This window comes from Mercenaria mercenaria, chromosome 15, assembly GCF_021730395.1.
Source record: "Mercenaria mercenaria strain notata chromosome 15, MADL_Memer_1, whole genome shotgun sequence".
NCBI lineage: Eukaryota > Metazoa > Mollusca > Bivalvia > Venerida > Veneridae > Mercenaria > Mercenaria mercenaria.
The window spans coordinates 13,242,249-13,386,427 of record NC_069375.1 but is presented as its reverse complement, the minus strand read 5'-3'; the positions used below and the strand labels follow the sequence as shown (position 1 = coordinate 13,386,427).

The following is a 144,179-nucleotide window of genomic DNA, read 5'->3' as shown; positions in this document are numbered from 1 at the left end:
CATAACCGACAGTCATGATTTCGACTTCAAAACCTCCACAAAATTATTTTTCATAATCTTCACAATCTAGTGAAAGGTTTGATAAGAAGTGGGCTCAGGACAGGCAAAAAATACACTGGTATACTAAAGTTAGTGGACTAGTAATTACACTCGGCAATTTACGGACGATTACGTTTCCTCGCTAGAAAATTCGGCTTTCTTCGTAAGTACGTATGTATAGCTCCACACGCTTGTGGCTATCCGTAAAAACCGGAACATACCGAAATCACAAAGGAAGAATACATAGTTTGCCGATTGCCAGAATGACTCTGGGTCTACTACCCCAACAGGCTTTACAACTTAACAAGGCGTACCTGCCGGCGAGAAAGTGTTTTACCCCCAGCGAAGACAGATCTTTCCATTTCGTTGCAAAATAGATAACAGTCTCTTTAAAGATAAACTTTAAAGAGAAATTTGAATATTCCTGAAGTAATTGAAGCGAAAAGCAAATGGCGGTACCATGACAAAATTCCAAAGTATGATATTTGCTCTAATAGGTACGATTTTTAAAGCGAGCTCGCAGTTATTTATTTTTTTTCCAGTAGTAGATAGTTGTAACGAAAATAGAAAAAAATGGAAAGTCTGAGTTCCCCGAGCTCTCTTGGACGGGTTGCCGTATTTCGTATTATACATGAACAATATTTGCAAGAAACTTTCGTAGTCATTCCACATACTTACAACAATGTCACATCAAATAAATTCAGTGATCTACATTTTACCATTTTACCATATACCAGATCCAACTGAAGGCGGAAGAGTTAAAATACAAAATGGGCCTAAAACTAGCTTCGATTCCGTATGTTTTTGTATTGAACCAAACTGAAACTTACACTTTGTAGTTGTCGTTTAACTTTTTACTGCAAAAAGAATGAAAAGTCAATGGTTAGAAGGTGGACAATACACTATAATTATCAATATCGTCGCACTGAAAACAAAATAGACTTTACTTTCGAAATTCACATGGTAATTTCTTTTGTAGCTACCTGTTGAAAAAGCATTTTCCTTTTCGTAACTATTTTAATTACACCATTCAAACTGCAATTAAATCTGGATTATTCTGTTTGTAAATATTGTCACTGGTAAATTATATTAGTGGCAAAATTCTACTTGCTTAGATACACGACCTTTTAAAAGGACAAGAGCTTATAAACACATTTATCTAGGGTTCTTCCCGTCGTCACAATACTTAAACAAAAACATGTCTAACGAAAATCTGTCATAATGTTTAATAATGAGAGGGAATTAGATTAGAAATAATTGAGATAAATAATTAATAAAATTGCGCAACATCGCTGACAAAAACCAAGGTAAAGAAACTTGTTTCTATTTAATTTATGTTGAAATATATGAAGCTGATGTTCAGATTATTATTATTAAGTTAGAATTTCAGCTAAGCTTGACGACAGTAGTCAAGCTGAATTTTCGGCTAAGGTATAACAAAAGAGATTTGTAACGTATATACTGCAAGTATAATTTCGTTTTTTTTTTCTAACACAGTAAATGGCAAAATATTAAAGTCGTTATGAGATACCTGAGAATAAGGAAAACAGTTGTATCTCTATTTCTTCAGCTTCAATGAAATAATGTTACCTTTTTACATCGAAACCATGTCAACGGATCGCTTTTAATAAATGTGCAGTTAATAGGAACATAGAAGATCACGGTCGGCTGTCGTTTATGGTGTAGTTACATTTGATATAAAGCGACGACCGTAATGATTTATCTTGCTACTATTTCTTCCGGCATCGCTCAAAGCCAAAACTCCGACATTTTTACACACAGCACGAATAGCTTAGCCGCTCTGAATAATGGTTAGGAAAATTGTATATAATGCGACTAACTTGTACAAGACAGTTAAATCGCTCGAGCATCGTTTAAGTAAATATACCTTTAAACTCGATGTTTCATCAGTAAGAAAGTTTATGTCTCTCTGTTTATTCATATATTGCAGAAACTACGGGAAACATCTAGTTTGCCGAGATGGAGAAGAGACAAGGAGCTGTAAACATGACGTTTTCCGGAAGACCAACGTCAAAGTTAAGTACGGCGACAATATCGAAATCCATTATTATCGGTTTATCCCCGTCCATGCGTCCGAGTCATCTAGACCTTATTACAACAAGACAGTCGAGCAAGGTTAAAGCAACATCGCCTAGACGTCCAAGTAGTGCAAGAATGGTACCTCCTGTACCTGTTTTGACGCCAACTGTTCGTGGATCGCAAAGGACAAATAAAGTCGTTTCAGACAGAAATGCAAGAAGATCTTTAGTATCTTCTAGTATTCCGAATGAAACCCCGAGTGAAAATGCTATTTCAGATAAACTAAGAAATATCTCAACGGCCAAGACAAAGTGGAGTGAGTCTGCTGTAAACACGAGTACTTCCGGTAAACCAGTGACGAGGTCAAGCGTGACGTCAAAATCGACATCGCCCAGTAGTAGACCACTGTCGTTGCGCTCAAGTCAGCTCGATCTAATATCGTCGCAAAGATCAGTTGGATCATCACCGTCTAGACGCGCTAACAGTATCAGAATAACGTCATCTGTCTGTGATTTGAAGTCGCCTGTCCGCGAATTTAAAAAGTCTAACAAAGCCAGTTTGAACAGAATTGAAAGCAAACGGTCTTTGATATCTACAAATAATCCAAATGAATTTGAAACCACGCGCGAAAATTCCGTGCCAGAAGAACTAGAAATATTTGTTGATAGATGCAACAATATTGAAAAGACTGCTATTCAGAATATCAAGAAAGTTGAGCAAAGTCACGCAGCGGTCACATCTGAGATAAAGAAGTACAGAAAACAGATAAATGATGTTCTAGATATGTGGGAAAAAGAAGCACTGGAACGGGTTGATAACATTACGAAAAATGACATTGCTCACCTCAATTCTGTGCTGGGCGAGTGCGCAAACCTTGTAGAAGAAATACAACAAACTTCAGAGGAGGTGACAGAGTATAAAACAAAAATGCTTGAAATTAATGTCATCGAAACTGAAGCCAAGAATACATACAGAGAGTATAAATTCATTTGTAATGACAATATATCGGATCTACTAAAAGATGAAACTCAGATTGGTGAAGTGAAAATAACACACGAAGTGGCCGGACTGTATAACAATCTAAATCGATTTGAAAAGTTTGTGCCAACTTATCTTGAAGAGATAAATGTTAAAGCTGAAAACGATACCTTTGATTGTGATATAACCGGAATGACGATGATTGGTACTCACAGGCTTATACTTGCTGATGCGGATAATAAATCTATTAAATTGGTGGACACAAAACTCAAGAGAATTACTTCGCATCTGAACTTTTCTTACGGTCCTTGGGATTTGACAAAGGTCAACAGAGGACAGGTTGCAGTCACTATACCGAGCGAGAAAATAATTCAGTTTGTATTAATCACACCAGGTCTGGCAATGAGCCGGTATTTGAAGGTGAATGGAGAATGCCATGGTATAGCCTACCGCCAAGAATGTTTGATTGTGTCTTTTCGATCGCCTGGTAAAGTCCAGATAATGAGCCTGAAAGGGAATGTTTTGAAAACCATAAACCAGTATGTATATAAAACCAAATTATACGTATTTCACTGGCCAGACTATGTTGCCGTTAGCAAGGATGAAAACTCGATTTATGTTTCAGACTGGCATAGAAACACGGTTACCCGCCTTAGTTGGAAAGGGGAAGTCAGTGGTGTCTACACAGATAAACGAGGTACCAAAATGGCAGGAGTGGCGGTTGCAAATGACGGGAGTGTATTTGTCTGCAAGAGAACGAGTCATTCAATTGTGAAACTAAGTCCGGACTGTTCAGTTAACAATACAATCCTTGAGGAGAAACATGGACTCAAATATCCGTGGTCATTGTGCTTCTGCGACGAGGAAAGTAAACTCTACGTTGACAATAATAGAAACAGTAATACTATTGCAGTATTTGAACTGCGATGAGCTCTATGAAATTAAGGCTACTCACCGTCAGTAGTTTGGGTGATCTTTTTCAACATGTTAATTTCCACCAAGTTTGACATAGAATGTATATATGACAGTGAAAAATGATAAAGTGAATGAAAACAAAAGCTATGTATTGGTAAAATGCAAGAATGTAAATTTTCTACATTATTTCAAAAGCGTTGCACAATGTGTTTGATTATTTATAACAATATCTTGCAAAAAATTTTATGTCAATAAGTTTGTACCACTAGCCACTTCCAGAGTACTCAAATTTTATGAATTTTTAACAGAAATTATTCTTTTCGTCAAAAATGTGTGCGATAGTTCCTTTAAAGATTAGATCATACTAAAGCTTAATATCATCAATTCAGTCGATGTATTACCCACTGTTCATCAGTCCTAACTAACAATAAACAGACATAACCACTTCAAGATTACTTAAATTACTGCTATCTGTGGTAATAAAGATATAAAAGTTGACTGTAAACCCTGAATTATTTATCATTTCCACGTTTCGGTATTACAAGTCTGTAAAATTCTAGTGTTAAACGAGTAGTGAAGAGGTCCTGGAAAAAAACTAGTTCGCATATGGATTCAGTGTTGTAGCACTTCTTGTTCGTTAGGATCATAGTGTCCAGTAAAGGTGAATGCATAGATAATGAGCTTCGTATATACCAGTGCTATGATTTGTGAAGGATATTGCACACCCGTTGATTGCGCTTTATGCTTTAAAAGGGTTTAATTTTAGAATTGGTTTAAAATAAAATAAAAAAAGAGAACTACTTCAACGTTGCGCGAACTAACGAAATCAATTAATTTTGATACAGAACAATGATTTGATTAGTAAATATTCTGTAGTTAGACTTGAAAAGCAAATAAAAAATCCTGCTAATAATCAATTGAGAGTCAACAAGAAGACATGAAAACCTTTGTTCATATCAACTATTTACAAAACAGATATTATAACAAATAACGAGTAAAACAAAACAATCAATTAAAATGTAACTACAATACACTGAATATTGTGTCACAATAATGGTAACAGTAATGTAAGTCTTAACTTGCTGTAACGTGTCTAGTTATCCGAAGAAACCAGCGGACACAGACTCAGGCTCTTAATTTTTGTATCTGCCTGTTTACAAGATCTCTTTTAAATAGTAAATCTATTCCTTGACACATATTTTGTTTTTGTGTCAGACACTCATGTCTAAAGATATTACTTCTTGTTATTCGTTTTCGATCTGCACATGGTAAAGAGCGTCAAAGATGAGAAAAATTATTGCATTATTCTGTTTAAAGTTGTCTCCTATAGTTCATCTTGCAACCCTCAAAACAGGGCCTTTGTAATGACGTATCACGGGTCCAGTCTCCTCCTGAATAAAGTCTATTTCATTGAAACTAGATTTCTGGTATGACTTCCACACCTGGTACCGACTGTATTTGAAGTAGTATCCGAGTATAGCCCTACCTGGAGACAAAAAGTGTAAATATGTCACGTTTAAGAGAAGCACAGGTCCAGAATTACGTACAGTATCTTCTTTACAGTTGAGACATAGCGTTCTCCAACTAACTAAATAGAAACATTTGCCTTACTATACTCGTTATATACCAGTTTGAACAATATCTCAGACATAATATTTCCAAAACAGTTATTTGTCTTTGAATGAAATCATTGTTTTGAGTTCTAATGTGTTATATAACGAGGGCGCAGCACAACCGATATAATAATACGAATCTGTGAACGACAATACAAACAAAAGAAAATCTTCTTTTTTTTCGATTCTAACACGTTATCAAGATTTATTATCTACATCATTGACGACATCCTCCAAATATTACGTATAAAAGTGATATGTTGTATAACAATATTTATATTCTTCTTTGTGTAACTGGAAAATAAATCAGGTCGTATTAACATGTGTTATGATTTTTTTTGCACACCTGATTGGCCTTCTCGGTTACTTTATCCATGCTGGGAGGAGATTAAAACGACAAGTCTGTGACTTACCTGTCTCAGTATCTTCTGTAACAACTTCTACCTTTACGAGGTTAGGGTACATAAGGCTTTGTAACATAGGAAGGATCTAAAAGTTCAATGGAAAAAATATGTTTACAGTAGAGTAACAAAGGTTACCTAACCTCTACAAATGTCGGGGGTGACAAATTTCATATATCTTAAGGGATGCATAAAAAAGGCGGTTCTAAGCGGGGTGCACAGACCGGCGTGCGCCCCTCTAAAATCTAGTGACTACAAACTTATGTCAGCATCAACTTGAGGTACCGGTCATTTTAGTAAATATTTTCGGCTCGCACCGCTCGCAAAACTTTATCCAAGTGATATATTTTATTGTTGAAGTGGTGAGTCCGGACGACAGCCAAATTAAAACGCTTAGTCAAACTGATTTTCTTTTTAAAAAAATGACTTTGTGTCAAATATTAATTATCAAACTGTTAGATATATGTCAGCTCACACGCATCCTGGACATTCCAACCGCAACTCCAACTTAAAACGCTCCGAACCAAAATTCTTGTGACACGCCCCTGCTTTTCTTCTGTTTTAACTAACACTTCAGATGCATGTAAAAAATATACTTACCTTTTTGCCCTGTTCGTTTTCTGTGAGATTGAACCCAAATATATGTATTGCAGCATCTTGAGGGTTTAGTTTGCTTATCATTCCCGCCAATGCTCGCCAAAACCTTAAACGTATAGATTTCAAACTACCTTAAAATACTGGACACCACAATTGTGCAATTAACAATTCTTAAAACAACACAGTTAATAAAAAATTGCAAGCACTAAAGTCTTAGCTCTGTTTTATCCACCTTATACCTACATACAACATACAAACAGAAATGACAAAACAACGTTACTATCAAATTCATACAAAGAAGTACTGTTCGGGTTCGAACCAGATCTGTATCGCTAAACCACTGCACATGTAGGCACAAACCAGCAAATAATTGTTAAAAGCGAGGTTATCTTCACAGAGGTTTAGGCAGCGGACCATCGACAACTCAAATTGGTTTGTAAAAGTGAACTATATGTTAAGCAAGTTAAAGATAACTAACTCACCCTACAACAGCGCGGTATGAGGGTTTGTACAACTTCTGTGGCGTTATTGCAAAATTCTTCAATAAATAAATGTAACCAGGGCCACCCTGAAACAGAGATTAGTAAATTTCAGTTAGACCATGCTCACATTTACCTGTCTCGAATATCATTATCAGAGTTACTCAAAGTAAGGGCTCAAACATCACAACGATTCATGTGTTTATTATCCCTGTTTTATCGATCTCAGAGTTTAATGAAACTTCATACGTATATAATTACACTAATTACATGTATTTATATTCACCCTGTATTTTGTGCAGAAATCGTCCAGAATCGCAAAGCGTGATTCATGGAATTAACGAAATCCCAATATGGTCTATAACCGTATAAACGCATAAAAACAGGATTAAAGTCTTTACTAAATTCTTGTTGAGTAGCGAAGGTGAGGTTTTAAGGTAAGTCTCAAAATAAGACTCGGAATACCCATGTGCCCTATTGAATATAGGTCTCTTTATCACTTTTACATTTTTCGAACTTTTTTTTTCTGTTAATTTAAAACAAATTGATTACAACAATAGCAGATGCAAAATAAAACATTTGCTTTTAAGAAATTGGTACAAAGTCCATTAGTTACCTGGCATAGCACCATAATAGATTTCGCCTTACAATTCTTTTTGTAGTGATTCAACTTCTTTGCTATTTCATCTGTAATAAAACAATAATTATATAATAATAATAATATTATTCTACAAAAAATTGAAATAACCATAGGTTATCGAAATGCACTTTTAATGAAGAGTTACGAAGGCAGTTTGAATATTAGTTTTAGGAGACAGTTTGAGAAAAATGAGTTTAATGAGCATAGAAATAGAGAAAAATTGTAGAAATTATCAATTATTCAGATATGGGATCGTTTATTTTTGGCCGAAATGACTGAAAATACCATGTAATATTCTCCCGTTTGAAATGAAATGAAGTTCTTTAAGTAGCTAGAAATTATATGATTGGCATTTGAATTAAAAACCACCGATTACACAAACAAAATTTACATAGACTTCCCATGACAAACATATCTCAAATATTCCTGTTAGTAGAAGTTTTGTTTGAATAGGTAGTTGTGTACTTCAATAACATTTGCATTTGACATTGTCTTCCATGTGTGTTTGTGGACATTTACATTGATAAAAGAAAGATTTACCTAATATTTCTGTGAATTTAGACGAGTCAAAATCCTGAAAGAAAATATAAATACAAATAAGAATTTTATTTGGTCAATTCATGCAAATTTAATCGGATTTAGACATCGTAATTTATGGTAAATTTATTCAACGTTTTCAGCTTTTGCAGAGGACTGCCAAGATATTTAAGATTTCAGTCCTCAAACTATATCACTGGTGTCATATTCCATGTAGCCCAGAAAGCGTAACATATCAAACCGAAAACGGACAGATGTGTTTTTCAACATGAATTCAACATCAGTTTTCATTAATGGGCCACCACTGGTTTACTAAGTTGACACAATAATGGTCCAACTACTTTTCTTACTTAAAGCCTGTAGTGGACCGATATAAAAACAAAATCGGACATACATCGATTATCCAACATCCAACTAGCCGAAGTTGGCACACCTCTGATAGCGACTGGATATCATAAAAAGATATCGGTAGGCCGTTGATGCCTGATATCGACTGGATGTCGAAACAATATCTCTGCTAGATATCGCCTAGCCGACATGGACCCAATGAAACAATACTTGCTTGGAGTACACCAATACTTATTTGTTGACAACAATATAATTATATAGTTATTTCAAGCCAGTTTACATTTACAAAATTATTTACATATGTGCATTAATGAAATCTTAGTACAATCCATAATTCGGATATTTTAAAATAACAAAGATGAAATTTTTAGGACAGGTGGATGCATGAAAACTAAACAGAATGTAAAATAAACTTTTCATATTTCTTGTTGATTCCTTTAAAACTCCAATCTTTCTTTACTGCATCTCTTATAAAAACATGTACAAACATATGTAGACTTACATATATAATCGGTATAATATCTTCATTGTAAACTTTTGTGAGAAGATGATACTTCGGGATCTTTGAGGAGACTAGCTGGAAAGAATATAACAAAAAATAATTAAACCGTTTCTATCTTTTAACAAACAATAATTTAGAAAATATAAATTTAGTTTAACCCTTAGCCTGCTGGCGGCAAGTGATTTTTGCGACCAGGGCACACTGATCATGGTGTGCACTGTTCGCTATTCAGTCAGTAATTTTTCAGTGAATATCCCTTTGATCAACAAGTGGTACTGTCAAAATTGAAAGATGGACCAGTCCATTTTAGAAATACAGAAGGGTAAAGGTTAAATAAATGTACGACGACTATATAGTTAGAAAAGAAAAGCGAGTTATACGCAAAAAGAACAGACTGCCTGTCGACCGCACAATGATTGGCACATTGCTTTAAAGCTTAATTAACTTTCAATTACTTTCATCAGACTTCAACGGAAAAAGCCTCCACCAATAACGTTATCATCACGGGTTTTGTACATGGATTGTGTACCATCTGCATCAATGCGACGGCATTCAGACAATTAGACAAAAGAAAAGCAAGCCTTAAAGTGGTGGCATCAAAAGAAACAAATACAATTTGTGTGGAAATGGTAATATAATACATTTGTAAATGAGTTTCCAGCAGAAAAATACGACAATGTCGCCATACCACTACTCTGGGCGGTCTGAAATTGTCACCGCTGTACAGATGCTCCACATGTTGCGCGGCAACCCACTTCTTCCGATCTAGCTCCATCTGTACGTCTTCCACAACACTGTGCACGTGCTGATCTAGAAAATTGAAATATAAAAACAAAATCGGACATACATCGATTATCCAACATCCAACTAGCCGAAGTTGGCACACCTCTGATAGCGACTGGATATCATAAAAAGATATCGGTAGGCCGTTGATGCCTGATATCGACTGGATGTCGAAACAATATCTCTGCTAGATATCGCCTAGCCGACATGGACCCAATGAAACAATACTTGCTTGGAGTACACCAATTCGTATTCGTAATTCTGCAAGCAACTATTGTGTGTTTTAAATGAGTAGTGAATTTCTGAACGCATTCATCATAGAGGTTTATCGAGAAGATTTACGAGTCTGTTACATATGGTTTTGTTTGTACTTTAGGAACACATGTTTGTTTACGGCCTCATTTAGAGCTTAGCTCGGTGAGGAATGATTCTTTTACTCCGTTTCGTCCAACAAAATGAATTATGGGTAAATGAGATGTTGGCTTGTTACAAACGTGTTTAAAAAAGAAATTCTCTTTACAATGGTAAATGTCTGATTCAGTGTGGTGTCCCTACTTTGACACGCTTTTTTGCCACGTTACGACTATATTATTACATTTCCAATATTTTATATTGATGTAATTATATATGCAATAACGCATTTGTTTTGCTACGTATATTTTATGTAGTCTGTTGGTTTAAACATATTTTATTGCATACTAATTTATATTTACATCTCAAATACAAAACTTAACAACGGTATATGCAAAAGGGTTGGCTAACAAGTTCTCTCAACATTATTACATACCCTCCCCTTAAAGGTCCATTACTAAGGGAAAGTGAATTGGCAATTTTTTTCATAGCCAGTGCATAGACTTCTGCAAGACACTAAATAATGAAGACTGGCAGGTCAAAATTTACAGAAGGTCTTTGGAACTCAAAGAAATGTATGTGTATTATGTTGAAATTTCAATGAATCGACAGAATGACCCCCCAGGTCTTTTTAACTTTCTTCATACTTCATAGAAAAAATATTGTACATATACTGCGATTTATTTCGAATTTCTACATACCAACTTTCATTTTCCAATAAAATGAAAGTTTCTGTGCTTTTTAAAAGAAATCAAAATGTTCACTTTCCTTAGTATTGGACCTTTAATGTAGTCTGTTCGTACTAGTGGCCCGATATTAATGGGAGTACTTGCTTCCAGAAATCCAGCTTGTTACATTTTTTCGTTTATATTGTTTAAACGTTTGAACATTTAACTTTAAATAAAATGCATTTATATTTCTGTCCTTTATGAACAACATACAATTTATCGTTTTAAGCGTTTTTCACTTGAAAAACAAAAACGCAAAATGTTTGTGAATGCTTAATGTTTCTATACAGTTAGATAAAATGTAAAAGCTCGGTATATAAGACCGAATTGTCTTTGTTTTGCGTTCCAAGTGGATTTTGCATTAAATTCGTTCTCAGTTGTCATTGTTGTTGCCTCGCAGATCAAGCCATGAAGACGATCCCATTCCGTTGTATTTTAGAACAGGTTTCTGTGTTGTAATGACAGGGGAAAGTGTGCTTTCTTTGGTTTATCAGCATTTTTTCCCTGTGAAAATCTATAGTCGTTCACATACTATAGAATCTTTGTTGTATTCATTGGTACTTGTTACATACTTCAGCATTCAAAATGTTTTTATGTAATACATTATGTTCAGTTAATCTGTAACAGTCAATATGAGTAATTATTGCCATAAAACGCTATGCCTATTTTATGAGTACCTGTGCTAACAGTTTATGACAAGGATTTGATCCTCCTCGGCAAAACTTAGATGAACAAAGTGCAAACTCAATAGAGGCCTATGGTCGCGATCTTTTTAGAAATAATTAGATTAAAAATATTCAATAAAATAAAACCAAAAATATCATAATTATTCTTACTATGACCAGTCTTTAATCTTTTCAGTATTTTTATTTTCTAGCTGTCAATACGCATTATAACTGTCTTTTCAACTTTTTTCAGAATTTCTTAGTTATAGCATCATGAAATCTGCATCATGTGTTTCATGGAACCTGTACACGGCGGCTGCATCGTTCTGTTTTTGGATTACCTCTTTTGGACCTCGAAGTTCCTCGTTCGTTCGTTTTTTCAACTTTTAAAAACTGATAATTTCTGTTATGCTCGTTGAATGCCTATTTTTGCTGTCCGTGAAAAATATTTCTATGCTGAAGAATATAATATCAGCGATTCTGTAGTGTATGTCGAACGCATTTTTACTGTCAAACCTGCTCTAGCAGCCATGGTGTACACGATTACTGTTACCATGGAAACAGTGTTTTTAAATAAAACACCCTTACATAAATTTCATTTCTTACAATTTTCCAGTCATTTTTTAACTACGATGTAAAATAACTTTACATGGTCAGACCTATCTACAAAATTTCTATCAGCCGTCCAATTCTAAAAGTTAATCATCAAACGATTTCTCTTTTATTGACTATCACTGTTTCAGTTATAAAATATGTCTTGCTTTTCTTTCTTTGGCTTGGTAATGATACTTTAAAGCTGGCACTCTTCGGGCGTTTCTATGTGATCTTTCGGGTGGTTGTGCAACAGTGGTTCAGGGAATTGTAAGAATTCTGTCTGAAATAACTATTCAATTTAATATAACCATAATGTATAATGCTTTTATTACATGACTTATTTAGGGCTGCGGACATAGTCAAAACTAGCCAACGGTCTTCTATCTCAGTCAGGCAATGTTGATACTACTGCAGTCATTCAATAAACCTTATATTATAGGTACATGATTTAATATTTTCAACGCCCAGTTTGTTTTGACCGGTCCTAGTTTAACACTTAATTTTTCCTGCACTGAAGTCAAAACTGACGAGAAGAATATGAACAATTATTTCCGATGTCACTCTTATTGAATGGCTATACATTTGAGAATACCAGAGAATGAATTTAATCTAACGTTTTCTAAAGCATAGAAAAAAGAGAATTCGAAAATCTCTACCTTAAATAACTAACAAACAGTCGAATAATATGAATTTACGAGGACTGTGGTGGAGTTACAGTTTCAGTTTTCGTAACGTTGTAGCATGCTAGTTCCTCGTATATATTGAATTAATCAGTAATAATTCCATACAGTAAATGCTATTCATGATATCACGCTTTGTTTTCTATTCTTTCCATTCTGATAGTGTACTAAAGAATTAAGAGATACGAAATTCAAGCCCTGATTGATATTCCGACGCTCTACATCTTCTCCACTGTACCTCCATGAATGCCTACTAGTCCACAAATTGCACAGTTATAATAAAAACTGACGATCGACAGCCTTTTTCAATTACGTTTCTAATAAAAATCACTTTGTGCTAGCTTTAACAATATTTGATAACAAAAGATTTGATAACAAAAGACTTGTTTGAGACTCTTCATATCAGAAAGAACCTGTTGATTCAGCTACACTAAGTAAATATTGATTATAATCTTGAAACAATTTAGGATTGTACAATAACTATTCTAGAGTATAGACAGAGAATAAAATAAAGTGACTATTAAAATTATTACTTTACTTAATTAGAAACGACTCAATCCGGACTCCGTTTTATATTATACATACGCATATATGGAATCTCGGTCTATATTATCTATTACAGTGTAGTTCAGCACAGGTTTGCTGGGTTAAGATAAAAACACATTATAGCATTCAGTATTTGTATCATATACTCAGTTCCAAAAGAAAGTGTGCACTTTTTAAGTTTAAATATTTCAAAATATTCCCCGACGTTTTTGTTTCATTTTTTCATACACTAACTCTCAGGTATAACTCAAAATCTAAAATGCACACCAATTTGTTTACGAACTGATTTAAATTTTGGTACCAAACATTATAAGTTTTCATGAAAATAACCGAGAAAAAATAACAGAAAACTAAGTGCACACTTTCTTTTGGAACTGAGTGTATACAAATTATACTAGTATATTTTTTTCTTAATTGTTGATCGTCATGAATACTGCAATATTTTTTCAATTATGAATATTTTTACAAAGCCACAGCTTTTTTTAAACAGACAACGAACAAACATAAAATACAATTTAAATTTCCTTTGTATTGACTTCTGAGAGGGGAAAAAACGTTTAGTATTAAATAGGCAAATTAGCATAAAATGCGCAGTGGTTTTTGAAATGAAATAAATTTTCTTTCATATTTTTTTTTTCTATTTTTATTTCATCGTTTCGACTTTCTGCAGTGTTGGAGCTATTTTCATTGATTTTCACGTTTTAATCTATTGTCAATATATCTATAACAAAACATGTAAATGAAAGGAATATAAAATTTCATCAGGAAAATTTGAATGTTCGGCTAAAGTTAAATGTTATTAGTGTGACTGTAAACATTTTGCGTCGCAGATTTAATATTTATTTCGCTGAACGACTACAAAACAGCGTGTTTATTTTCATCATCCGTTTCGTCACAGAAAATATCAGATACACACCAATAATAACCTAGGTACTTTCTTCACAGTGGGATTTTGTTTTTATACCATAATCCTTTAAAAAAGATAATGCGCACGTGTTAAAAAGAAACTATATCTAGATACCTACACCATGCCTATTTTTTTCACAATACAGGACCGACACATTACACATTTTATCAAAGTTTACTATGAAATAAAACCATCTATAACATGTCTTTAACAATCATGTAATGCCTGTCACATATCTATCAAATATGCTAACTTTATTCGATCAAAACATGGCTATGTTTGGCTCACCTTTATTCAATGTTTCCTCCACACAAAAAAACAGGTGATATGTAAATAAAGTAAAAAAGACTTGCTGTTGGTAGTACATCCAGATTTAATTTACATATACTGGCCTCACTGTCCTAATCGGGTACTTTTTTACGTAAAAGTAAATTCCATTTTCATAATCATCCTCTATTCCTAACACATTTTGATTCACCGCATTTTATTAATTAAAGACGTCATTTTCAGACTTGCACTGTATGACAGTGTCACCCTACATTTGCGGCACATTCGTAAAAGGTGTACACCCGTTTATCGTTCAGATATTGAACAAAACTAAATGTGTATGTAAATTGACTTTAAAAATTTGCTTTCGGGTAAAACAAATAAACAAACATTGACAAATACGTTTGTACATACAATGCTATTCATGGCACTTTCACTTTTCTGTGTTTTTATTTGTTTAATTAAACCATACAGTATCCATTCTGCATAGGGTTTACTTCCTAAATTCTGTATCAGCGCTAGGTCAATAAAATACGATAATGTACTTCGCGTAAAAATTCCTTTTGATATTAACTAACTTGCATCTTGGCACTCACTTCGTCTATTTAGTACGTACTACGTAGGACGTATTGAATTTCGTGATTTTATTCATATTACACGTACCTTGCATTGTAAAAGTTGGAAGACAATTGTTCGTACATTCGCGGTGCATTATGTTTACACGTCACAAAAATAATTTTTATTTTCAGTCTTCATAGGAAAACACGGTCATCATTTTTATCAATTGTTGTGCCGATGTGAAACGGACAAGAAAGTCGATCACGTGTCCCAGTTGCGGGTTCGATCCCCGTTGTGGTCATACCGATGTTATAATACATAATATTTATATTATATATAATTTTTTATGTCATGTTTTTCAAACCTGGTGAAAAAGAAAACCCAGCCCAGTATAATGATAGATGAACTTTAGGCAATCAAAAGAGAGGTGCTTGCAGTTACTGCAGATATACTCAAAAATATACAACTGCCAAAAAAGACCATAAGCTTTGCATCGAAAAACATGCTCTCTTTCTTTAGCGGAATGATATTGCGCTCCTATAATTGCGCCATATTTCCGCTGCAAAACTAGTACAAAGCTGGCAACCAATAAATAATTCCCATACAAACCTGATAATCTTTTAATACACACATGAGATTAGTATGAATGTCAGGATAAGAGCATACTCTCCCGTTTGCCGCAAAATTATTCAATCAAGCGTATGGCACTACTTAGGTCTAGCCACTAGCACAAAGCTGCACCTTTTCCTTTTGAACTCCCACCGCTAATTGATTTACATACAATTAATATGGTTGTTCTGTTTTATTTTATTTAACTGAATGAATCACCAAGCAATGTGTCCAATGTCAACATTTGACAGAGATAAAAAAGGAAAGAAAGAAAAAAATGGTGTGGGGTTATATATATTCATGACCTTTAGTTAGAGCAAAGGGAATGAAAACTGCAAGTACCAGCCAGACGAGGGAAAAAGATTTTCAGCAATGGCGATATGCCTTTAATGTCTTTTTCTCACTTAAATTTCAAACGATTCAACCGGTAAATAGACTAAATGAAATACTAAACCTATATGTGTAGCATTTAGTTTCGCTGTCACGATTCGGCGCTTTTGTTTTAAACTAGTCATTGATCTTTAAGAAGATAAAACAAACTAATTATTCAACAATGTAAGTGATCTGCACAACTAACACCTTGCTACATAGTTGCAACACGTTGATTTCTTTCAGCTGTCAATTTTGATAAGTTAAAATCACATTTCTTGTTTTGTCGCCCGAAACAACTTTCAGTAAAGTTTATTAAGCTGTAAGTTAATTATGTTAAGCATGTATAAAATAAGAAAACCTAAGGAAAAACTCATTCTATTTCATAATTGTCTAAAATCAAAATGTTGCACAACGTGTCCTCGAAAAACAAAAAGAAAAGAAAAAAATAACAAAATAAAAAAAAAACCTTCGTCTGCGGATTAACACTGTTTCAATTTGCGCGGCATATGGTCTGAAATAGAATAAATATTTTGATCGATTTGAAGATGATACTACATGTTTACATAAACAATGTCTAAAATTTCTCATTAAATATGAAATTCGCTTTTTAAAAAATCTGACAGACATTATCTTTTGGAATGGTGTCTGTCCGTCTGATGAGTCCGTGATCATCTTCTGTTCCTGGACTGTCAGCTTGCTAAATTTACCGAATGGATGTATCACTGAAATTATTTATTTGAGGTGTCCGTGCATTTCCTAAACTATTTTAAGGATTTTCAATTTACACACAAAGTTTTACAGTATTTTACAGGAAAGACATTTTTACAATTAAGCACGGGGTTTATATAAAGTATAATCAATAAAACGGCTGTTACCATGGTTACTATGAATGTTTTGCTAGCTTTGTTGGAAAGTAATTTTAAATAAAATATGTTCAGAAATTCGGTATGCATGTGCCAATTTGCATTTGTATAATGGGTATCCGCTGCCGGTTAGCTAACGTCGCTGACTTCGAATCACTTTCCCCTTACTGATTAGGGTTCGAAACTTATGGTGTTGAATATTTCATGTGAGAAAGCTATCCACCTTGCTGATGACAGGTCGATGGCGTTCGTCCTTGCCTGAAGCAGTTTCCAGATGGACACCTTGTTTTTAGCTCGACTATTCAAAGAATAGGTAGAGTAGTATTGGACTCGCCCGTGCGTCGGCGTCGGCGTCCCGATTTGGTTAAGTGTTTGTATGTAAGCTGGTATCTCAGTAACCACTTGTGGGAATGGCTTGAAACCACAAACTTATTTACTGTGATAAACTGACTTACATTGCACAGGTTCCATAACTCTATTTTGCTTTTTTACAAAATTATGGCTCCTTTTTCGACTTAGAAAGTTTTGGTTAAGGTTTTGTATGTAAACTTGTCATGCGCAAGAACCAGGTCCTTAGGTCTAAGGTCAAGGTCACACTTAAAGCCAAAGGTCAGACACAAGAATGACTTTGTCCGGAGCATTTCTTCTTCATGCATGGAGGGATTTTGATGTAACTTGGCACAATTGTACACCATCATGAGACGAAGTGTCAGGCACACGTCCTTTAGAATTACTTCCCTTTCTTGTTACTATAAATAGCTGATATTGTAACTTTTTCATTACTAGTCGTAGTACAGCCAAGCTTCATTTTTCGAATCCTCAACACGTCGTGTTCAGTTCAACATTACAGGAAGACGCTGTGGTTCGATCAAAAAAGATGACGAGCCGTTGATTTGCCGTTTCAAGCTCTTTCGTTTCATGTATTATCTATTGTAGAGGGCGTCATATTTTAAAAGTTCAGACCAAAATCAAACGACGCTTACCTTTCAACATTTCACGTCCGCCATCTTGAAAACACCGCGGATTTTCGGCGTACAGTTTCCATACAATGATACAGGTGCTAGTGTAAAGATATTTGCTGTGACGGGCGTATATTGTGACATTCTGGCACCCTTGTTAAAGATTCTGTTGAAGTGGAATAGTTGACGCAATGTCATTAATGGAACAGAAGTAAATGTAAAAATGCGACAGTGTGATGTATCAGTATGACTATGTATATTGTGACAAAGCTGTTTACAGCCTGTATAAATCAGTTTTGCCCACTTGCGTTGGTGTTTTAGTGACTGTACAAAGTACAAGGAGAGCTAACGTTCTTGAACTCCGAGCCGTTTTCACTTCATCTTAAACTTAATGGATTTGCTTCAAAATTAAAGTGAATAATTTGGTACCACCATCACCCACATCATGTTGCAAAGGGCCATAACTATTACACCAATATTTCACAAATGAATGAATGACCTGCTACCCTCAAACAGTTACAACCTTACCACATCCCCACCTTTGGTTATATTTGTGACTTACCACCCTGCTTCTCCTCCTAGATTTTTAACTTTTTCATTTTTATTTGTTCACTTCATTCAAAAATTCAAGGTGAGGCATTAGTATAGCAGATACTCTGGCATCAATTGTCAGCGTTGTAACTTAAACAAACATCTTCTACGACACTAACTGGCTATAATTACACCAAATTCCAGCATCCTGTCAGGGCCTCCTCTTGAGTATGTTCAAATAATTCTAATTGACCCCTCTTAGCGGACGCTAGAGTTCAAACATGCACCTAACGAGGTCTGTAGCATACTTTCATGGATCTCTCAGGTTTGTTCAGATAGTTCTGCTTGGCCACTTTTGGGGATCACAAGAGATAATTTTTTTAATTTAAACTACTACTCAAAAACTGCTTGGAGAGATCTTCACCAAACTTGGTCTGTAGAATCCTTTAATAGTCCGCTCTAAATTTGTAAGCATGATTTTGCATGGCTTCCTTAAGAAAAATAGCGTAACCTTAAAACGACACCCCCCCCCCCCCCATGAACCACTTCAGATCTTCAACAAACTTGATCAATATTACCCTTGTATACACAGATCATCCAAATGGTTCCGACTGGCTTCTCCCCTGGATAGTCATCTTTCAGTTTTGTTCAAATGGTTGTGTTTGGCCCCATTTGAGATCACCAGATTTAAAATCTCTTGAACGATGAACTTGATAGTGTTTTGCATCAGTATTATTATACAGCAAAAGCTAAAATACGAGCTGAAAGAAAAGGGCTGTGTGGACAAATCAGCACTTTTTTCGCAAAAAATAGATTACAATACCTTTGGATGAAAATAAATGATTTTTGATGACGAAATAAAGACTGAACTTTGCCAAATAATACATTAATGTTCGGACTGAGCTGTATGAAATGATACGGCATATGATTTTTAGCTCACCGGAGTGCAAACTGCACTATTTTTATCACTCACTGTCTGTTGTACACTCGTCCATCAATTTGACACCAGTCCAAACTTTTCTTCAAACAAAATCTCTTCTGAAAGCATGAAATGGATGGTCCTCTAACAAATTTGTTCAAAGCATTAATTTCCATTTTGAAGTCTGGTTACCACAGCAACAGAAATAAAAAAAAACTGGAAAAGTTTTGTCAGATATGTTCAGATCATGCCCCGAGATCAAAATTGACCTCACCGTGTGGTTCACTTGTTAGCTCGTCTTCTCTAAGAAAAAGTAGAGCTACTGCACTCGCCTTGGCATCGGCTTCGGTTAAAGTCTTTAATAAAGTCAAATATCTCTGTTACTATCAAAGATATTGACTTGAAACTTAAAATAGTTAATTACTACCAAAATCTACACCAAGAGAAACAATCCATATAACGCAGATTTGAATTTTGACAGAGTAATGTCTCTTTTAAAATTAGAATTTTTCGGTTAAAATTTTATAAAGTTTTTACTGGCAAAGCTCTAACTAGAGTTGTCACAGGAGTGACCAATTATACACCAGCAATACAGCCTTGTCACAGAACTAAGCCAATATCAAAGCTAAGCTTGCTTGACTTTTGGCCTACTGACCTCAAAATCAATTGGGGTCATCTGCTGGTCATGATCAACTTCCCTATGAAGTTTCATGATCTTTGGCCCAAGCGTTCTCAAGTTATTGTCTGGAAACGGTTTAAACTCGGAGTCAGTATGGCCATTGACCTTTTGAACTCAGAATCATGACCAACCTTCCTATTAAGTTTCGTGATCCTAGGCCCAAGTGTTCAGAAGTTATTGTCCGAAAACCATTTAAAAGTTTCGGGACACTGTGACCTTGACCTTTGACCTACTGACCTCAAATTCATTAGGGGTTATCTGCTGGTCAAGACCAACCTTCCTATCAACTTTCATGATCCTAGGCCCAAGCATTCTCAAATTATCATCCAGAAACCATTTAACTGTTTCGGGTCATTGTGACCTGGACCTTTGACCTACTGACCTCAAGGTCGAACTTGATCTGTATTTCATTATGTTACACCTGTGTACCAAAATTTATGATCCTAGGCCCAAGCGTTCTCAAGTTATCTGGAAACCGTTTTACTGTTCAGGGTCACTGTGACCTTGACCGTTAACCTACCGACCTCAAAGTCGAACTTGACCTGTATTTTCTTATGTTAAACCTGTGTGTCAAAATTTATTTAAATCTGTCAAGCCTTTCATGAATTATTGTCCGGAAACCAATGGACCGGCCGACCTACAGCCAAGCTCACTCCTATTATATATACCCCCCAAACTTCGTTTTGTGGGGGTATAATTAAATCCAGAGTCAAGCACGGACAGCTGTTTGTTTTTTATTTGTTTCAAATTAAAAAGATATGCTAGTTTTATTTTATGTATGAAACATAGAGCAATCAAATGTATTTATTATAATGAAAGAAAAAGAAATGAAGTTAGCAGTTATTTGTTGAAACGCAAAAGTTCATTGTCATCACCCTTCCGTTTATTCATATTAATTGTTACCAGATTTTTTTTCTTTGATAGTGCTGTTTTAAAATAGACTCCGAGCGGTCATGTTTTGCGTAGCCTGGGTTCAAAATTTTGTTTAAGTCTGGAAATGGCACCGATCTTTCATATTTTATACTTCGGTTCGTCCATATCACACAGATTTCATTTCAATCTGAATTTGAAAATGGCAGCGATTTAGCGGCTATATCCAGCCATAATATTCATGTTTTTACTCTAAACATAAATATTTTTTTCTTCGGCTACAAGGCTTTCATTCTAGCTTTGATGGAAAATAATATAGCAGAAAATATATTTAAAGTAGGCAGTAGTTATATCTAATCCTTTAATACACTAAAAGTAGATATTAAATTGTTTAAATATGATGAAAAATTGGATGCGAAATGAAATCTTTAGCATACAAGCTGTTTACCGTCAATGCTTAGAATACAAAGACGTGGCGTCATCAAGCATACCAGACGGGGATTTCCGGTATTTTCATCGGTGCTGGAAAAATCCGTCTTACACCCCGGGTTGTAAGATGACTCTCGTGCTGTAAATGATGTATTACGAACTACATATATGTAACAATTTACATTTCATTTCATAAAACGGAATAAATATCCGATACCTTGACAGTTCCTCTCGTTTCCTGATAGTATACTTCTCGATTCAAAACACGTTATTTTATCAAAAATTCATACCGTTACGCTGAAACTGATAAAACAAAACCGGAACTAAACATTGTTATTTGTCTTTGAAACGTCATGACGTCTTTCCTGTTTACGGACGTTGGTTTCCCGCGCTTTGTTTAAATACGCTGCTAGAAGATTATAGTTCTAAAAAGAAAGCCGTTCGATTGATTTCATTTCTATTTCTTTAATATGGTATGCAAGAAAAATATTCTGTCACTTGTTGTAGGTGCAGAAGGGAATATCCGGCTCTCGGGTAACTGTTTTAGACGGTTACTCGGCTGGAGCCTCGTAACCGCCTAAAAAGTTACCCTCGAGGCCGGAAATTCCCATCTGCACCTACAACCGGTGAAAGAATCTTATGTTTGACGTTCCGCTAGATAGCGCTCTATTAAGCCTTCTTGAACTTGATGACGTAGAAAGACTCCAGGAATCCCTCCGGACATCATTACAGGCAAGAACGGACAACCTAGTAGAAGCACCAAACTATTGTAGGCCAGCTGAGTTCTTCACTTTGAAGAATTCTGAACCAAAAAACTGGAGAAAAGCACACCTAACCGCTCGGCCTTGAATGTATTAAGTTTATACAAGTTATGGTTATCCTGCAGATGCCTAGCTTTGCTGTCAAAACAATACGGGACAAAGGCACAAGCATGCAACAGCCATCTGGGTAAATCTTAGTTCTGCTACCTTATGCAGACTAAAGCAGTACAATTTGCGGTTGTGAAACTTTTATCACCTGCAAAGAAATGTTTTCAAAGTTGTGGCTTGTGGGGTAGGTGGGACAGGGCCAGGACGTATTTCCAGATCATTTGCATTAAGTATTTAAATATATTTTATCTGCCTAAGTCACATATAACATGAAACATGATATACTGGTAGTACTACAAATGAACAGTTGTGAATGTCAGTTAGATAGGGATGTAACTAAATTGCCTTTTATCCAATCTGTTTCATTGATCAAACGTTGAATTCTTCTTCTTCAAAAAAAAAAAAGAATTGCACTTGGAAAGTATCATTTCAATATAAACATGTGCATTTACTTTTTTTTTCATCTGCAGGATGCAAACTTTTAACACGAGGGTCATAATGTTCCTAGACATCCAACCGAGTTTAGATTGCTTCAACAATTTTGGTATATGAAAACCTACCTTCCAACCTATCATGAAACTCATTTCTGAATCTGACCAAGAATTCATGGAAACAAACATTCTGACAGTGTTTCATGAAGACAATTAGAAAATGTGTCCTCTAGATCGATCTACTTTGTTCTCTTGAACTCGAATAATTCGGGCACCACCCTTCGCTCGCACTCATCATCAGGTCCAGACAAAGTCCCTGTATCATGTATATTGTTTGATAGCTGGAACTGCCTGTAATGCGGACAGATTTTGATGGCCCCGTCGAGTTCAAGCAAAAGAAGTTCAACTGTAATTTATGACAGATGGTAACCCAAGTTTCATCTGGAGGTAGATTTCATGGAAATATTGTGACAAAGCTTAAGAGAGACTAAAATGTTAAAGTTTTCGGTTAAATGACATAGTGGCTCAGGTTCTGAGCCAGATGACCAAGTAACAAACTTGTTTAAGACTCTAACAGTAACATTCTGAACAAGTTTCATTAAGGTTGGGCAAATATTATGACCTCTAGTCTGTTTACAGTTGCTGAATAAAGACGGACAAAGGGCAATCATTATAGCTTACCTTGCTTGAACATTTGGTGCTCAGGAGAGCAAAATCCGTGTCTGGCTTATATCAGCACAGGTAAATGAAAAGCTAGAGCCCCAGTGTAGACAAAAATGTTTATTTCTTTTTTTTTAAATTTCACAATAAAAATTTGCCATTCTTAAAAATGTAACATTTGAGCAATCCATCAAATTACAAAGATTTAATACAATTGCATCTTGTATCCATCTAACTAGATAACCAAACACATATTAGTTCGACTTCATTATCTTCAATTAATAAGGTGTATTTATTTTATTGTCCATATATATTTTTGCTAAAAGTATTAGACAACACATGAAAACATCACTTTAAAGCCATCAAAAGGTCACTCTAACGTAGCTGGAACATCACTCCACAGTCATTAGACCACTCTTATGCACTTAGAACATGTCAAAAGGCTTCCTTTTTTTTAAGAAAAAAAACAACAACAATAGTATAATAATTTTGGAATTTCTCCCATTATATTCATTCTGAGACACCAGTTTTGTTTTAAAATATCCTGCTTTTTGTTCTTATTTTTTATCAGACTTGGGTTACTGACAGAAAATCTTACTTGGTATATAAAGAATACATTTAGTATATATTGAATATAGAATAAAAATATCCACTCCATAGGCTAACAATTTACCAAACAGTATCTTCTAAAAATACTCCTGGCCGATTCAAGATACTACAAACACTCTAACAGATGTTCTAAATGATATTAAGTTATAGGTATTGTAAATGAGGAGGAAATTCTGAAAATAAAATCTAGTCACCAAAATTACAGAGTCAAATAGTACACATTTGTCAAGATCTTATTCTACAGTTTTAAATTTTGGACTTATTTTCCCCTTAACACTTATGCACACCAGAAGGTAAAAAAATATGAAGACTCGGGTGTGGCCTTGTCACCATACTACATCATTTTAGTCCCTGAAAACAGTACTGTACACTTGTATGAGTTTTCTATAAACTATATCACCCAACTGTATTATTTGTCCCCACAACATGTCATACAGAGCATCCCAGAGAATGTTCATCAAAGAAGAGACCACCGGTAAATACTAAACAAAAATACTGAAATATGAAATAAACTTGCTAAAACAGAAATTCCCCCCACACAACAATATACTGCATATCACAATCTTTGTAAAAAAAACATTGCTTAGTTACGAGTGCAGTAAGTCAGTAACAATAAAATACAACAATCGCAAGATCCTGCTAAAATCCTTGAATGCATTAATAAGGCACCTTTTTATTTCAACATGTATTAAAAGTATACTAGACTCTTAATATTTGATATCTGAAAATATGAATAATTTGTTTATTTATTTGGGTTTTACGGCACACCAACACAGTATAGGTTATATGGCACCAAACAGGACTACAAATTTTGGTTCCACATCTCATTTACATCAAAATAAAAACATGAGGTATGGAATAATGACTACCTGGTAAATATAGTTTATGTTAACAAAAAAATAAACAAGTTTATGTATATCAGCAGAACTATACATTAGGTTTAAAATAATACACACTTAATACACATATGGCTAAACACAATATAAATGTGTACTTCCACAAACAAAACTCTAAGTTATTTTTTCAAACAAACCAGTGATACTGCACAACATTTACTTAAGAATGTAGCCCTACGTACACAATTTATTATACATTTAGAAAAGCTAATTACATCTGATGACCATGTTCTATATTTAGTTTAGTTTATACTATTTTATTTTAGCCCGATTATGTTATGATTTCCCAAAGATACTTATAAATTAAGCATTTAACCCTATTCATGCTAAACACAACTGATTCTACCTTTGCGACCAGTGCAGATCATGATCAGACTGCACGGATGAACTGCACTGTTTGCCATTCAGTCTGTAACTTTTTGGTATGCATCCCTTTTAACAGTTAATGAAACTGTCCAAATTGAAAGATTGACAAATTCATTATAATTTAGCGGGGTAAGAGTTAATGACTAGAAATACATTTTGCATGCCTAAGATGATAAATCATTTAAATTTGATGGCAGTTATAACCTTTCGTGGCTATGGCCAAAATGTCACTGCATTACAAATTATCAGATTTCCAATTCTAAAGTATAAATAAATCATTATGGCTATATTACCTGTGTGATGAGATTTTGTTTTGTGAATCTACATGATCTATAAAATCTTGAGAGAAAAATTGGTTTCAAAGGAAAGAAATTTTCTACACCTCTCTCATACATTCCGGACTAATTTCAGTCCAACTAGTATTGTCCTCATTTAAAGGTTAAGTAGTGCTTATTCAATAATTAGCAGAAACAGTTTCAACAGGAAATTTTCATCCCTTTTATTTGCAAAAAAAAAATTCTTCCGATCCAGACATGTATGATTAGAAAATTTCATTCTGCCGGATACATTTTAAACTAGAGCTATCACTAAAGGTGATGAATGTTCCCCCCGCATGCACTGACACAGTACATTGCAATTTGACACACACAAGACTGCATAATTATGTGGACTGTATGTATATAGACTGTATGTATACAGTATAGTAACAAGAGGACCATGATGGTCCTGAATCGCTCACCTGTCCCCACATGACCCAGTTTTGAAATGAGTATGACGTCGTTTTTTTCTATTATTTGACATAGTGACCTAGTATTTGAGCTCATGCGACCCAGTTTAAAAATTGACCTAGATATTGAGATAAAAATTCTGACCAAGTTTCACGAAGATCCATTGAAAAATATGACCTCTAGAGAGGTCACAAAGTTTTTCTATTATCTGACCTAATGACCTAGTTTTTAAAGGCATGTGACCCAGTTTCGAACTTGATCTAGATATCATCAAGATGAACATTCTGACAAATTTTCATGAAGATCTCATGAAAAGTATGGCCTCTAGAGAGGTCACAAGGTTTTTCTATTTTTAGACCTAATGACCTAGTTTTTGACCACACGTCATCCACTTTCGAACTTGACCAAGATATCATCAAGGTGAACATTCTGACTAATTTTCATGAAGATCCATTCAAAAATAAGGCCTCTAGAGAGGTCACAAGGTTTTTCTATTTTTAGACCTAATGACCTAGTTTTTGATGCATGTGACCCACTTTCGAACTTGGCCTAGATATCATCAAGGTGAACATTCAGACCAACTTTCATGAAGATCCATGGAAAAATATGGCCTCTATAGCGGTCACAAGGTTTTTCTATTTTTAGACCTAATGACCTAGTTTTTGACCGCACGTGACCCAATTTCGAATCTGACCTAGATATCATCAAGATGAACATTCTGACTAATTTTCATGAATATCCATTTAAAAATATGGCCTCTAGGGAGGTCACAAGGTTTTTCTATTTTTAGACCTACTGACCTAGTTTTTGACCGCACGTGACCCACTTTCGAATGTGGCCTAGATATCATCAAGATGAACATTCTGACCAATTTTCATGAAGATCCATTGAAAAATATGGCCTCTAGGGAGGTCACAAGGTTTTTCTATTTTTAGACCTAATGACCTAGTTTTTGCACTCACGTGACCCACTTTCAAACATGGCCTAGATATTATCAAGATGAACATTCTGACAAATTTTCATGAAGATCCATTGAAATATATGGCCTCTAGGGAGGTCACAAGGTTTTTCTATTTTTAGACCTAATGACCTAGTTTTGGACCGCACCTGACCCAGTTTTGAACTTGGCCTAGATATCATCAAGATGAACATTCTGACCAATTTTCATGAAGATCCATTGAAAAATATGGCCTCTAGAGAGGTCACAAGGTTTTTCTATTTTTAGACCTACTGACCTAGTTTTGGACAGCACGTGACCCAGTTTCGAACTTGACCTAGATATCATCAAGATGAACAATCAGACCAATTTTCATACAGATCCCATGAAAACTATGGTCTCTAGAAAGGTCACAAGGTTTTTCTATTATTTGACCTACTGACCTAGTTTTTGATGGCACCTGACCCAGTTTCGAACTTGACCTAAATATCATCAAGGTAAACATTCTGACTAACTTTCATGAAGATTCATTGAAAAATATGGCCTTTAGAGAGGTCACAAGGTTTTTCTATTTTTAGACCTACTGACCTAGTTTTTGAGCGCAGTTGACCCAGTTTCGAACTTGACCTAGATATCACCAAGATGAACATTCTGACCAACTTTCATAAAGATCCCATGAAAAATGTGACCTCTAGAGTGGTCACAAGCAAAAGTTTACGCACGGACGCACGCACGCACAGACGGACGACGGACGCTGCGCTATCACAAAAGCTCACACTGTCACTGTGTGACATGTGAGCTAACAAAAAACAAAGTCCCATAACTATGCAGAATATTTATCTAAAAGAATGTAACATGCCCCATGCACAACTAGGGTTGGTACTGATCACTTGTGTGAAGTTTCATTAAATTGTGTGCAAGGGTTTGGTAGATTAGGCATGCACAAGATTGCATATGCAGACTGTATGTACATAGTATGTTAACAAGAAACAAAGTCCCATAACTCTGCAATTTTTGTCGCTGAAAGAACCTAACATGCCCCATGCACAACTACTGTTGGTACTGATAAGTTGTGTGAAGTTTCATTAAATTGTGTCTAGGGGATGAGGAGAGATGGTGCCAACAAGATTGTGTCTATGTCTATAGTATAGTAACAAAAAAACAAAGTCCCATAACTCTGGTAAAAATTTTCTGAAAGAACCTAACATGCCCCATGCACAACTACTGTTGTTACTGATCACTTGTGTGAAGTTTCATTAAATTGTGTCAAGGGGATGAGGAGAGATGCTGCGCCCAAGATTGTGTCTATGTATATAGTATAGTAACAAAAAACAAAGTCCCATAACTCTGCAAAATTTTTTTCTAAAAGAACCTAACATGCCCCATGCACAACTACTGTTGGTACTGATCACTTGTGTGAAGTTTCATTAAATTGTGTCCAGGGAATGAGGAGAGATGGTGCGCACAAGATTGTGTCTATGTATATAGTATAGTAACAAAAAAACAAAGTCCCATAACTCTGCAAATTTTTTTTCTAAAAGAACCTAACATGCCCCATGCACAACTACTGTTGGTACTGATCACTTGTGTGAAGTTTCATTAAATTCTGTCAAGGGGATAAGGAGAGATGGTGCGCACAAGATTGCGTCTACGGACAGACGACCAGACGGACAGACAACCTGAAACCAGTATACCCCCCCTTACAACTTTGTTGTCGGGGGGTACAACAAAGTTTTGATAATATTGAATTTCTCATAAGTTTGTTCAATACTTTAAGATGAAGCAATTAAGTAACATGAAAAGAAAATACTGTAATAAACTTATTAATGACATACTGCAAAAGAAAATACTGTAATAAACTTATTTATGACATACTGCACTCATACCGAGGTAAAACAAGATCACATACTGTCAAGTCAATTAATTTCATTTGCATACAAATTCATGGTTTTGGTCAAAAGTACTGATTAGTGGGCATGATATCAAACTGCCAACTGACCCAACCAGGAAAACTGACTGCAATAATGTTTATGATTTGACAGTAAAATAGTTAACAAGCATATTCACGACTGTTTATCCCACAACACCCTCAATGCCCCACCCACTAAATGCATACTGCCCGTCACAAGGACTTGAATTTGCGGGCCCAATTGTAATGCCCCTATATCTCCTGCCCCTAAGTTTATCTCTGATGTCCCATTTACACAACCATGACTGTCTTCAAGATTGTCAGATACACACGTATGATTTTCCTCATAACCATTGGCCACATGTCCATTTAATTCACCATTTACATGATTTTGCGACATATATCCATTTTCACCAGTCTTCCATTGCCTTTTACACACCCAGTTTAAACAATGTGATATGGTTGGTAATGCGTGTGATTCTAATTTTCTGTTTTTTGAATGCAAACCATTTTCTGCAGTTACTGTCTCTGTTTGCGCATGTCCTTTTGTAGACTTAGAGCTACTGCCATTGCATAAGTTACTATTTTTAGACATTTCATCACATTCATTCAAGAGCTTCTCCCAAGTCTCTTTATTTGTTATACATCGCTTGAGTTGACCTTCCCTGGTAACTGTGTTGTTTGTTTGATCTGAAATTGTTAGGGGTATATTAGACCTTAATCTAGTATCAGAAAACATGAATACTTACTATATCATAGTTTACGTAAATATAAAATTAACAAGTTTACATGTTCTAACAATACTATTCATTAGGTTTAAAATAGTACACACTGTACATATGTATAACTAACCTGTACTCTGCTAAAAACCTGGAAGTTTTTTACTATAAACTATTACTGCATGTCATTTAATTATAAATGTAGCTCTACACAATTAAATTAAATATATAGTTTAAAGTTAAATATATTTGATGACAATATTTATTAGTTGGACTAAATACCTACAGACGAAATATTGTAGTGAAAGATGACCACTGGATATCTTTAAATTTTTACAAATGAGAAACAACATAATAAACAGAAAAGTAGAATGTGTGAACCCCTCAGATCACAAGTTTTCTACATCCGACAACGACGAAACAGAGAAAAGTCAATGTTACAGGGAGCATTGCTCTAGCAGACAGGTGTAAGCTACTCTGCCCAAAGGTCATGTGGTTAAACATATGCAAATATATCTCCTCACATCATACTCTTACAAAGAAAGTAGACACAAAGTGTTTCAAATTTAGATCCGATGATTGAGAAGTTTTTCATAATCCTGTATAATTAAAAGGCACTTTACATACATATTACTAAATAAGAAACGAATAACCCTGTATGTATGTTGCACAAGTTGGTCATACATCACAAGTATTCTTTCCTACAAACTAATGTCCAACTTCATATATAGCAAACTTTAGCCTCCTGAAAATCTGTAATTTTACAGAAGCTCCTTATCAATACATTGTACTTACCAGCACTCATAGCATTCTCATATGCAATGTTTGGACAGAACAGGACTGCATCAAAATCACAACACAATAAAGGACTGAGCAAACTGGTTGTCTCGCGATCACCTGTTGTGTTGAATATCAATACTCTGTACACACCACGTCTGGAAAAGGAATACAACACAATAATTATCATTCCCTCTTAAACCTAACTTTCTGACATCAATATATCAATCCATCACTTGATTTACATCCGCATAAAGACATCTGGCAAACCCAACTGATGTAGCATATTGAAGGACTTAAGTAGTTTATAGTAACAGGTATCATGTTAACTTGGACTACTTTTGGTTTGAGATATTTACATCAAGCATAAAGTAGATCACAATCCTGTCCTATTTCAAACTTAATTACATTTTACTACAAAAGAAGTCTGATTTTGGATTTAACTCAACCCACTTGATCAGAAAAGAAGTTATATTCTTGATATGGAGGAAGATTTTGAGCTTCGTAAATTGAAAGCCGGAAATTCTTAATAATAGACCATATAAAGTTGTTGTTTATATCTGTCTAATACAGAATAGTGTGTAACTTTTATTCTTAACATAGAAATCAGATATTTCAGACAAAATGGTTTGTTCATAGGAAAATAAGTCCAGTGCAGTGGAGTTTAGAGAATGACAAAAATAGTAATTTTCCGAAGGTTATTAATTGCACAAACTGAGGCAACAACCTAATCCATGACAAGAGGGCCAGATTGACCTTAGATCACTCACCTGAGCTATTGTGTTTGCTTGAACATTTTTGGTTGACATTTATGCAAGGACAATGCCTTTGAAATTAATTTGAAATAGTGCCAGTGTTATCTGACAAGTCTGACAAGGATATATTAAAAGTATCTACTAAATAAATATGGGCTGGTAATATGTGTGTTGGAGGTGGGGGTGGGTGCAGGTAAGGTAACATGTTGGGGGAATGATGACAAAAGATACTAAGAGGCAATATAACAGTTTTCACCATATAAATAGAGGGAAAAGTCACTACACCCCCTGGCAACCATGTTTTGGGATGGAACAGAATAAATAGCAATCTTTGCAAAGGGTCACCCAAGAAACATTTTTGTAACATAATTTCCAAATTGGGCTTGCTGTTTCTGACAAGATTTTTAAATTTTCCTGCTATATAAATATCAGGGAAAAGTGACTGCCATCTGGTGGCCATGTTTTTGACAAATCAGCATAATTTGGCCTGCAGTTTCATACAAAAAAAAATTTAACGTTCCACTATATACATACTTTTCACTGTGAAGGAAGGCCTCAGGTGCCCATTCAGTCTTTGTTTAAGGCGGATAGAACCATAGGCCTACCTCAATTTAGCTGAATTACTTCTGCATATAAAGAATTATACATCCTAAGTGAGATTTAGAAACCACACACTCAGCTACGGAGGCCCCTAGACATCATTTTTAGATACAGGCAGACAAGCAAGGATGTAGGTAAAGCATTATTTAACTTGAACACTATGAAAAACTTACTTTGAACGAGACTTTTCTGAATTTGCTTCTGTAGAGAACCATTCAACACATTGCTGAAAACATAACATCCAAGATATTTACTTCATACTGAAACACCATACCATTGCAGATAGCGTACTATTACCACCACTTTTGTTTTTAGTCTCAGTGAGACTCGTAAAATTAAAACATACTGTGTTTATTAATTAAAACATGTACATGATGTATGTTTATGAACCAGCATGATGTCCAAAAACATACCTAACTGCAAGTCATAAATGCTTAACAACCTGAATAATAATCACAAAATAAAACCACAACAAACAAGACCTGAATGTAAGACAGTGTGCTCAACAATTTGAGTATTTTACTATTTCTACATGCAACAACTGATAATACACAACAAGACTTATGTAACCAAGATTTTTAAATCTAAAAGAATTCAAAATCATGAAAATCACAATAATGCCAAATTTCAAATATTAACCATAGTTTGAATTAATTTCAACCACGATTTTTCTAACTTAGTTATATCAGTCAATTATTAGTGAATTTAATAAGAAGGACTCTTGTGTGATCTTTTAATAAAATATAATTATAAAGTCAGCTGCATGTAAAACGACTATCAGAGATGGAAAGGATCACAATCTACATTAAACCAAATGTTATCTAAACTTGTTATTGCAACAGCTTTAGAACTTGGAAGCCTTGTGTGAAGTTTCAATCAAATATATACAACAGTTACTGAAATATGATGATGGACGCAAAATATTTACTAAGGTGTGACAGTGATTAAAATAGCTTTCATTGTTCTTCCTACATCTTAGTGAAAAACTCATATTTTCAAATAAGAAATTTGGGTCTATATTCAAGTGATTAGGTATTTTAAGTTGTAGGAACTTCCTCTATAACCGATGTAAAAGATGTAAATAAATCCACAATGACTCACTTGTAAATACAAGTACTGTGCCATGTAGACATTATTTACCTGAATACTTTCTACAGTATGGGCACCATCCAAATAAAATGTAAGTCCTGGTTCCTTGATTGTCTGGTTCCTACCCAGCCACTGACATTGTTCTAAACCTGAAAACGATGCAGAGAAGACTTTCAGTTTAAACTAGGATAATTATTGTATTGAACAATGAATCTTTCTAAACCAACCCTGTATCGAATAGAATGATACACACAGTATTTTCAGAAGAGTTGAACATTTCAGTAAAGTGTCTTACTAGCATATGTTCTGGAAAAAGAATATTGTTTGAATTTACTTGTCATTTTTACAGTTTATCATGATACTATGAAATCATTAATATTGAATTTCATGAATTACTTTTTGTGGAATCCTTGTTGTGTCAATCTACAAAATTAAATCAAGGAAACAAGAAAAAATTCCCAATCAGTGTATCTTCAATACTGAAATCTGCAAAATTATATTTCTATTAAATGACTGTGCAGGCCAAAACCCATGAAATTTCATGTTCACAAAATTAAATTATTTTACAGTATTTGAATATGAAATGCGCCAACAAATTTAAGCAAACACTAATGGCAATTTGTACCAGCAGTAGTGACTTCAACAAAGTAGTACTTTTACAGAATGTGTAAATGTTCTTGAGCCTACAGTGCCCTAAACAAGATAAAATTATTGGCTGGACATGGACACACTGAAACAGGGTTAATGCAATAAACAACCTCTATTTTTAATAGTCAGAGCAAAAATCAGAGCAATTCTACTACCATCCTCAGAGACATTTAGAATGAAGTAAAGTTTACAACTTGACCTCTCAAAATGAAGCAGCAATTCAGAAAAAAAACCATTACAGACTAGGTGAATCAAACAGTACATGTGAAAACAGAAATTTTACAAAATCTATAAAAAATATGATAACTAACCTGCCAAGTGTTGCTGTGTAAGTGGGAATGACTCGGCTATTTTGATATCACAGATTGTTCCTGAAGGCACTGATTGTTTATCTTCATCATCATTTGATTTGCACAATGAAGGTTTTTCTAAAATACCAAACAAAGCAACAGTAATATCAGGTAATGCAATAAAACTAAACTCTGCAAATGAGGCAACATATAGCAAAATTAGATACTGTGAAATCATTAATATTTGTGGGGGAATAATTTTCGTGGATTTCGTGGTTGAGTCAATCCACAGAATTTAATCTCAACAAACAAGTAAAATTTTCATTCATTTTATGTTCAAAAGTTGAAATCCACAAATTCATATCCTCACGAAATTGCCGTTTTGACCAAAACCACGAAATTTCATGCTTACGAAACTGAATGATTTTACAGTAGTTATTCTGACAATTCAGCGTAAAAGCACAACATAATTCAGTTTAAGGCAGTAGACTCATCATGACGATACTCAACAATTACTATCTGATTACGTTTTCATGTTAATCAATTTGGCACCAATCATCAATTTCAGTCAATGCACACATGGCTTCACTATACCTTTAAGTTTCTGTATCCATGTGTTACAGAGCTGAAGACTTAGGGAAGCATTTAGTGCCTGCATTGACCCCTTTATCCCTAACTTAACATCTCTGCTATATGTACTTATATCTGGACACACTGACAAGGGTGCCTGAAATAAAAAAAATAAAAACTTTTAACTTTTGTCAAGTTTAATAGACTTTAAACAAAATCTCAATATCTACTTTAAAATTATACATGATTTTATTATCATAGTCCAGTTTGTTACTTCATGATCTAGTTAAACATTGTTGCTAGACTAAGACTGAAAAAAAAAAAAACTATGATCTATTTGAGTTAGTAATACACTTACGATGGCTTGCAGCTCAAGTCAAATCATGCTTGGCCTTTGGATTCTGGGCAACAGTTTTGATTTATGCTAAAGGATTCAATGCTGTGTGTCGAAAATGTATAATTTTGATCACTTCATAATGATTTGAATTATATTATTTTTTCTATATTTATTATATTCATCTTCCAGAATTCATACTTTTACACTTGTTTTAGAGTAAAATGTTCTTTAATTTGCAACTATTGCTATTAAACCATCAAACCTACTCAGTCAAATATATACTCTAATTTCAACAACTGGACTCACCTTTCAATAAATTCTCTTTTGCGCTATATTTTTTAATATCTCTTTAATTCAATACTTATTATCTGATCAATCTGCTAAAAAATGACTGTTCGATTGATTCTAAATCTACGACATTAATTAATCTAATCCTTTTTCTTTCACCTGATACAGACAAATCCATTCATGATGAACAGGAATTGTTTTGTGTTTTAAGTCACAAGCTTGACCAAAATTTAGGGCAAGAACAGCAAAAGAAGGGATTAAAAAATACCCCATTTCTGCAGTCTTTTTGAACAGACATGCTTTTCACATGTGGTACTGTAAATGTGGCAGACGCTAAATAATGACGTCATTCTTCGATTAGATATCATTGCCAAATAAATATCAAGTAAAACGTGATTCAGTGAGTTCTTAGCGACTGTTTTTCCTTTACAACTTTTAGAATCTTATACCAGTAGATAATAATATAGACATAATAATTTTTGAGATTTCTTTTGTAACTCTAGATTTGTTAATTTCCATTTTTATGGATATTTCAATATAATATTCACTTCATTTATAACTGAACTTGCAACTTAAAAAATATATTTCTCAACAACATCATGAACAATTCTATCTACTTTTCTCCTCTTTAAATGACCTCAGATACCTTTACCAAAACCTCAAAAGATGTCTTTCATCATTTTCTGTTTGCTTTCTGATTTTCTGTGAGAATTTGACTCACCTTGAATATTCCAGCTTTATGCCAGGCTATTTTATCAATGCTTGTTCCCAGTATTGAAGTATGATCTAGACCAAGGGAGGTAACTCCACATACCACAGGATTCCTGAAAACAAATATAGTTATTTATACCCATTTTTCACAACACTACACAGTTATTTGTTTATACACTAAATTGTCAAGCAGTACAACATACTACCTTTCACATAACATTCTTATTCTGCTACTTTTGTTTAAATCCTTCTATTTAATTAGCTTATTATACAATCTGCCTTAAAACACATACTGTACCAGTATCGTCATTAACACCTCTACAGCACTAAGTTAACACTATTTTTTTTCACCTTTTGAAAGCCGCGAGACGATTTGAAAAACAGGTCGTTTTATCTAATTGGTTTTTTACATACAATAGCCTCTGACAAAATTGATAAACAGACGCTAGTGACGATTCAAAAAGATTACCATTGCCCTGTTCTGTGATAACGACATGGTTTGTTACTTAAAGCGTACATCAGGCACAAATTCAACCGAGTTCACATGTTCGCATGATCTCTTGCCAGAAAATATCATAGATGTGATCGATTCTTAGCGACGTTTTTCCTTCAAACACTTTGATATATACCAGTAGAGAATCAATAGACTCAACAATTTTTGAATCATTGTAAGCTGGGATTTGTTAGCCTTTTGGATATTCATAATATTCACCTCATTTTACTGAACTTGTTTGAACAATATATTGTCACTCAGACGTATCTACTTCGACAAAAGACGTGACACCTTTACCAAATAAAAGATGGTCGTATGATCAATTTCGTGCTTTTGATTTCGAGAAATTGTCCTTGAATTTGTTAATCCGATATATGCCTTTGTCCATAAATTTACGATCTACTCAAATAATCAATCACATATTTCTGAAAACCAATATATCCGATTTGACAGCCCTTTTCACAAAACTGTTTGTAGGTTACAATTTTTTAGGGAAATAATTGTCTTAATTGAAAAACTAGATGTCTTTGTTTTCAATTCATAAGGGGTCTTTATATACAGGAACCTATTAAAGTAGGCAAAACAATAGCTAATTAGTTACTTTTTGGAAAAGCAACTCTTGCAAGACATATGCATAAATTGTTTGAGACATTTACCTCCCTTAAAACAACATTAAATATAAGGGAACATTGCAAATGAATAATATTGGTATGAATTTTTTAATTGCTAAACTGAACATTTGCTCACAAGACATAACTAAGCAACTATCACTGCAGATAAATCTGAGTGATACAGTACTGTCTACCTGACCATGTTTGTGCAGTCATATTGTCCTCCTATACCAACTTCCATTATAGCCACATCAACCTGTTCCTGCAGAAATACGTGCAAGGCCATTACTGTCAGGAAACCAAAATAGTTTGGCATCAAGTCTTCATGCTCGGCCTGAAATAAATCATACATAGCACCATAACATTTGTATTTCTGCTGATTCAAAGTTTCTTTTATCACACATAATGTACATGTCAGCCATTTAATCACACATTTCTCATTTTCCTAACTCATATTTCTACAAGGCCGCCTTCAAAATCACCCCAGAAATGTTACGCTGGTTGACAGTCTTAGCAATTGTAGTATGTATGTTGACTAAGCCGTGCCACAATGTGTGGTTACACCAGTGTTTGCTTGCTCCCAGTCTTTAAGGTGTGCACAAAGCAAAACAGGAACCAGTATTTTGTATAGATTACATTGGCTGTCACATAACATGTGGAAGGACCATCAACTACTCGACAGCAGCTGTAGTAGCAATTATGGTTGTTCAACCAAAGTAGGTCAATATGTTTTTTAAAAGCTTTTTAATTAAATTTTAAACAGATTTATTAATAAAGTAAAATTAAACACGCTAAAGCAAATAACATACATTGTAAACAAATATTGCCTAACTGACTTTTATATACATGCTGAAGAAATGCAAATATTCCCCAAAGGCTTTTTGTTGAAAGAGTTTTAAATGAAATATACATGTAAATAAAATTAACTTAACAAGAGGGTCATGATGACCCTGGATCGCTCACCTGAGTAATATGAACTACATGTTTCAAATGTCAAACTGATGATAAAATATTAAGAAAGTCAGTAGGTCATATTCATGGTCAATGAAATTCAGTTTTACGATTTGTGTCCAAAACTGTGTATGTCATCAAAATTTCAAGGCTGTATCTTAAAAAACAGAAAAGTAGGTCAGTAGGTCAAGGTCACAGTCAAGTGACATCATATTACTTGGGGTCATCAGGTAATTATAATTAAACAGTCTTGGAAATAGGATCAGATGATTTTTTAAGTATTTTTTCCTATATAACTCACATAATAGCTAGGTGACCCCAGGGCGGGGCCTCTTTTAACCCCAGGGGCATAATTTGAACAATTTTGGTAGAGGACTACTAGACAATGCATCATACTAAATATCAAAAGCCTAGGTCATATGGTTTCAGAAAAGAAGATTTTTAAAGTTTTTTTCTATATAAGTCTATATAAAACTTTGGACCTCCAGGGCAGGGCCTCTGTTCACCCCAGTGGTACAATTTGAACAATTTTGGGACCCCCAGGGCAGGGCCATATTTGACCCTAGGAGAATAATTTGAACAATCTTGGTAGAGGACCGCTAGATGATGCTATATACCAAATATCAAAGCCCTAGACTGTGTGGTTTTGTACAAGAAGATTTTCAAAGTTTTCCCTATGTAAGTCTATATAAACCATGTGACCCCCGGGGCGGGGCCATATTTGACTCTAGGGGGATAATTTGAATAATTTTGGTAGAGGACCACTAGAAGATGCTACACACCAGATATCAAAGCCCTAGGCCCTGTGGTTCTGGATAAGAAGATTTTCAAAGTTTTCCCTATGTAAGTCTATATAAACCATGTGACCCCCGGGGCGGGGCCATATTTGACCCTAGGGGGATAATTTGAACAATTGTGGTAGAGGACCACTAGATAATGCTACATACCAGATATCAAAGCCCTAGGCCCTGTGGTTTTGGACAAGAAGATTTTTAAAGTATTTTCCTTTTGGTTGGTTGCCATGGCAACGAGAGTTCTGCATGGAATTCAGTTCTTTGAACAACTTTGAAAGGGGGCCACCCAAGGATCATTCCTGTGTAATTCTGCCCAGTCGTTTTCAAGAAGAAGATTTTTTTAGAAAATGTTGACAGACACACGACGCACGACGGACATTGAGCGGTCACAGAAGCTCACCATGAGCCTTTGGCTCAGGGGAGCTAAAAATATTATCGTAAGTGAACAAAAAAGGGATCTGCCAAATAAAACCAAGAGCACTGCAATGCAGAGCAATATACACACAAAATAAAGTCATATGAGCTTTGACCCCTAAGTGTGACCTTGACCTTGAAGCAAGCCATCTGAAATATGTGCTCTGCATATCGTCTCGATGTGGTAAACATTTGTGCCAAGTTTCTTTGAAATCCTTCAAGCAGTTCAACAGTTACAGAGCGGACACAAAACAAACTGACATGACATTTGCGTCCCTTCGGGCGTATGAAAATCAAAAGTCATACCTTTGTCTTATCCAGTCTATCGTAAACTTCCCAGAAGTATGAAGCAAACTTCTCCCGCTCCAATGGAACACCATTCACAGAAAATCTTTCTCTTACTTCAACCAAATGTGGTGAACTGTAAAAAACATAAAAAGATATAATTAACCTTCACGTGATACATTCTAATGGTCAATGTATCCAGTTTCTAGTCTGCAGAACTACAGCATTTATCAACAAGAGGGTCATGATGACCCAGGATCGCTCACCTGAGTAATATGAGCTACATGTTTCAAATGTCAAACTGATGATAAAATATTAAGAAAGTCAGTAGGTCACATTCATGGTCAATGAAATTCAGTTTTACGATTTGTGTGCAAAACTGTGTATGTCATCAAAATTTCAAGGCTGTATCTTGTATCTTAAAAAACAAGAAAGTAGGTCAGTAGGTCAAGGTCACAGTCAAGTGACATCATATTACTTGGGGTCATCAGGTAATTATAATTAAACAGTCTTGGAAATAGGATCAGATGATTTTTTAAGTATTTTTCCTCACATAATAACTAAGTGACCCCAGGGCGGGGCCTCTTTTAACCCCAGGGGCATAATTTGAACAATTTTGGTAGAGGACTACTAGACAATGCATCATATCAAATATCAAAAGCCTAGGTCGTACGGTTTCAGACAAGATTTTTAAAGCTTTTTCCTATAGAAGTCTATATAGAACTTTGGACCTCCAGGGCAGGGCCTCTTTTCACCCAAGGGGTACAATTTGAACAATTTTGGTTGAGGACCATAAGACAATGCTACAAACCAAATATCAAAGGTCTTAAGTGTTGTGGTTTCAGACAAGAAGATTTTTAAACTTTTTTCCTATGTCTATGTAAAATTTTGGACCCCCGGGCGGGGCCATATTTGACCCTAGGGAGATAATTTGACCAATCTTGGTAGAGGACCGCTAGATGATGCTAAATACCAAATATTAAAGCCCTAGGCCATGTGGTTTTGTACAAGAAGATTTTCAAAGTTTTCCCTATATAAGTCTATATAAACCATGTGACCCCCGGGGCGGGGCCATATTTGACCCTAGGGGGATAATATGAACAATTTTGGTAGAGGACTACTAGATGAAGCCCTAGGCCATGTGGTTTTGGACAAGAAGATTTCTAAAGTTTTTCCTTTCGATTGCTATGGCAACCAGAGTTCTGCATGGAATTAAATTCTTTGAACAATTTTGAAAGGGGGCCACCCAAGGATCATTCCTGTGAAGTTTGGTGTAATTCTGCCCAGTGGTTTTCAAGAAGATTTTTTTAGAAATTGTTGACGCACAGTGAGCTAAAAATTATATTTCAAGGGAGCTTTTAAATTTTTAATGATGTTTTTAAAAATTTTCTTCAAACAGGTTGAACAGACTGATAAATTTAGTAAAATTTTGTACACAAAAAAAATTATCACACAAACAAAATTATCAGGCTTTGCAAAGTTGTCAGACTAACTGGCATGTCAGACAAGTTTTTGCAAAGTACCTGATCAGCAGATGTCAAACAGTTAGCAATCCAAATTTGGTGAAGAGTCATTTCCTTTGACAACAGTACTTTAATGAATGTCTTGATACATATATATGCCAGCTATTGTTCAAGAGCCAGCTTGATACATATATATGCCAGCTATTGTTCAGGAGCCAGCTTGATACATAATATATGCCAGCTATTGTTCAGAAGCCAGTCTAAATCTGTATCATGTACGCCATGACCTTTTTCAATGAATTGTGAAAATGTAGTCCAGATAAATTTTCATTCTGTCAGACAATAATTGTTCGTTTCCATGACTGAATGCAAGACTGTCTATTCAGCACAATGACATGATATTGCCATATCAACTTTTTTGCAAAATACTATGACAGCCCTTAGAATATCTGAGGTTCTATAAATCATTTATAAAACCTAACACGCAAATTTATTAACCACTAATTTGGCTGTGCATTATAAAATAAGTTACTACACAAAATATAACTAAAGAGATCATTAGTTTGTCTCAGAATTTACCTGAAAAATCCTGTTTTGTAACCATGGTGTCGTAACAAACTCTCACAGAAGGCACATGTAGAGCCTTTACCCTTTGTACCACTGACATGTATGACATTGAGGCGGTTCACATCTTTCTCCTGTAACATAGGTAAACTGTAAACACATTTTGTTATACCGCTTCATGGATTCAAGTCTCACTGCCAATATAGCAAACATCTATATACAAATTCTTCAGACTTTTTTAACCAAAAAAATTTAAAATGTTTTCAAATGTCATGGTTGGAGGTACCACCTTGCAGGTGCAGACGCTCATGTGATTCTTTTGTCTCTGTATAATAGAAATATTGTCCTACCTGTGATTTTCTAAGTCCAAAAGGGGCCATAATTCTTTCAAAAAGCAATGCAGAGTTTTGGTGCTTGTGCAGAGTCAGCTTTTAATGGCGAATAACTGCTCTGGAGTTTTAAAGCAATAGCTTTGACCGTTAAGGAGAAAAGTTGACCTAAATGCAAAATTTAACCAAGAAATATGACATTTTCTAAGTCCAAAAGGGGCCATTATTCTTGCAAAGAGCTGGATGTAGTTATGTTTCTTGCTATACAGAGTTAGCATCTGATGTTGAACAAGTGTTGCAAGTTTTAAAGCAATAGCTTTGATAGTTTAGTAGAAAAGCTGACCTAAATACAAAACTTAACCAAGAAATATGATTTTCTAAGTCCAAAGGGGGCCATAACTCTTGCAAAAAGCAGGATGGAGTTATGTTTCTTGCTGTACAGTGTCAGCTATTGATGATGAACAAGTGTTATAAGTTTCAAAGCAATAGCCTTGATAGTTTAGGAGAAAATCTATGCCAAAGCCGATCAAGTGGTGACAATAACTCTTCATTTTTTTCTCTCAAAAAGTCAGATGAGCTTATAAGAAAAAGGAATAAACAATACATATTACATTACATTAAAAAGTCAGAAAATCTCCAAGGTGTATACAGCTTTACACAAAATTGCCAAGCAAACTGCATTAGGGTAGCAGGTGACACGTGTTTTAGAAAACTAATTCTGCACCCTCCATGGAAGTCCTTGGTTTAATACCTACTGGTTCAACCAATATTGCAGGTATTGGTATTATTTGTTCAGTACAGTATTTCTTCTAGTTCAGCTAGAATCAGAGACAGACATGAACTGAACATTAAACTTAAAATGCCAGTGGGAACACTGAGTGAAGTACTCATAAACCTGTATGCCAATCCGTTCTGCGTATTTCCACATTCTTGGTATGTTGAGATGGGCCCTTTTGTCCCTTTCTTGTCGTATTTTCTCCAAGGTCTGCGCATTGGTCTGCAAGGTGTTTAACTTCTTCACTGCCTCCTAAAGATATGATACATCCAAAGTAAATGAATTCCAGTATTTTACCCAAATTTTAACTGAAAATTGACAACAAAATTTATCTCTCTTGTCTGCACTTCTTTTTAATTAACAACGTATCACTGTGATAGAAGGAAACCTTTAATTTTTTATCTAGCAAAGCATTAGCAACTATTTGAAAACATTCTGATCAACACTTTTTGGAGGAGGGAATGGTGTTTAATTTCGGCCATAAAAGCAGGCAAAAAAAAAACTACTGAAAAGATTATAATTTAAAATCTTAGAGCGGACATATATTTTTGCAACAACAGAATAAATTTGAACTTTTTTGTTGAGAATTATTTTTGTGGGTAGACACAAAAATAAAGTCCATTAAAATGGACCCTACATCAAATGGACAAATACCACACCTCACTGATTTTATCACACATGGTTTTCCAAAATTAACCAAAATCTGTATCACTTGCTGAACAAAAATCAAAAAGAATTATATAATACATATTCAAAATTGGGATAATTATTGGTGTATGGTATATCAAGTCATCCAAATTCATCTATTTTCTTAACTCCTTTTCACTTTGTTCAGCATCAGGGTAGTGACATAAAACTATCACCAGAGTTCTCTAAGGCTTCAATTAGGAATATAAAGTATTTAATTTCTATGTGTGGTTAACCAGTACCCTGACCAATATTTTCACGAATATTTACAGTTATTCTGATATCTAAATAAGTAAATAATACAAATTTTATCTATCATTAATCTTTCAAACAATCCACAATAAAGATAACCCAGCTTTCAAAAACAGCTTCAAAGTCAAGATAGGCTATAAGATATGATAACTCTCAATATCTCAGATTTTGTCTTACTCAAATTCTTGATAATTTAAATAGATACAGAATAAATTTTGTGCAAAAATTTTATGTGTCATGTTATTGGTGCACATGCAACATGCTGTTTTTCTTTCCCACTTGAAACCCCAACTAGTTAAAACTATTGTGATTGTGCAATGCCATCACCCCATTGGTACCTACAGTTGTCTTGTAAATACAGGTGAGGAATCATCAAGAAAAGCATAATTAGTGTTCTTTTTTTTCTTCATAGACAAGCAATCTAAATAAAGCAGTTACTAATAGTATATTTGTCCAGAAACAGGTTCGTCTTGTCCGGATTCTGGTCCCCTAACTAGATTTTCTTTTTTTGCACACTTTGTCATTTTGTGAATTTCTAATTTTTAAAATAAAATAATGAAAAGTATAGTTCTTATTTTTTACCCATCTGTTGGGATTTGATTTCATCAAACACAAAAATAACTTCTTAACTCAAAATTTAGTGCCTAAAAATTATTTTCTTCACACAGCATTTCATTTCTTAGGAACTGCTTAATAATGACCTTGATGATATGTAACAGGTTAAAAGTAAGTATTTCCAGTGGCAGATACATACATTTCTCTTTTTTTTTTTAGATTAAAAAAAAAAACAGTGTTAAAAAGTCACTTGCTTCGATTTTCCTTAATTTCTCTTTAAATGAAAGACTTTCAAGCTACATATGCATCATTGTAACTATAGAACACTGAAGGAAATTATTAATAGCAAATTGTTTCAAGAAATCTTGGTATGTTTTGAATATGTCTTTTCAGTTGTCAGTTTCTGATATTTTGGACATGTATTAAATGTATCAAAATTTGACTTGACTTTAATTGTGGATGTATTTTCTATTATAAAAACTCAGGGTAATAATACTAATTAGCATAAAAAGTTTGAAATCTTGAATAGTTTTTTCCATATTTCAAGAATACACAGACCATAAAATTGATATGTTATGAGATAACTATCTAAAACAAATTAAAAAAAACTACCTTCATCTTGAAGATATTTAAAATGGTTACAACCAGTATCTGAACCTATTAATTTGCAATGTTACAGATTTGTTGCACCTGAGACAGAAGCTGTTTTCACAGATTCCACTGTCAGACCGAGTCAGAAATTTTCTTGTAATAAAGTTGATTCTAATTCATTTAGAGAACTATATTCCTGATTTTTTAACACTGTTTTAAATAGTATAACAATGTGCTCTCTTACTTTAGTCCTGCTGTTGACTTAAAAGAACTATTATAGGAAATATTGCATGCAAGAGATTAGGTCCAGATAACATACAAGTAAATATGCTATTTAAGTGTAGAACTGAAGCACAATGTCTTGAAATGAATATATGTATAATGTAAAATGATTGTTAACTATGTTTGAAAGAGGACTACAAGGAACTGTGCCTTCCTCTATAAATAAAGTTTAATTTTAATTATTATTATATACAGAACAGGAGTACAATATGTCTCAAAATGCCATTCAAAATGCGTATTTGTACAATAAGTTCATTGTAGGTTTTACAATTCCTTTCAAGGTGATCAATATTATTTAGACTAGGATCTCATGGATTGACAGAGAAAATAGCACATATTTAATACCATTAAATGGTAACTTCACATTTCCAATTAATCCAAACTCTTACAAAGTTCATAAAATTCAAAATATCACATCTTTCTACCAATCATTAGGTATCTGGCCTAGATGATGCCATAGTACAAGAAATCTAATTATTACTGGACTTATTCAAGGAGACATTTCAATAATTAACACCTGTTTGTCATTAAAATTTACGAATTAATATATTTTAAGACTTCAGTTTTAGTAATAAAGCAAAATGTTTCAGAAGTTAATTGACCTCAACTGGTCATTATATAGATCAAGGTTACTGGTAAAAAGTCATGTATAAACTATCAAGTTACATTTTAAATACACTGTAACAATGACTGTAACTTGTTATAAATTATGGTATAAGACTAAGTATCTTTAACAAATTACAGCTGAAGGGACACAAATTTTCTTAAAGGGGAAATATACATTTCTACACATTCAAGAATTCATAACAAAACTTTAACAATTGTGTCTTATTTTCAACTGGTTAATTCCTTCTTTGCGTATAGCATTCTTATGCTATTTAATCTAGATTGTCTGGGATTATTTACATAGGCAAAAGAAATCCTACTGTCAAAATCACTGGAAATACTGAGGCAAAACAAAAGTTATATCATTTGTGCAAAACCACTCATTAATGAGCCACACCATGAGAAAACCAACATAGTCCATTTGCGACCAGCAAGGATCCAGATCCGAGCAGTCTAGTCAGGATTCATGCTGTTCGCTAACAGTTCCTCTAATTGTAATAGGCTTTGAAAGCGAACAGCATGGATCCTGACCAGAATGTGCAGATGTACAGGCTGGTCTGGATTCATGCTGGTCGCAAATGTACAGTGTTGGTTTTCTCATGGTGCTTCTCATTAAATATTATTTGTGAGGATATTATATTGTTGCATACCAGTACATAATGTTTTAAATCTAAAATGATCTTTTTGGCGAAGGCCATTTCACCATCATATCTTGTAGAAATGGTCTTTGCCATAAAAGACATAAAATTATAGCATATGCAGAATATATAAAAGCAAAACCCATGACCACATGACAGTAAACTAAAGAAAACACAACATGAAAAAGACTGATTTCCCCCAAAACCCCACCTACCCAACCCCTCCTCCCCTTCCCATAAATAAACAAGAGCTGTTGGAGGACAGCAATGCTTGACTTTTCAACAGATCTGTCAATTAAATGAATATAAAAGTTGAAAAATGGGCATAATTTTGTTAAAAAAATCAAAAACAGTTTGGAACATGTGCAATGCAATTCTGTTCATTGCAGTGTATAAATGTGTGAAGTTTCAATCCATTTCCATTCATGGGTACTGAAGTTTCAGCTAACATTCAAAAACTTCACCAAAAAAGGGCGCATAATATTGTTAAAAAGCAAAATTATAGAGTTATGGAACCTGCCTAATATAAGTCAGTTCATCGCAGTGAGTAAGTGTGTGAAGTTTCAATCCATTAATTCCCATTTATAAGTGAGTACTGAGATACCACCTAACATACCAAAACTTAACCAAATCAGGACACTTTCACCAACGAATGGGTGAGTCCAACTGTTCTACCTGTTCTTCAAACAGTCTGGGTCTAACTGTTCTACCTGTTCTTCAAACAGTCCAGTAATAAAGCTGCATGCAACTATATAAGCCAGATAAACTTGTCAAATGCAAGAAAGTTAGTATTGTAGACAATTAGATTCTGACCAAAATTGTATCCTCCAAAACAAATACCTAAAAAAATAAATGTATTTTATACTTCTTTATCCAAAACAAATACTAGATATTTACCTATAAACATGTAGCAAATTTATGCTGAGTCAATTAGCCAATTCTGCTAAAGACATATGGTAAACTTATACTGATTAACATTTTCTAATTACTTGTAAGTTTTTAATTAAGTGCTATACAATAGAAGAAAAGTAAATGCTCCCTTTTTATAATGTTTTGGTACTAACACTAGAATTTGGACACAATTACATTTTGGAAAGATACAATTCTGTCTGGGGACTACAGGTCAAAACTGGAGAAAAAACACAATGCCCAACAAAACAGCTTTATTTCCCTGTGTAACTCATTGTAAGGATGAACAGCCATTTCTAGGGAAATAACTCAATCTGAAGGGCTTAACCTAGAACTCACTGGACTTCTTAAAATGTAAACAGACAAGTGTGCAATTGACAGAATATATGTCCGAGGCGCACTATTTTCACAATAATACTAAAGGTTAAACATTAATGCTGCTTGAAACGTTATACTTTGCAAAAGTCCCATAATTTATTATTATCTGAAATTCAGAGCACAGTAGTCTGAAATCTGATCTTTAACACACCACAAGTCTCATCTTTAAAAATAAAAGCAATAAGCCTCTGTATAAAAGATCTACTTTCATGTAAAGGGTTATCTTATTTAAAGAAAGATCAGACATGTGGTGTCTTGTGGATAGAAATTCAAACTCTTCTGTTTAGATCCCTATAGGATTTCCTGCAGCCAGGATTTTGCTTTCATTTTATCTGCAATTTTATTAATTATTTTTGACAATGATCCATTTAGTTTTTGGTTTTTTAAAGTTTTTTTTAAAATAACTTTTTAACGGGCACTATGGTAAACATTAATCAGCCCTTACACACTGAAGGAGTATTTGTTTGTTATGTTGTGATGAGCTTGAACATAAACCTCAAACATGTCAGGTTTGAATCTTTAACCACCTGGTTTAAACTGGTCCACCTGGGGTCAATAGTAACAGAAAACAGAAATATTCAATACTACACTATGATAAAACAGTTATGGATTTTAATAATCTTATTATTATTTCATTATTTTCATTTTTTTTGCTCTATTATATTAAATATTCTGATTATAAAAATAAACAACAGCAGTCTCATATGACGTGACAACATGCACAACTATGTGAGACACTTTCACATATATACTAGCTTCTGGGGAACTCCTTACATGCGATAATAACACAAAATTTCTATTTTAAAAAGAGGCATCATTTTGACTAAATAAAACCAAAAGCTGTTTAGCTCTGTCCTGTTAAGTCATTTTATGATTTCAAAGACATGATTGTGTGAAACTTGACTTTGCTACAGTTAAGAAGAGGCATAATTTATAGTTCACTAGGCTGGATAATCAGGGTTTTTTTTCAGCCGTTTTTATAGCCGTTATTGGGCTATATTCCCAATGCCAAAAAGTATGTATTTTTCCCAAAATGAGTGCAAAAATTCCCAATCCTACATTCTGAAAAAAATTTCATCAAAATTGAACAAACATTGACCAAATTATGGACAATTTTGTAATGGTAGTATCCTAAAGAGGTTGTACAATGTGAAACAAGTGTATAAGAAAGTACTTTAAAAACACATCCTTACTGTATCCTATGGGACTAAATATTTCCCAATTTGGAACATTTACGCGTCAGAATTCCCAATATTGGGGGTATAGGCTATGTTCCCAAAACAGGAAGAAAAAACCCTGATAATGGATGTTCTTGATTTACTTAACATCATATGAAAATTAATCAAGGCATGTATGGATCCAACTTCCTCAATGCGTACCTGCACGCACTAGGTATGCACTAAAAAACATAGTCCAATTTTCAATGTGTTACTTTTTCACATATATATTTTACACAAATACACAGCAAAGCTGGAGCTCTCTTAGGTCATATAGTGATGCCACAAACATGTTTGAAATCTGAAAGCATTTAGTCTGAGTCTCGTAGTCCTTGAAAACCAGCTCACGTGATGCCGACACTGATGACGGGTGACAACAACAGATCTATTGTCTGAAAAATTTCCGAAAATTAAGCTAAAAATGAACAACTGATTCATCATTATATACTTAGTGTTTCCTGCATTCAACTTGTTAATGTTAGCACTGTGACTGTGATGTTTATTAAATTTAATGTATGGAGTCCACAAAATTTGAAATAAGTAAATTCTGTATAAATATAACAGTGCTATTATTTAGAGGATATTACACGAGTGTCTTTTCATACTGAATTTATTAAACAAGCTGAATAAAATAATAAAATGCAACTCTGCCGAGCATTTTATCCATTTTATTCAACAAGTTTAATAATTCAATTTGGAAAGTCACAAATGTAATATTCCTTTTATCACATGTTAGTTTTTCCTACCAAAATATTGAAAAATCTTCCTTCTTAAGCTTAAAATAATCAAAAGCAAGTTAATTTGACCAACATCTCTATATTTTAAACGACACTGACGTCAAAGGTTTATTACACTAGTGTATTGTCATATTTATGTAATGGCTTTATTACACTCCCGCGACCTCAAATATGTGACAATAAAACGTATCAAATATTAATGCCTGGTAAGCTCATAATTTATAATTTTGGTGTCATTTGAAAGTGTATTGTCTACTGAAAAAGAAAATATAAATTATATGACCAAAATGTTATAGAATTATTCATTTTTTACATTATAGTTTTCAACGATACTTCCAACAGAAATCCAGTTATTACAGTGAATTAAAAGTTTATCATTCCACAGCCAAAAATAGACCCCGACTTAGTGAACTGCCCATACTATACTGTGGACTTTGTGGTCATCTTATTTACTAATTCTTATTCAGCATATACAAATCTATCAAATGATACAAAAAATACATTGGGTCACCAGGCATTTTGTGGATCCAATACCTTGACATCTGTTTCCAACAGCTCAGCTGCAGTATACATTTTAAGGAGCCCATGAGCGTTCAGAGTTTTACTTACCCACAACTTTCTATATATCTTGAAAATAAGATAAGTTTAATTAATCAGCTGCATCTTTTTTTTATTTTAAGTTTCATTTTCAAAATATTGCAATAGTAATTATTATGCATTTAAGTTAAAAAAAGTTTGCTCATATTTTCTAGAAAAACACAAAACAATAAACTAGTGCAGTCTTAACTCCCTTTGCACAAATCAGCATTTTTCAATACAATTTACAAAGAGTTTACTTAAAAGTACAACCATGCACTATGCATACTGGTGGGGAGATGGCAAATGAATGTGTGAACTTTCAACAAATATGAACCTAGTATTTTAAAGGGTCATAATGACTTAATATATTAAGACTGGTTCTCAAGTGCTATGAATGTTAAATCTATCAATTTCTTGTTAAATTATTTTTTATTACAAATCAAAGTTTCAGTATTTGATTGAATTGATTCAGCCAGGCAATTTGTAACTTTGTATATTTATAAGAGAGATTTTGGCAGTCAATGTCCTAAAGATCTAACCTGAGCCATTTTAGACTGTATAACATTTCAGTGACACAAGAAGTTCATCCAAAGTTGGAAAAAGTCTGACATGCTGTACCTCTTTGAACAGCTTACTACATGAATTTCTGTGTATTGGGAGCTATATTCCACTGTTGTCTGACAAGGGTCTGGTATTCCATGGACTAAAGGGGTTTTTAGTTGACCTTTATATTCCTGTGAAGGGAACCTAGTTTTGATTAGCTTCTCAATCTGACCTATTTATGTGGGCGTGCGAGAGATCGTTGGAAACATCCATGCAGGCAGTACTGTGAGGGAATATCGGAAGTTTCCTTCTTGTGACATAAATAACCAGACACTTGGAGGGACTGATTTCCATACTCCAGTCCAAGTCCCACATTTGTAATATTTTCAAAGTCATTTTGGAGGGTAGTTGATTGTCTGACAAAGGTAAGTGACAGGACATAATATTGTAGTGTCAGTTGCAAATACATACATGTAGACAAATTTTAGAATGGATATGCTGCGGGAGATTATTTATGAAAGGAAGATCAAGGGCCTAAGGACAGACCCCTGTAGAACTCCAGAAGTAACAAGTACAGGCTCTGAGCTAGTACCGTTTAGGTTTATGGAATGGATTGAAGCTGGTTGTTGCGGAAGTTCTTAATCCATTTATATCAATTATACCATAGCAGGTTTTTGTCCACTTCATAACAGGGCCAGTTATAAATAGGCTCCTACCCTCAGAAAATTTCTTTTAAATCATGCTGTTTGTGACAGTCAGTTACATGCATAATTAGTTGGGTTAAACTGGATCTTTTCTTTTGAAAACCATGCTGGTGATAATACGGTATGCCAAGAATTAAACTTTAGTTTAAAGTGTTTTGTAATTGATGCGGATTCTTTCATGCTCTATCAAATTCAAAGTTTTTGAAAAGTACACATGTACGCATATGGGCCTGTAGTCGTCCAAATAACAGGTTGTTTAGGATAATCAGCCTGGTAACTTTGACGGTAGCTGTCCCATCACAGGTTAAGAGGGATGGCAATTATAAAATATCAGATCACAAAGCCATCTGGATCAGCTGAATGCGTAAGGCTATGCCTGTAAGTGTCTTGTATTTCAATAAATCTGTATCAGTGATCACCCTCAGATACAAACACTATTTTAAAATAATTTGTTATTTTATTTATTCCAGACACTCTAACAGTCTAACTCTACTGTAAGCTACGTCTTTTACTAAACATTTTATTTCAAAACATTGTACAGCAAACACATCATCGACTATTTATAATTTAAACAGAGCCAACAGAAAAATATTGTTGATACAAAGTAATACAGTTACATACGATTCAGCAAAGTTATACTGTTAAATACCGCTCGTACCACTGGTACGAAACCGACTGAGTACGAATAATTATTCTTTGTTTACATAACTGTAAATGTAAAAATACCTCATATTTTGAGCTGTCACCCTTGACAACCGCTGATGTAACTGTGCGAACCATTGCACTATTTCAATGTATACAAAAGTACATAAAATCCGTGATTTTTATTAATTTCGTTGATCACGGTCTTTCAACGTGCTTTCGTTTCATGCCAAGAGCAAGTGGCCGTTCTCACGTGACATAATGGTATTTATAGATTTTAAGACGAAAGCTACCATTTCCGTATTTTCGAATGAAATGGTCTCACATACCTTCATTTTTCCGCATGATTGGACCGCATAACTTAGAAATGAGCTTTGCCCAAAGTGACTTTGAAACATATTATTTTTTAGGCTTACTTTGTGTATAACACTTAGTAAATACTGAAGAATTTCTTCGTTTTACCAGATAAAGTCATTATGTACATGTTTAATAACGTGAGTAGAACATGCAGTCAGTCAGTGTTTAATTCCGCCCTTTCAGGCACAGTATATGTATAGCATTACGCTATGCATAGAGTGTCGATCCCTGGCATATCACCAGGCATCTATCTATCTATCTAGCTATCTTTTTATCTAGCTATCTAGCTGCCTGTCCGTCTGTCTGTCTGTCTGTCTGTCCTTTTGATTTCTTAGATCTTATTTCAGATTTCAACCTTACCCAGATGGTTTCTGAACCCACCAGAGGAGAAAACACCTTAGACCTTTTCCTGACTTCAAATTATACCCTCATTAACCAAGATTGTACTCTTCCAGCCACTGCTGACCATGAAAGTATCTCTTTTATTGCAGATATGAAACCCAAACAACTAAGACAACCCCCAAGAGAAATTCCTTTGTACAGAAAGGCTGACTGGGACGGTTTTAAAGAATACATGGTCAAGTCAAATATAACATCCTTCAAAATCACCACTCTAAAAATGTAAATGAACTTTGGTTATTATTTTCAGATGCTATTAAGGAGGGCATATCCAAATTCGTTCCATCCAAGAGGATCAGCGGCAAGAGATCACTACCCTGGATTACGCAGTCCATCAAACGTTTGATGAGGCAACGCGATAAATTACATCTTAAATCCAGGAGAGATAAGAGCAGCAAGATCAGAACAGCCTTCCTCAATTTGAAGCACGAAATTAAATGTCAAATCAAGATTTCATATAATAATTACCTTGAATATATTTTAGGAAACAAGGAAGAACCTGAAGATTTAGACAACATCAATACTAAAAAATTCAATTTTAAGAAACTTTTCAGCCTCATCAAGAATGCCAAACAAGACGCTACTGGCATCGCATCTCTTTTCGACAAATCTACTGGCTCTACTAAGTCCGATGACAAAGACAAGGCAAACATCTTGAATCAACAATTCCAATCTGTTTTTACTCCCATGTCCCCTTTAACACTCTCTCAGTCTTGCCTTTCAGCTGCCCGCAACATGTCCTCCTCTATCTCTTCATTTTTCAGGAAATTCCCAGATATGCCAGAGATTTCTATCAGTGTCAACGGGGTGCAGAAGCTACTCTCCAACCTCTCTCCTGATAAAGCAGCAGGCCCAGACAACACCAAGCCTCTCGTTATCAAAACTCTGAAACATGAAATTTCTCCTATTTTGCAGCTCATATTTCAGAAATCCTTAGACTCCGGTAAACTCCGGTATTTGGACATCAGCAAACGTTGTTCCAATCTTCAAGAAAGGAAACAAAGAGGACCCTGCTAACTATCGTCCCATTTCACTAACGTGTATCTCTTGTAAACTTTTAGAGCACATCGTAGCATCAAACCTTTCAGCTCATTTTAATAAACATAACATCTGCTACGACTTGCAGCACGGTTTTCGAGAACGCCGCTCTTGTGAGACTCAGCTTCTGCAGCTTGTGGACCATCTAGCCAGAAACCTCATCTTTGGACAACAAACCGACTTGATTCTCCTTGACTTTAGTAAAGCATTCGATAAAGTTTCTCACCTAAAACTTCTCTTTAAACTTCAGGAACATGGTGTTAACACCGTCACCATCAACTGGATTCATTCTTTTCTCATAGGCAGAACTCAGCAAGTCATCTTGGGTGGAGAATCATCAAAACAAGTCCCGGTTACATCAGGGGTCCCCCAAGGTTCAGTACTTGGTCCTCATTTCTTTCTTCTTTATATTAATGATCTTCCTGAATCTCTCTCTTCACAGGTCCGTCTTTTTGCTGATGACACTGCCGTTTACCTTGTGATCAACAACAAGCAAGACTGTTCCATTCTCCAACAGGATCTAGATAAACTTGTGTTGTGGGAGGATGCCTGGGAGATGGAGTTCAATCCAAGCAAGTGTGTTGTCATTCATATATCTAAAAGTACCAAATACAAAATTCAATTCAATTACACCTTACATGGCCAAACATTAGAATCAGTACCCAGTGCAAAATATCTTGGAGTCAATATATCTGAAGACCTTTCATGGAATCAACACATAGAGCAAATAACATCCAATGCAAACAAAACATTAGGATTTTTACGTAGAAATATCCAGACTACAAACCAACATATTAAGGAAACAGCCTATAAGACCATGGTAAGACCGCAATTAGAGTATGCCTCTACAGTCTGGAGCCCCCACACAGATACCAACATTGATAAATTAGAAAAAGTTCAAAAAAGATCAGTTAGATGGGTTAAAAATAATTATTCTACCTATGACAGTGTCACCAGCATGCGGAACGAGTTGGGTTGGCAGAGTTTACAGGTCAGACGTGACCTAGCCCGACTGACCATGTTTTATAAGATCATGTATGGTTTAGTTGCGGTACCAGTTCCATCTTACTTAGAAAGGCCTGTGAGAATGTCGCGGCATATGCATGAACACTCCTTCCGTCAAGTCCATACTGAAGCAAATTATTTCAAATACTCCTTCTTCCCTTATACTGTTGTGTTGTGGAACCACCTGCCTTCTCAAACTGTACTCCAACCTGACCTTGAGGGGTTCAAACGATGTCTTGACCCCTCGGTCCTCTCTTACCGCCCCTGAACTCACAAAGCGGATGTTTTTAACCCCTTTTAACTTGTGAATATTTCATCTTACTTAACACTTTCACACTTTTATCTTCTCTCTCACTATCTTCATTTTTGAAGCCTTCCTTTCACTGCTTTTAAACCAACTTTTATCTGGTTGTGACGCGCAACCCGGCTATTATACCCGTGAGGGGAGTCCAGCCGTATACAAAGATAGATAGATTGACAGAAATAGACGTGTGTTAATTTTTAAACTCTTCACAGGTGTGATTTAATCAACACCTTTTGATTTGTAGTATATTATTCTTGAATTAAACACTGTCATATGTATAACCGGAATCCACATATAAACTGGAATCATGTGACACTTTCCATAACCTGAATAAATCTGTATTTCTTTAATTAATGGTTTTTCTGAAGGTTTTTCGACAGAATTCAATCATATATCACATAGATATTTAACATACGAAAGGAAAATAAAATACGTTCACGCAAAACAGTTTTATACAAGATTGAAATTTGGTGAGCCCGCGGGAAATTTCCATAACCGAAATGCAGCCGTATTTTTTTTAATAAATGGTATTTCTGTAGGGTTTATGGCAGAATTCATTCATATATAATATAAATAATTAATTTACAATAGGAAAATAGAATACGTTCGCGCAAAATGTTTTATACGAGATTGAAGTTCGGCGAGCGCACAGGAAATTTGCGCATTCTTGAATGAATTTCCATGAGCTAAACTTCTCTAATAGAAACAACTTTTTATCGTTTTTGTAAGGTGTATAACCCTGTTTACTCAGATTTAACATAAATGAATAAAATTGAGAAGAGTTTATTAAAAGTTATTTCTGTATACGAGATTATAACTTTACGATCTTACGGAAATATTCTTCGCTTACGTGAATGACCGAAAGGATCATAAATTTTATTGATATGTAAAGGTAGTTTTCTAAAAGGGTGAGAATTGCCTTGATGTAAGAGTTATTTTTTAAACTGGTCAGGACATAATTACATTCAGTATATTATCAAGTAAAGTAATTTTGTGTATATTCTGAAAAAGCTGCATTTCAATCAATAAAATACAAAACACAGGAAATAACCATCACTGCATAATTAGCGTTGTTATTTAGATAAAGTGTGTTTATTTTATTATCTAAAAAATCTAAAACAGAACAGATATATTATTGTACCCGTGTAATTTTCAGGTATATATAGGGCAAATTTGTTGATGATCAAGGTTTTTGTTTGTTGCATCTTCATAATTTGAACGTAAGAAAACAATTAAAGAGTTAAAGATGATTAACTAAATTAAATCATATTCCGATTGCCTCTTTGAAGAACACACACACACACACACGCACACACATACACACATGATAATTTTAATTACGTTGTGTTTTCAAAACAAAGCTTGTAGATATGATAGCAAATTTTCTTAAAAAATCCTCTAACCTTGATCAACAAGGCTAAATTTAACATCAGTAAAATATTTTACTTTTGTAGTTACCATTATTAAAAGGACCTTCATTTTTTCAATCACTGGAACATCAAACAAGGGATTAAAATATTCTTTTTAGTTTTGTAACTATTATCAAAAGTACCGTAATTTATCAAAGTCACATTTTCAATCATTGAATAAACAAATGAATTAAAAGATACCTTGTAAATAACAAAATTCATCTTATGTTACAAGTTTATGGTCATAACTACTTTTTTTAAATGTATTTAAAACTCATTATTATACATTTAAAATTATTCATAATTATACATTTTCCCCAAAAATATCATTAATATCAGATTTACTTATAAAAACATAATGGGGGTGAAAATTCTTCATATGCTATAAAACAACAGACTTTTCACACCCATTTTTGTGGTGAAAAGTCTTGGGAGGAACAGTCGTGGGGGTGAAAAGTCTGCCAACCGTATATTCGAGCTAAAAGCATTAGATCATATTACAGGCGAAGTACTTAAACATAATCATTAGTTAACAAGTTAGAACAAGATTAATTAACTCGTGGGGCCTCCGTGGCCGAGTGGCTGACTTACTTATAGATACAAGGAAAAAAAATTAAACAATCCACTTTCTGTGCATTTATTGATTTCCGAAAGGCGTTTGACTCAATCAATAGACCTATACTTTGGCGCAAACTCACCAAATGTGGCATGTCAACTAAGATGCTCTCAGCAATTAGGTCCCTTTATAAAGATATGTCAGCTTGTGTGCGAGTCAATGGTTTGTGCACTGAATGGTTCAAAGTTGATTCCGGTGTACGACAAGGTTGTTCATTGTCTACCATTTTATTCAATATATTCATCAATGACCTAGCTATAATGTTAAAAAAATTGCATAAAGGTATAGATATCAATGATGAAAAGGTTTGTCTACTGTTATATGCTGATGACATTGTATTGATTGCAAAAAATGAAAGTGGTTTACAAGATATGCTGTCTGTACTAAACACATGGTGCCAAGCAAATGGAATCTTTATTAAGGGGACGCATACTTTGAAATTAGAAAAGAGTGGGTGGGGTATTATAAAATTTACCTGCAAAAAAGTACAAGGTTTTGGTAAATGAAATGAATACTGTTTCAACTGTTATAAGTACACAAAGGATTGCTCACTAAAATAAAAATGAGAAAAACTGAAACAAGAAAGTTATTGTTGAATTACATAAGACTTCTTGTGTACATTCAAAGTCAACAATTAAGACTTTTTGGTGCGAAAATAATAGTGCTTCACTTTGTCCAAACATTTATCAATATCCTACAGATTCTAATTTAAAGAAAGAATGTGAAATAAGTTCACTGTCTTGCTTTTCATTTGGCATATGTGAGCTAAAACACATTATTTAGTTTGTTTACAAAGTAGTGCATAAGAAAAGATACGGTGGTCAAGGAATGCCACATTACAAAACTAAAAGAGTATATTCCCCTTAATACATTAAACATTTATCGTTACAGAAGTCTAGTGGCTTACAATAAAGGCCTAGAAATGTTGCCATTATTAATTTTTAACTTGGTATTCATGAACTACAATGCACTTAAATATCAAAACACATTCAACAAACTTTTGAAAATGTACTGTCTTAAAAATCCCTAAAATAAGGTATGAAATTTGGTTGAGAGGTCCAGTCAATGTGTATATGTGCAAAAGCAACATTCTAATCTTGTTCACAAAAGTTAAGAGATCGCCGTGACGTCACGCATTAACACCTGTTTATCTGGTGGTTGGCAAAACAATTGTATTTACATTGTTTATGTATGGGATCGGAATTTTTAATTTTTAATAACTTTTTCGTTTATTTAAGGATTTTAAAAATTCAAAAAGTTTTGAAATGCTTACTATTTTCATATTTTCCTATGCAATTATCTTTTTAAAATGAATTACCATTTTAAATGACATATGATTTTAATAGCGGCGTAGCGATGTTCAAACTTAATAGAAAAACACTGTAAGTTAAGCGTTCATAATTAATCCATTTTACTTCGAAATAATAATTAAAAGTTATTAATAAATTGCTTGTTTTATAACCTTTCTATTGATCAAAAATTATTGATATAATTTGTGTTTTAAGGAAGTTTAAGCCGTTAGAAAAACATCACTGTTTACAAAAAACATGGACGCTCGGCGTCTGCCCACCCGATCTCTGTCTTATCAGTGCTAAAAATAGAAAATGCAACGGATTTGTATACAAACACGATCTCTCCTATACACAGCAGGAATGTCAATGATCAAAACTGGACGAATATACAGTTATCCTCACTTTAATGTTATTTATAATTTGTCCTTGAATTCTCCACCATACTTTTCATAACTCTGTTTGCACGAGTTGCACGAGAATGCTGTCATTCAGGTAAAAAAAATGGGGTCAAATAAGTTGTAAATGCAATATCATGTAAACGTAATTAATGGATTATGCAGTTCAAGATAAACTTTATCTCATAACGTAACGAACATGTATAATGTTGTAACAACAACTTTACTTACACTGATTTAAGTAGCAGTCGGTTTATAAGTGACTTTATTGATTCATTTTGTGTTTTGTTATTATTGTCAAAAGTATAACGGAAGTGCCTCACAACTGAAGCGGAAACCAGTTTGATGCGCAAAGTAGTCCACTGTAAGTAATATTTTTTGACAAATGTCCACAGAAATTAATAATTTTCTAATATTAAAGACGAATATCTGAATAGGATTCGTTATTTGATAAGAAATTATTGTATAATCATCGACATGCTTTTTTTAAAAATCGTACACGTGCTGACACCTAAGTTGTTTCCCGTTGTTTATTAGAGTTACCTTTCGTCCGGCGCAGTAATACATTTGCAGTGAATCGCCGAGAAGTCGTGGGAAAATTAAAAACCATGTAAACAAACTAAAATTAACCACCTTTTCAAGATGAATTTCAAGTGATCGACATTATGCATTTAACCCGCCTGAACTGTGTAGCATCTTAGATATCTGTTCTAAGGTATTCATTGTGTAGAATGTCATGTTATGCCCTTGCAATGCTAATCCCACTCTGATTTTTTTGTTTACAGTTTTTATCAATGAGAAATATGGCGTCCATCCCGAGATGAACTGACGTGGCGTTAAATTTTTACATGTTTAAGCAAACCTGGTGTGTTAGAAAGAAAATCTCATCCCTTCAACATTATTTGGAACACTGTTATTGTAAAAAAAAACCTGTTTTCTCCTTATACAAAAGCTTAATATTTTGTGTTGAATGTACTTTCACAAACACCTCTGTTTTCCTATTACATTCATAGTACCACATCCTTATCTACAAAATACTGAATATTACAGGTGTCCATCAGTATTATATCAGTTTAGGAATATGTTTTTTATTTTCCCACCATCGATAATTTGAATATGCACCCCTTCCGCATTGCTGTATGAACTGTGAATGTAGCAATATGCGTCCCCTTAATGTCAATAAAAGTAATGTAGTCCATTTTAGACCTAATTCGACATCTAGGTCTGATTTTACGTTTAAATGTGGTGATTGTATTATTGAATATATGCAAGCAAATATGTATATCTTGGTTTAACTTCAATAAAACACCTGGACTATAACTTGACAGCTAAATTGGTAGCTCAATGTGCGGGTCGTGCCCTAGGGCTTCTTATTGCAAAGTACAATTTTTTCGGTGGTCTACCCTATGACGTCTATACAAAGTTGTATTATTCTTGTGTTGTACCAGTCATAACATATGCATCTTCTGTGTGGGGTGTTCGATCGTTTTCATGCATAAATGCTGTTCATCATAGAGCTATGAGGTTTTACCTCAGCACTGGGAAATATACACCTGTTGTGGCAATTCAAGGTGATATGGGTTGGAGACCAATCACTATTGATCAGTGGAAATCAGTTTTTAACCACTGGAACAGATGTTTAAAATACACTGATGATAGAGTAAATAGGAAAATATTTAACTGGTCAGTCCATAAAGGCAGTACTAAATGTAAAAACTGGCCATTTATTGTAAAAGACAAATTATGTTCTATGAATTTAAATATGTATACTGTTTTACCTTCCCAAAAAACAAGATGTTGAATGATGTGTGTACCAAACTGATGAATATTCATATTGCCCAGTGGCAAATTGATCTAAATAGAGCTACGAGTGTTAATGGCACTGGCCGAAACAAGCTTAGAACTTACAGGTTGTTTAAGAATACTTATGATACGGAGCTTTATTGTAAATTACAATTACCAATTTGTCATAGGTCAGCACTATCCAATTTCAGATGCGGGGTTGCACCCCTAAGAATTGAAACCGGAAGATACGTTAATTTACCTCTTTCTGAAAGGACATGTCCTTTTTGTACAAACCGTGTCGAGTCAGAATTGCATGTACTATTTGAATGTCATTTATATGCATCACTGCGTGATAACCTTTATAGGAAGGCTCAGTCTATAGATGAGGGTTTTGATGATATGACAGACAGAAAGACAGACAGACAGACATATTATTTCAAATCAAATAGGCTAAAAAGCCCATGATGACATACATAGTCAGAAATACAACAGCGGGCAGTGTACAAAAGAAATATATATACAATGACATATATAACCTATACGACATTGCGTTTAAATGAAACCCTATTAGATGAGGTAAGTACATGTATTCACCCGGAGACGGCCGATAGAAGATAGAAAGAAGTTACCAAAATAATGTCTTAGAAGAATACATTCAAATATATTAACGTTACTGCGACATTTCACATTTTCGTTTAATATTTACCAGGAAGCAGGATAACAACGAGTACAAAAAGTAGTTCCACAATCAGTTTAGCTCGTTATTATGTAACACATTTGAAAACCACATTTGAACAGAAACAACTACAAAAAGATATGTGTGATGATGATAGATTGGTATTCATATTTACTCACCCAGACACGGTCAGAATCCTAGCTAAAACCTGTAGTGAAATCTAAAAACTGAGAAATAACACGCTGTATAGTAAAAATATTATTCTATAAATACTTACTAGCTCGGCTTTTCGAAGAAAATGTAGAGCTATTGCACTTGCCCCATTGTAGACTTCGGCGTAGCCGATGGTTAAAAGTTTTAGATAGAGTCAAATGTCTCTGTTACCATCAAGTTACTTAAAATAATTATTTACCATAATAGTCCAATACAGGGGAAACAATCTTCATATTCTAAGTTTGACAGATTTATGTCCCTTTGTTTTAACCTAGTCTTTTTGTTGAAGTTTTATCCCTGTCACAATTAAAGCTTTTAAACTAAAACTAGAAATGGTTACCAATGTCCACACTATAAGAAATAATCCTCAAAGCTCTGATTAGAATTTTGACAGGTTTATGTCCCTTTTGCTGGCAATGCTTCAGTTCATAGTCGAGCACTGAAAAGTCTAGCTTTCCGTCTCATGGACCACTCTAATTACTTTTAGAAATGGAAATGATTTTTAATTGAAACGGTATATATTTTATATTGGAAACAGTGTAAACAGGTATTATTTTTAAATATAGAAATAATTTTTAAATAAATGGTACATATTTTAAAGTTAGCAGCGAAACATTCCCAGTGTACATCTAATACTTAAATTTGTTGCTTTCTGTATTCTTTTTGAAGTTTAAGTGATTGTAATTAGTAATTTTATTTATCTTTAGTCAAGTATACTAGATACACCTCAAGAGTAGACATAACTCATGTTAATATGAATAAATAAATAAAGTAAAATTAAATAAATAGAAATACTCCTTTCAAGAACTAATTTTGGTATATCTTGTACACTGGAAAGGTTTCCTGAAATGCTTTTAATATTTGTACGAATGCTGCTGTATGTTTTAATATTTGTACATACAAATATTGATGTTGTTTTATGTGCTGTATAGTCTCAAATAATTCTTATAGAATGGCTGTATACATGTATATTTGTTTATAATGTATATGGATGAGACTGGAATAAATAAAATATATATACGGAAGGTCAGGTGCCCGCTCGTGATGAAATAATGTACGGAGGGGCACCACCACCAACAAAGCTGGAAAGTCACCATATGACCTATCTTTTCTGTTCTGTTCTGTTCTATAACAAAAAACAAATTAACTCGTGTTGTCTTCGTTGAATCTTATTAAAAAAAAATTACGGGACTCCCGACAAAAAGTATACGACTCGGAAGGAATTACTGTTTGCATCGTAAACATAGTGTATTGACTTCATTTTATATTATTGTTTTGTTTATTATTGTTTTGTTTGTTTATATTTCAAAACGTCTTAATTTCTATTTTCTTGAGTTACACAAATGACAGTTGACTTTGTGACATAATTTGTGAATGGTAACAGATAGCAAGTCATAAAAATCATGAAACACCCATCACATGTTTTATTGTACCCGCCAATGCTTGAGAACTGGTCAAACGACTGTAGGTCGAAGTTTGTTCGGAAGAAAAAAAAAAACAACAAAGAAACTTACTTCGACATTTAATTTCCTAATTATGTTTACTGTTTCAATTCTCTTCCGATTCTGTAAGAGGCATAAATGCGACTTCTGTATAGATCTATTAAAATGTCTTGTTCTGCCATTAGGATTCTTTCAATAATCTGGTAGTTTTTTTTTCTGTTTTAGACTCACAATTGAGCTGCTGAAAAACAGCTAGAAATATTATAGGCAAATGAATAAAATACATGTTGACTGACATTTTGTTCATTTTAATCGGACTTGTCTAGTCAAAGTAAACCACGAGTTTCACGAATTTTTAGCTTCTGTGGCTAGCTGATGCAAAAGTCAAAATTATCATCTAACTAGTAGTTTTGTGACCTGAAAGTGACAGTTTTTCACATGTTTTGGTAGACTGTATGTAATACGTCTTCAAGTTCGATTTTCCAGTTAGAGTCCTAGTCCACGTCCTTTTAACAACCTCTCGTAACTATGCTACGAAGTCGGCTCCACAAAACTCGTCTCTAGATTCTAATGATAATATCATGATATGATATTTGTAGCGGTCCTGAAAATCGGTATCCCAGCACGAACATTCGCATAATTAATGTTACATTGCTGTTCCAAGTCTAGTCTACATAAATTGGAAACTGAAAAAGTCGGCCCTACTACAGGTCTAGGATTTTCTTCATGTTCAGCAGCTGTTGTTGCAGCATCATTCATAGGTAATGACTCATTAATCACTTCATAGGTGAGACATGACTTAATAGAACCAGCCAGGAACAGGCGTTTACTATATAGGAGATGAGCGTACTGTACGAATTCTATGATTTGCCCATGCTTCTTTCCATATGTTCAACTTTTCGTTTATATTTGCCATGAGAACGAAATGTAGCACAAAAATCATCTAATGGATCAAGTATACCGCCTTCTTTCATGGAATAGAACAATTCGTAGAAGGAACTTAGAACACCTTCGTATACATCCCTCCACATGCGTTCGATTCTTTGATTATGAATACTCTTGCCAGTGATTACTTTACGTCCATTTTCCAGCATGTATTCTGCAATGTTTATGTTTTCTAAACCTTGGTCTGAGCGTATACTTAGTGGAATGCCATATCTAGATGCAGCTTCAGTAAAACAGTTGAATATAGATGCGGCCTTGTTGTTGTCAAGACATTTTAGATACACAATGAAACGGCTAAAACCGTCAACCCCACCAGCAATAATAAATTTCCAACGAATTAATATGTGGTTCGTGTCAATGTGCCAAATATAATTAGGAGCTGTAACATTATATGCTCTCCCGTGCAATCGTCTTTGATGTCTGTCAGTTACTCCTTCCTTGTCAACAACGTGCAATCGATCGCTCAGTCTTGCTCTCTCTATCTGTAATAAAAATAAGAACGCAGCTGGTTAAAAACCATGTATTTATATTTGAGCCGTGAGCTGACAGACATAATGTAACACTTATCTAGTTGTTTAATGGGTTTAAAAAGGCACATTTTGGGTATCATATCATCGTCTTCAATATAGTTTGAACGTTGGAAGCTGATACACGCCACTGTAATATTACAAGTCTGAACTCGGTATATCTATGTTACAGACTTTCGGATTTTCTTTTTCCTGTTAGGTGATTCTTTCAGATGACTTAGGAACTATAGATATTAAATGAGTTTGAAAAAAAGACCTGTTTTGTAAAAGCATGGCTCATTTGTAAATGATACAAAATACATTTTACCTTATAGCAAAACGAAAGGTGGTTTCATCATTGTTAGTTTGTAATTAGCTACATTTGTAATTCCTGTATTATTGTTTGTTATAATAGGTTATAGCTTCTAGGTCCCAGTTATTTGAAATTTTAGCAGGCGATTAAGCTAACGGTCGATTAACCTTTAGAGTTACATTTCGACATTTTAGAAGACTTAAACATATTATAGGTTAAGAACTATGAACAACAAACGTCTTTACAGTAAAATTAAAACATCACACCAGTGATACCGATCATGCCTAATATTTTAACAGACGGCTAGTTTAACAATCTGTTAAAGTTTCGAACAATTCGGCCCAGATTTACCACCATTTCGGCATTCAAAATCAAGTTTCAGCTCACATGCTAATTCTATTTTCTGTACATCGTGTACTAGCCTTGACTCAGACGAGAAAAAAGTATTTTTTCCCAAATCATTTTCCTAAACACCAGAAAATCTAGAGAGGACAAATGTCTTCAAGTTCTGATCTTTGCGAAGAAAAATGAAGAAAATTAAAAGAGCTAAGATAAACTGAGGTACAAATTTCAGGGCTGTTTAATATTTACAAAAGGTGTGTGCCGATACAAATCGCGGAAACGTAACTTTGTATATACTTTATATTTGTTCTCGTTTAGGGTCGCATGGATGATAGTCACTTTAATAAAGAGTTCTTCCGTTAATAAGAGTCATTATCTGTTCTTAAAATGAAAGTAGCAACAAGAAATTGAAACAAGTACACATTTTTCTCATTCCAGTTTAAGAACAGAACAGAACAGAACATATAGTTTATTGATCAGACTTAAACCAACAAGGTTCCTCATCCATATACAATTTTACATAACAAATGATCACGTAAACACATACAATTATACAATGAAAAATATATTAAGACGTATAATTATCTGACACATTGTTATACTTGAACATTAAGTACATTTCTACGAACTTCAAAAGCTTTACATAAATAATTACACAAACTGCGTACTATTTTACGTTTTTTACAATCCAGTAATTCAATGACTTTAAACATGTTAGGTTTTGTTTACATAGTACTTCGGAATATATTCACTTCTCAATTCTTTGTATCTATCACACTCTATGACAAAATGATATTCATCTTCGATGATATTTTTCTGACATAACTGACACAAACGTTCATTACGTTCAAGTCTATTTATTCCATATCTTGCAGTTCTACTCTAAGTCTATGCGCAGATATTCTTAATTGTGTTAACAAACGTCTACCAATTCTATGTTTTGTTATATCAAGATATTGTTCGTATTTTAAATCTTGTTTTAAAACTTTGTACACTGTCAAACAATTATTTGTTTGAAGGTTTTCATGCCATTCCTGTAAGTAACAGGCAATAAGTTTCTGTTTAAACATAGGTATGAAAGTCTTGTCATTAACACATTTTGGATTTTCCCACACATATCCAAAACCATATCTTTGCAGTAAGACTTTTACACCACGTGCCCAATTTGTTCTACCATTTGTACAGTCCTCTAAAGATACATCATACACTGCTTTTAGTATGCAATTTTTGGAATCTAAAATATGAAACCAGATTTTCAACACTTTAACATATCTGTTTATATACAGTGGGTAACGACCGAGTTCACCATAAACACCTGCGTTGCTAGTAGACAGTTTTACACCTAAAATTCTTTTACAAAATCTTAAGTGAATTCTTTCTAGTTCTTTAGATTTGCTGTTCCCCCAAACTTCGCTTGCATATGATAAAATCGACGACACAAAAGCATCAAATAGTTGACAATATGTTTTCATTGAGAAACTGAAATTCTTAATTTTATTTAACAACACATTCATTGCCTTTAATGCTTTACCAGACAACATTATTTGATTATAACTGAATGACCCTGACGCACTGAATACTACACCTAGGTAATTGAATTCTGTCACTATTTCAAGGGATTTTCCGTCATAAGTCCATTGTTCATCTCTCTTTAACTGACCCCTTCTTTTGAAAACCATAATTTTTGTCTTTTCAGTATTAACACTTAAACCCCATTTATCACAGTACAACTTAAGCGTGTCAAAACTATGTTGTAAGTCAGCTGGTGTTTCTGCCAATAATGCCATGTCATCGGCATACAACAAAAGGATAAGAGTGATATCTTTAAGTGTTAAGCCACTGTCCGGACGGTTCTCTAAGTACAGCTCAGGGTCCTCGACGAACAGGGGGTATAGAAGAGGCGAGCAAATCTCACCTTGCTTCCAACCGACCGAAATCTCTATAAAGTCTGAGTAATTTTGACAATGTCTTACTTTGCATTTGACCTGGTCATACATCGCTCGAACTATTTTCAACATTTTACCGTTTATACCAAGATTGTACATTTTGTACCAAAGAGCGTTTCTATACACTGAATCAAAACATTTTCTCATATCAATCAATTAGACCACAGTATAAACGTTTGCCATTGTTAAGATAATGTTCAATCAAGAATGTAGCACAAATACCGCGTCCACTGTAGATAGGCCTTTCCGAAATCCAAACTGAGCGTCAGAAATAATATTGTACTTTTCACTCCAGCTCGACAACCGTGTATTTATTACAGATGTAAAAAGTTTTGCAAGACAGCTGATCAACGTTATCCCGCGATTAAGACATGCACACGTTTGTTTGGTTCGAAGAACTGAACTGTATATACTCAAGATGTGACGGTTGTTACACGTATGTTAAACCGTGAAATGTTATGTATGGGAGTAATACTTCCAAGTTCTTGTTTACTAGATGTAAATAATAACTTGAACAGTTTTGCACCCGGTTTAATTATCCTCAGTACAAAAGATGTTTTCATTTCGTAAACGAACCTCCTAAAGCTCACTTTACGATCTTTATTGCAATCAGGGCATAACTATACAAATTTATGAACCAATTCAATTCGTTTATTTACAGATTGACATGAGTCCCACAATGCGTGGGCAGCATCAGCAATATACATTCATACATACATACATAAACTACATAAGTATACATGCAGAAAACAGATTAAATACAGTAATAAATGGGAAAACGACTACCTTCAGTATCTGTGAAAAAAAAGAGGAATAGAAAATAAAAAGAGAAAAATATTGTTTTTTTTTTTGGTAATGTGATATTTAAAGAGAATTGTATTTTCTAAATTATATATAATGATCAGTACTTGGATTAACGAGATGTGTCATTCGGAGTCAAAAAATAAATGTGATTTCTTATATTACATTTCTAGGCAGAACAGAATGTAGAAAATTAAAGTCTTTAACTTCGTAAGACTAATACTCAATTGGTATTCATCTCCAAAGATAGCAATTAATTATACTGTTTTCGAATGTGTGTTTATAGTAGTCAATATTAATATTTTATAGGTCAATGAAATATGGTAATTAGAATATACAGGGTGTACCAAGGTACTTTACATTTCCGATATAAGGATGAAATATACATTGGAAATTAAACTTCTGTCAGATATGGATCATATTTGCACCTGCATTAGCATGCCTAATAACGAAATCGAAAATTGATTAGACATGCTACAGGCCATACTGAAGTAGTTACATGAGATTTGGAAAGAGTATTACAAAACGGCCGAATATCAACAGTCTTGTAATTTTACAACACACACATAAAACGTATTTAGTAAATGACTATTTTATGATGCCAGTTATGATCTAAAATGGTTCATAATCCTTTTACAAAATATACTTAGATTTTTCAGTACTTTAAATTGCTAGATGTGATTAAGTTAATAAACTTGAACATACTTGGTCTTATTCTTGTATATCTATCAATATATCGAATTCTATCGTCATTTAATAATGGACAACATAAAATATAATGGTATTCGTCTCCTATATCATTACAAATAGTGCAAATTCTTTCACTATGAGGGATATTTTTCCATATTCCAGTTTCAATTGGTAAGTGATGGTTCCTAGTAATAAAACATAAAAGATTTTTGCAAAACTGAGATGGTAATTTGTTTATAAATTCACTTCGTGAAAAAGTTGTTTTATAGAATTTTTGTATATATTACTAGATGATGTGTTGTTTATCTCTGAGTGCCACTCTTGAATGAATATGTCCTTAAGTTTTTGACGCGATGATTCTATAATCCATTTACTACTAGATAAGCTCTGGCTGTACCAGATTCCAGAATAACCTAGGTTACACAAATTTTGTTTTACATTATCTAACCATTGAGATTTTATTTTATTTTGTGAATACAATTCGTAAACCAAAGTATAAATTTTTGATGTAAGTTTTGTAGTATTCTTGCACTCAATATTTTCAATAAGTCGTGACCAATTTTTTTTATTGTAACCAAAACTGGAGTAATTCCCAGTTCTCCGTATATCATATACGATGGCGTTGATTTTTTGAAATTAAATATGCAGTTATAAAATTTTAATTGAATTCTTTCTAAGACTTCCATATTACCGTAGCCCCATATTTCACTGCCGTAAAGTAAGTTCGGTTCAACCATCTTTTCAAATAGATCTATCTGAATGTCATAAGGTAGAAAAAGGGTTTTTATTTTTCTTAATAAAGAAAACATTGCTTTATTAGCTTGATCCGCGATATATTGTTTAATTTTGTAGAAACTGCCACTTTTAACAAATAACGATCCAAGATATTTATATTCGTTTACAATTTAATTGAACTTTAACTGGCATAGGAGTGATATTTAAAAAAAAGATACCAGAGTTGAAAAAATGTACTTACACTTAAATTTTGTTGTCGTAAAGTTTCCTGAAGTTCTTCCCTTTTTATAAACAGTTTTGTAAACAACTCTCACTTAATTTGGTTTGAAATTTATTGAATATGAAATTTATTAATAAGATTTTCGTAAGTTACTGTTACTTACTTTAGCAGTAAAACGAATTCAACATTCTATGGGCACAATTCAATTATAAAATACTAAAGAAAAGCATAAATGTATTACTTTGATCCTTCAATCCGGAGAAAAACACAAAATTGATAAATACGCACATTGGCTAATTACTATTAATAAATTATTAAATTCGTGATCGTGTTTTTAGATTATCAAATCCATTTGTTCAGTCAGTTATAATGTATTTAAAACAACGAAAAAACAACAACACGGGTTGTTTAGGGGTCCGGTACGTACCTCTAGACCCCGGGTCTAAAGGTCTGGTTACCGGACCCTAGCCACTGCCATCCGTGAAATATTTTCCCCAAAATGGATTTTCTGTACCTTTAAGCATTATATGACAACTTTTTACCGAGATAATTAATGGATTCAATGATCCTTTTGCAAAAACAAAGTTTCATTTCGAAATTATATTTATATTCAGAGTCATGACGTGCATAGACGAAAAGTTCCGATCACTCCACGGAAAATAACGACTTCGCCCGACTACTGCCAATTCAATTAGCTAATGGATAATGAAGAAAATATGCGCATCTCCTCTTGAGAGTGAAGCGTCCTATGATTTTTTGCTGAATTCCAGGCAGTGGTAAAAGGCAAATGCAGAGGAACATTGTGTTAAAAATAGAAAGACCAAAGTCCTACTTCTTTTTATGTTAAAAAACTTAAACGATATACGAAACTCGAGATCAATGAGTCCATTCAATGTTCGTAGAAGAGGGGAACACTTTTTTAAAACCTGTCGAGAACCGAGATACATTCAAACCGAGTCTGGTATTACTTTTAGGCATGAGTTCTATGCTTCCAAAGGAGATGCTCGAACCATCTAAAGTGAGGGCAGTCAGCGGTTTTAACCAGTATCGAGTAAAGATACATGTTGGGTAAGGAACTAGCAAGGCGTACCAGTTCTGACTGAGTTGTGCAAGAGCTGCGGAGGTAATGTAGCTTTAAACCGTATTTTATGACACACTAAGCTGGCTATTAAAACATACAAAATATCAAAAATGTACTTTACGATGTTTAAACTTCAAACCTTAAGGAAAAAATGTACTCTGAGCTGTTTTTCAACAGTATTTTAGTACAAGCAGCCTAACCAGTGTCCCTGGAATCTGTAACAGCACAAGTAACTGCCAATTTCTACAATCAGACACGACATATCTTTAAAAAAATCACCACGGAGAACACGAGATCCACAGATCTGCACTCTCCCTACTGAGATATTTCTGATATTATGCAGTTAAACAATTATTGCAATAACTATGTATGATTACATGATTTTCTGTATAAAACATCGGTCCATAGTTTATGCTATATTACCGGTTAACAGGCTACAGTCAAAATTTGAAAACTCTTATTTCTCATGTCTTCTGTCGAACATCGGGCAATACTTTTTACTACTGACTGGCAAGGCATTCCTATAAATGTATACTATGGTTCGTTGATTTATATAACAAGTCATATAAAAGTTATTTATGTAGACTAATTGGAACCTTTCAGATGGCGTCAGCGGTTTTAACCAGTATCGAGTAAAGATACATTGGGGAAGGAAAGGACTAGCAACGCGAACCAGTTCTGACTGGGTTGTGCGAGAGCTGTGGAGGTAATGTAGCTTTAAATCGTATTTTATGTCATACTACTCTTTGGCTATTAAAACATACAAAATATGAAAAATGTACTTTACGATGTTTATGCTGTAACTCATTACACTATAAAATGTAAATCTTTGAAGCTGTGATTTCTTCCAAGATTGTCTTTGATTGGAACTTTTAACTGTAAACATTCTGTACTAAACTTCGATGAAAAAAATACAAACACGATTTCTGACACTTTCATATCAGAGCTGTGTATAGTTTGGTAACAGATGCCTAAGTTTTTAACAAATAATCTGTCGTAGATGATTGCCGCGGTCAAATCAAGCTCCTTACAAAGTTCAAATCTTAGACCTTCGGGCTTGGAGTACAATTTACACTCTCCTATTGAACCTGCAGTAGAGTGGGTCTTAGTTTTGCGAAAGGGACATACAAACAAAAGGTTGCACACGATAACTTCATGCAACTTTCCAATTGTCTTAAGTTTGACACTAAACAACTATACTATTAAATTTTTGTTACAGAATTCGAAAAATAAATAAAGGTAGAAAATGTGAGGTGAACAATGACGATGATTATCATAGAAATATGTTATTTAATATTGCGGAAAAATTTCTAACGACGGATTACTAATCCGTTTGTCTTGTGTTATTGCAGCGTAGTCGGACCAACGACAGTACCAGTCTACGTATTCAAACAATGATTGACGGATGAAAGGTCTTGTGACAAAATGCCTGCACGTGCCGATGAGGGTTTGTAAGTAGAAATAAATTAAATACTAGGTTTCATCAAATGTTTGACGTCGCGAGAGTGAGATAAATCCATTTCATAATATTTGATATTGCACTAGCGTAATAAAGCACTGACGTTTTTAGCTCGACTATTCGAAGAATAGTCTAGCTGTTCTACTCACCCTGGCGTCGGCGTCACACCTTGGTTAAAGCTTTGCATGCAAGTACACATGGCTATCATTTAAAGGAATATAGCTTTGAAACTAATTTTTCTTTTTCTAGGTCAATTACCAACCTCACTGGGTCAAGTCCCATAACTCTGACATGTAATTTGAGGAAATATGCCCCCTTTTGGACTTAGAAAATCCTGGTTGAACGTTTAACATGCAAGTTACTATCTCCAAAACTAATGCAGATATTAAATTGAAACTTCACATATGTCTTTGGGGTTATAAAATTGGTTGATAACATCAAGTCCCATAACTCTGATCTGCATTTTGGCCAAATTATGCCCCCTTTTGGAAATCCTGGTTAAAGTTTTGCGTGCAAGTACATACAGCTAATACTTAAAGGCATATAGATTTGAAACTTATTTTTTATTTTTCTAGATCAATTATCAACCTCACTGGATCAAGTTCCATAATTCTGACATGTATGTTAATCTTGTATGACAATGTGATAGTGATGCTTGATTGGTGCTTATCATATACAGGTATGAAATAATTACAATAATTGCAGCTGAATAATATGTTTTCATATTTGCCCATTACTTTTAAGTGAAGTATGTGAAAAAGAGTAAACTGCAAATGTACGTTTTAATGTGAATATTACTTTCATTGTCCATGTATTATATTTACATGACAATATTCAAGTTTGACTAAGAACATGTATTTCTATATGTTAATCAATTTTATATTATGTTATGTTTTAATGCAATAAATAATTCTAGTAGTGAAAATTAGTATTAAATGAATTAAAAAATGGAATATTTTTATTTAAACATATAATTTAAAATAACATTTTTTTTTTGTTTAAACTGACAATTTGAAAGTAATGACATGAAACACGGAATAAGATCGACACACATTTGCCATGAGCATGTGTGACGTCAATCGAAACAAAAATCGTGCAGTGTGTTGATCTGAAGTTGAATGTACATGTTCTGTCATTAATAAAGTTATGTCCCTTTTAAGAGCTAAGGAGATAGTTTCGTATTTGGCCCGGGTACGTTTTCTAAATAAAACAGATAGATGTATTTTAAAGTCATCTATCTTCACTTGGTCATTTTTATGCTTTTTAAACAAAAAAGTTCTGCGAATGAGTAATTGTTGCGTACAATAAATAGATGCTCCAGTTGAATCTTCTAACAGGCAGGTGCCAAAAAAAAAAAAACAAAAAAAAAAAAAAACAGTGAAGAAGACTTTCTGTATTGTGTGTGGCAAAAGACATATTTATATAGTAGTAGTAATAATAATAATAAGTAATGGTAATAAAAAGTATTGATGATGATGATGATAATGATAATGATGATGATGATGAAAGTAATGATAATAAAAAGTATTGATGATGATGATGATGGTGATGAATAAAGATAATGTAAGTAGAGTTTTCCAGTTTTCTTGCCGCATACAACACTTAAGGTTTTCCATGTCTGTTGCACTAAAACACTTGGGAATGAAGTTGTCTCCCTCTTTTGCATCATACCATGCTAAAGTCTTTCATCCAATCTGTTTTACCTAGCCTGAAACTGGGCAGGTGCAAAAAAACAGTGAAGAAGACTTTCTATATTGTGTGTGGCAAAAGACATATTAATATAGTAATAATAGTAATAATAAAAAGTAATGATAATAAAAAGTATTGATGATGAAGATGATGAGGATGATGATGAAAGTAATGGTAATAAAAATATTGATGATGATGATGATGATGATGATGATGATGATTAATAATAATAATAATAATAATAATAATAATGTAAGTAGAGTTTTCCAGTTTCTGGCCCCATACAACACTTAAGGTTTTCCATGTCTAATGCACTAAAACACTTCCCATGTCTAATGCACTAAAACACTTGGGAATGTAGTTGTGCCCCTCTTTTGCACCATACCATGCTTAAGTTTTTCATCCAATCTGTTTTACCTAGCCTGAAACTGGGCAGGTGCAAAAAAAAACAGTGAAGAAGACTTTCTGTATTGTGTGTGGCAAAAGACATATTAATATAGTATTGATAGTAATAATAAAAAGTAATGATAATAAAAAGTATTGATGATGATAATGATGATGATGATGATAATGATGATGATGAAAGTAATGATAATAAAAAGTATTAATGATGATGGTGATGAAATTAATGATAATAAAAAATATTGATGATGATGATGATGAATATGATAATGATGAATAAAAATAAATATATTACTACTACTACTACTACTACTACTATTACTACGACTACTAATAATAATAACAATAATGTAAGTAGAGTTTTTCAGTTTCTGGTCCGCTGCAACAATTAAGGTTTTCCATGTCTAATGCACTAAAAGACTTGGGAATGAAGTTGTCCCCCTCTTTTGCACCATACCATGCTAAATTCTTTCATCCAATCTGTTTTACATAGCCTGACACTGGGCAGGTACCAAAAAGAAAAAAAAAACAGTGATGGAGACTTTCTGTATTGTGTGTAGCAAAAGACATATTAATATAGTAATAACAGTAATAATAAAAAGTAATGATAATAAAAGTATTGATGATGATGATGATGATGATGATGATGATGAAAGTAACGAAAATAAAAAGTATTGATGATGAATAAAATATTAATAATAGTAATAATAATAATAAAAAAAAAATAATAATAACAATAATGTAAGTAGAGTTTTTCAGTTTCTTGCCCCATGCAACACTTAAGGTTTTCCTTGTCTAATGCACTAAAACACTCGGGAATGAAGTTGCCCTCCTCTTTTGCACCATACCATGCTAAAGTCTTTCATCCAATTTGTTTTACCTAGCCTGACACTGGGCAGGTGTAAAAAAAAACAGTGAAGGAGACTTTCTGTATTGTGTGTGGCAAAAGATATATTCATTCAGTAATAATAGTAATAATAAAAAGTAATGGTAATAAAAAGAATTGCTGCTACTGCTGCTGCTGATGATGATGATGAATGCAATTATAATAAAAAGTATTGAATAATAATAGTAATAATAATAATAATAATAATAATAGTAATACTACTACTACTACTACTAATAATAATAATAATAATAATGTAAATATAGTTTTACAGTTCCTGGCCCAATACAACACTTAAGAGGATGTACGAACGAATTTTTTCTAACGTTAAGAATTTTTTTCATACGCTGTGAGCTTGAAGAACATTAGTTAAGACAAACAAGAGCAGAAAAAACATAGGTCACCGAACTCGTTTTAATTTTATAGGGTATTTTCTTCACCCACTGTTTACGCATTTCTGAAATTTTGTAAAATTGAAAAAATGTTATACTTTATAAAACATATAATATCCTACTTAATCTTATAGGGATTTCAGATCTTACGGATTAATATGAATATATGGTGATGTCAGTATTATATAAGCATAAAAGTCATTAACAAATCTCTTTAATTTTTACATGTTGACATAATTACCCCACCCTCTTAAATTTCAATGGAAAAAACGTATTTAGATCTACAAAAAAAATTCTGAAGTTAAGATTTTAAAAATATTTTGCAGCATTAATGACACACAAAAATGCTTCAAAATGGAAAGAAAAAAAGTTGGGGTCACCGTGCATCTAAAAGATTTATTAAGGAAAAACTGTTAAAAAGTGGTGAATTTTGATATTTTTTGTTTTAATTTATATTTTCTAGAATATATAACGTGCTATCTTGAAAACTTTTATTTTATTTATAGCTTAACATTATATGTATCAGTCAGAAAAATATCAAAACCAAACCTGATCTACTTTAATAGATATTTGAAATTACCTACCCCTACCCCATTGTAAATCTTACATCAATTTTAGGCAAATGCCAGCCAAAAATAAGGGTGAATTTTTTTTTTCGCAAAAAGCATAATATATTTGGTTAAATGGTACATTATTAACCATATTTTAATTATTTAGCATTGATTTTTGGCAAAACTTTTGTTAGAAAGCAATATTCGAAGAAACATTTTTCAAAATGGTGGATATCCTGAAATAAAACGCTCGTACATCCTTAAGGTTTTCCATGTCTAATGCACTAACGCACTTGGGAATGAAGTTGTCCCCCTCTTTTGCACCATACCATGCTAAAGTCTTTCATCCAATCTGTTTTACCTAGCCTGGAACTGGGCAGGTGCCATAAAACAGAGAAGAAGACTTTCTGTATTGTGTGTGACAAAAGACATATTAATATAGTAATAATAGTAATAATAAAAAGTAATGAAAATAAAAGGTATTGATGATGATGATAATGACGATTAATAATAATAAGAATAATAATGTAAATAGAGTTTTCCAGTTTCTGGCCCATGCAACACTTAAGGCTTTCCATGTCTAATGCACTAAAACACTTAGGAATGATGTTCTTCCCCTCTTTTGCACCATACCATGCTAAAGTCTTTTACCCAATCTGTTTTACCTAGCCTGACACTGGGCAGGTGCCAAAAAGAAACAAAAAACAGTGAAGGAGACTTTCTGTATTGTGTGTGGCAAAAGACGTATTAATATAGTAATAATAGTAATAATAAAATGTAATGAAAATAAAAAGTATTGATGATGATGATGATGATGATGATGATAATGATAATGACGATGATGATGATGATGAATAAAAATAAAAATATTAATAATAGTTATAATAATTATAATAATAACAATAATGTAAGTAGAGTTTTTCAGATTCTGGCCCCATGCAACACTTAAGATTATCCATGTCTAATGCACTAATACACTTGGGAATGAAGTTGCCCACCTCTTTTGCACCATACCATGCTAAATTCTTTCATCCAATCTGTTTTACCTAGCCTGACACTGGGCAGGTGCCAAAAAGAATAAAACAGTTAAGGAGACTTTCTGTATTGTGGCAAAAGACATATTAATATAGTAATAATAGTAATAATAAAATGTAATGATAATAAAAAGTATTGATGATGATGATGATGAATGTAATGATAATAAAAAGTATTGAATAATAATAATAATAATATAAATAATAAGAATGTAAAACTTCAATTTTCACTCCATATTTATATCGTCATCCTACCCGTACCGCTGAACCGATTCGGCAGAAAAGCCCCTCAAATTGTAGATCGAAAGTTTGATACACAGTCAATGCCAGATAATGACAAAAAACTTAGGTCATAGAAGCCCGATATTTCTAAGGCTTGCAATATCGTGTGAGCTTCTCATTTGCGTTGAGTCCTATAGGATTGAACTTTGTGAAAGCTGAAAAAAAAACTCAGTACCATATATTTTTCATATGAAATGTGTAGTAACATTTTCTGTCTAAATATTCAATTTTACACCAAAATGATACCGTCATACTGCCCTAACTAATAAACTGAATAGGCAGTGAAGCCCCTCATATCATAGATCACAATTTTAATAGAAAAATTTATTCTAAATGATAGAGAGGGACAAACACATAAGTCATATTACTAAGGATGAGTTTTGTGAAAGCTGAAATGAATTATCCAGTACCATATATTTTTCATATGCAATGTATAGTAACATTTGCTCTGTAAATACCAAAGTTTACTACAAATTGATACGGTCATCCTACCCTAACCAATGAACTGAATCGGCAGTAAAGCCTCTTCAAACTGTAGATCACAATCTTAATACAAATATATATTTTAAATGATAGAGTGGGACAAACACATAAGTCACCGTAGCACGATATTACTTAGGCTTGTAATATCGTGTGCGAATCCTACTTGCGTTGAGTTGTATACGGATGAGTTTTGTGAAAGCTGAAAAAATATAAATTAACCAGTGCCATATAGCTGGCATATGCAACGTAGAGTAACATCTGCTCTGTTACTCCAAATTGATACCGTCATCCTCCCCTAAATACTTTAGCGGTTTTGTTGTGAAGCCCCTCAAATTATTGACCATATCCTTTGTACACATATACGTTTTCAATTATAGAGAGGGACAAACACCTAAGTCCGATATTACTAAGGCTTGTAACATGTGAGGTTCTCAATTGCGTTGAGTCATATAGTGATGATTTTTGCGACTGCTGAAACTATTCAGCCAGCGCCACATAATATATCACAATCCATGCATATTAACTTTTGCTATGTAAAATTTCAATTTTCACTGAAAAGCACAATAGAAAGACAGATAAGGACAAAAACTTAGGTCAAAGTAGAGCGATATTACTTCGGCTTGTAATATCGTGTGAGCTTCTCATTTGCATTGCGTCCTATACGGATGAGTTTTGAGAAAGCTGAAAAACTCAGTACCATATATTTTACATTTGCTCTGTAAAATTAAATTTTACTCCCAGCTGATACCGTGATACTGCTCTAACCAATGAACTGAACCGGCAGTGAAGCCCTTCATATTGTAGATCACAATTTTAATTCAAAGACATATTTTTACCGATATAGAGGGCATAGTAGCACGCGATATTACTAAGCCTTGTCATATCGTATGCGGATCCTACTTGCGTTGAGTCGTATACGGATGAGTTTTGTGAAAGCTGAAATAAATTGCATAGTACCATATATTTTTCATATGCAACGTATAGCAACATTTGCACGGTTATTATCAAATTATACAAAGATAAATTTTAAATGCTAGAGAGGGAAAATCACATAAGTCTTAGTAGCACGATATTACTAAGGCTTGTAATATCGTTTCTTGTTATTTATTACGTTTTTAGATATTTTAAAGGACATTTTGTTAATTATAGCGTGTTTAAACACTACACAAACATTTCAATCGATTGTTTGACCTGACGAAATGGTATTTTACTGAGTATTTTATACATTTGATCATGGTTCTTAGGAAACAGGCAGTATGTTATATCTTGGGGTCAAGATTGAATGTGAGTGAACATCAAATAATTCTTTAAAACTATGAAGGTTTCAAGTGCAAAATGACGATGATAAATTAGTTCAACCGTGGCAGCCTGCTCGAAGTTTTGCGTCTTTTTTTATTTATTACTTTTCAGATAATTTAAAAGATATTTTTGTTATTTATAGCGTGTTTAAACATTAAACAACCGTTTCAGTCAATGGTTTGACATGAAGAAAAAAAAGATAAAAAATCTTACATTTGTGTCTCACCATATTGAATTTATTGAGCTCGCTGGATAAAAACTAACAAAATGTTCGACAGGGTACATGTTATTTTATAAATTCAAACTGAATCTTAAAGACACTCATTAAGATCTTCAATATAGGACTGATTACACTAAATAGGAAGTGACTACTCAGTGTTACATGTAAAATAGTCCAAAATGTAGTTCCATGCTGTTGATGAAATCGGGTATAATGAATCATATGAGAATGTGGCAGTTATATTTTTTTTGCTTAGTTTTATTGCGTATTGTTTTGAGAAAAGATCTAGACCATTTTCGTTGTGAGTTTCCAGGTTTTAGTTTTATTCATTGAGAAAATGTCTACATTCACGTAATTGCTAATTGGCAATTTCCAAGGGAGCATTCTCAGAGAATGATGTTTTTCAGAACAGATTATTTTTCTTATATGTAGCATAATATCTCAACATTTTTTTTATATTTGGTAGAAGACATGTTACACTAATAGGTGGGGGCCCAAAGCGTCTATCATGCATTCCTCCGTAGACTTTTTCACGAAACTGTTCGGCAGGGCCAAATAATAAAAAGAATAATATATCAGACAGTTTTGATCTGGTCTTAAAAGCTCTCATGGTTTTCTAAAGTAGATTTTTGTTACTCTGATGGTAAATAAACTTTTTTCTACATTATTTTTAGCTATTTTGCATAAAATGAACAAATGCTAAAACAGACATCTCTGGAAACAAGATATAACTAAACTGTACAACATGATAAAATAAACCGTGATCAATAAACTAGTGATTGCACTCTAATATTTCAGCTTTAGGTAGATAGACATAATATCGAGTCCTTTTATGCACATTTTATTCATTTTTGAAGTGCATATCCCTCTAAAGGTATTTAACATTAAAAGCAGTAGATAAATAAGGAAATTCACACTTTTCAGCTTATTTCAATGTTGATGTTATCGGTAGAGGTCTGTAGAGTTGGTAATAGTATTACTATATGCAGCAGCGTTCTTGTGGTAATTTATTCATTATTTCAGCATTACGTAAAAATCGTGGATCACATCGTAGACATGTTAATGAAACTTTTGAGCTGACTGAATATACGAAATACATATTAATTTTTTATCCCCCGCCGAAGGCGGAGGGATATGGTTTTGGCGTTGCCCGTACGTCCGTCTGTTCTTCCATCCGTCTTTCCGTCCGTCCGTCCGCAGCCATATCTAGGAAGTGGTTGGGAATATTTAAATAAAACTTTTAACTTTTTATACATGTTCACCACTATAGGAAAAAGCGGCCTGTCTCAGTCAGATTGCCCTAGTAACACAAGAGGTATGACCCTTAAAAGTTTATAGTGTTAACTATATAGGGTACTATAAATATGGCAATCTCTACTTCATAACTTATGACATATTTGACCTAGAACATAAATTTAGATCACCATAATGTGGTAGTGCGCACACAATTTCGTCAGGAGTTCTTTAGTAACTTCAGAGTTATGACCCTTTAATTGTTTAAAAATCCATGTGGTTCTGGGACGATCTCTGTATGAGAAGAACCTGAACCACTGCCTTACCCTTGCATGATCGTAAGACTAATAGGGTCTTAACACTTGGTTATGCAGTAACTTTGTATTCCAGCAGGTATGCAAATTTTGATTCCATACCTCATGCTTTTATTTCGATGTAAATGAGATGTGGAACCAAAATTTGTAGTCCTGTTTTAGCGCCATATAACCTATACTATGTTGGTGCGCCATAAGGCCAAATAAATAAATAAATAATTAAGTAAAAATCCACATATTAGTACATAACAGACTAACAAATTGGTAGAATTTCATTAAACTTCCTTCATTATTTTCCTTGAACATTTATTACCGCCCTGGTCAAGCACCCTCCCCCTCCCCCCTCCATCGCCCATCAAAAGAAAACAAAAACAAACAAAAATGCCATGTCTTTTTTATTTATTTTTTCAGACCTTCCACGAATATTTATCAACGTGCAAAGTTGTACTGCTAAATTGATCTTGACTCATGAACGAATTTGAAACATCCTTAACTTTTTGCCGGATATATTTTTTTGCCATTCCTCACCACAAACCCTTTCGGCGAGGCATACTAATTCATCGAATTTGCTTGTTTCTCGTTAACTTTGTCGTAAATCTCAATATTTATTTCCAGCTTGAAATGCGTGCATTCAAATCTTAAGGTGTGTTACATCCTTATAGCAAGGATAAGAGTTAAAGGGACGTGTTAACTTCTTCTCCAGTTTGTCGGATTAAGCTTGAACGTTTTCTCAGGTAATCATTTATCTTGATCCTTTTTTCAGCATAAAATTTCATTTGTATACACATACTGTTAAAAATGCTTACTCAACGTTTGAATATTTGCATATGTTTTTTTCCATTAGTGGGTACTGAGATACCATCTTACATATAAGAATTTAACGAAAAACTGCTAAGTTGAAAAAGGGGCATAATTTTGTAAAAATGCAAAGCAGAGTTATTGAACCTTTGCATTGCATGTCATATCATGACAGTGAACAAGTGTGTTAAGTTTCAATTCATTCCTATTAGTTGATATTGAGATACCAGCTTACATACAAAAGCTTAACAAAAAACTGCTAAGTCGAAAAGGGGGCATAATTTTGAAAATATGCAAGGTAGAGTTATGGGGCTTACACATTGCATGTCAGATTATGATAGTGAACAAGTGTGTGAAGTATCAATCCATTCCCACAAGTGGTTATTGAGATACCAGCTTACATACAAAACATTAACCAAACAGATCTAAGTTGAAAAAGGGGCATAATTTTGTATAACACCGCCCCCCCCCCCCCCCGCCCCCCACTCCCCCCCCCCAAAAAAAAATAGAGTTATGGAACCTGTGCAATGTAAGTCATTTTATCACAGTAAATAAGTGTGTGAAGTTTCAATCCATTCCCAGTAGTGGTTACTGAGATACCAGCTTAATACATACAAAAACTTAAATCGGGACGCGGACGCGGACGACGACGCACGTGTCCAATAGCTCTACTATTCTATGAATAGTCGAGCTAAAAAGTCTTCAAGACAATTTTTTTTGACAAATCATAAGTTGAAAAATGTTGAATACCCTATGCTTGTTATGTTCGTAAACTTTTATAAAGTTTGCGTGCCGACGATGTCATTAGACAAATAAACACTGCACTAAAAAGAAGAATTATTTGTTTTCCACGTAATATCTGTAATGTTTGATCCATCAAATCCGTGACTAGAAATCCCATGAATTGTAGCATTCTTTTGTAAAATCTAATTAAACTTTTACATTATTCTTACGGTCCCCAGGGGCGGTAGTATGGTATAAGAAATATCTGGCAAAATTATTTTGTTACTGTGTAAAATGTTTAACAAAATATTTTTAGACATTTTACAATATTATTACATCATATGTTAACTAAAGTACCCTAAACAATCCATCCTCAATTAAAGTTGTTAAACTTCACGGCGTCCAAAATGGTTTAATAACAGTTACTTTCACTTTTTTAGAGTAATAATCCATGAACACAGAAGAAACACTAATATTTTTACCGTATATTTCGGCAGTATCTCACTGCTTTCATCAGCGATGATGGGCTTTCACTGTTCTATATAACATTGTCATTATTTCATTCGCGCGTGTTTGCGCTTATTTTACGAATCAACCCGTCAGAGCTACAGAATTATTTTATCATTGGCGCGTTACGTTGTCGTTCTAGCGTGTTTGTGCAGAACGACATATGAACGCGTCTGTGTGACACAATCAGGTAGATTTTGGCGCTCTACTTCTGACGTATCGGCATTCTTCAAATGCACCAACATGCGTAAACGAAATGGTAGAAATCGGCCGTCATACTTTCACACATATTGACTTATTTAATATATATTATATAAGACCAGATTTATATAGCGCCCTTTTCATGATAAACACGTTCAAAGGCGCTTTACATATAGCAAACGCAGCCACTCAGGGCGTGAAATTCATCCTCTACTAGTACAGACACAGAGCGATCTGACCAGAGAGACAGACTGAGACAAAGCCCCCAGAACGGACAGAGAGATCTTTTTAGATACAGACGTGTCCGATTAACTTAGCCTAGCTCTTTGCGAATAGACAGTCTGGTTCTTTAACGTGCCCAGTGTATAGCACCGATACACGCGAAGCCGTCTTTCCTGAAAAGAACCAGTACAGGCCTTTAGTTAGATGGGAGACATTCAAGAGTACCTCAGAAATTTCCAGTGCCTGGACCGGGATTCGAGCCCCGGACCTCTGGATTGACAGTCAAGCGTGTTACTACTAGACCACCGGCCCATCTTTAAATAGTATGGCATCCTTCGTATTTTGTTCACAATTTGATCATGTAGGGCCAGATGCGTTTCCCTTACAGTGATAGATTGTCTATTCTAACATTTACTCTACCATAACGCCCGACTGCACTTGTTATCGTATGTGTCTTGTCGTCACAGCAGATACATGCATTATTACAAGACGGTGCACTTTGAACGCAACATGAAAACATTCATTTTCAAACTGCCACAAGATTTGAAGTACGGTTTGTGTAATTTTCATTTTTATATTATTCTAATATCTAATAATGCAAGCAATTTTACTGGTTTATCCTTAACGTTCACACATCAATGAAACATCTTTGTATTTTCTTTGTATGCATGCGTGCATCAATGCCGAAACCGATAGCAGTTCTATTGAAAAACGGAGATACCTTTTTTATTCCTGAACGAAACATTAAGTGTGAACATTAATTTTCTCAGGTCATTTCCTGTCTGACTATCAAATTTGATCGTAATGAAACGATGATTTTGAATAATTTTGATACGGTGAACAAAATCGTTCTTGAACACTTAAGAGCATCCCTGTACTCTATAGCACAGCGAGGATTATAAGGTCAGATGATATTCCTGAAACCTGTGTAAATCAACGTAACATAAGCAGTCTTATAAACAGCAAATGGAGAATGCAACACGATGGTGGTGCAGATTATTTTTTCTTATTCGCACGATGTCATGTCTCCAAATTAAAAGATGGACAAGTTCCTTACAGAAATTTAGCGGGGTAATGGTTAAAATTAATTCTAATCTGCAGAACTACCTTCAGAGTAGTTTAGGCATTTGTTTTTGGAAATGCGTACTCCTTGTATTGAAAAATAGTATACTAGATTCTAGTAAATATTTACACACCTACGATTCATTCTCCTTTATTTAATCGAGAGTATTTTATTCGTCACATACATCGAAAAAGTCATGATTGCTAAAATTTTACTTTAGGTAGACGTGGCCGAGTGGTTAAGGTCGCTGACTTCAAATCACTTGCCCCTCATCGATGTGGGTTCAAGCCTCAATCGGGGCGTTGAATTCTACATGTGAGGAAGCCATCCAGCTTGCTTACGGAAGGTCGGTGGTTCTACCCAGGCCGCTGGCCGCGGACAGCAGGTGACCGCCGAATCAAAGTATAAAATAGAGGGAATTTCGTCGGGGGCGTATCAAACTGACCGTTAACGTCAGGTGACCGCCGATTCAAGGTGACCGTTAAGGCTGATTAGACTGTTTTATCACATCGTTTGTAAAGTCAAAATACCTATGATATTTTCCATAAATCTAGATAAAAAAAGGACTCCTTTATTCCTAGGTCCAATAACTCAAGTCAAGTAAAATCATTAAACATAAGATCGCTTCTCGTTTTTGACAACAATATGAATGTAAACTGTTATCAGCTGTATTTATCTTAAGAAAAATGGTTTTAATTCGAAAATATAAAATGGAAGTTATTTAATTTTATTTCTTTGATGGTATCTTGGTTTATGCAGTACTTTATTAACTTTCAGTCAGCCATCAACAATGTACATTTGAAAGATTGATAATTGCAAACCATTAAAGAACGATCAGGGTGGGATAATAAGACACGATTTTGTCTCATTACACACGAGCTGTCTATTCGTTAGAGACAAAAACCTTGCATGACCGCAATATTTACATTTATATTGAGTTTATAAGTCATAGTTTATGTTAAATGCATTTAAGGAATAGAATAAGTTTATGTAACTATTAAAATTAATTTATCTACACAGATGTCGGGCAACATCTGTATGGCAAGTTTAAGAAATCAGGAAATTCATTACAGATGTATTTTTCAAGAGAGTATCATTATTACAAGACATAATGTGAATTGGAACATTTTATTACTGAATTTATTTATAATTGAATGCGTTCATTTGCCTTATTGTTTGTTTGTGTTGGGTTAAACGCCGTTTTTCAACAGTATTTCAGTCATCTAACGGCGGGCAGTTAATCTAACCAGTGTTCCTGGATTCTGTACCAGTACAAACCTGTTCTCCGCAAGTAACTGCCAACTTCCCCACCTGAATCAGAGGCGGAGGACGAATGATTTCAGACACAATGTCGTTTATCAAATCGTCACGGAGAACATACGCCCCGCCCGAGGATCGAACTCACGACCCCGCGATCCGTAGACCAACGCTCTACCTACTGATCTAAGCGGGCTTATTGTGTTTTGATAATGTTTCATAAACAGTAATAAACTGCCATTTATAAAGGCTATTGTGTGTTTAGTTGTCGGCTGAGTATTTAAAATGGAGAATAGGAAAGAAATAAAACGTGTTTTGAGGCTATCCTTTACGCTGCTAAGTTTCTAAAATGGACTGGTCTATCATTCAATTTGGGCAGTGCCATTTATTATTTAAAGGGGTGTTCACTGAAAATCTATTGACTGAATAGCGAACAGTGCAGACCATGATCAGCCTGCACGGATGTACTGGCTGATCGTGGTCTACACTAGTCGCAAAGGTAGAATCACTTGCTGCCAGTAGGCTAAAGTTAAATTTATGGACATGGGGACTCTAAGTGCTCTTTCTGTCTTTCGACTTAATTTTAAAAACTGCTGTCAGTGCAAATTTTGTCTTATCCCACATGCCTAACTTAATTGTATGTATGCATGTCATGCAGATATCGGGTTTCTAAATGCTTTGTATTTGAAAGGTTCTATTGTAAATATATTTGTTCAATACACATGAAAAGAAACCGCAATACATTAACTTGTTCTTTACGCACAACTGCCTTCAAATTGCACCGACATAAGGTACGTGGGTATGATGGGCTTTGTAATGTCCCACCTTCGGGGTAAATAAATTTGGTAAAGTTAGAATGCAATAGTTGTATAACTTTTCACTGAAGGAGACAAACTTGTACTGCAAACATTTATCCTTAAAAATATTTGAAAAAAGTCTACTAAAAATATTGTGAATGGTCTTGACTAGTGTCAAATGTTTAAGACAGAAATTGTTTTGTAGCTTGGATAGAAAAATTAACAGTAAGTAAACAGTCACTTTTTTGTTTCAAACTGTGACCTAAACTCTCTGAGTGTCATTTTTAGAATATCAAAATTAAAGTAGAAATTTCACCAAAAAAATGCTACCTTTCTAGAGTAACTGCTGTAATAAAAAGCGAATTGTATTTATTGTACGGCAGACAAGTTAAGGTGTAATGAATTAGAAATAAGAAAGAAAATGGTTGTCTATAGAGGTTATGGCACAGCGGAGATGTCACTTACAGAGGTTCTGCAGTATTTTGTTCATATCTCCTATGATATTATATTAGCCCGTCACATGCTGTGATCAGTCATGTAATACTATTTTAGTATCACTTTTGTTCATATCAGTAAGTGTTGCACCGTTATGGTGGTACAATACAACATCAAACTATATTGCACTTGCTAGCATTTTCGCTGTTATGCTAGTCAATGGCATAATTACCTTATCAGAAAGTAATTATGGCTTTTAAATTTTGAAAAACGGAATATAACTAATTCCCCATAGGCATTCAGGTCAAATAGTCCCATTTTTATTGTGCCAGTCACTCGCTGAAACATTTGACGAGTTATAACATTTTTAGCCCACCATCATCAGATGGTGGGCTATTCAAATCACTCTGCGTCCGTGGTCCATCGTCCTCCCGTCCGTCCTTCCGTCCGTTAACAATTTCTCGTTATCGCATCTCCTCAGAAACTACCAGGGGGATTTTGACCAAACTTTGTCAGAATGATGTACTGGTACCCTAGTTGTGTCCCCCTGAAAATCAGACTGGTTTAACAATTTTAGTGAGTTATGGCCCTTTGTTTATTTCTATAATTTACATAGATTTATATAGGGAAAAACTTTGAAAATCTTCTTGTCTAAAACCACAGAGCCTAGGGCTTTGATATTTGGTATGAAGCATCATCTAGTGGTCCTCTACCAAGATGAGTCAAATTATTTCCCTGGGGTCTAATATGACCCCGCCCCGGGGGTCACATGGTTTATATAGACTTATATAGGGGAAAACTTTGATAAACCTCTTGTTCAAAACCACAGGGCCTAGGGCTTTGATATTTTGTTTGTGACATCATCTGGTGGTTTTCTACTAAGATTGTTCAAATTATCCCCCTAGGGTCAAATATGGCCCCGCCCAGGGGGTCACACGGTTAACATAGACTTGTATTGGGAAAAACTTTGAAAATCTTCTTGTCCAAACCACAAAGCCTAGGGCTTTGGCATTTGTAATGTAGCATCATCTAGTGGTTCTCTACCAAGTTTGTTCAAATTATCCCCCTAGGGTCAAATATGGCCCCGCCCTGTGGGTCACATGGTTCATATAGACTTATATAGGGAAAAGCTTTTAAAATCTTCTTGTCAATAACCTACAACATTCAAATTTGGACCACATGTATGGTTTTGAGTGGCAAGATGAACCTTGACATGAGTTGACCTTGATTTTGACCTAGTGACCTACATTCACATTTCTGTAGCTACAGCCTTCAAATTTGGACCACTTGCATAGTTTTGTGCACTGAAAAAAACTTTGACCTTGACATTGACCTAGTGACCTACTTCCACATTTTTGAAGGTACAGGATTCAAATTTGGACCACATGCATAGTTTCATGTTCCGAAATGAAATTTGACCTTGATATTGACCTAGTGACCTACTTTCACATTTCTCAAGCTACAGCCTTCAAATTTGGATCACATGCATAGTTTGGTGTACCGAAACAAACTTTGACATTTACATTGACCTAGTGACCTACTTTCACATTTTTGAAGGTACAGGCTTCAAATTTGGACCACATGCACAGTTCTGTGTTCCGAAATAAAATTTGACCTTGATTTTTACCTAGTGACCTACTTTCACATTTTTCGAGCTACAGCCTTCAAATTTGGACCACTTGCATAGTTTTGTGTACCGAAATGAACTTTGACCTTAAGATTGACCTAGTGACCTACTTTCACATTTCTATAGCTACAGGCTTCAAATTTAGACCACCTGCATAGGATTGTGTACCGAAACAAACTTTGACCTTGACATTGACCTAGTGACCTACTTTCACATTTTTGAAGGTACAGGCTTTAATTTTGGAACACATGCATAGATTTGTGTTCTGAAGTGTAATTTGACCTTGATTTTGACCTAGTGACCTACTTTCACATTTCTCAAGCTACAGCCTGCAAATTTGGACCACTTGCATAGTCTTGTGTACCGAAATAAACTTTGACCTTAAGATTGACCTAGTGACCTACTTTCAAATTTCTCAAACTACAGACTTCAAATTTGATGCACATGCATAGTTTTGTGTACAAAGAACTTTGTCCTTGAAATTGATCTAGTGACCTACTTTCACATTTCTCAAGCTACAGCTTTCGAATTTGGACCACATGCACAGTGTAGTGTACGGAAATGAAATTTGACCTTGAGCTAGTCAATTAGTCTTGAAATTTGGAACACTCAAAATTGGCACATTGGTGGGCGCGAAGATCACTCTGTGATCTCTTGTCTCAATAACGACCACTGAAAACAGTATGCTTTACAAACAGGTCACATTCCAGCCAATATTGAATGAATTTTAACTATATATATATATGGTTTGTTCACCCTCACATCGCTATGCATGTTTTAGTATATTTTGTTCTTATAACGGTGAACTGTACATATTCCATTTATATAAAAAATACTGTTCTGTGACCCTTTAAAATTGAAGACCGCAAATCAGTTCGAGTAATTGGAATTATCACATCCCGTAAAAGACTGTAAACCGCAAATAAATTGACCACGTCCTGTATCAAACCGAGACCGTAAATTACTTCTCTTATCTTAGATCTAACATACTTGTTAGTAACGACTGAAAACTATGATTACTGTTGTAGCACAGTAGAAACGCTCAAAAATAATTATTGACGGATTTACATCGTTATTGGTTGCCATGCTGTTTCACCGGATGTTTTGATTTTAATGCACATCCGTTCTTTACGTGTGTCATAAAAAATTGCTTAGCAATAAATAAACATACTTAAATCATCATTATATTACGAATTTGATTGCCACAATAAAGAAGATTTTGATCACAAAATATATTGTACAGAATGCCTCGATTAACGATAGATGTGTTATTAATCATATCTTACATGAGAAGCCGGTTTTATTCTTAATTTCGTCAGAAAAGAACAAGCATTCCCAAGTCTAGATCCACTCACACAACAAATATAAAACTTGTTCTTAACATTCGAAAATGTCATATTTTCTTTCATTGACGGAGTTTTTTTTTCTTTAAAATTCAAATGTTGTATATATTTTTCTCCGACTTGAATGACATCTATTATAAATTCTTAGGGGACGCGGCTCTTTGTCAGAGAAGTTGCTGTTTTAAGTAATATACGGGAAGTGATAAAACATATGTCACCTTGGTGATCAAGACCATATCATTGAACTTGTTTGTGTCACCTAATTACACCGGATCATAAAATTTACTGAAGCACATAAAATTTATTTAGTGTGACTCACTTTAATGCCCTCCGGCCATCAATGCCATATTTAGTACGTATTCTGATTAATATATCACATGGCTGAGCTGTTTTTAGAAGATAAGCGATCAGTGGGTCTATGATTTTAAGAAAAAGATTGATTTTGATTAAATTGTTATTTTGGGAGCTGTTATGATGTTGTTCGGTGGTCTTTGTTGCATTTGACCAAATTTTAGACCAGGGCAGGGTCGTAGAGGAACCAAACCGGTGAAAATTAGCAAATACAGACAATATGATACTGAAATCAATTTGTGAGCTAAGTGTCTGATTGTCGAAAAGGCCTGAATAATTGGGTAACAAATGTTAAGAATATGTTAGATATGTAATAACAGAATAGTTTACTAATTGGGATATATTGCCGAGTCGTCAACCATGGTGGACACCACCGTGGGGTATGGGGCGCTCATATGTTGCTCACTGCGCAATACAGGGTGTGCTGCTATGAAGATGGTCTGAATGTGACCCTCTCCTGGCGGCTTGACACCTCTGCATGTGGTGGTACATACGATTCGTTAAATATGTTTTTCCCAATTCATTTGTCATTTATGCATTTCGACCAATATTGTTATTTATGTTTGATATATCCTTTGTGCAATTTACTCTTAAATGTTTACGGTTAACCTTTCAAATATATTTCGGCAAATAACTGGCAGCGTTTAGATACTTTTTTTTATAATATCAAATGTATTATCCATCCTCAACACTATGTTAACTTACACTTTCACACGTGATAACATGTTTAATTGTATGTTATATAATTTATATGTACTATGTACAAGTCAAAATAAAACTTATGTTCTGTTCTGTTCTGTTTAACGCTTTTTGTGGCAAATTAAAGTTGATGGATATAACAAGGTCATTTTAAATTGGATAGTAAATACTGTTTGATAGAAACTCACAAAGTGTGCGTTTGAAAGCGTTTCGGTTTATTTAAGTTGTAAAACAATTGTTTAGTCTGTAAAATATGTAAAATGACTCTTAAAAGCTACAAGAGTTAGAGATGTTCCCTATCTAAGATTCTTTAGGAAGAACAATCCTGAATTGAGAAATAATCTGAAACCATGTTTAGATGATTGGGTTAACGGTAAACATCCTATTTCTCAAATAGCTTTGTAATACTAGTAACTGTGAGATATCAGATATTGGTTCGAACTGGTAGAGGATATCTTAAATGTTATTAAGGACAGATGTAAACAAAATTAATGTAAATTGTTAAATAATAAGTAAAATAAACCAACTTTTGAATTTGCAATGAATCCCTAGCACGGTACAAATACAAACCCTAGCAAGAACTTACATAACAACACAATCTTGTGACGAATATCGCGGATGAGGGTCGGAGCAAGTTTTGTCTGACCTAAAACATATGTATATTTTTAAAGCATGTGACCAGTTTACTGTCTGGATGCATGTCCATTCTCATTTCGTCTGGCTTCTATTGTAAGATTTTAGACCCGGTAGTCTAGATTGAGCTAGGAAAGTCGATTCGAGCATTTATCTATTTTGCACTATAAGTACTCGTCTGTAGGAATCCTCACTTCTATAAACACCATAAATAACCAGTTGAATATAAATGCCTTTAAATACATAGTATTTTATTCAAAAAACGTACCCGGGCCACAATAAGAAACTGACCCCTGCCATTTAAATTATATAGTTCTTCAACCAATAAAACAGCGGGATTGGATTACATGCATACATTTAATTGGCTGCAATTAGTATACTGTTTCACAAAGATGTTCGTTACATTTTAACAGAGTATAACATATTAGATTCTATGAGTTCTGCGCCCATTTCAACCAGCTAAAGAGGATCATCTTAAAAAAAACTGCGACTACAACACCTCTCGGTACCTAGAAAATAAGAGCACAAGAGCAGGAGAATCTTGTATGTACAATGTTGTAAGAACGAAACCTGTTTTAAACAAAAATATAACAAGGAAAACACAGTTCTAATTACGGATACATCTGAATCCTCCGACGACACATGATATCAAAGTCACCACCTGTCCAGTTGTTCAGTTATTTACGCTATGCAGCACAAAGGGTTTTTGGTCTACATTATAAGAATTCCATATATGGAAAAACATAAGATGATTATGCATTGTCTAGTTCACCAAACGCAAAGGAAAGAGAGTATGAACCGTCTGCTAGAATATCATAATGTCGATGTAGACATAAACGATGATTATGATAATTTTGACTCTTCGCCAATCCTGATAAAAAAGCATTTGTCCACTATCGAACACCAAAATAGGGAAGGCGAAGAACGGAAAAGTATGATAAGCCAATACCGCAATCCCTTGCTAAATATATCATGGAGAAAATTGTTTGATTTGGTACCATTGAGAAGCATATCTTAAGGTTATTTTAGAAACAACCACTCATCTAATAGATCTTGGTTACTCTGAAGTATGCAGTTTATAATAAGTTATTTCTGTTTGGCAAAATACGAGCGGAATACCATGCTCCAGAAAATACGAAAATTTCAAATGATGATCATCATCATGAAACTGATAACGACAATGACGTATAAAGATATTGTTGGCGATGTCAACAAAGAATTTTTTATCTGTTAATGTTTAAAAATACTGATAGTGTATGTTAGTTATACTTATTCTGCGAAATGAATTTGTTTAATCTGTTTTTATCATGCTTGTCATAAGAATATTTTTTTTTATATCATTGGTTGTTATTCTGTATCGTGAATTTTTACCAGAGTACAAATGTCCTCCCGTTGTTTTATTGATTCATCTCAACAGAAAGAACACGTAGAATTGATAAGTCACATTTGACCGAGCAACTGATCACGAGAACTGTTGTCATTGCAAGCTGGCCAATCAAACTCCGTAACCTTAGAAAGAACCTCTTCCGTTAAAATTAGTCTTTCCAAATTTAGGCGACTCTCTGGCTGAACACGATCCGCGGATTACATATTACTAAACCCGATGATGGAAAAGTGGCGTTGTTGAAACGTTGTTGACATTTTATTTGTCACAAAGGTTCACATACGTCGTTACCTTCGAAAGCATGGTCAATATGTGAAAACAAACCCCATTGCGACCTTCTCATTGTGCGCAACAAATTCTCGCATCGAATGCCCGGATGTCACACACACGAGATTTAGGACAGATACTACTAAATTATAGTTAAGAATTACTTGATCAATGACAACTTAAGTTTGTTGTGTGCGAGGACGTAGACTGTTAGCGCATCAAATCACTACATTAGGATGTTAAACAGAAAAATATAAAGCGAATATAGGTCAATAAGGTATTTGCAAGGGTTCCAGTAACCGGATAACTAGACAACTGTTTTAATAACTCAGTGGTAGAGTCTCCATTTTGAGTGCGAAATTTTAACTTTTCTAACAGATAGTGAAATGCCGCCGGTCCATTGCACAGCTAATTTACAGGAGCTAATAAAAGAATTTTTAACTGAACTCTTCAAAAAAATCTTCTTGTTTGAAACCACAAGGCCTAGGCTTGTGATATTTGGTATGTAACATTGCCTAGATGTTCTCATTTTTTCTCAAGTTTTCATTGCGAACCAGTAAAACTAACCTTGATTAACCTCGGTGTAGTTGTTCTAATACCGTCATGTTTGCTGAATTAAGTTCTAAAAGCACTTCAAGCCATTTCATTTTCGATCTTTTGTATTATAACTAGTGTCTGTCCTAATGGTTTTTGTATCTTGTCATTACAGATCATCACTATATTACTTTTCATTACAGAGCACCACTATATTACTAAAGCTGATCGTTGATCCATTACTTTGGCTGATCCTCAGTGTATTACTCACATTATTTTCATTACTTAACTGTTTCTCAGTTAATTACTTTGGATTTATTACTAGAGCTGATCAGTTTATTACAAGTGCTGATCCTCAGTTTATTACAAATGCTGATCCTCAGTTTATTACAAATGCTGATCCTCAGTTTATTACTAGTTCTGTTCTACAGGTTAAAACAGGTGTTGATCCTCAGTATATAAATAGTGTTTTATTACTAGTGATATTACTAGTGCTGATTCTTAGCATGTATCTAGTGCTGATATCCAGTTTACATTGATAACAATTGGTAAGCATTCTAAATGCTATTGTTTTATATTTTTAACTAGCGGATGAGAGGTCCTGCACCAAATGACTGTGATATGATCAAAGGGTTTTCTTTCATTTCAGATAAAGATAATATTTTGTTATTTTGAAATAAGGAGTTGGTGACACTGCGTAAAACCCTGCTTAATCATGTCAGATGAGTAAGTATAAATTTCATATCTATTTACTAGCTTTTTATGTATTTGTTAAATTATCATTCAAACATTCTGGGCAAACACAGAATTTGAAAACATATCCTCTACAAATTGTATTTTGTTTCTACAAAACTCATCTTTCATGTGTATTCTTGTGACTTTTTAAAAACGGCCTTTAGTAGTAAAATTAATAGAATTATATTTTTGAGAATTTTAATACTTTTTTTTTTAAATATGTTTATATTAATAGATCTATCTAATTGTCCTTTTAGTTTGAGAAATGTACTTTAAATAATTTTTAGAACTATTTGCTAAATAGCAGATGGCAAGTTATTTCTTTGGTTCAGTATAATCTTGAAATTCTTATAATTATACTGGATTCAGGTTCGTACGTTCGTCGGTCCGTCGGTCTGTAGACGGAATTTGTCCGGGCTATTTCTCAGCAATAATTAGCAAATTTTCATCAAACTTTGTAATTATTATCAGTGTACCAAGTCTAGTTGTGCGTGTGCGAAGCGGGTTCCATTTGAAGGATTTTTCACTTACCTATGGCTCTTTGTTATTTTTTTCTTTATATGTATATATGGAAAAAAAATGTCCGCGCTATTTCTCAGCAAATATTTATATAAGGTAGACAATTTCGCCAATAAGCCAACAAATTGGCTCAGATTTCTTGGTACGAGATGAAACAGTTTCGCGCCGAGCCCACGAGATGACAACTGCTAAAAAGGTAAACATAGGTGTTCTGGCGCGTAACTGAGCGCTATTGACACTGTAAATTTAGATTTGATAACTTATTAGATATATAAAATATGAGTAGAGTATTTAAGGTTGCCAAAATTCACTTTATCTGAATAATAATTATATACGTAAAATAGTTTCCAAACATGGTTAGATACCACAACAGGGTCGGATCTAGGACTTTGTTTTTGGGAGTGGGAGTTGGGGCATGAACTTTTGGTAATATTTAAGTTTGTTTTAACTTTATATATAAGGAGATGCTAAACGTACCTGTTTTGATTGTTCACTCCCTATGGTATAAATGATACTAAATAAAGATGTGTGCGCGAAGCGAGGTCAAAATTTCTTGCTTTTAATTTTCATTTGCATAGGAATAAACCTCACTACCCATCCTCTAAATAATGATTGGTACGTAGGCAGAACGTTTTTGGTTTTAGCCTAGGTCATTAGTAGTACAGTATATGGGGAAATTTGTTTGCAAGAAAAGGTCCCCTCGTAATTCCGCCAAAATTGCTTAGAGGAATGGCTGAAGAGTTAGAATCTACCAGGTGACTGGCTGAAATCATGGTACATTTTTCAAAATCCAAGGTGGTCGCCAAGGTACCCGCCAAAATTTAAAATTTCGCTTCAGACCCTTCATCGCTGCGGTTGTTAGTATTTCTTTTATCTTTTATACGTTTTTCTTATTTGAATCAACACAAGAAAGTCAAGTTCCATTTTTATAGCAAAAAAAAAAAAAAAATAAATAAATAAAATAAATGCGTTTTTATACGAAGAGATGCTAATTTTAGCCTTAAAATGGCACAAAATGTTGGGGCACGGGTGCTACTTTTAACTTGTATTCAGATCCTTGGTACCCAGGTGCTCTTATTTTTGTATTACAATAATTGTACATATTTGGGAAAGATATGTACACAATGAAACTTGCACAATTTTCTTTTTACTAGCCAAAAAATGGGCGTAGTATGTAGCTATGTATTTTAGTCAAAATTTAAAATTTCGCTTTAGAACTAATATTCGCATGTGTTCTTTTTAATTTGAATCACCACAAGAAAGACAAGTTTCACTATTAGAAGCAAAAAAAGAAACATTGTGGTTTTTATACGAAGAAAAAGCTAATTTAGCCTTAAAACGCCATTCCAAAGCACAAAAATCTATTTTTTATTTCAAATATGACCCCATTGTTCTATTCTTAGCTACATTGACCCTGATCCGAGCGACCTCAAATACATTCCTAACCTTTTGTGTTTGATAAAAACTATCTACACACCACGTACACGGATAATAAGTGTACCCAAACTATCACTGGGTGGAAACCATTATTCTATTTTTAGTAACAAGTATCATTCAAAGCTATTTTTTTCAGATAAGCTTACTGTACACACAGTTTGGTGACAGTAAGTAAGTCCAAACTAAAATTATAAAGTGAAAACCACCTTTTTGATTATCACACCGAGAAAAAATCTATTTTAAGTCATTGTGACCTTGACCTTGACCAAAAAAGAAAGAAAGGAAAAAAGATTGGATCTCAGTAGGATTTGAACCGACGACCTTCCGTCCCATTGACTAAAATGTAGCTTTTGGCCCACTGCGCCACCGTGGAATTTTCCAAGCGGGAAGATCAAATAAATTATCCTGACCTTGAACTTGACCACAAAAAAACCATATACAATCCCAACCTTGGTTTTTCTATATTAAGCTACTATAAATTTAATTTCAATACATCAATGAAAACTAAAGTTATTGTGCGGAAATATTTTTTTTTATTTTTAGCAACAGTGACATTGACCTTGATCCAAATGACCCAAAATGCAATCCGGAGAGCTTCGTTTCCTTATCATCTATCAACAGGCCAAATTTGCTGTCCACAGCTTGTTCCAAACTAATGTTATTTTGCGGAAACCAAGTTCGACATCCGCCCGCCCGCCCGACGACATACCCCAATGTAACAACTGGTTTTTTTATGAAAACCTGGTTAAAACAGTCTCAATATATGTCTTTTGAATCAGTCCATAATAACATGCATATTAATTGTATCAAACAAATCTTCAGTTATTCATGTTTATACAGCATAAAATAATGACCTCTTGAAAAACTGTATATGCCATGAAATTGCAAAATATTCTTCACGCAAACAATTCTGAACTGACAACATATAGCACAAACATTTGCATTGCTTTACAATGCAATATGGTAACAAGATACATGTTGAACATGCAAGACTAGATGGGTTTTCATATTGCCTTGATTTGGTTGTTGTTTTGCACATCATCAGGGGTAGGGAGTATGCATACTATAAACATCACCAAGAAACACAATATAAAAGAAACTGAAAGAGAAAACAATAGTTTTTTTCTGGATATTTGAAGTGGGGTGGGGGAGGGGGGGGGGGGGTAAGAGTGTGAACCCCAAATAAACCCAAGGTGCACACTTTCACAACATTGCTGTAAAGTTTCATGACTTTAAGTCAAATATTTCTGAAAAAATTCTGAAAAACGATTGACTGAAAAAGTTTGTAGCTGAAGTTGTGAAAACATATTAATTCAAGGAGAGCCTAAATTGGCCGCCTGTCATCATGTAATATAGCTGTTTTATACCAGCATTATTAGAACAATTTTCAACTAGGTCATTGTGGGCCTTTAAGGGTCGTAATTCTGGTCTGGCAGAGTTAAATATCAAACAAATCTCCCCATGCTATATAATAATCCTTTAATGTTTCAAGGCTCTAGGTCAAATACATTTTACAGATATTAGCACACAAAGTTTTAGGCCCTTATTGCATGTTTTGGCTAAGGTAATTGTCATTCGTCAGTTATGCAAGAGTTTACCAAACATTACCTGCACAAATACACTACACTAATATATGCTATATAAAATTTCTCCAAAGTTTCAATTTCTTTTGAGATACAAGCGAAACTAAGTTCTAGGATAGATGTAAGGACAAGGATAAATCTGAGTGCAACCATCCACAAGAAATAAAAACAAAACAAATCATCTTGTCGGTAGCCAGACAATCCCAACAGCTTTAGCATGTCAGTATCAGGTCTCCTTATGATAAATGTATCTGGATAGTCATAATGTTTGTATTGTTTGTCAAGGCTGCACAGAGATGTTTGTGTTATATCATATTGCTTTCACAAATCACCATTGCCTGACCTCTTAGAGAATGTTTGAATGATGCGATACCTGCATGTAAACTACAGATACATTGAGGCCCGTATGTCAGTTTGTGACAATTAGGCTAAGACAATCTGTTCTATGTCTGAACATTTTATTGAATACTGTATTAATATGTATATAAATCAGTATATTTTGTTAAATTTCAATCACACTTTGTTCCTACATACATGTTCTCAAAACTATGCTGAAAAGAGATTGACTGAATAAGTTTGCAATCTTACTAATCTGAGAATGACCCATTCACATTCGTCTTCTATATACTTTGGAATTCCGATGTCGCATTTTTTTATTTTTGCAAATCTATTTTTATTTAAACCAATCAGACTACTTGTTTCAGCAAGCATTTGGCTGAACCATTAAAATAGCGTCGAATGTCAAAGGGTAAGAAAAATGTGCAGTCAATCCGGGAATCGATCCCCGGATCCCTCGCTTACAGGGCGAGTGTCCTACTGACTGAGCTAACCGGCAGTCTGACACTTTACGTGACTAAGTCCGTACAATGACATATAACTTTTCTCAAAACACGAAGGTGTAGTTATAATTGTAAATATGAAAAAAAACAGGCTAAATATAGACTTTTTAAACTTCTTCTTTCACATACAAAATGTTTTAAGTAAGGCTCTGATTGGTTAGCGGAAGTGTCGTCAGAACGAGGCTATCAATAGCACGTCTTCAGATCCAATATACGTAGCGTTAGTTGGAGATGTACTTTAGTCAGATTGAATAAGTTTGCAGATAAAGTTGTGAAAACACATTTCTTCAGGAAATGCCTATAAACTGTCCACCAGAAAACTTGTCGTATAGCTGTATATTAGAATGATTTTCATGAAGTTTTCGTGGGCGAAGAAAGTAGGTCTCTATGTCGTGCTAGGTCTATAATCTGATTTGGCACACTAAAGATACTTACATAGCTATTCTGCATCATATAATACAATATGCTAAAATGCAGAGCTATATACCACTTATACCTTTTTAGCTGGTAAAATAAAAGTTATTCATTTTTTCATTGTTCTAATAGTGTAATTGTCTTTCATAAATGTGTACGATTACTGTAATACAAAAATAAGATCATCTGGATAACGTGGTTCTAAATATAAACTTAAAATAGGACCGGTTTACCAACATTTTGGGGCATTTTAAGGCTAAAATTAGCATTTATTCTTAAAGACGCATTTTGATTAAATTTTCACCATAAAAATGAAACTTGCCTTTCTTGCATTGATTCAAACATAAAAAATTATATAAAAAGAAGAACACTAACAACCGCAGCGAATAATGGGTCTAAAGCGAAGTTCTAAATTTTATCTAATATGCATAATAAGATACCTCCATCCACTTTTTTGGCTAGTAAACTAAAAATAATTATTTTTTATTGTTTAAATGGTTTAATTGTCTAATCTTCAAATGTGCACAATTATTTTAATGCAAAAATAAGAGCATCTTGGTACAATTGATCTGAATACAAATTTAAAATATTGAGCCCTTTTAAGGTTAAATTTGCATTTCTTCTTATGAAAACTCATTTTTATATTATTACATACATTTTACTATGAAAATGAATCTTACCCTTCTTGATTTTGTTTGTTTGTTTTGGGTTTAACGCCGTTTTTCAACAGTATTTCAGTCATGTAACGGCGGGCAGTTAACCTAACCAGTGTTCCTGGATTCTGTACCAGTACAAACCTGTTCTCCGCAAGTAACTGCCAACTTCCCCACATGAATTATCAGAGGTGGAGGACTAATGATTTCAGACACAATGTCGTTTATCAAATAGTCACGGAGAACATACGCCCCGCCCGAGGATCGAACTCGCGACCTCGCGGTCCGTAGACCAACGCTCTTACCTACTGAGCTAAGCGGGCGGGCTTTACCCTTCTTGAACTGATTCAAATAGAAACAAATATATATATAAATAAAAATACTAACAAATGTAGTGAATGATGGGCATAAAACGGACATAATTTGGTTCAAATTATAAGAAAGACATGGAGTGAAAGAAAACTGTTTTGTTTTCCGTAAAATATTAAAAATATCTTTGACTCGTTCGTTAACAGCATATCTTTCACTGATTGTACTCGTGGAAATATGACATTGTATGTTCACTAAATGCAAGATACTTTGACAAAACATTTATAAACAAGCATCGTTTGTGAGCGCCATCCAATACAATTTCATTATTTTATTTCTTTTTCATTCTCTATTACACTGTATTCGCAAAAACATGCGTCATTAATCCTTTACCTAGAAGATATCAGATTTGTTTGGCAGGTTTCAGACGATCGAAGCAAATATCTACATATAAAATTTTAAATTGTTTTCTTCTATATTGCAGATGGGACGGGATTGATCCTTTCAGAGTGTTCGAGGTAAGATTAAGACCGCACCCTGGTGTAACACCAGAGTAAATTGTGTGACAGTAACACTGTTTTTCAATTTATTATTCATTCTGAAAACAAGTTTGGAAATAGGTAACTAACAATGTGTTATATGTATCACTGGCATTGTTTCATTTTGAAAATTTGATAATTATAAGTTCATTGTGTTTGGTGTGCTTTAAATCGCAACTGTACAATACAGCAGTATGATGTCTCAAAGTTTAAGTTTGGGGGCCTATAGACTGCAATTTCTTATGATCAATTTCATTTTCTATTGACATTTGAGTCAATGACATTTAAAGTCTGCGCTGGTGCTATTATATAGTAACCGTTGTATACATTTTATGTAAAATATGTGGAGTCTCTCTGTATTCACAACATTCATTTGAGTAAATGGTAACAACTGCTCCTAAATGTTAAACAAAGAAATACAGTTCGATAATTTATGTTTTGAGAAGAAAAGGGGCATACTTGTATAAGATTTGAATGGATTTAGGAGTTATCTTCCATGAACATGCTTAATCTTCCGGGACGCAATCCATTACTAGACATTCTTTAACATATACCATTTATTGGTCAAAGTATCTGTGCTATGTTAATGACATGATTACTAGCATTGATAAAGACTGCAGACTTATTTTATATGCTGATGACAGCACAATTTTGTTTAGTCATAAAAATCCAGATTTTATTTCTGTCGAACTTGGTCAAGTACTGGAAAGTTGCCCGGACTGGCTAATAGACAATAAGTTATCCCTTCACTTAGGTAAAACAGAATACATTCTCTTTGGCCCAAAGCGCAAGCTAAGTAAGCTTGGATCAGCCTCTGTAAATTACAATGGTCATAGTATAAATAGTTCTAGCCAGGTAAAATACCTTGGTTTATCAATAGACAGTTTTTTACCAGGTGCCTCAATTGTAAACAATATTATAACTAAAGTCAATAGAAAACTTAAATTCTTATATAGGCAAAACAGATGTCTGGATTTTAACACAAGGAAACTTTTATGTTCTGCACTTTTACAATGTCATTTTGATTATTCTTGTTCGTCCTGGTATGAAGGTCTGAATAAACGTTTAAACACAAATTACAGGTAATACAAAACAAAATTATTAGAATCATAAAGGGTTACTCTCCTAGGGAGTCTGTTACTTGGCAAGATTATGTGCATCTGAATATGTTAAGGTATGAGGCCCATAATAGAGTACCTCCTTTTTGAAGAGTATTCAATTCCTACCATAAACCTACTTTGACTGCAATTTTCAGGGGGGCGTAGGTTCAAGCCCCACTGGGACCAAATTTGTTTCCCTTATTTTCCTTTTTTCTAGTAAGTTTTTACTTCTTTCAAGACTTGTTAATGATTAATTGTCAAAAGTGGGAAAAAATCATTTGATAAGCGATTTCTTGCTGTTCAAAATGAATTTACCTCTGAAACAGAAGGGGTAGAGTTAGACATCTTTAAAAGTACTCAGTTACATGCGGTAAAAATTCTCTAGCTTTGCCTTCATTCTTTAGATTACATATTGTTGAAGAAATGTAGTTAGGTTTTATTTCTGCCCCAAGGTTATTTTTGAATGAAGTGAGCAAAATTCAAAACAGACCCGCAGGACTCGACCTTAATTTTTCAATGTTGAAGTTAGAATTCTGTCTCATTAAATCCGTTTACTCGTGGCACCCTAGAAAAATGATACTGACAGTTTTTATTTTAAGTTTTATAATTTTTTACCAATAGTTTGATGTTTCTTTCATAAACATAATGGTATAATGAATTCTCTGCGAAAGTTTTGGATAAAGGCCACCACTTTAAAATTTGTCTCTACTTGAGCTTGAGGAAATACCATTTACACAAAACTTATAAAAAACGGCATGGTAATTTTTTTTAAAAATTTGCAATTAAGTGCGAAACACGGTCAACTGTAAAAATATATACCCAGCAAATGCCATTTTTAAACATTACTATTAGGGGCCTAATGCCTTAAATGTAGAAAACAGAGTGAAGCAACTACGACTCAATCATATGCATAGAGTGTTTTATGGCACTTGTCCATCATACTTGAGTGATAATTTTGTTAAAAGTTCCAGATCCACTCAGAAGAATTTTATGTTACCTAGTATTAATAACAACACTAGTAAACAGACATTTTTTTAAACCGGATGTAAGGAATTGAATTTTCTTCCTGAAAACATAAAAAATGTTAAGAATATTAAAACTTTCATATGGTTAGTTAAGAAATTTCTTTTGGATAAGCAAACTTTAGAAAGTAAGTGATTTTGTGTATTACTGATCTGTATGTGATGTGTATCTGTGATAAATAAGTTTAACACAAATGTGATAAGTTGATTACAAAAAAATGTATTAATTGTGATAAATTTTATGTAATATGTTATGCATACCTTTAGTAATCCCGTGTTGTACCAAAATCTTATATCATTTTTCCTTTCTTACACTGTATCTTTTATTAGATTAGCATGGACCCCATTGGAAATAAGCTTTTAGCTTAATGGGTTATCCATAGGTCTTTAGCTTTCTCTAAAGTATAACACCTGGCTTAGAATTTTCAGTTTTATTAAAAGTATGCATCTTACCCTAGTCTTAAATATAGATTTCCTTTATATAACTATGGAAAGAAACTGTTTTTATATGCTGTGATATTATATTTATTACCTTGTGTTGTGTTTTATGCTATTGATCTTAAATGTCAATAAATAAATATAAATAAATAGCCAGCAGTTTCACACTAGTTCAGTATAGTCTAGTACTTAAATGTCTGTTTATTTTAATGTTAAAGTGAACATAATATAGTGTTTAATTTCGCTTCAACTTACGGGTTTTAGTGGGAACTTAGGATGCATTGAATTTTACTGCACATTTACTGCATTCAACTGCGCATTAACTGAATTCTACTGCGCATTTACTGAATTCAGCTGTGCATTTACTGAGGTTATATTGAATTCATAGCGCATCTGAAGCATATTGCTTTATACTCGGGTAGAATTTGAGCGTCATGTCATCTATCACGGTTGGGGAAGGTATGTAGACATTCCGCAATAACTTTCTTGATTTGTTTCAATCAAACCTTTATGAAAAGAAGATAGAGCTTAGGCAAGCTTTTGCCCAAATGACGTGTTCCATTTCTGTTGTACTTCGAACCATTCCAATGTAAACTGTTTTTTTACTAGCGGGCATATTTAAATGAAAAGAGAAGAGTTACTGAGTCTAATCTACTTTGAATTACCTTGAAGAAAAGTGAAGGGAGCCAAACACGATCTAATAATAAATTTATGTCATGAAAGCAGACACAAAATTTGTTTTCTTTGCTTAACAAAAAAAGGTTATTTTAGTACAAAAGATGTCATTAAGCTGCCAAAATTTTCCTAGAAGCAACCTTGTTACTTACTTAAGATGGCTAAAGTTATTTTTTTTCTTTCTACAAGACTCATTCCAAATAATTTAGAAACATAAATGGTTATAAATAATGTGTATTCATGCAAAAGCAGTGGCCTTTTCTGAAGGACAGTTCGGTATGTGATAGAATTTATGTTCTTTTATATTTCGACAGTTGAAAAGTCTTGTTTGAATTCCTCGACAAATGAAATGGAAATTTTAACGAATGAGTTTCAGTCTACATGTTTTATTCTCGCTGATGGTCAGACATTTTTCTAAAAATAATTACCTCTGTGAAATTTTACGTCACACTTTATTATATTTAGTGTCATTCAGTATAGACATATACAGATAGATATATCAATTATTTTATTACCTCTCATGAACAAACTCACTCAATGTGAATCTGCTATGACTTTACTTAGTTATGTTTTATAATTACCAAGCAGTTCTGTTCTATGGTTCCAACTAGTAATGTTATATGGTTTATCCATTAATTATGTTCTATGATTACCTAGTAGTTATGTTCTATGAATACCCAGTAGTTCTATGATTACCAATTTATTATAGAACTCTGAATACCAAGTAGTTACAAAGTAGCTGCGTTCTATGATAACCCGGGATCGTTTTATATTTAGTTTTCGATACGGTAAGACTTTAATTAAAGGATTCTTCTCCTTGGAGGGACATGTATAGAAGTGCAGTTAACTTCAAACAACATTTTATCGTGTGGAAGGTGTTTACTAGTACTTGACAAGGCTCAGAACGTTCCTTTGAAAACAAACAGGTATTATTCATTCTGGTACCCTGCATTTCTTCTTCAGGTTGAACAAAGGCCATGTTTGATTTTCTACCTCACGATTGTGAAGGGTCACAACATTACAAAAGGATACTGGAAAGACACACGTAAGCATCTTGTTAAATACAACAGATGATGGAACTACTTGCTTTAGTAGTGAAGTCAAATGTGTGCAATAAGGCTAAATTGTCTGTCGTCATCGTTTATTACTGCTTTAAACACTAGAAAAAATTTAAACACTTTAAACCTTCCCGGGCAATTTAAACACATTACCTTTCCTAACAAGCATGAATTCGGCTGTCATGAACTTGCAAGGCTGGATAACAAGGTATTGTTGCAATAACTATCAAATGTTGAAACAGTGCTACTATACACTTCATATGCTCTTTATATTACACCGAATTATAGTGCCCGGACAATTTGTAAATAAATAGAACTCAAAACTGATTTAATCATTGTTAATTTCTGTTAAATTGATTGACAGGAAGTTAAGTCTTGTATACAAGATTATTGATAATTAGTCAGATGGTCTTAGCGACAAAAGTGCGCAAGAAATCATCTAATGAGGGCCGGCATGAGACAATATCTATATTGAAGCTTGAACCTTGCCGTTTACTTTAATAGCTGTCTCCAAAAAATATTACAATGTTTTGTGTAAATTAGAGGTCATGCTATGAAAATTCTGATTTTGTGAATTTTCTGTGTAGCTTATATTTCAATGATTATAATTTATATACTCACATCTTTTCTTAAAAATCTGTACCCAACTGTATTATATAAATATTTTATAGTCATTTAGAATTTATGCCAAGCAAAACAGAACATGAGAAATTGAAAAAAAATGTCAAAACATTAGGGTCAGAGGTCATGCACTTTATTTATTTACGGCCTATAGATACATGTACTATTCATTCGTAATCTAAATGTGACGAATGGAATTTATTCAAATTTCGTACAAAGATTAAGGACATTAAAAAAGTGCTTTGTACAAAGGCAATATATCTACCTAGGTTACTTTTTGAATTAATCTGACATTGAACATTTCTTTTCAAAAGAATAACTCCAAAACTATCCAACTGATTTTGTTGAAATTTCGCACAATGGCAAAGGCCATTGAAAGAAAGAACATGTATAAAGAATCATCATGGGTCTATCTCGTTTCCTTTTTAATTATCTCCCTTTATGAAATTGAGTTTTCTGAGCCATAACGTTAAACACTGAACTATTTAGGCACGAACGGGTATTAAGTTGTTTACCCGTAATGAATATCAGCAAAATATCCATTCCCTTTAATTAAGAGTGGAGATGGACTATACTGGCGACTGACATACTACTAAAAGCATTTCATCTTGGCATTTTCTTTTTTCAGCCGTCTAATTTGTACTTACGTTACTGGCATCATTTGATAATCCTTTGTCAAAAGGTTTCTTGTAATCTACTTGTTTAAGGGGTAATCATTTCAGCAGATGGTCACAACAGACAATAGACACAGGGATTAATAATCACTGTATTATGTACAAATGTAAGCAAATATGAAATGTTCGCCCTCAGCTTCTTGACACATACATTATCTATCTTCTATACATATCATGTACATTTGCAACAAACGATCTTTGATAATTGTATATTCCCTCTGCCTGCACATTTGGTTTAAAAAAATTGCACCCAAGATTTTTTATAAGTCAAGTTAACTCATTTGATCTCTTTTTTAAGTATGTTTTACAGTTGAGTTCTGATGTTAACATAACATTTGCTGCATTTGTGCTCTTAAAACATTTTAAAGTTCCAAACTCCTCACATTCCTAAAATAGATCACGCTGCTGAGCAATGAATGTCTGCCACTGAGAATGTCATCCTTTATGAGGTTTATCATTTACTTCACCAAAACTTATGCTACATTATAGCACTTATATTGACAAAAACTTTTATATTTACACAATAATCATAAAGTTTTAGTGATTAGTTACTGCATACGTATTTATAAGTATTTCAAATAGTGCCTCTTTTCCTTACTTTCTTCAACAAATCTGGAGTTGGTAAAAATTTCAGTAATTATTAAATTGTACTGAATTAATATGATTCACTATTTCTGAAAAAAAGTTATTTTCCTCCACCTTCCTCGAAGAAAAAAAGGGAGACTTAGAAATGGGCTGTGACCTTCCGTCCGTCCGTCCGTCCGTCTGTCCATTTGTCTGTTGCATTTCGTATCCGGTCCATAACTTTGCAATCCATGAAGGGATTTTGAAAAAAGAACGTGGATTATATTCCCCACAAGGAGGCGACCTGTCGCGCACAAGAACCAGATCCCTAGCTCCAAGTTCAAGGTCACAGTTGGAGGTCAAAGGTTAACAGCGAACTGTGCCCTGTCTATAACTCTGCCATTCTTCAAGGATTTTATAATTACTTGTCACAAATGTTCTCCGTAATGAAACAACGTGTCATGCGCAAGACCCAAACCCCTAGCTCTAAGGTCAAGGTCTGACGTAGATGTCAAAGGTTAAACAGGGTCTGTTTCATGTCGGGTCCATAACTCTACCATTCATCACGGGATTTCGAAATCACTAGGCAAAAATATTCCTTTATGAGACAACATGTCGCAATGCAAGACCCAGGCCCCTGTCCCAAAGGTCAATGTCACAATAAGAGGTCAATAACTTTACGTTGCATGAATGGATATACAAATAACTTGGCACAAACAGTCATCGTAGCAACTTGATTTGCCCATGTAAGATCCAGTCCTAAAGCGTAAGGTTGGAGATAAAATATTGTTGGAATTTCATCTGGTCTGTACGTTTTACGCATGGATGTATATTTAAATAACTTGGCATAAATATTCACCAATGCAAGACATTGTGACATTTGTAAAGGTCAAGGTCATAGGCGCTCAAGTTAACTTTCGTTTTTTTTTGTTGGTACATGCAATTACTTCCCTTTTATATCATAAAGTACAATACATGAGAATCAGTATTCCCACTAATTTAAAAATGATATTATATTTAAAGTAAGTTGACTGGTATTGGTAGACATTAATTGCCCAAATGTTGAATTATGGACGAGAAGTTATAGGTTTTAGATATGCAATATTGTAAAAATGTCTCTGGTGTTAAAAACCAACTCAAAATGATTTATATATGGAGAGCTAGGTAGAATATCCATTCACTGTAGACACTTTGTAAATATTTTTAAATACTGGATAAAAGTTTTATTTCGTAAAGAGAAGTATATAAGTAGAATTTATCAGTTATTGCAAAATGATTTAAAAACCAGGAAGACAAAAGTGGTGTTTACAATTAAAGGATTTCTCTGATTCTTTTTACGAAGTTTGGCTGAAACATTATACTGATGTGTTTTTAGAAATAGTCAAGCAAAGATCAAAAGACAATGTCATATAGAATTGGCATGAAAGATTACAAGACCGTTCACTCAGAACAACATGTTATTGATGAAATGTCGAACTTTGAACAAATCAAAGCACGTCGTCAAATAAATTCATTCATTTTACGATTTTTATACATTTTCAACAAGTCACAAAAATAAACAAAAATGATTACAATTTACAAACTAAAAACCTAAATGTATTTTTGGAAGAAAATGAAATAGCGTCGTTGTCGTGACTTGTTACGAATATATGATTTGAATAAATAAATACTTTCTTGTAAACAGTTTAGCATAGTTGACTTCAGTGAGTGTTTGAATGATTTGTTACCGCTGTGATTAAAGTGACGTAAACCCTAAATTATTCCATTGATTCTCTTTCAGTTGATACTCCGGATCCTTATGTAAAAGTGACTATCAAGACGGCACCTAATGGTACACAGCGAACCAAACATTTTAACAATGACGTCAATCCGGATTGGAATGAGACGCTCAAATTTTTTCTTGACCCACTTGTCGATAACGAAATGGGTAAATATAAGTCAATGCATTTGTGCGTGATATTCGACCATTTTAAAGCTTAGTAAATTGCTTCTTTTGAACAAAAGCATTAACAAAAACTTCTTTATTGTTCACCCATTGGTTGCATCAAATATATCTAAACCCATTACTACACAGCATATTTCTTAAACCCTTGCACCAGTTTGTTTGACCGCTATTGTCTAAGCACTTTAGCGTGTGATAACATTTTACAAGCCTATGTTCTTCTTTTTTAAGAATCTTACACCAGTATCTTACGACCCTTTTAACCGGAATTTATAACCATTTGAATCTTCCACAATCACCAAGCATTGTGGCATTTGTTGTTTTTTGTTTGACACATAAATATCTTTTACATGCATAATTATATACTTATTCTGGTGGTGCTAACTTGTATATCCCAAAATCTCAGCCCCATATAATAAGACTGCCTAATGTTTGTATCAAATATGTTAAAAAGTACTTTTTATGGTAACTGTCCATACTCATATAGGTTTGACAGAACCGATATAAGAACTCGTTTTACGTTAGAAGCTTGATCATTTATCATTCTATTAAATGACAACTCTTTTGTTAATGTAACACCAACATAGCTAAAGCTATTTAGCACTTCAAGATTTTGGCTATTATAAACCCAATGTTCGTTTTTGATCATAACTTTTGATTTTGTAGGGTTAATCTTTACTTTCTTTTCATCACAAAACTCATTTAATAAGTTCAGTTATCTTTGTAGCCCGAAGACTGTGGTTAAGGCTAAATCGTCCGCAAACAGTGAAGACAGTAGCTCCGTTGTATCGGGAAAAAGTTGAATTCCTCTGATACCACTTTCATTAATACGTCTTATTAGTTCGTCGATAAAGACTAAAAACAAGATTGGGAAAGCCAAACAGCCTTGCTGTAAGCCTACTGGACAATTGAAATAGTCTGTCAGACCTTCGTTTGTTTTAACACATACTTGTACCGTTTTGGTTATACCAAATATTGCGTCATATAGTTTACCTTTTAAACCAGATTTTCTCAATGCTTGCCAAAGTTTATGTCTATTTATAAGATCAAAGCATGTCATAAAATCAATAAATGCTACGTATAATTTACCACCTGGCTTCGGCAATGTTTTAGCAATAACTGATTGGAGTATAAAACATTATCTAGTGTGGAGTAGCCTTCTCGGAAACCTGCTTAGGGTTCTTCTATTCTATCAAACATATTTACATAAAATACCAATTTTCGCATTAATATACTTGTGAAGATTTTACTAAATGTGTACAAAAGAGATATACCTCGTAGTTTTCAGGAGCATTTAAGTCCCCCTTTTTATAAATAGTAACTATTATTGCCTTACTCCATAATTCTGGAAAAGAACCGGTATCAAAAAGATTCAGGGTAGTAGCAAGACAAAAACATTGATAAAAAAATCAGGAATAATGTTATCTTCTACCCTGCTTGAACCGCGTTTAAGAACTCTAACGGCTCTAAGAATCTCGTCTTATTTCCGAGTTAAGTATCATAAATTCTATGTTATTTGATACCTCTTCAGGGAATAATATATCTTTCTCGTTAATTCCATCCAGGTTATCTACATTAAACAACGATTCAAATTGAATTTTCCAATCATTCTTTGCAATAGCGTTTGAACCCTTTGCTTTTTTTGGAACACATATTTTTCGATCTATTCCAAAACGATTTCAGACTATTGAATTATCAATGAGTTCATCTAGCTGTTTGTTTAAAAATCTATCCCTTTTTGAATTACAGGTCTTTTATATCTATTTTTGTCATAATGTTTTCATTTAAATTTTCTTCGGTTCTATTTCTCTTGAATGTGCGAACTTTGCTATTTTTCATATATTTCAAATCATTTTGGTTGATGATTGACTTTACATTTTCATTTCTTAAGACAACATTCTCCACTTGTGTACAACAAATGATTAAATTTTGAAATCATCTCCGTTAAGCTATTAGAGTTACCATCTATTTCTGTATTAAATAGGTTTATAAAGTCAGGGGACATAATCAATGATAATTTTCCGCGATATACAACAATATCAGTTTCCTTAAAATTATATTTACAACTTAAAAATACGTTAACTAGTGGTTTACGTATCTCACTAGCCACCGACTGGCAATCAATTTCATAACTTACCAGTAAATGAGAGGATTCAGATTTATTTTTAATTTTAAAATTTGTAATAAGCTAATCCGTCAGAAAACAACAAATAATTAATCACACTAAACCCTAGCTAACTAATAAATGTAAAATCGCCATTGTCTATATCTCTGAATAAACGCCCATTTGCTTTACGCAACATGTAGGTTTTACATAGTTTTTAAAACTCAATTCTAAACGAGTTAACGTTTTAATCGCATGCTATTCCAGGACCTAAGAAGACATCTTCATGCATCTATTTCAACAGAATGATGTGAAGCAAGCACAGATGAGAAATACTGAAATATGCCTGATATATGATCAAACATTTAACCAAAATTAAAATTTTGTTTCTAAGATATGGTAGGAAAAGAAGACATAATTCTTTGTCTAATACTTCCGCCAGAAAACAAAATTCGTTTTTAACATTTATGTATATTTCTATTACGTTCTTTTTCGATTAGGAAAGGTAGTGCAAAAATATCGAGGAGGGGTGGGGGATGACGTTACTTTTGTTCAATGTACATGTCATTGCTTTGATATTCCATACTGCAAACTCACTGTAAAAATAAAGAAGAATATAGGAAACGTATAGCAATCCAACAACAGTTAAAATGATAACGCAAATAGTTACCACGACATTTCAATATCTGTAAACTATGTATATTAAAATCTGGTACAATGTAAATAAACTAAAAGAGTGACTACATAATTTCGTTCATTAGGCATAGGTATTAATATTCCTTACTCTGTTTTTTTTTTTCGGTTTTTACAACATCAAAGTCGTCCTTCTATTGCTTAAACCATTCATTTAATAATTTGTATCGCTAAATTTTTTTCGGAATTCAGCGAACAACGTCTTAAGGTAAAAGTCTGGATATAACAAGAAATGTTAACTGCGGCATTTTGCCCATCAGACGGTTTTCCAGCTGTTTGCCTTGATCACCTTGATCACAGAATTGTACTATAGTCTGATTATAAATGATTTCTACTTTGTAAATATATCCGTTCAGTTACTGTAGCATTTAATAGTTGTCAACATAGAACAGGTTTTTTAATTGATACATACTTAATCAATGCACCTTTTACCTGAGTGAAAAAATTCTTTGCTCCGGCTTATGAGTGTATATAGTCGGCAGAGCATAAGGAATGTCATGCTTAACTGTGAAAAGAAATGTTTCTACAGGTTTGATTCTCATATACCCGTAGATTTCTATTTTGTTAATTTTGGGAAAGGAAGTATCTTCTTAAATGCACTTATTATCAATTGCCTCATTTATTGCATCTCTTAAAAGCTCTAAATTTAAATTGTAAAGATCCAATATAAATTAAGTCTATAAAACAACCTACATGTAGAGGGAGGGCAGAAATTGTTATAAAACATTACAATAAATTATTTATCAATAGTAGTTGACTATGTTTGTTTAGCTCATCGAAGTCACGTAAGAATGTTTATTGTTTTTATTTATTGTTTGTAATCAGGCTACCAAAAACTCTATGGTTCCTTTCTGATGGGAAAGAAAAATATTTGTTTGAAAAATAACTTTACTATTTTTCGAAAATAATGAACATATTCTTTGTCATTCACCGGAAATGTAAGACGTGGTAACACCATACTAATATAGACTATCTTTGGAATTTAGCATCATTGCAGTTTACATATTTTAACCGCAATGTAAGACTTTTGAAACATTTTTTACAGAAATAACGCTAGTAGATGCTGACTACATATCAGACGACACTATCTCAACAAAAACGATAAAGATATCCAGTACACCAATGGAAAAGGTTCAGCAAAAAGTACAGTTCAGTGAGGTACATACTACCAATCAGTAAAATACTAACTATTAGTAATCATTTTATATTACTCTCCCCTTAAGAAAAGTAGGTAAAATATTTGGCTCGTTGCCGGTCGGTCGGTTGGTAGACCATTTGGTTTCCAAACAATATCTAGAGAATGCTTGGTCTCTTAATAGTCAAACTTCATACGATGACTACATGTTGTCTATAGATGACCTTATAGTGCTTTTTATTGGGGGTGTTGGTGTGGGTGGGGGGGGGGGGGGGGAGGGGCAGTAAATCAAAGGTCGAGACCACAGTGAGCTTGAGACTGAAAACAGTTTCCGCTCATTAAACAAGAAATTCCTAGTTACAACTAGCTCTTGTTATGACAAATGAATCCGATTCTTCAGTTAAACTGGATTACAAATGGATGATTAAACGACATGTTTATTTTGAACTGTTTTCCTTTTTATTTGAAAAAAATTGAAGAATCGTTTTCAGTGTGTATGTTTATAATTTACATTGCCAAAAGCAGGTAATTCTGTAAATGTGTTAACAAATCAGTCAAAAGTAACTCTAATCCAGATTACAAAACAAGAGGACCATGATGGTCCTGAATCGCTCACCTCTTCCCACATGACCCAGTTTTGAGTATAACGTCGTTTTTTTTTATTATTTGACATAGTGACCTAGTTTTTGAGCTCATGTGACCCAGTTTTGAACTTGACCTATATATTATCAAGATAAAAATTCTGACCAATTTTCATGAAGATCCATTGAAAAATATGGTCTCTAGAGAGGTCACAAGGTATTTCTATTATTTGACCTATTGACCTAGTTTTCGAAGATACGTGACCCTGTTTTGAACTTTATCTAGAAATCATCAAGGTGAACATTCTCACTAATTTTCATGAAGATCTCATGAAAAATATGGCCTCTAGAGAGGTCACAAGGTTTTTCTATTTTTATACCTACTGGCCTAATTTTTGATCGTACGTGACCCAGTTTTGAAACTGACCTAGATATCATCAAGGTGAACATTCAGATCAATTTTCATGAAGATCCATTGAAAAATACGGCCTCTAGAGAGGTCAAAAGATTTTTCTAATTTTAGACCTACTGACCTTGTTTTTGACCGCAGTTGACCCAGTTTCAAACTTGACCTAGATATCATCAAGGTGAACATTCAGACCAGCTCTCATACAGATCCCATGAAAAGTATGGCCTCTAGAGAGGTCACAAGGTTTTTGTATTATTTGACCTACTGACCTAGTTTTTTAGGGCACGTGACCCAGTTTTGAACTTGATCTAGATATCATCAAGGTGAACATTTTGACCAATTTTCATGAAGATCCATTCAAGGGTATGACCTCTAGATAGGTCACAATGTTTTTCTATTTCAAGACATACTGACCTAGTTTTTGATCGCAGTTGACCCAGTTTCAAACTTGACCTATATATCATTAAGATAAACATTCAGACCAATTTTCATACAGATCCCATGAAAATATGGCCTCTAGAGAGGTCACAACGTTTTTTCATTATTTGACCTACTGACCTACTTTTTGATTGCACGTGACCCACTTTCGAACTTGACCTAGATATCATCAAGATGAACATTCTGACCAATTTTTATGGAGATCCATTCACAAGTATGGCCTCTAGAGAGGGCACAATGTTTTTCTATTTTTAGACCTACTGACCTAGTTTTTGACCGCACATGACCCTGTTTCGAACTTGACCTAGGTAACATCAAGGTGAACATTCAGACCAACTTTTATACAGATCCCATGAAAAATATGGCCTTTAGAGAGGTCACAAGATTTTTCTATTATTTGACCTACTGACCTAGTTTTTGAGGCACGTGACCCACTTTCAAACTTGACCTAGATATCATCAAGATGAATATTCAGACCAGTTTTCATACAGATCCCATGAAAAATATGGCCTCTAGAGAAGTCACAAGGTTTTTCTATTATTTGACCTACTGACCTAGTTTTTGAAGGCACGTAACCCACTTTCGAACTTGACCTAGATATCATCAAGGTGACCATTCTGACCAATTTTCATGAAGATCTCATGAAATATATGGCCTCTAGAAAGGTCACAAGGTTTTTCTATTTTTAGAAGTACTGACCTAGCTTTTGACCGCACGTGACCCAGTTTCAAACTTGACCTAGATATCATCAAGATGAACATTCAGACCAATTTTCATACAGATCCCATGAAAAATATGGCCTTTAGACAGGTCACAAGGTTTTTCTATTATTTGACCTACTGACCTAGTTTTTGAAGGCATGTGACCCAGTTTCGAACATGACCCAGATATCATCAAGGTGAACGTTCTGACTAATTTTCATGAAGATCTTATGAAATTTATGGCCTCTAGAGAGGTCACAATGTTTTTCTATTTTTAGACCTACTGACCTAGTTTTTGATGACATGTGACCCAGTATCGAGCTTGACCTAGATATCATCAAGATGAACATTCTGACTAATTTTCATGAAGATCTCCTGACATATATGGCCTCTAGAGAGGTCACAAGGTTTTTCTATTTTTAGACCTACTGAGCTAGTTTTTGAAGGCACGTGACCCAGTTTCGAACTTGACCTAAATATCATCAAGATGAACATTCTGACCAACTTTCATAAAGATCCCATGAAAAATGTGACCTCTAGAGTGGTCACAAGCAAAAGTTTACCGACGGACGGACGCACGGACGGACGACGGACACCGCGCGATCACAAAAGCTCACCTTGTCACTTTGTGACAGGTGAGCTAAAAATACAGTTAGGCATAAAGCAGGAACAGACATCGAAGTCCTTCGATATTCATAAAAATGTTGTTTTACCTTTAACCTGCTGGCAGCAAGTGACTCTGCCTTTGCGACCAATGCAGACCAAGTTCAGCATGCACGCCCATGCAGGCTGATCATGGTCTGCACTGCTCGCAATTCAGTCAGTAAATTTTCATTGAACACCCATTCGAATTATAAATGGTATTGCCCAGATTAAATAATGGACCAGTCCATTTTAGAAATCTAAATAAACGTTAGACAATAAACACCTGCAATATTCATCAATACAGTAGTGCACTAACATTCCATTTTTCTTGGTCTTATGGTAGTCCGAGCGGATTGAGTTCAATGTCGATGTTTTATTTTTATTTTAGAAATCCGCAGTTGACATAGAAATGTCGGCAGAGCTTGAGTAAGTGATTCTTACATCATATTCTGCATTGCAATACTTTAGTTTGAACGATTCATTTCTTTAAACTTTGTAATTAGTATCTTCAATGTGCAATCTGTGACATATTTTCATGAATAGACAAGATACAGCGATCAGTTTGTTACTACTTAACTACAACGAAGTTCAATCGTCAGATATTATATTCTATAATACGAGGATTGTTCAAATATGAGTGCATCTAGAACGTTATCTTGCTCAATAATGCGAAAATCACGAGGAAATTATTTGGTAGATAAACATGTTAGCTTTACATGGATACCACACCCATTAAAATCCGTTCACTTTAGCTGTGTCTATCGCTCGCTAAACATTGCCTACTCGTGTATACTAATACAAAAATGGTTGGAAGAAGGTCAGCGTACGCCGTTGAAATACGGTCCTATATTAAGAATCGTTGTATTCTTGGCATAGGGTGTAAAGACATTTTTGATGAAATATGTTCTGTTTATAGGCATAATGAAATGTCTTTTTCGACAGTTATTCGTTGGTATAAGAAATTCAAATGTGGGTTAGTTTCAACAGAAGATGCACCACATGGCCGTCGGCCGAAAACGGCAACGTCTGCCAAGATGGTTGCTAGAGTGAAAGAAATAGTTGCTACTGATGCAAGATACACCGCTAGGCAAATAGCTAGTATGGTTGGCATCTCATTAGGAGCAGCTCATACAATTCTGAAACGTAATTTGAAAATGAGAAAGATCTGTGCTAGATGGATTCCCCATCTGTTGACAGATGAGCAGGAAAAGGCACGCATGCAATGCGCAAAATTGTTGCTTAAACAGTTTTCAAATTACAATGCACGGTCTTTCGCAAATGTCGTCACTAGTGACGAGACATGGGTTCACTTTTTAGAGCCCAGACGAAAGATTCAGAACAAAATATGAGCAACAAAGTCTGGCAGAAGACCATGCATTGCAAAGCGGACCATGAGTGTCAAGAAGGTAATGTATGCCATATTCTTCACAACTCATGGTCCTGCCATTCAGGTTGCTGTACCTAAAGGCAAATCCGTAAATGCGAAGTTTTATAAGACTAAAGTTCTTCGAAAATTGAAGAAATATTTCAAAAATCGAAGACCCGCAATTGGTTTGGCCAATGTCAGATTGCTACATGACAATGCGTCATCGCACAAGGCGTCTATTGTACAAGACTTTCTGAAGCAGGAAAAGGTTGTTGTACTCCCTCACCCTCCTTATTCGCCTGTCCTTGCCCCGTGTGACTTCTTTTTGTTCCCAAAGCTCCAAAAATACCTTTCTGGTCGAAAATTTGTGCAGTGCAAACACCTCGGTTCTGCAATATTCCAGTGTCTTCATAGTATACCTAGAAAAGACTATGAAAATTCCTTCAAGGATTGGATAAGAAGACTGAAACTTTGCATATCTGTTGGAGGTGAATACTTCGAGGGGACCAAATAAAATTTTCATTGAAATCTATCAAGGATACATTTAATGTGCTTAGATGCATTCATATTTGAACAATCCTCGTACATATGTGTATAACTGATACCGAGCTTTCCAGTTCACCTGAGCTCAGTGCTGGTGTGAGCTGTTTTTCCAAATATCTCCTTTACGTTGTCTGTCCCCCTTACGTCGTCCGTCCCTTTCAATTTTGCATCCTTCTGTTCATGGATCTCGGCACTTGGTTTCCTTGAAAAGTCTTTTTTAATATGATTATGTTCCACTGCCCCGTGTCAGATCCACAATAGATAAAAGTAGAATCATCTGCAAAATACATCTTCTCAAAAAGGGTAAGGAGATGTGACTAGTTTTCTTTCCATTACATTTACGAAAAACTTTGATGACCATCTCCACTAAATATTTATAGACCGCTTTTAAAGTTTTATTGTAGAATTATTTCCTTTGACATTTTACGTAAAGAAAACATGACATCCAGATTTCTACTCTAAACCAGTCGATTAGATCTTCGAAAATGTTTTGTTTCTACATTTCTACCCAGGTTTTTGTATAACTTTACTAGAATGACACTTGAAATGAATCTCAATCAACGATTTTCAAGACGTCAGTAGGGGCAAAAGCTGTCATTGTCGATGCTATTTCTGCAAATAGTTTTAATTAGAACCTGGCTTTCGCCCCGAGTTTCGGTAAAATATATGTATATAGTTTTGATATCTAAATGAAAATCGTATCTCAGAGTAAAATACACTTTGTGAAACTTTCAGCAACACGACAGAGCTGGGATACAGTCTTGATCTTTGTAAAGAAGAAAGACTTTTTATCGAGAAAAGACGAAACTGTGTGTTTCAGGCAATGAAGGAAATTCTCGGAGATGATGCTCCCCGCACTATCAATGAGGTAGGGATGTATCGTGTGTATCAGGCAGTGATGAAAGAGGATGATTCTCGGAGCATCAATGGGATATTTATATAGGGTTTTAGTATGACTATATAGCAATGATAGATACCCTGTAAGACTAACGCAGTATCAAGGAGGTATTGATATAGGGATATAGTATGTGCATTAAGCAATGAAGGATATCCTCAAAGAGGAAGCATGTGTATTAGGCAATAAAAGATAATTTTGTAAAAAAGCAAAATAGAGTTATGGAACCAGTGCAATGTAAGTCATTTTATCACAGCGAATGCGTTTGTGGAGTTTCAATCCATTCCCACATGACATGCACTGCAGGTAAAACAGTTTCGAATCCCGTTCTTAAGTTTGACACTAAACATTTTTTTCTTTTTGTTGTTTATGAACAAATGTAATCCTTTTTGTTTTCAAACGTGTATTTACCTTTACTGTTGTTTTAGTAAGAGGCCAAGATCCTTTTTTCTCTTCTGTGCAAAATGCATAGATAGATTGTATTAATTCTTTTCTTTTAACCGCCACTACACTTGCGTATAATCGACGACAAAAAGTTTAAATGTAAAAGGAATAATACGTACTCTTTTTATGAGGAGTATGACTCATTTGTAAAAACAAATCCAGTTGGATTCGAACCATGGACCCACATATCGTGTGTGTGTTTTATTTTTACTTGCAGAATTACTGTCTGAGCTTTTGCTCTAGTGTCTCTAACGCAGTTTCAACGATTGTATATACGAGGCCTCTTCAAGAACAACACAGACTTTTGCTGTCAAAAGCCGCCTTTTTGTGTATTGTGCAATGTGAGACATATGATTGTAATTCGCGATCTCTGTGTAATTCGGTCTTATATTCTTTGTAACATTTTTGTTGACATGCGAAGCGCGTCGAACGTTTTAGTTTCCATAGCTACGTATAACCGGCGCAGTCGCTTTTTAATCTGTCATGATTTGATTAGACCTCTGTTGTTTGCACTGATAGTCTACTTATATATCAGAAAATTAGCCAAAGTGCAGCACCAAGTTAAGGCGACGGAAATAAACAACATTTGAACTAAGTGAGTATTGCTGTTGGTTAGAGAACACTAATTGTTTTCCCATAGACTTCCATTATCACATTAATCTCCATAAATCGAAACATGTATATCCAATCACATTTTTTTCAAGAACTATCTAAGGTCCACCAAAATATCGGACGAGAAACAAATGAATAGTGATACTTTATTTAAGTAATTTTCGTGTGAATGTTATGACCTCTTGTTTACATCGTTGGCATGGCGAGAGCGATTCATTTGATAAAACTTCTTTTCAATACACATAAAATGTAGCAAATTGTGTCAAAATGTATAATGAAATACTGTAAATGCAGTGAAAATATTCCATTTTGAAGAAATAATCACTTCTTTGGTTTGTTTACATGACTGACCAATCAGAACGGACAGACATTACCATTACCTTATTCCCGGGTATACGCTTACCCACTGGCACCAGACCAGAAAGAAAATGCCTCTATACAGGTTATACCCTACCCTTAGGTATACTATAAGAACCATGATCATGGACGGGAAAACGTACTAACCCATCTCCCATCGTACATTTCTCACCTAAAACGCGCAGTTCGATGGATGGGTAACAAGCGTATTGAACAAGCGGTAATTTATCTTTCATCGTGCACCAGTCACATTGTCTCAATATTTCATATTGCTGAGATTATCAACATATTTTATGCTTTCGTCAACGTTACAAAAATAACTTGCGTGAACTTCCCTAATGAACATCCGGTCTAGAGGTCACAACAGTGTGCACATGTTAGGCGAAATGTAAACAAACAAAAACAGAATACAAAATATTCACAGTTATTCAATAAAACTCGAAATGATGAATGAAATTCATCGTAGAAATGATTTTGAATTTGAAGTCATACATTGGTATACCTTTGTATTGTTTATTTAATTCACAGTGCACATGTATGCTGCATATACACATTTTAGCTACACGTGTAGTTAAACGACGACTGACATACATTTTCACATCAGCCAATCAGAACGATTTTGTAATCTAGACCGGAACTTCATTAGGGAAGTTCATCCAATTTTTTCTGTAACGTTGACAAAACTACGCGTTGTTTCTCTGAGATAGGAAATGTTGAATGAATATGACCGGTACACACTGAAAGATAAATTACCACTTGCTCAATATCCATAGTACACATTTACCGAACTGCGCGTTTTAGGTGAGAAATGCGCGACTGAAATGGGTTAATATATTTTCCCGTTCATGACCATGGTTCTTATAGTATACCTAGGGGTAGGGTATAACATGTACAGTGGCATTTTCCCAGTAAGTTCCCTGTACTTTTTTTAATTGGTGGTCTCTGACCTGTTGGTAACGCACGTAAAGTCGTCATCTGCTCTGATAGATAATCAGATGCTTAGTTATGTAGAGATTATGGTAAACACCGTGCGAAATTTATAAACTATTGAAGCAGACATCAAAACAATATTCGGTCATCTGTGTCTTGATCTTTAAGTGGTACAAACGATTGGCAAATGATCCGGAATTGCTAAGAGACAGTGAAGGTCGAGAAAGAAAACGACAAATTCGTGATCTGACGTTATAGTCCATGTATGACGCCTTGAATAAAGACCAGATGTTCATGGTGCGAACCCTGTTTGAGATTCTTGTTATAATTATTCGTACTCAGTATTCAAACTGATCGACTTCTTGTGATTTAGATATTGCTTATTACAATTAATAAAACAAATAAACAAATATAAATCAATACAAACTTAATGAAAACAACTCGATGAAGTCAAGACGTCGTAAAGGTCGTTGAAATATGATCCCCGTGCGCCGGGTTAGTGTAAATGACTGTCTTCGAGGAATCGTAACTCATGAGTGCATGATCTTTTCTACGTCAAATTTGCAGTGAAGTGAAGTAAAAAGATTGCGAATCGTGATTGTGAAGTTCTTGTTTCGCTTCATTAAAGTATAAACAATCTAGAGACAAATTCTACATTATTTCAAGTGGTTCGAGCGATTGGCAAATGATCCAGAATTGCTAAAAGACAGCGAATGTCGAGAAAGAAAACGACAATTTCGTGATTCGACGTTATAGTCCATGTATGACGCCTTGGATTAAGACCAGATGTTCATGGTGCGAACCTTGTTTGAAAGTCTTGATGTAATTATTCGTAGTGAGTATTCGAACTGAGCAACTTCTGGTGATTTAGATATTGCTTATTACAATTAATAAAACAAATAAACAAATATAAATCAATACAATCTTAATGAAAACAACTCGATCAAGACGTCGTAAAGGTCGTTGAAATATGATCTCCGTGCGCCGGGTTAGTGTAAATGACTGTCTTCGAGGAAGCGTAACTCATGATTGCATGATCTTTTCTACGTCAAATTTGCAGTGAAGTAAGTAAAAAGATTGCAAATCATGATTGTGAATGTTCTTTTTTCGATTCATTAATGTATATACAAGCTAGAGACAAAGTCTACGTTATTTTTTAACAGCCCTCGTATATTATACACATATAAACAGCTAGGAATATTAACGTGTATATTTTGAAGTGCAGTCACAACTCAATACACAGTAACGAAAAGTAGAACATCCAAGAAAATTGTTCAGCCAAACATTCAGGAAGGTCAATGTCACAACTAGTTTAAGGATACGGAACGCACGACAAGATCAGGCGTTTAAAGACTGATATGTATAAATTCCAAATTGGAATTTTTCTATGTTTCATGTTATGTTACTACAGATGTAAAATGATTATTTATTGTCTACAGGTTCCGACAATAGGGGTATTAGGTTCTGGTGGAGGATTCCGTGCTTTGACGGCATTTAGTGGAGTGATGGGTGCCCTTGTGGACTCTAGGATCTCAGACATGGTCATGTTTAATGCAGGACTTTCAGGCTCGGCTTGGTAAGAAAGAGAATTATGAAGAAGAGATTTTCTTTAAATCAACAACCAAGTTTTTTTTTCTTGTTTTATTTATTTATTTATTTTTGTTGTTGTTTTTCGGTTAAGGACATTGCGTGCCTGTTTTCTTGAAGAGGTCGCAATGAACTCTTGAAATACAACATTAAATGCTTCCATTCAATCATTCTGTCTTTACATAAAAGGTACTTATCTACTTTGTACTCACATCCTGATTGGCCTGAGAAATCTCCACGTGAACTTCGTAATGAGTTACGGGACAGTATCGACTCCAGTCCATTCTGGACACTCAGTCCTGCTAGCCTGTGGCGGTACTGGGACAGAGTAAAGGCAAAGCGTGATCAGGGACAGCCAGTCAGTTTCACAGATTTCTACGGTCATCTTGTCGGTGAAACTCTCCTACAAGGGGTAATATATTCGTCAGTTTACATAAACTTACACAACTTATCCCAGTCATTACATAAATACATTTGTTGAGTTTCTTCCTTTAAAGTTAATACCTAAAGATAAAATATCTTAGTGAAACATGGCAGATATTGATCATTTTACTCCCTTGACATTTACAATGATATACAGGAAGGCATGAAAGAAGTCAAAATATTAATAAATATCAAACCGGAACTACTTTAGAATGCGCCATTATACTTTAATGTATTTCACTCTTTCAGAGGCTGGACGCGAAGCTAACAGACCAGCAAGAGAAGCTAAAAGAAGGAAAGATTCCATTGCCAATGTACACCGGCGTGCACGTGAAGAAGGAAGTCTCAGCCAAGGTTTTTCACGGTAAATAAAACTAAAATTGATTTAATTCATTTCAAATTTTTGAATGGTATTCTAAAATTTATTGAAAACATGATAGGTTTGAATACAATCAAACGTGTATGTTACAGTGTGCAGAAAGCATTACATTGTGACTACAAACCTCTTTGTCATAAGGAAAATATTGCTGTACGTCAGTTCTTTTATCAACCCAAAAAATGACCTAATAAAGAAGAAACATAAGTTTATAAAGAACATGCAAATCTATCCGAATAAAAATCAAAGAAATAAGGAAATCGAAGTGAAAGAATTCTTATTCCGAGATAATATAATATATTTTTTTTTCAGAATGGATGGAGTTTACTCCGTATGAAATTGGAGAAATGAAATACGGAACATATATGCCACCAGGGATGTTTGGAAGCAAGTTTTTCCTAGGTCATCTTGTCAAACAGTGTGATGAGTCGCCGCTGCATTTCTTGCAAGGTAAAAATCATAAAGGACATGCATGCTGTTTTCTGTCCCCTCTCCCACCTTGGTCATTTTGCCGAAAAGTATGAGGAGTCGTCGCTGCATTTCTCATGTTTGCACGGTAAAAGAGCATACATTCTATTTTCTGTCCTGCTCACTCACTCCAACTCCACCACCAGCCATCTTACCAAAAGTGTAAGGATTCACTGCTGCATTTCTTGTAAGGTAAAAGAACATAACGGTCTTGCATCCTTTCTCCTTTCCCCCTTTAGTTACAGTAACCTATGTTATAAATGAACACAGTGTTAGCAGCAGGAATTTCTACAGGAATATTCAAATTAAACTCTAATCCATGAAAAAGGTGCACATTTTCAAGGTTTGCTAATAGAAGAAAACTTTGTCTAAATTAATCAATACAGATCTTTTCAAAGGAGCGAATGGTCCGAATATCGTGTCTACTTTTCGGGTTGGTAGATTGTCAATAAAAATCATACAATATTACATTGGTCTCTAGCAATGATGTAAAATCGAACATGTAAAAAGCCTGATATATCTAGCGTTTTTGTTGCCTTTTTCAGGTATTTGGGGAAGTGCATACTGTGTACTGCTGAACAGATTTTTTGGTAAGAATGACAACGAAAAAGAGAATTCACAGCAGGAAAGAGACGAATTAGGTAACCACTTTTTTCGCTTTTTTCGCCACAATGACCACATTGCGAATGCGCAGTATGTGCCTCATTAAAAACAATATTTAAAAAAGTGACAAGTAAACTATTATTAGGTTATTTAACATTGTTCTGTACAATACGGAGATATATTTGGACGAGTACCCAGCTGAGAAAACCATATTGGACGAGCCGCTAGGCGAGTTCAATATGGTTTTCTCAGCTGGGTACGAGTCCAAATATATCTCGTATTGTACAGTACAATGATAAATAACCTTTTTATTCTATATCTATTTTATCTTACTATAATAATAGTTTAAATTAAAAATGTTTCACTGAATATTGTATTGGAGCCTTTTCTAGTCATTCCCAGTTTGGTATGAGTGCAAATATATATTATGCAGAACAATGTTAGACATTAAATAACCTTTTTATTCTATATTTATTTCACTTCATACGTAATATACGTAATTCATTTAATGTTTTTTTTCTGCGTATTATCATTAAAACAAGTATATGGTGCAAACTCCCTACAACAGCCATTTGGCGATTTGGGTGGTGATAATACTTGGCTGAGATATTATGCCCACCGACATTGTCAGCAAGTTTGGTGAAGATCGGATGAAAACTGTTCGACTTAAAAGAGCGGACAAGGCTAAATCCCCAGTTTGTCGGGTAATTTAAGCACTATAATCTAAGAGTGTCTGGCACAATTTGGCTAGTTATCGAAATTGGCCGAGATGTAATGCCCACAAACATTGTCAACAAGTCTGGTGAAGATCCGACGAAAACTGAATTATAGATCAGACATGTTTTGGATGCTGATCGCCCGTCCATTGCCATTCATAATCTTCTCCATTTTGTTTCTTAACCCTTAAATATACTCCTGAGGTAGCTATTCAGACAGTTAGGGCTGATACTAATTTCTAGGTTTCGTCCGAAACGGCTTCTTTTAGCGACTTTTCAAATATTCCAACATCTGATGATCTTTTTTACTGTATTTTTTACAAGTTTTTGGTTATTAACGAACGTTTTAATATCTTAATCAGATAGCATTGTTATCCCTTGAATCGTTTTTGTGTGTTGTAAACTAAAAAAACAAAACAAAAAAAAACTCAAATTAAATCCAGATATTAAGACGCATAATCAAACTCTATACATAGAGCGCCTACTTCATCCGATTTACATTCGGAACATTTTCACGCGTTTCGGGCTTTATCGTATGTTTAACATGGGACTGTTGAACCGTCCAAATACAGAAAATACAGGATTTTTGTACGCATGTGCATCCAAATACTGTAATATATTGTACGGTCACGTGTTGCAAATGAACGTTCGCGATTGGATAGATAAAATAGGTATAGAATAAATTAATTTATTGTAAAGCCGATTGTGAAATTCTACAACTTATATTAACCGCTGTTCACACCGCATTCATGATGAAATCCATCGCCATGAGGTATGACGCGGCTGTGGATCGTACCCACGGCCTCCCGCACTCGTAGCGAACGCTCTTCCACTAGGCTGTCGAAGCGGTTTGTCGAGTGAGATGGCTAGACCCTCTAATGTATGAACAATATAAAAGCATAAATATGGTCTTACAATGATCTTTATAATATTGTATATTTTTTACTTGTGCCTTATTATATGGATTCTGGTATGTTGAGGTCTGTAAATATATATATATATATAATATTTATAAATATATTATGCCATATAGCATATCAATGAGATAATGACGGACAGAATCAACAATAGGTTCCAATAAAACGTAACATGATGATTTCTCATTAAAACATACGAGTACATGTATCATCGTTGCATACTGTATACGAAATAATGGATGGGGGTATCTGTACAAATAAATATATATTTATTACAATGCAATTTCATCCATTAAATAATGCAGACAAAAGTATCAACGAGTGACGTGACTTTAGCGGAAAATTACAATGCGTCATGTGTATTGGAATGTATAGGTTGATGATGTACATTGAAATATTGGAATCGAATCCTGAAACTGTGATTTTAGAAATTCTTGAATCTCGACCTGTTGCAATACTGTAAACAATCAGGTGACTTCTTGATCTCTGTTCTGACCGATCATACTGCTATACAAACAGTCAACTCGGACACAGAGCTAGCTCTACTCGGCCTATTTGACTTCATACTAAGCCGGTGACACAAAAATCCGTTACACTAGCATTTCGATATTCTTGTTGCATGGCAAGTGTTTCAGATTAGTATTGATCCTTAAAACTTGCTTTGCTCGTATGATGTCATGTACCGCTTCCTAAAATGAACTAGTTCACGTATTGTTGTTATGTTACTGAAAACTATTCGAAAGTACTATTTTGTCTGTGATTAAGAATACAGCTACCACATTTGCCAACTATAACTGTGGAATAAATTCATTTACGGTTTTCAACCAGAAACATGTACTCATTCTCTCTTTGATTTTGGTGTTAGAGACAGATAATTTTAACCGTTCTCTTTTATTCTTGTACGATTATTATTTCTTTTGTTTCCAGTTGTAATGATAAACCACAAATCAATTAAATTAAATCATTGTTTTTGCAAAACTGCTTTATCAAGAAGATTATCACGTTCTTCTTGGTAATTTGAAGATTTCTACTGATGTGACTATTTTGGATTTATTCCAGATCAACTATACATAATAACAAATGTTTAGTATATTGATCAGAATGTGTTTATTCGACTTAAAAACAGACAAAGAGTTACACGAAGAATTGCCAGTACAGGACAGTGGCTGTCCTGATACCAGTGACAGTGAAGACGATGAAAGTACTGCAGATGTTAATGATGAACATGAGAAAAAGAAAAAGGAAACTGACGAAAACAAGCGTGTTTCAATATTTAGCTCACTTGTTGGATCCGTGTTTGACAGCATACCGTTCTGGAATAGTATTGACAGAAGGGCGGCAGTCGTGTTTAATTTCATGCGTGGTTTATCGCTTCAAAGATACAACCCAAATAAAGCCCAAGGTACAAGTACACTAGGTTTTTGACATTATTTTCCAGTCTGTGATTGTTTTCTTCTTGACAATGAGTTAAATTTAAAGGATTGTTTGTATTTTGAAAGAACTGTTATGTTGAATGATTCAGGGTAAACGTCTGTATGTTTTAAGTCTTTTTATTTGCTAAGTTGATTTTCAATATTTTGAACCTTGATACTGAACCCGTTTTAAAAATGGAATACACACCTTAATGAAAGTATTTTCTCCTAAGTAAGATGTATGCATGTACAAAAAATAACACAGTGTTATTCAGTGAGGTTTTTTATGTCTCATTGTTGTTGTATTTAATCATTCCTAGATAATTATTGAGCATTTGTATGCGCGGCTTGTTTTAGCTCACCTGTCACAAAGTGACAAGGTGAGCTTTTGTGATCGCGTGGCGTCCGTCGTCCGTCCGTGCGTGCGTCCGTCCGTCCGTCCGTAAACTTTTGCTTGTGACCACTCTAGAGGTCACATTTTTCATGGGATCTTTTTGAAATTTGGTCAGAATGTTTACCTTGATGATATCTAGGTCAAGTTTGAAACTGGGTCAAGTGCGGTCCAAAACTAGGTCAGTAGGACTAAAAATAGAAAAACCTTGTGACCTCTTTAGAGGCCATACTTTTCAACAGATCTTCATGAAAATTGGTCAGAATATTTATCTTAATTATATCTAGGTCAAGTTTGAAACTGGGTTACGTGCCATTAAAAACTAGGTCAGTAGGTTAAATAATATAAAAGACATTGTGACCTCTCTAGAGGCCATATTTTTCATGGGATCTATATGAAAGTTGGTTTGAATGTTCATCTTGATGATATCTAGGTCATGTTCGAAACCGGGTCAACTGCGGTCAAAAACTAGGTCAGTAGGACTAAAAATAGAAAAACCTTGTGACCTCTCTAGAGGCCATACTTTTCAAGGATCTTCATGAAAATTAGTCAGAATGTTCACCTTGATGATATTTAAGTCAGGTTTGAAACTGGGTCACGTGCCATCAAAAACTAGGCCAGTAGGTCAAATAATATAAAAATCTTGTGACCTCTCTAGAGGTGACATTTTTCATGGGATCTGTATGAAAGTTGACTGAATGTTCATCTTGATGTTATCTAGGTCAAGTTTGAAACCGGGTCAACTTCGATCAAAAAATAGGTCAGTAGGTCTAAAAATAGAAAAACCTTTTGACCCCTCTAGAGGCCATACTTTTCAATGGATCTTCAAGAAAATTGGTCAGAATGTTCATCATGATGATATCTAGGTCAAATTTGAAACTGGGTCACGTGCCTTCAAAAACTAGGTCAGTAGGTCAAATAATTCAAAAACCTCGTGACCTCTCTAGAGGTGATATTTTTCATGGGATCTGTATGAAAATAGGTCTGAATGTTCATCTTGATGATATCTAGGTCAGCTTAGAAACTGGGTCAACTGCGGTCAAAAACTAGGTCAGTAGGCTTAAAAATAGAAAAACATTTTGACCTCCCTAGAGGCCATATTTTTCAATGGATCTTCATGAAAATTGGTCAGAATGTTTTTCTTGATGATATCTATTTCAAATTCGAGACTGGGTCACGTACGGTCAAAAACTAGGTCAGGAGATGTAAAAATAGAAAAAACTTGTGACCTCTCTAGAGGCCATATTTTTTCATGAGATCTTCATGTAAATTGTTGAGAATGTTCACCTTGATGATATCTAGGTCAAGTTCAAAACTGGGTCACATGCCTTCAAAAACTAGGTCATTAGGTCAAATAATAGAAAAACCTGGTGACCTCTCTAGAGGCCATATTTTTCATGGGATCTTCATTAAAATTGGTCAGAATTTTTATCTTGATGATATCTAGGTCAAGTTCAAAACTGGGTCACATGAGCTCAAAAACTAGGTCACTATGTCAAATAATAGAAAAAACAACGTCATACTCGGTTCAAAACTGGGTCGTCTTGTTTGGAAATCTGCCCTGACCTTTTAATTTTTATACCACAACAGCGGATATTTAGTGCCGTGTGGTAGCAGTAAAATGTTTCCCCTTAATAAATTTCAGTGTTGGTGTATATTTAATGATTCCTAGAAATGATTGAGTATTTGTGCTGGTGATCCGTGGATTGCCTCACTGCCCTTACCTTTTCTTTTTTCTGTAGCATTTATATACCTAAACTAGCTAGTTTTATCTCTACAATATGTCGAAAAGCTTCCTAAGTTGTCAACTGAGTTCAGTAGTGATAGACTTAAGCTGTAAACTGAGTTCAATAGTGATATACTTTAGATGTCAACTGAGTTCAACCGTGATAGACTTTAGCTGTCAACTGAGTTCAACAGTGATAGACTTGTGGACTGTACTATTTACACGTAATTCATGGTCTAATACAATAGTCATTTATGATTCATATGTAATTGCAGCAATGACCGTTGGAGCGAGGTCCCTGATTACTCTACCAAAGATTAGCTTTCCAAGTGAAAGCAGTAAGTATTAACCCTCATCCGGCCTTTATAAGTTTCTGCGAAATATATTATTATTTCTGGAATAATAATGTACAGCGATTTGCAGACATTGTAAGTCTATGGTCCAAGATATGTTGATTCAGATGTCAAACAGTTTTGCTGTATCATTTTCTTCTTAATAATAAATCATTAAATACATCTACCAAATTAACATTTCCTATATATATTTATGTTTATATCATTTTATACAATTTGTGGATTCCATTGAATGTACAGATCATCACAAGTTTTAAGTTATTGCACCGTTTTTAAAAAACTGTGATAGAAGAATATCTCCCATAGGTTGTTAATACAACGTTGACTTTGTTATGTTCTAATATAACTCCCGTTTCATGTGGAAATTTTAAGACTAAATGTTCTTTCCATTATATACATACATAAGGGTAGAGAACACCAATTGTTTTCCCATAGACTTCCATTATAACATGGCGTGTACGGCCTTCCATATATCGAAACATGTATATCCAACCACATTTTTTTCAAGAACTATCTTAGTTCCACCAAAATATCGAACGAAAAACATACGAATAGTGATACTTTATTTAAGTAATTTTCGTGTGAATGAGATGACCCCCTGTTAACATCGTTGTCATGGCGGGAGAAATTCATTTGATGAAACTTTTTTCAATACACTTAAAATGTAGCAAATTTTGTCAAAATGTATAATGAAATACTGTAAATGCAGTAAAATTATTCCATTTTGAAAAAAATAATCACTTCTTGTGTTTGTTTACATGACTGACCAATCAGAACGCACAGATGCTACTTTATTCCCAGGTATACACTTACCTCATTCCCAGTAAGTTCCCTGTACTTTTTGAATTGGTGGTCTCTGACCTATAGATGAATGTTTCGTTTCACTTTTTCCCATTTTACAGTTTTATTGTTAAGTACAATCCAATACCAATTGTTTCACAAAGTTTCATCAGGAAATGTTCAGTTTTAAGAAAGATATAGACAGTTTACTAAGGTCACCCCCTGTCGATTTACAGGCCCAGATTCAGACACTGTCGTCATTTTATTGCATTTTTTCGCGAAAATTTAAGTTATTGGCATAGGATTTTGTTTGGAAGCTGAAATATGATTCATTCCGTAAGAAATAGAAATAAAATCTACCAATTTTGATCATTCTCCGACATTACAGACATAAAAATGAGCTTTTCTGGTCCAAAACCTCAGATAAAAATGGGCACACCTGTCAAACAAAGAGGCCAAAATTTAAAAAATATTCAAAATTCACGCTTACTTTCGTACGAAAACGTCTTTCTACATCATCTGCAACAGATTTGTGACCATTAACATTACCTGTGATCGCTTTCGACAAAAGTCACGTTTTAGCTCTAATATAGGGTAGAGAACACCAATTGTTTTCCCATAGACTTTCATTATAACATTATGGCGTGTACGGCCTTCCATATATCGAAACATGTATATCCAACCACATTTTTTTCAAGAACTATCTTAGTTCCACCAAAATATCGAACGAAAAACATACGAATAGTGATACTTTATTTAAGTAATTTTCGTGTGAATGAGATGACCCCCTGTTAACATCCTTGTCATGGCGGGAGAAATTCATTTGATGAAACTTTTTTTCAATACACATAAAATGTAGCAAATTTTGTCAAAATGTATAATGAAATACTGTAAATGCAGTAAAAATATTCCATTTTGAAAAAAATAATCACTCCTTGTGTTTGTTTACATGACTGACCAATCAGAACGCACAGATGCTACTTTATTCCCAGGTATACACTTACCTCATTCCCAGTAAGTTCCCTGTACTTTTTGAATTGGTGGTCTCTGACCATAAAAACAGACCATATTTAATGATTTGACAAGTATTTTGTTTCAAATGAATAAAATTTCGGATAGAAAAAAATCGGACATACCATTAAACCTTTCACTTTTTTGTGTTAACATAGCTATAAACAACCTTATGTCTAGTCTTGTTAATTCAGTCAAATCACAGACTTTAAGTGAATGACAGAAAATACCTAAAGAATATAAGAAGAGACTAAAAGAAGTAGAATATTTCAAACATTGAATAAAGGTAAAGTGTCTTTTGACATTTGACTATTTGATATTATTGACTATATTTGACTAATTGAAAACTAGCTTGAAATATTAACATTTTTAAAGTTAAAATTGAAATATAACAATTTTTGTACACAGTTTCTATTGAAAACAACATTGGGTTCCACATTGGCCCATTGAATCCCAGTCCGTTAGTTTGTACAAGGTCCAGATGCGTGTCAATCCTGTATATAAGAAGCATTTTTAGCTATATACTCTCATCAAAAACATGCACACAGTTCCATCATTGATATAAACACATAATCCTTTTCTTTAAAAGTGACAAAAATATACTAGAGATAAATCATCATCAGCTGTATTTCATACATTTTTGGTATGATACCATATGCGTCACGGGTTGCTTCGGTAGAGCTATAATGATGACTAATTGTACCCACATTTGTCTGTGCTTTATTTTGACAGAGGGTACTACCGCCTGCTCGCTTAGCTCAATAGGGAGAGTGCAGATCTATGGATCTCGGGGTTGCGAGTTCGACGATTTGATAAAAGACATTGTCGCTGATATTATTCGTCCTCATCCTCCGATTCAAGAGTTGGCAGTTACCTAGGGAGAACAGGTTTGTACTGGTACATAATCCAGGAACACTGGTTAGGTTTACTGCCCGTACATAACTGAAATACTGTTAAAAACGGCGTTAAACCCAAAACAAACAAACAAATCGATCTTCCAGACTCTACGGCAAAAAGGAAGGAATAAATAGTAATTATTAGATTTTTATTTTATCTGTTTTGTTGGGTTTAACGTCGCACCGACGCAATTATATATCATATGGCGACATCCCAGCTTTAATGTTGGGGGAAGATTCCAGGTGCCCCTTCGTGCAGTATTTCTTCACGGACGGACACCTGGGTAGAACCACCGACCTTCTGTGCGCCAGCTTTGTAACAACAATAACACTTCTAGTAGCTATGACGAACGCAATGATTTATCGTTTTATCCCTTACAAAATATTCTAGCGATAAAGTTACGGATGACAGATTATAAGCATAGAAAAATATTGAATGCAAGGAGATAGAATCAGACGTTGGGTTCTACCACTGGCGCCAGACCAGAAAGAAAATGCCTCTGTACATGTTATACCCTACCCCTAGGTATTCTATAAAACCATGGTGTAGTAAAATGACGATTGACATACATTTTCACAACAGCCAATCAGAATGGTTTTGTAATCTAGAACGGAACTTCACCAGGGAAGGTCAAGCAAGTTTTTTGTGTAACGTTGAAAAAACTATAAACTACGCGTTGTTTTTTGAAATGCGTGATTGAAACGGGTTAGTATATTTTCCCGTTCATGACCATGGTTCTTATAGAATACCTAGGGGAGGGTATAACATGTACAGAGGCATTTTCTTTCTGTTCTGGTGCCAGTGATACCCAGGACTTGAAATAATAATTGAGTTCTTTCACCCTAACCATTCTGTGATAGTATACTTCCATTGAGTCCATTTTATAATAGACTTCCACTTCAGCCGATGCTTGCGAGTGTGTTCAGTGTCTCACATTTCATGACCTCCAATAAACAATAAAAACTGTGAAAAGTTGCTTTGGAAGCATAGAACGCAACCAAGTAACTTAAAAATCTGATATTCTTGCATTTTACTTCCAAAGGATATTCTTAAATATTTTGTTTAGAGTAGGGATAACTATCAAATAAAACAACAAGCTGAATAAATTTTCTGTTTCATAATTGTTTTATTTGATAATCTTCGAACCTACGATATATGTACCATACCTATGTTGATAACTATATTTCTCAATGCCTGAATTTTCTTTGTTCATGTCCCGTTTTGATTTTAGGTCAGAAATCTATAGCACATGTAGTAGTTATAATTGAAAAATAAGTAAATGGAATTAAGATATAATATATATAACTCTTTCTTGTTTTGAAGTTTTCTTTAATTATGACATGATTTTTTTCTTTCTTCAGAAGAAAGAACACACCTAATCATCGACAGACTCCGTTTATTATTTATTGATCCTATCTCAATGTTTTTCATGTATCTGTCTGGACGTACATTATCACAATTATTAGCTAATTGACTTTTTATCGAGAACTTTTCACGAGTTCTGCGGTGTCGCTTCTTTGTTGTTTATATCAATGATAATTGGAAAGTTAATGAACTTTTTATCGCAACGACAGACATTAAAACGACATCGTAATTCACTTTAAGAACTCGAGCCCGCTTTAACATATTATAGTGTTAAAATGATTATGTAATAATTCACCACATACGATTACCTCATTGCGTATTTGTTTATATCTATTCAGCTGAAAACCAGTTTGATGAAATATTTGATATGTATCCTACGTCATCGAAGAAGTTGTATGTTGTGGATGCCGGCCTGGCCTTCAATTCTCCCTACCCACTACTGCTACGACCTCAGCGAGGAGTGAACCTCATTCTGTCATTCGAATATAGTTCACGCGATCACGACAAAACATCTCTTTTTTCGGTATTATATTATTGATTTTCTTTTTCTTACCAATGGTTATTCAAATATTGTATAGCGTTATATGTATGCTTTAAACAAATTTGCTACATATACTACTTGAGTGTCCGTGTCATGTGGTCGGTTTGCTTAAAATTATATTTTAAAGAAATTTACTTGTTTCTCTAATTTTTAATTATACCTTTAATTATAGGAGCTGTTGTTAGCCGAGGAGTGGGCAAAGCTTAATAAAGTTCCATTCCCTGTTATCGACCCTACCATTGCTGACCGTGAGGGACTCAAGGAATGCTATGTGTTCGAAAATCCCAACGATCCGAAATGCCCGATCGTCATGCATTTCGTTATCCTAAATATCACTTTCCGAGAGTTTAAAGCACCTGGTATGTATTTCACTTTCAGCGCAGTATGTAGTTTAATCTGATAAGCGAAAGTCCTTGCAAAATAGTAGTGGTAAGGTAATAAGGGATGTCGAGAAATAATAAACATTACAAGCAAATATTTTTTTTGTAAAACAGCCAAATTTTAGTCTTACTTTACTTACAGTTGACAAACAGTATCTCATGAAATTCTATATTAAGTACATTATATATATTGCTAGTTTTCGTCATATGTCTTTGACAGATTCAGTATATACATGTTCATTTTTCACTAGTTGTTTTAAATGTAGCGTTTGAGGGCTCAATGCAAGTGTTTTGGTACTGCCGCCGTGGAAAATTCTTGGAAATGCATGTTTCATAGACTATTTCTGAATTGTCCAGGAGAAACAAGCAACAGATTTTACAAATATAATCTTGTTCTTGTTTTGAAATACATGCAATACTCCCTTCGAAACTTGTTTTTCAACTGTCCATGGTCTATTTTGTAGACTATATCAAGCTTTCACCAAACATATTTTGTGTCATTCACACTTACTGGGAGTCTTGCATAGTTCTCTAGATAGTCCGAGTGTTGAAAATGTTACAAAATCTACATTGTGCATCAAACTGCAAAATTAAAGTGAAAGTAGAACTGTCCAAAATTACTCTATACTGACATAATATATGTATTTTTAGGGCAGTTTGATAGAGTTGTATGAAAAACAGTGATCAAAGAGGCATAAAAACCCTAAAGCAAAAATATTACCTGAGTATCATAATACTTTTCTAGACCTGTAACCGACTTTGGTTGATAAGACAAACAATATTAGAGCATTACCATTGTTTTCTAGGCGTGCCAAGGAGCACTCAAGAAGAAAAGGATTACGCTAACTTTGATATCTTCGATGATCCAAAAGGCACATATTCTACATCCAACTTCAAATACACAAACCAAGCGTTTGACCGTCTGGCTGACCTTATGGAATTCAACACATTACTATGTAAAGAGTTGATCATTGAAAACATCAAAAAGTGTGTTAAGAATCGAGCAATTTAGTGCAGAGGAAAAGAAGTGAAAATGGCACATATCATTGAGAAATCGTATACTGAGCAAACCATTTTTTTTATATTTATATATATATATTTTTTTTTTTTGAAATTTTTAAAAGGAGTGGGTTTTTTTTTCAAAATTAAGTGTACGTACAGACAAGCATACTGTTATCTAAATAAAATCAAACTATGCCATCATACAAATTTACTACTCAGTTTACTACTTCAATTGTCTAGAATTCACAAAATAGCGAAAATCGTTATGAAGATGGAAAATGACAACAAAAATAAAATAATGTCCTTGTCGTGTTCTAACGGAAAGGAGCATTTAATATTTAAGTAATGTTTAACAATTTTCTGCTAAAAATTAAAAATTGTCACCTTATTATTCCTATTGATCTGAAGGTAAAACCTGTAAAAATAATTTGAAACGCTTAACAGACTTTCCTGCAAATAATGAGATTATTTGACTGACATGTTCACCTAAATACTTTAAGAAAGACGACAGTATACTGACACATACACTTAATTCAGTTAGGATTGTGTAGAAGTATACTCCGGAATCAGTAACACGCAATATTGGACATATAGGAAATGGGGGAAATGTGTGCTTCTGAAATAGGTCAAAAGGAAATGTTGTTTATTTGATATCTTCAGATATTTGCAAAGGTTCTGAATAGTCATTACAGAACGGTTAAGAGTAAAAGCATAACGGGTTAAAAACGCTATTTTATCTGGAAGGATTAGATGGAACAGCTTTTATGATACTTCATCGAATTAATAAACAGCGGCAAATCATCATAGGAAGCGTAAAATTTATACGAATGCAATTCGAAGGATTTGATTTGGATCAAAGTTACTGAGTGCTATTTTTATACTAAGTTTTTGTTTGAGTTTTAAGTTTATAGACGTTAATTTTCTTCTTCTATAGACTTGCTTCTTTAATTTCATAGACGTGTTTTTATCTTGTGGTGGTGTCCGTTCAGGCGGTGTTCTTTATATTTGTCTGTTTGTTTGTCACTTCTGTCTTTTTGTTATTGAATTCATTGTAGTTTATGTATACAGTAAGTGTGCAGATATACACGCTCACATGTACCCGTTTCCATGTGCTCAGTCGGAGTGCACGGATACACGCTCACGTGTACCCGTTTCCATGTGCTCAGTCGGTGTGCACATACACACGCTCACGTGAATCCGTTTCCATGTGCTCAGTCGGAGTGCACATAAACACGCTCAAGTGAATCCATTTCCATGTGCTCAGTTGGTTTGCACGTATACACGCCCACGTGAACCCGTTTCACTGTGCTCAGTCGGTGTGTACGTAAACACGCTCACGTGTACTCTTATTCACGTGTTCACTCGATATGCACGTACTCACTTTACGTGTACCCGTTTCCATGTGCTCAGTCCTAGTGAATACATATACGAGCACACGCGTACCTGTTTCCATATGCATAGTCTGTGTGCACGATACATGCTCACGTGTACCCGTTTCCATGTGCTCAGTCGGTGTGCACGTATACACGCTCACGTGTACCTGTTGCCATGTGCTCAGTCGGTGTGCACAATGTGTAGTGCTGTAAAGGTGACTGCATACCTTGATTGTGACTTTCCCTGTTTGACGTTTGCCCTAGTGTTGTTTTTTTTTATTTGATAGACGTGTTATTCATTGAAATAGATACTTTATATTATATACATACGTTTGATCTAAAAAAATGTTGTTTGACTCATGTGGTTCTGAGACGGAAATTTGTATATGAAAATAATTGGAGCCACTGACTTACCCTGGCTTGACCTACATTACTGACATTTCGATTAACTTGTTTTTAAGTTTTCCATATATACTAATAAAGGTTTGTAAACGTGTTATTTTCACTTATTTAAAAACGCCACCTCGGTAGCCAGTGGTAGAACCGCGTCATACCGAAGTTGTGAAAAATGGTACTGGTTGAGCTCAGCTTTAAGAGAATAGTTCCAGACCTGGTCTGCCCAGTGTCAGTATAATGTGTCTGCGTGAGGTATCATGTCACGGGTCTACGGCCTTATATTCCATTGAGGCGCCACTATAAACTTGAGAATTGTGCTTACTGCTACAGGCAAACACCGGCATTTATATGACTGTAAAATTGTTTGTTAAAACACACACACACACACACACACACACACACACACACAAGCTAAACCCGAACACAAACCAACAGTTCAAAAGGGTAAGAATTCTTGGTGAAAAATGTATAAACATGTTAATAGAAGATACGACTAGATGACTGAGACTAGAAGTTGAACGAAGAAAAATGGCTAAATAAGGAATCGATTGTATGTTACAGAAATACTTTGAAATTCGGAGTAGGACATCTTGTAAGTTCAGAGGACAGTTAAAGTTGTTTGGCATTAAGTATTATTTTGCTTGACCATTAGAAGAATAGGTAGAGCTACTGCATTCGTCGGATTCCGAGTTGGCTTTCAATTTTGTTAAGTATTTGTATGTAAGCTGGAATCTCAGAAACTACTTTTGGGAGTAGATTAAAACTTACACTTTTCACAATGATGAACTGGCTCCATAACTCTGGTGTTTTTTGTTGTTGTTTTTTTGTGGGGGGAGGGGGTGGGGATGGGGGTGGGGGTGTTTTACAAATTATGTCCCTTTTCAACTTTAACTAGGTTAAAGGTCAGTAATTCAAATCCTTCTTTGTTTCATATAAAAATGACAACTTCAGATCGTCTTTACGTATCTTTAGAGAACATCACTTTTTCCTACACCTATGTTTCATGAAAGTTCTATCACAAATTAACGAAAAAATGAAAAGAAAAGGGATTATGTAGTTCCTAGTGAAATGCCAGTCAGTTGTGGTCTGCTACCCTAAAAATGGCGCATATTTGCTCTCGTCCGCGCAATAAACACCTACTTCCGGTTTCGATCTGCAAAACATGCCATGTGTGGAGTATGAACATGAAAACCGTCTCATTTCATGCAGAATGTATTCTAGTAGTGAACAATGGTGATTAAAGCACTCGTTCTACACGAATTTGCGCGAAAAATGGGAAAATTAGGATCTATTTATTATGGACTTCTTTCGAACACCACGGAAGCACATTTTCGACCGAATTACTGACCTTATTCCTAGTATGAAAATTTTACCCGAAAAGGTGTAATATTATGGTGGCATTTTTTTGCAGAGGAAGATCCTATGTGTTCTACCAGGCATTGTGTCCGACATCGGTAGACTATAACCTACATTTCCCATTCTTTGATAGTATACTATGTCCACAGGCCCATTACAAAATCCCCTTTTCCTCTTTCTGTGACCCCTGCACCCACCCATTTGCTGTGGCTTATCTCAACAGGAATTCATGTACTTTTGTATGTATATTATTTGACTGAGGATAAATTACATATTATTGTAAATTACCTTTTCATCTGTCTGTAATGTGTTATAACATATTTCCTGAAATTTCCCTAAAACCATGTGTATTTGCAATATAAATATTTCATGCATGAGTTCTTTTGACCGCTTACTTTTCATTTAAATCTGTCAACAGTTGAACTTATGAAATACTATTTATCAAATACTGCAGACGTGATTATTTTTGCACAAAATTTTTTTACCAAATCGCGAATCCAGTTAAAACGTACGCGTAACACATCTCGGTTTATATTAGGAAAAGTAAGCATCATTCTTTGTGTATGTGAATATTTTAGCATGTTAACCAGACCGGAAGTACCATTTTCATCATTATTTAAAAATTGACACAATGAATACTTGGGAAAATAGACAATCAGTCTATACTAGCTTGAAGAATAATCATTTTTGTATTTCGGAAGAAAAATGTAGCTTATTACAAGTTATCAGTTAAAGAACAAGAGCTGTCCGTAAGAAAGCACGCTGCTTGACTCTGAATTAGAGCTTTTCCAGTAAAAGGGGCATAAATCTATCAAAATTCTAATCAGAGTTATGGGGATTGTTTTTGTGGTGTAGCCTTTCATAGTAAGTAACTATTTTAAGTTTCAAGTCAATAGCTTCGATAATAACAGAGATATTGAACGTTATATAAAACTTTTACCAAAGATTCTAAGTTAAAAAGTGACATAAATCTGTCAAAATTCAAATCAGAGTTATAGGGATTGTTTCTCCTGGTTTAGACTGTGAAAGTAAATAACTATTTCAAGTTTCAAATAAAAAAACTTTGATAGTAACAGAGATATTTGACTTTATCAAAAACTTTAACCAAAACGTTCTAAATTTAAAAGGGGCATAAATCTGTCAAAATTCAATCAGAGTTATGGGAATTGTTTCTCTTGGTGTAGACTGTGATAGTAAATAATTATTTTAAGTTTCAAGTCAATAGCTCTGATAGTAACGGAGATATTTGACTTTATCAAAACCTTAACCAACGCCTACGCCGACACCAGGGCGAGTGCAATAACTCTACATTTTCTTCGAAAAGTCGAGTTAAAAACTGCCAAATTTTGTAGCAGCATTGAGTAAGCATATCAGCATTCAGTATGACTGAAAACTATGCAGGTCTTACTTTTCGTGTTTTTGCTGCGCTGATTTACTTTTCCAGTTGGAACAAACTTTCCTTACACCCTTTATAACGTTACATGTATTCCATAATATATACAACATAAAATGCTTTCTTCATGGAAAAGGTTGAAATCATATTCATATTGCTTTTCCCTTAAACAACCTAATTGATTAAACAGGTTTAATTCTAACTATGATTGAAAAATTTCTCTACTCATATGACATATAAACTTTAGATTGATATGATTTTCTTAAGTTGCCACCTTCAATTATGTGAGTCAGTTTTCAAGCCATTTGTTGTGTTATTATTTAGCACCCTGGTGCACAGTATGTCTTCACTATCTAGTCAGAATCATAATTGATGTAATACATTGCACATTGCATCATGTCTTTCAGTCTAATTAACATGAATCTGCATGTGAACATATCTTAAAAAAAATGTTGTTGTTTTTTTTCAATTTCCACTCTTTCTTCTTTTTTTCCTTATCAAGGATTCAAACAATTCATAAATAGAATTAAATTAACAGTATTTTGATATATACATTTTCAAATTAAAATTGTAATTTATTTATATTTACTTGGATCTTTCACAATTAGTGAAAATTGATTTCACTCTCTATCTTACTCACCAAGTCATAAAAGTAAAGCACTGCTTATTGAACTCCTGGGGCAGTTGGTCAAAGGTTACATTACATCAGGAACACATTTGCAATGGTGGTAATGAGATGGTGATTACTAGCGGATATGAAATCTGTCCGGTTCAGAACCGCATTTGTCCAGTCGTTAGAGACAGAGGCAAGAGATATTGTAAAATTTTTGGAAAGTGGTATCAGAGAGGATTGATTTTACGGCTAGGTGTTTTACATTTAATGACTCTAACGACTGATGCCAGTCTAGATAAACACTTTCAAAGGCGCTTTACATATAGCAAACGCAGCCACACAGGGCGCCAAATTCATCCTCACAGAGCGATCTGACCAGAGGGACAGAGTGAGATAAAGCCCCCAAAACAGAAAAATCCTTTCTAGATAAGGCCTGTTCAGCTCTTTGCGAATAGACAGTCTGGTTCTTTAACGTGTCCGGTGTATAGCACAGATACACGCGATACAATTATAACTTTCTTCTATACTGAACCAAAATGCGCAAACATGACACTTGGTGCATTTCATTGAGATCTTTCTTTGTTCGCTTTCCTTCATTGTGTTTAAACATCATTATTCATAGAACGTGTCAAGATTTAATTTAGTGAAGAAGCAGAAACAAAATAAAATGTAATCTTTTTGATAATTGAAATGCACCTTTAGACTAAAACCTAATAAGGACTGGCTCGCACAAATGGTCTCGCTTTTTGTGTATTTAAGCAGAAACCAGTACTGTCATATATTCTTTTGTCAAATCCTGAGGCGACATAGTTTAGTTGACAGTTTGATTGTAGAACGTAGTGACATTTGACAATGACATCTTGTTGATTCTTGCATATATTTCGAGTATAATTGTAGCTTTATACTTCAGTTTCTGTGGAGGACTTTCATTATTTGTGTCATATATACTTCCGTACTTAGTGAATTCTCAGGAAAAGCTGGGGTGTCATATGTGGGAGGCGGACTGTTGCATTCTATATGGACAGCTGCAGATGATAGGCAACTACTATTAGCACCAGAATGACAATAACTCCACTTACATGTGATAACATTTACTAAATATTGAGAAGTGCCTGTACTGACTATATCGACCATATTAAATAAAATCAAACACGGGGCAAGTTATTACATTCTTTCTGTATTCATGCCCAGATTTTATTTACGGAACTTAATACAATACAAAGTTTTCAGATATATGAAAAATCCTAAATGCACAGTCAACATATTTTCTAACTGCATGCTTACAGAATGCTTTATGTAATATTATAAGTCAAACATCCCTTGAAGGATGGCAAAGTTACAGACACAATACAGACCTTATATATCCTGGAACTTAAAATGTGTGACCTTGACCTAACAGAAATGAGTCATAAACAACAAACAATTTGTTACAAGATATATCAAAGTCCCTTGACTGACGTGGTGGGGGGAGTGGGGATAAAAAAGCAGCTTTTCTTTGTCTTCTCCTAAAACCACTTATATAAACGTCCGAACATGATTCAGTATCTTCTTGTTTATTAACAACTGTGGGAAATAATTGTGCAAAGTTTCCTATAAATTACTCTATCAAGTATGATGTAATAGCCAAAATTATAGCCAATGTCCCGTTCTATAAAGTGAGACTTGTGATTATCTTGAAACATGATTTTTAACTGTTGCACACATTTTTTGCTTATCTTTTAAACAAAAAATCTTTTCTTTTTTTAATTTTAAATATTGTTATCATTTTACATATAAAAATAACTTTTGAATAAAAGATATAAATTGTGATGCAAAAGAATATGTTGACAATGTGTAATGTGATTGCATGCCTAATTTATAACAATAGGCCCAAATGTGCCGAAGTCGCTCACCTTAGGAAAACCTTCCCCATCTGACTTTGCTGCTGATTAGGTTTGGTGAAAAATCCTTTAAGCTGTTCATAAAAGCAAAAGTTATTTTTAAAAATCTCTATATTTTGCTGTCAAGCACCCAAAACGTACAACTATTAGAACAAATCATTTATAGGTATTTCTTTGTTAACCCTATTGGTCCCTTAAAGGACTCAAGTGCCCCCATTTTAACACATTAATTTTGATTTAAGACCTTATAATGATATTACAGACCAAATTTGATGAAGATCCATCAATCGTTTCATGAGAAGGAGTACTTTAAAGACAGTCCCATTTTAAGCTCTAATGGCCCCTAAAAGGGGCCAAGTGCGCCCCCTACCCACCCCCAGTAGAACAAACATGGTAAAGAACCTTATAATAATGTTCCATTGATGAAGACCAATCCAGGAGTTAATGAGAAGAAGTTAGTTAAAAGTATTTCTTTTTTAACTCCAAAAGGGGCAAAGTGTCACTAACTGTACAAATTTGTTAAAGGACCTTATAATGATGTTACAAATCAAGATAAAGAGCTATCAAGTGGTTCATGATAAGAAGACATTTAAAAGCGTTTCTAGTTTTAACTCTAGTGGTCCCTAAAAAGAGAAAAGCGCCCCCACCCCTCCTCCCCATCGAACATATGTCTAAAATCATTAGTTCTCCACCTCTGATTCATGTGGGGAAGTTGGCAATTACTTGCGGAACAGGTTTGTACTGGTACAGAATCCAGGAACGCTGGTTAGGTTAACTGCCCGCCGTTACATGACTGAAATACTGTTGAAAAAATGGCGTTAAACCCAAAACAAACAAACAAACAAACACATTTTGGAGAAGACCTTATAATGATGCTACAGAACAAGTTTGATGAAAGTCCATTGAGCGATTCATGAGAAGTAGTCGTTAAAAGGTATTTTTGTTTTTAGCCCTAGCAGCCCCTAAAAAGGGCCAACTGTCCCCATTTGAATAAAATTGGTGGAGGACATTCTAATAATGTTACAGGCCAAGTTTTTTGTAGATCCATCAAGCGGTTCATGAGAAGTTTTTTAAAGGTATATCTAGTTTTAGCTTTAGTGGCTCCTAAAAGGGGCGAAGTGCCCCCAATCGTACAAATTTGAGAAACGACCTTATAATTATCCTCTAGACCAGGTCTGATGAAGATCCATTAAGGGGGCTCATGAGAAGAAGTCGTTTAAATGTATTTTCATTTTTAATTTTATCAGCACCTTTAAGGGGCCAAGTGCACCCAACTGAAAAATGTTGGTGAAGGACCTTATAATGATGCTTCAAACCAAATTTGATGATAATTCATCAAGTGGTTCATGAGAAGGAGTCCTTTGAAGTCATTTCTTATCTTAGCTCCGGTGCAATCGTCACCATTTGGACAAAATTGGTAGAGAACCATATAATGATCATATAAACCCATCCAGCATTTCATAAGACGAAGTGGTTTAAATGTATTTCTGACTTTAGTTCTAGCTGCCCCTAAAAGAGACCAAGTGGCCCCATAAGTATAAAATTGAGAGTTGATCTTATAGCGATGCTACAGTCCAAGTTTGATGAAGATCCATCAAGCGGTTTATGAGAAGAAGTCGTTTAAAGGTTTTTCTATCCTTAGCTCCAGCGGTCCTAAAAAGGGGCTAAGTACACCCATTGAACAAACTTGAGAGAGGGCATAATAATGATGCTACGTACCAAGCTTGATAAAGATCCATCAAGCGATTCATGAGAAGAAATCGTTACAGTTATTTCTAATTTTAGCTCTAGCGGCCCTTAAAAGGGGCGAATTGCTCACGTTTGAATAAACTTGGGAGAAGACCTTATAATAATGCTACTGACCAAGTTTGATGAAGATCCATTTAGTGGTTTATGAGAAGAAGGCGTTAAAGGTACATCTAATTTTAGCATAGTGGCCCTTAAAGAGGCCAAGTGCCCCCATTAGAACACACATGAGAGGTGACCTTATAATGATGCTGCATACTAAGTTTGATGAAGATCCATCAAACAGTTCATGAGGAGAAGTCGTTTAAAGTTATTTC

General features: G+C 34.3%; 3 protein-coding genes across 3 annotated transcripts; 1 reads left to right on the top strand and 2 right to left on the bottom strand.

The window, feature by feature from the left end:
- Positions 1-4,904: 4,904 nt before the first annotated feature.
- Positions 4,905-9,918, bottom strand: LOC123547085 (NMDA receptor synaptonuclear signaling and neuronal migration factor-like). The gene is made up of 8 exons (XM_053524588.1): positions 9,778-9,918; positions 9,090-9,164; positions 8,243-8,276; positions 7,679-7,749; positions 7,066-7,151; positions 6,587-6,689; positions 5,999-6,074; positions 4,905-5,458 (listed from the first exon to the last, which is right to left on the bottom strand). Exons 1-8 carry the CDS (start codon positions 9,862-9,864, stop codon positions 5,304-5,306), a joined length of 687 nt encoding a protein of 228 aa, XP_053380563.1. The 5' UTR covers positions 9,865-9,918; the 3' UTR covers positions 4,905-5,303.
- Positions 9,919-23,464: 13,546 nt separating this feature from the next.
- LOC123547073 (folylpolyglutamate synthase, mitochondrial-like) lies at positions 23,465-51,827 on the bottom strand. Its single transcript, XM_053524062.1, has 13 exons — positions 51,672-51,827; positions 49,729-49,746; positions 42,388-42,519; positions 41,179-41,297; positions 39,158-39,272; positions 36,887-37,026; positions 35,599-35,701; positions 34,277-34,409; positions 33,704-33,820; positions 32,796-32,893; positions 31,829-31,881; positions 30,319-30,458; positions 23,465-29,494 (listed from the first exon to the last, which is right to left on the bottom strand). Exons 1-13 carry the CDS (start codon positions 51,723-51,725, stop codon positions 28,959-28,961), a joined length of 1,758 nt encoding a protein of 585 aa, XP_053380037.1. The 5' UTR covers positions 51,726-51,827; the 3' UTR covers positions 23,465-28,958.
- A 34,127-nt stretch (positions 51,828-85,954) lies between these two features.
- On the top strand, positions 85,955-136,977 carry LOC123547120 (cytosolic phospholipase A2-like). The gene is made up of 18 exons (XM_053524586.1): positions 85,955-86,134; positions 93,832-93,908; positions 100,156-100,189; positions 104,409-104,490; positions 108,143-108,289; positions 112,147-112,259; positions 115,399-115,436; positions 117,655-117,787; positions 121,597-121,733; positions 121,934-122,156; positions 122,417-122,531; positions 122,856-122,993; positions 123,557-123,652; positions 126,374-126,649; positions 129,052-129,114; positions 133,521-133,705; positions 133,896-134,082; positions 134,910-136,977. Exons 2-18 carry the CDS (start codon positions 93,898-93,900, stop codon positions 135,113-135,115), a joined length of 2,184 nt encoding a protein of 727 aa, XP_053380561.1. The 5' UTR covers positions 85,955-86,134; positions 93,832-93,897; the 3' UTR covers positions 135,116-136,977.
- Positions 136,978-144,179: the final 7,202 nt, after the last annotated feature.

What these genes read in the sequence shown, in the direction of transcription:
- LOC123547073 (XM_053524062.1), bottom strand. Translation starts at nt 51,725, where the DNA reads ATGGTTCGCACAGTTACATCAGCGGTTGTCAAGGGTGACAGCTCAAAA. An exon ending in CAGAACGGATTGGCATACAG is followed by an intron (nt 41,298 to 42,387) that starts GTTTATGAGTAC and finishes CCTATGTTACAG; the next exon opens with GAGAAAGATGTGAACCGCCT. An exon ending in GACTGCACAAACATGGTCAG is followed by an intron (nt 35,702 to 36,886) that starts GTAGACAGTACT and finishes ATTTGTTTTCAG; the next exon opens with GAATCCTGTGGTATGTGGAG.
- LOC123547120 (XM_053524586.1), top strand. An exon ending in GCAGGAAAGAGACGAATTAG is followed by an intron (nt 123,653 to 126,373) that starts GTAACCACTTTT and finishes ACTTAAAAACAG; the next exon opens with ACAAAGAGTTACACGAAGAA. An exon ending in ACAAAACATCTCTTTTTTCG is followed by an intron (nt 133,706 to 133,895) that starts GTATTATATTAT and finishes CTTTAATTATAG; the next exon opens with GAGCTGTTGTTAGCCGAGGA.
- LOC123547085 (XM_053524588.1), bottom strand. Translation starts at nt 9,864, where the DNA reads ATGGAGCTAGATCGGAAGAAGTGGGTTGCCGCGCAACATGTGGAGCAT. An exon ending in TCAGACCGCCCAGAGTAGTG is followed by an intron (nt 9,165 to 9,777) that starts GTATGGCGACAT and finishes TATTCTTTCCAG; the next exon opens with CTAGTCTCCTCAAAGATCCC. An exon ending in CTATTATGGTGCTATGCCAG is followed by an intron (nt 7,152 to 7,678) that starts GTAACTAATGGA and finishes TCTCTGTTTCAG; the next exon opens with GGTGGCCCTGGTTACATTTA.